The 144,179-nt window shown below is 39.2% G+C and overlaps 2 protein-coding genes across 2 annotated transcripts; both read right to left on the reverse strand.

The window, feature by feature from the left end:
• Window positions 1-42,044: 42,044 nt before the first annotated feature.
• POU4F1 (POU class 4 homeobox 1) lies at window positions 42,045-47,656 on the reverse strand. Its single transcript, XM_038007776.2, has 2 exons — window positions 47,261-47,656; window positions 42,045-46,582 (listed from the first exon to the last, which is right to left on the reverse strand). The coding sequence occupies exons 1-2, from the start codon at window positions 47,381-47,383 to the stop codon at window positions 45,440-45,442; spliced, it is 1,266 nt and encodes a 421-aa protein (XP_037863704.2). The 5' UTR covers window positions 47,384-47,656; the 3' UTR covers window positions 42,045-45,439.
• A 10,739-nt stretch (window positions 47,657-58,395) lies between these two features.
• Window positions 58,396-101,529, reverse strand: OBI1 (ORC ubiquitin ligase 1). Its single transcript, XM_007960645.3, has 6 exons — window positions 101,397-101,529; window positions 88,314-88,449; window positions 85,534-85,625; window positions 82,658-82,906; window positions 78,930-79,018; window positions 58,396-61,230 (listed from the first exon to the last, which is right to left on the reverse strand). The coding sequence occupies exons 1-6, from the start codon at window positions 101,466-101,468 to the stop codon at window positions 59,688-59,690; spliced, it is 2,181 nt and encodes a 726-aa protein (XP_007958836.3). The 5' UTR covers window positions 101,469-101,529; the 3' UTR covers window positions 58,396-59,687.
• Window positions 101,530-144,179: the final 42,650 nt, after the last annotated feature.

Below are 144,179 nucleotides of genomic sequence, written 5' to 3' on the forward strand. Positions count from 1 at the left end.
CAATTGAGCCCTGACTGACGATTCCTGCTGTTGGTAACCCCAGAAGTGAAGAAGGGGGAACAGCAGGGGATAATACGATCCAACAGTCAATCACAGCTATCAGCAAAGGAGCCAGCGCGGGTTTGTGTGAGGAATAGAGATCCATACCGCAGGCCCAAAAGGCTTGCTAATAGTGTGCTCTTTTTACTTTTCAGCATACGGCCCTCCAGCTGTGCTGGGGAGAGTTATGGTCCATTCTCATATACGTTTTCCTTTCTACTAATGTTGTTTAAAAACCATGTTTTAAAGGGGTCATCTTTTATGTGAATATGTACATCTTCTATGCATCAATTCTTAATGATTTGTTCATATTTCAGCCAAGTTCTTTTCGAAATAGGGTAGAAAATTTGGAAAGCTTCCAGGAAATCAGTACAGGGAATAAATAATTGTCACTTTTAAATTCAGATAATATGGTTGAAAATATTAATTATCATAGGGCTAACAGATATAATACAAGTTTGTCTAGTCTCCCCTCACCTGCAGTAAGAACACATTTTCTGTGCCTGTTTTGACATTGGCCCTTATCCAAGTCTTTGACACACTCAATTTACTACAAAATTGGCAATCCCCTGCCTCATAAAGGAATCCAAGTGTAACAATAAATATTGGTCTCCATACACACTGTGATTAACGTAAGTCAGAGTAGATTTAATCAGTATCAAATTATTTGGCTTCCATAATTTTAGTATTTTATATTTTCATCTCGTAAGACATTTTTATAAAATTCTGATTTAACAAGATGTGCTAGAGGCGGCCGGGTTTTTGCATTCTCTTAGGGATGTGGAGATCGGACCCAAGTGAGGAAAAGGGAAGTTCAGGTTAACACAAGCAGTTCAGTTTCAATTATGGTAAATGGTCTTTTTCAGGTCTGATGATTTTTGAAAACTATTTGAAGGTCTGCTGTGATTTACATGCAGTGCCTTGATCTGTTAAAAGAAGTGCCTTCATATTACTTGATTCAAGTATTTGAATGTAATTATGAAATATCTCCTTGTCATAAACAGATATTCCTAAGGAAATATTTAACAACCAACCAAACAATCCCTAAAGAATTGTCAGATATAAAATAAAGGCTATAGAATTAATATCTTCTACAAAAGTTACCGGTTTCGCTTATCTCTAGAGGAGATTCATAAAATTGCAAAAACATTTCTAGTTAATTCCTAAATAGCTTATAGTTAAATAATAGCACAATGTATGCAAAGTAAAAGAGGAAATTAGAAGTCCTGGTTTGGTTTACCATAGATAACTTATTTATAAATCTCTGTAATTTATTATTAATATCCTTATACAATAATCGCTCATGCATATAAACACAGTTAACCTTAAAATTTTTTCTGATTCCTGTTTCTTTACAAAAAAGGTATTTTGGCTGTAGAACTCATTAGTTTTAAGAGCTTTTGAAGACATTTTAAAAGTATGCTACCATTTAGTTTATGGGGAAAAACAGTGATTCTTTGTTCATGACCTTATTTTATTCACCAATAAATTTCATGGAGGAAAAAATTACTCTTATTAAAAAGTATGGTTTTCTTGGTATTAATTTTGGAGTTAAAGCTTGTATCTCAGAAAAAGTAAATAATACATTATTTGTAAAGTTAGGATTTATTTTGTAAATATCAACAACGCTTTCATACTACAAATTATAATATCCATACTCATATGCTCCAATTGCGGTCTTTGAAACAGGTCATCTGACTTTTTCTTGTTTTTAAAGGGTAAAATACAATTTGGGGGTGACAAACTCTTAGAGAATTAGGTGGTGGATCAAGCTGACATGTCGCCTTAAAATGAAGAATAAAACGAACAAAACTGATTTTTTTTTTTTTTTTTTTTGAGAGGGAGTCTCGCGCTGTCGCCCAGGCTGGAGTGCAGTGGCCGGATCGCAGCTCACTGCAAGCTCCGCCTCCCGGGTTTGTGCCATTCTCCTGCCTCAGCCTCCCTATAGCTGGGACTACAGGCGCCCGCCACCTCACCCGGCTATTTTTTTTTTGTATTTTTTAGTAGAGACGGGGTTTCACTGTATTAGCCAGGATGGTCTCGATCTCCTGACCTCGTGATCCGCCCGTCTCGGCCTCCCAAAGTGCTGGGATTACAGGCTTGAGCCACCGCGCCCGGCCTGATTTTTTTTTTTTTTTTTTTTTTTTTGATAAATGGTTGCTAACATATACAGCAACAAGCATTTGCTAGCATTGATTACTGATTAAGTGCCGATGTTAAACTACAATATGTCAGCAATAGAAAACTGGCAAACAGCCTCTTCTAAAGCAACAACTAGAGATATTTAACACAGCCAAAATTAGCAATATAATGCTTTCAGCTGGTTTTTCCTGGTCAGCTATAAATGTTTTACAGGCTGATATTAAAAGTTGAGATCAATGTTGATATCAAAAGTATAGATCTGCCTTATGTTAAAATAAAAAGGAAAAAGAATTGGTCTGAGTAAGAAGATCTGGGTTCTAGTGCCGTGCTAGGAGTGCTACAAACTTGCTGTATAATTTCAGTTGGACTAATACATAACAATAATACGAGTTTTGTTTGAACCAGAGATCACCTCATTTAATCCTCACCTATGAAGTAGGTATCACTATTATTTGCATTTTGCAGATGAGGAACTCAGGGCATATGGAGGTAAATAATTTGCCTGAAGTCATACATTTAGTAAGTGGTAGAGTTGAGGGCACAAAAACTCAGATCTTGCCGACTCTTAACTACCATGAACAGGTGTTGTCTCTACAAATATTGAGGGGGAACCAAGTGGTCACTCTATACTTAAAAAATCTCTTATTCCTCCATTTCATATGCACTCTCAAGCAAAGGATTCCCTGATTTTTTTCTCCTTCCTTCTTTCCTTCCTTCCTTCCTTCCTTCCTTCCTTCCTTCCTTCCTTCCTTCCTTCCTTCCTTCCTTCCTTCCTCCCTTCCTTTCTCTATCCCTCCCTCCCTCCCTCTGTCTCTTTTTTCTTTCTCTCTTTCTCTCTTTCTCTCTTTCTTTCTCTCTTCCTTCCTGAAAGAGACACGGTTTCCCAAATGCTTCCTGTCACCATGGGAAGGGAAAGAGCAGAGATCCTTCTTAAGAAAGTCACTGAAAGAAATTAGGAAGGGGTACCATGGCCAGTTCACTGCCTTCCCCTCAAGAATCTTGGCAAATCAAGAAAGAAGGCCTTGGCAGCAGCTGATGATAATGATCTTGTCATAGCTGGAACATCCTACCCACTTTAAATGACCTTGCTAAGGAGGTGCAGGACTGTGACAAGAAAAAACAGCATATGGCAAATAAATAGTTGGAGGACATGCTTTCTTTGCAGAATTGTCCTTGGGTCAAGATAACTCATAGCTCAGGCAGGCTTTTGGCATTGTGAGACTCAATAAATGATAATACCCTATATAATGCATTTCTGTTCAAAGCAACTTCGCTTCTTCAAGAATTAACAGGGAGAGCTCAGGAGACCTGATAGCTTGATCTCAGGCAAAATTGTAAGGTCAGGAAATATATATGGTGGGAAAAGCATAGGTTTATGTCAAATCTTTTTTGCCATATCCTGTATAGTCTTAGGTAATTTATATAAGTTCTTTGAACTCTGGTTTTCTCGCCCAGAAATAAAGTATCACAAAATCTGCCTCATGGGTACATCATTAAAATGTTGTATATCAACATAGGGTGGTCATGAGAAATAAGCAAAATAATGGGTATACAGTCCTGGTTACAAAGCAGGAGTTCAATCAGTTATCACGTTTTGTATTCTTGTGACAGACAGATGTTTCTCTCACTATATCATCAAAGGAAGATATCACCTTGAAACTTCACTCCAAAGTTGGACATCCCTTACAGAGCAGGAAGCTAGTACCAAAGATCTTGGATTGAGAAATGCCAGGAAAAGGGAAAGATGAGATTAAGATTCCCATCGGGTGCCTTAATGTTCTATTCATTTGTCTGAGCTAGACCTGGAAGCCCAAGCTCAGTCTAAACTTCACTCAAGGAGAGCATGGTACCATGGTCGTGTGCCCTGGCCCATGTCTTAAGGGCACCATGGACCTATCTCCATGTGCCCAATAGGATACATTTGTGTCTGTGTATTTTGGTTTATAGTCCTTTAGTAGCCTAGAAATATATTGAAGCATTATGGATAAAATTTCAACAAAGTAAATGACAGATTTTTATATGTGCATTCAAGAAAGAAAAATGTGTCTCTCATGCAGGCCATAATTGTAGAACTTATGCTAATGGAAATCATTGTAACACTTTATTCATACGGGTCATTTATAAATGATGTATGAATGTCCATAAATGTCTCTCTTATTTGCTATTAATAGTTAGGAATGCTATTATTTTTACATAAGCCAAGTGTGATTCCTTTCAAGTGGAAACAACAATAGGTATAATGTGTTGGAATGAGTCTACAAATAAAATAAGCATATTTTTGCCTGGTTATTAACTACAATAAAGTATTTCCACATGGGTTATTTAAGGTTTTATTTAGATTTCATCTTTAATTTGGGAAAACCTCAGGGTGCTGTTTTCAATGAAATGTATCAATCATAACACTTGGAACCCAATTATTACACTTCAGCTAAATTGCTTACTGTGATCTTACCAGTTAAAGTACACTTCAAAACCACAAGTGAGTTGTCATAAAAAGATTTCCTTTTTCTCAACTCTTTTTTATTATTAATAATAATATTCCTTAATCAAATTTGTTTAAGGGCAAGGCACCATCTCGTGTTGACATTACCCAGCACAGTGAGGAGAATGTAAAACCCAGTTACTGGCCTTTTGGTTTAGCCTTTCCAGAAGAGAGTCAAACAGGAAAGGGTCAAATCCTAGCTTGCCCTCTTCCCAACATAGAGGAAGGATGGGTTGTGAGTAGAAGTGGATGCTCTTGAAAGATCTGTTGGGAGTTGGCATATCTTGTAAAATGCTCCATTGATAGAATGCCATAAAATTGTTTGTTTCTGTTTAAGAAGAATAAAAGTGATTTATCTAAACATGGTTCCGTCAGTATTTTGCACAAAGAGTCATTCACGGTAGCATGAGCAGCATTCATTCTGCTTTTCTAATTTAGTGCACCCAACAAATGAGGAAGTGCAGGCTTGGGAGGGTCGGGGGCTACAGCCAGTCTTTGGAAATTGGCAGATGAGTCTCAAAGGAAGGGCAGAACCACCTAAATCCTAGCTCAGGATTAAACTGTGCCATGCCACACAAGGTGGGAGAATAGAGGGACAGGAAAGGAGAAAGAGCATGACTTCCTCCTTTTTCTACTTGTCCTAGCTTCTTTGACAATTTATTCTGCCCCTCTGTTCAAAAGGCTGGACTTCAGGTGGGTCCAGAGAAAAGGCTTCCCTACCCTGCAGATCATCGCCAAGTTGAAATTTCCTTTAACTTAAGACTTTGATGTCTACTTTTAAATGCACAGTGTTACAAAAAAAAAAAAAAAGACACAGATGTTTTTAGCAGCTTTATTCATAATCACCAAAACATGTATGCAACCACACTTCAGTAGCTGAATGAATAAACTGTGGTACATGAAGACAATGGAATATTATTCAGCAATAAAAAGAAATGAGCTATCAAACTATGAAGACATAGAGGAACTTTAAATGCATATTGCCAAGTGAAATAAGCCAATCTGAAAAGGCTACACACTGTACGATTCCAACTACATCACATTGTGGAAAAGGCAAAACTGTAGAGATAGTAAGATCAGTTATTGCCAAGTATTAGGAGGGAGGAAGGCATAAATAGGTTGAGCCCAGAGGATTTTCAGAGCAGCAAAACTTCCCTGTATGATACCGTAATGATAGGTGCATGTCACTATATATTTGTCCAAACTCATAGAATGTACAACACCAAGAGAGAACCCTAATGGAAACTATGCATTCTGGGTGATGATGATGTCAATGCAGGTTCATCACTTGTAACAACTGGACCACTCTGGTGAAGGATGTTGATAATGGGAGAAGCCATGCATATTGGGGGAGGAGTATATTAAAAATATCTGTACCTTCCTCTCAATTTTGCTGTGCACCTAAAATTGCTTTTAAAAAAATAAAGTCGAAAACAGCTAGAAGAGAAGATTTTGAATGTTCCTTGCACAATGAAATGATAAAAATGTGAGGTGATGGATATGCCAATACCTAGATTGACCATTATACATCGTATGCTTATGTCAAAATATCACATGTATCCCATAAATATAAATAAATAATAAAGTCTCTTTCAAAAAGTGCATAGTGCCTAAGAGGGAAAGCACGTTTAGTTTCTTCTGGGCAACACACAGGATGGCAAGCAGCACTTTGTGAGAGCTCAGGGGGAGAGTGGACATTGCTGTAGGAGGAAAGATCCCAGGCTCAGAGGCCGGCGGGTAGGAGACAATCTCAGTCAAATTCATATTTTTGCCCTGGGCCAGATGTGTCTAAAAGCTTCATGCTTTTGCACAGCTCCTCCCCCAGGAGTAGCAACTGATGGAGGGGACATGTGCTTATTTCCCCAGTCTCACCCCCTGGGTAAAGGTCAGAAGATCTGCTGATGGACCTTTCAATTTCACTTCCTTCCTTTGCCTCCTGTGAATGATGGTTTGCAGGGAGGGAGGAATATTAATAACATATGAAACTTTCAATTCCTGTGAATAAAATAGGGAAGGCTTGTCAATTCTGCCCAGGGCTGTCAGAGACATGGGACAGAGCAGACAAGTGAGATTCTGGTTTGAACTTTGTACCTTATTCTTGGATCAGAAGCTTCATTTCTCTGGCTATACGTTTGGAGTTTAATTACCATAATACAAGGCCAGGGGAAAGGAAACTGTGCTGCCTATCTGTCATTCTCTACCTTGGGGCACTATACACAGTGCCTGGCACATAGTGGGTTCACAGAAATACTGACTGAATGAATAGAGGATGGACGGATGGATAAATGCATAGATGAGTGGATGAACTCAATGTACCTAGGCATTCTTTTTTTTTTTTTTTTTTGAGACGGAGTCTCGCTCTGTCGCCCAGGCTGGAGTGCAGTGGCGCAATCTCGGCTCACTGCAAGCTCCGCCTCCCGGGTTCACGCCATTCTCCTGCCTCAGCCTCCCGAGTAGCTGGGACTACAGGCGCCCGCCACTGCGCCCGGCTAATTTTTTGTATTTTTAGTAGAGACGGGGTTTCACCATGGTCTCGATCTCCTGACCTTGTGATCCGCCCGCCTCGGCCTCCCAAAGTGCTGGGATTACAGGCGTGAGCCACCGCGCCCGGCCAAGAATCTGGCCAGTCCTCCTGTGTCCTAGCTTTGACGTATGTGGTGTAACTAAGAACAGATTAAAGAAATATGGTACCTGTGTTGTGGATCATATGTTTAACATCTTTAGTTTATTTTCCTTGCTCATGATGAAGTCTGTAATAGACTTAACCTCATTTAAATCACTGTGTTTGTAGACGGCACACAATCCTCCCTTATCACAGAAGTTACTCAGATATATAGAATTCTAGTATCTTTAGCTGGAGAGGAAACCTGTGGAAGGGAAGGGCTGATGGGGAATTAGAAATAGAATTGCTGAGAAATCGGATAACTTAATCTGGAGAAAAAAAACCTGAAAAATCAAAAAATAGCATATGGATCCTGTAGAATTAATTATAAGAAAGATATCATCAAATATTTTCTCCATTTTTCTATCAGTCAGAATCAGAGCGTGAAAGTAAACTATAGTGGGAGGAGTGCATGTAATTCCATATCTGTACCCCTTTGCCACCTGGAAAACTACTTTTATGCCAAGTTCCCAAGTTACTAGAATGATTTAAATCAAGCTGGTCTCTTCAATCAATATTTTTTCTAAAGGAAGTGTGGGATATAGTGGAAGGAGCTTAGAAGTTCACCTGGGTCTGACACAGAGAAGACGAACACTAGCTAGCTGGCAGACTTTAGCAGGATCAGAGCCAATGTTCAAAAAAGAAGGAAACAGAGCAGGGACAAAAAAAAGTCCACTGAATTCTACTGTAATCTTTGAGCAGAATGATAATAATGGATGTCATTTTATAGACAGGACCTGGCTAAAGCCTCTAATGCCATTACTTCATTTAGTCTTTACAAGAATTATTATTGGTAGGTACCATTTTTATCTCCATTTTAACAATAGATAAAAGAAGTCTCAATCATGTTGAGCCTCATCTTTTTTCTTTCATCCTCAAGAACATACAAAAATAAATAAATTTTTTTTAAAAAGAAGGCTCTGAAAGGTTAAGCAACTTATTCAAGCTTATACAGTAGGTGGCAAAGTTGCAATCCAAACTCAGACCATCATGATTCCAACCTCTAATCTTGGTTGCTAATATATAAATCCAAATAACTGACAAACTCAATCAACCTTATTTTTTCCTGATCTCCATTTATATTAGCAAGATAAAAGCAAAGAATAAGATAACAGAGATTTAACTTTAAAACAAATTAAAGCATGTCCACACTGCTCTCAGAGCAATACAAAGTCAGCTGTATTATTACCTCCATTTCCCATTCATTCCTCAATTATTCCACAGGAATTTATTACTACTGTATGTTTAGGCTGAACAAAGATCTGAATAGACAAGCCTATTACGTCTGTTATATTATATGCAATATATGTACTGTATATGCATATTGTACATCTTTTATAAATGGGAAAGTTATACAAAATATTTTAAACACAATGGTAAATAGCCAGAAATATATTTTGAGGACTGTAGTTCTACTTTTCTCACAGGTTAAATCAATTAACCACTCCCTTAACATTACAGCTTTTTGAGGTTTTACTGTAGTGTTTTATGTATACTTACATGATTTGCTAACAACAACTAAGGAAATGTCCAACTAGTTACCAGGGAGGCTCAACTACCTCTAACCCTGTAATTATTAGAATTCAATAATACACAAATCAATATCAAGATAGAAAAAAGAAAGGAAGGCCAAGAGTGTTCCTTGAGAAGACAGCTTCTCTTAGAATGATGGACAACCAGGTTTTATTTACTTCGTAGCTAATTTGAAAAATGCTTTTGAGGGTTGGAAGATGTTTGAGGAAATACAACTGGCTACTAGCCAACTACAATACTGCTTCCCAAAAGGGTCCACCCATCAGACTAGAATAACGGAGCTCCTTCTGAGGAGTCCAGGGAGGAATTACTGGAAATGGCAAAGTATATTAGACCTAACATTATCCCACAACATAACATGATGTATTAACACTCTGCCTGAATTCAAGATGTTTATTGATTTCTTAAATCTTAACTAGGTTACATTTGCATTATATAGTACGAAAGAACCATTTCAAGTTATTTCTGTTCACATCTCAGGCTGAGTATTTTGCCTAAAATATTTCTTCCCTGCCTGAATTTATAGAGTGAACTGAGATGATACAAGTAACCAAAGTTAATCATAAAATATGTATGTGCATTAAATACTGCATTTATTCATAGTCAGAGGCCAAAACAATTTTTAAATGGGAGCATGCCTGATAGTAATATCAAATTGAGATAAATTTTTGAATGATAGTTTGATTGCATGGAATCTAATAATTAAGTTGATGTCCAGTGTTATGTAAAAGAAACAAGAAAAACATTCGGCCTAAATTCCTTTTAAAAAGTGAGATTGACAATTTAAATAAGTGTGTACTAAATTCCTACAGCATAACACTTGCTCAGGGGTCATATATCCTGCAAGCCCAACTCTCCAGAAAGACAGGACTAGGAAAGACCTCTGCACCATCAAACAAACAAAGTTTCATCAAGTTAGGCTGACCTGTCTCATATTGAGGCACGGCCACATTGAAGTTATATTTCACATAAGTCACTTCACTACCTTGAGTATATTTTCAGCTGTACCCTAATTTACAGGGCTGCTGTCAGAATTAGTGTTAATAGAAATGCCTTGAAAGTGCTGACACATAATAGGCTCTCCATGGAAAGTAATTAGCATAGTGTTACGGGCTAAATTGTGTTCCCCCAAAATTCCTAACCTCCAGTACCTGAGAATGTAACTGTATTTGGAGACCGGGACTTTAAAAAGGCAATTAAGGTATTATAGGTCATATGGGTGGGATCTAATTAAGTGTGACTCATGCCATTATAAGAAGAGGAAATTCAGGCCGGGCACAATGGCTCATGCCTGTAATCTGAGCACTTTGGGAGGCTGAGGCAGGTGGATCACCTGAGGTCAGGAGTTCAAGACCAGCCTGATCAATATGATGAAATCCCGTCTCTACTAAAAATACAGAAATTAGCTGGGCGTGGTGGTGGGCGCCTGTAATCCCAACTACTTTGGAGGCTGAGACAGAAGAATTGCTTGAGCCCTGGAAGCGGAGGTTGCAGTGAGCCAAGATCGTGCCACTGCACTCCAGCCTGGGCAACAAGAGCAAAACTCCGTCTCAAAAAGAAAAAAAAAAAAGAGGAAATTCAGACATATGAATAGACACCACAGAGACACATACACAGAGGGACCACCCTGAAAAGAAGCAGCAAGAGGGAAACTATCTGCAAACCAAGGAGAGAGGCTTCAATAGAAACCAAATCTGTGACACCTCCATCTTGGACTTCCAGCCTCCAGAGCTGTGAGAAAATAAATTTCTGTTGCTTATGCCACCCAGACTAATGGCGTTTTGTTGTGGCAACCCTAGCAAACTAACACTTATAGTGATTGCCACCTTCTTCAAAGTAGCTTTGTGTGAGGCAAGCAAGTCTAACATTTGAGTGACCTTTGATTGATGCAAATTCCGCGACTTTAAGGTTTTTTATGTCTTCGGAATTCATACCCACATCTAGTACAGGGGGCCTGGCACATAGTACAATCTCATTAAGTATTTGTTGAACATATTAATGAGTGAATACATGAATGAATGAATGGATATTAATCAGAGGATAAGCCTGTAGTGCCAGGTATGCTACCACAGACAGCTGACAGATTCACAGAACAATGCCTAAGTACTTATTATATGCCAGGCACCTTGCAGTAAACACTGTAAAAACCTAATGCAAAAATATAACTCTTTAGGAATTTGAAGGTGTTTTGAATAAGGAAAAATGGTCCATGTGACCCCGTCATTATCTTTCCAACATGCTGTGTAATCACTGGTCTACAGGGGCAGTGCTGTGTATGAGAAGCACTAGGCTTAAAGCCAGAACACTTGCCTGCTTTCTTGTTCTCCCACATACCAGAGGGCATTTAGCCATGCTGAGCCTCAGTTTCCCTTTTGTAAAACAGGAGTATTGATGCCTATCTCACCCCTGGCAAAAAGCTATGGTGAAGATAAACCAGAAGGCATGTGTGTGAAAATGATCTACAGACTGTTATGTGAATTAAAGTCAATTAGTTCATAATGGTAGCCTTGAATCATTAAGTAAATACTAGTTTATATTCTGTACATTAAGTTTTAATATGAAAGGAGGCACATAAAAGATTTTTAATGCATTCCACTTAAATAGGTGATCTGCTTAAAAAGTTCGGGCCACTTAAAAGTTTTTCTGGAAAATTCACTTATGTGGAAGGACTCATTCTGGATGATTCTGGATAAATGTGGTCACTCTTCATTTTTTTTAAGATGGTATTTCTGGATGATAATTATTTGAAAGCTTTTTTGCTTTGGGCAGGTTTGACCCTTAGATTCATGATTTTTATGAGTATTGTAGTAATATCAATGAACATGTTCCAGTGAAAAATAAAATTTATTCTATTGGATAACAGCGATGCAGGAAAAAAGACATCTGTGCAAACAGCAATGTATTTTAAGTTGTCTTAGTTGTTTATTTTTAATATGTTTATATTTCAGTTATCAATTCTAAAAGTTGAAAACGGAAAACATAAAACTTTATTCCATAGACATATCCACAACACATTTAGTCCTGAATTACACACAACCAATAGAAAGAAAAACAAGAATCAAGAAGGGGTAGGGGGAAGAAAGAGCAAAATATAGAGAAATAAACTCAATATGTAGCAAAACCCTAAGGTGTAACAGTAGAATTCAATTTTTTAAAATATTGGCAACCTTTAACTTTGTAATAAATGGTAACAAAAATTTTAATGGATGTTTAGATTTCTAATTAAATATTTACAACACAAATCTTCTCAATATCTCCTTTTCTTTGTTTTCAGTGGAGAGAATACCTAGTTTCACGTTGTAAATGTGTGTAAAGGTCTATTGCATTGTTTTTATAGAAACAATACCTTAATGTTAATGCACCGACAGCATAATCACATGGTCTATTATGAAACCATAACAAGTAACTTTAAAATCTAAGCTGCCTTTTCACAATTGAGGGCATAAGCAGTTCTTAAATATCTTAGTAATAATATGGAGAATTGGATTACTTTTCCCAGGGTATTTTTGGAAGTAAGCCTGAAACAAAATTGTTACCCATTCACTCTAATTGGGCTGGGAGTAATAATTGGTTTGGGTTCTATACTTGTAACCCATGTGTCATCATAGGCTAAGCTTCTTCATTAATAAATGGAAGGATAAATCCTTGACTTCTAAAATTAAAGTGTGAATACAGTCAGATGATTGGATATAATTGGTGGAGATACCTACATAACAGTAGGTGCATTCAGATTAAGAAAATAAAACATGCTTTATAAATGCAATGTACCATTAGTATAATGTTCCTGAGTTGGCCCCAAAGCGTCATTACATAGACTTGTCTTCAGACCAGGAGGATGACATGCCATTTTGTAAATCTAATAAAACTTGCACCCAATAAGAAAAAAAAAAAAAATCTTATGTATTTTCTAGGTGTCAATGGACTTCAGACTATTTTATGCTATGAGAATTTTATTTTCTTTTGGGATAAGCTTTGTTCCTGTCCTTCTCAATCAACATATTAATCAATAATTCCTATGCCATTATAGATACATTATAAATACTATTGCTACATTAACAATAGCTTATATTTATCATAAATGTATTATTTGAGTATCTTATATTATTTCCTGTTTAAATTTTTTCTAACTCATAAAAATCCAAACACAATAACTTGAAAAAGATAATACAATGAACACATATACCTTCCACTTATATTAAATAATTAATATTTTTTCATATTTTCTTTATTTTTCTTTGTGTAGATATATGCATACATTCTTAAATATGCCACAATATTATTATACCTAATAAAATTGAAAAATTATGTAATTTTTATGAAAAAAATTATTCCATAAATACAGAATATAAATCCCACATTCTAGATCTAAGTAGTTGTTGTCTCACTTTAACTTATACCTCTGTCTCCTATATTTTCTAAATTGGAGTTTAGGTTAGAGGTTTGATTAGATATAGATTAAATTTTTGGCCAGAATAGTTCATAAAAGTGACACTAGGTACTTCAAATCTTATCATATAGTAGCAAATAATGTCAGGCTGTTCATCTAGGTGTTATGCTAAGATTGACCATGTAGCAAAGGTGATGACCACCTGGTCCCTCCTTTGTAAACATAAAATTTTCCCATTTCTGTTAGGCCATGAATATCCTGCTCCTCAACACTCTTTCACCCAATGGCTTAGCATGCACTGATCACATGCACCTGAATCAATTATTACATTAGGGACTATAAAGTGAGAATTTTCTGACATTATCATTCTAAACCTGGGAAGCTGAGGTTGCAGTGAGCCAAGATCATTTATGAGTTAATATTCTTCTCTAAAGAAGAATTTTTTGGCCTGGCACAGTTGCTCACGACTGTAATCCCAGCACTTTGGGAGGCTGAGGCCAGTGGATCACGAGGTCAGGAGATCAAGACCATCCTGGCTAACACAGTGAAACCCCATCTCTACTAAAAATACAAAAAAAAGCCGGGCGTTGTGGCTCAAGCCTGTAATCCCAGCACTTTGGGAGGCCGAGACGGGCGGATCACGAGGTCAGGAGATCAAGACCATCCTGGCTAAGCCGGTGAAACCCCGTCTCTACTAAAAAATACAAAAATCTAGCCGGGCAAGGTGGCGGGCGCCTGGAGTCCCAGCTACTCGGGAGTCTTGAGGCAGGAGAATGGCGTGAACCCGGGAGGCGGAGCTTGCAGTGAGCTGAGATCCGGCCACTGCACTCCAGTCTGGGCGACAGAGCGAGACTCCGCCTCAAAAAAAAAAAAAAGAAAAAAAAAAAAGAAAATACAAAAAAAAACAATTAGCCGGGCATGGTGGCGGGTGCCTATAGTCCCAGCTACTTGGGAGGCTGAGGTAGGAGAACGGCATGAACCCGGGAGGCGGAGCTTTCAGTGAGCCAAGATCGCAGCACTGCACTCCAGTCTGGGTGACAGAGCTAGACTCCATCTCAAAAAAAGAAGAATTTTTCTTAGCTTTTTTCCCTTTCCCGTAATTCAATATTCTTTTTATATTTTATTTTTTCGTCTTGATAATTTGTCTAATGTAAATATTATTCCTATTTTATAAATGAAGAAACTGAGCCAAAAGAAGTTCAGCAACTTACTCAGCATAACTAGTAAGTGACAGATATGAACATGGAACTTAGATCTCTGACTCTTACTCCTATACAGTGGCAAGTATATCACAGTTACCTCCATTGATACGATGCATCTGTTCAACCCCTCAATAACCAAAGATTTTTTCCTGAAATACCTCAGCTGTGGAACTGTGAATAAGTCTTTCCTTAGAAAATTCCAAGAAAAGACATGTAAATATCTCCAGTACAGGCTACAGGGTTCGGGTTATTATAAATGGAAAATGGCAGAGATACCAGACAAGGATTGGAATGATATTCCTCACCCCACATTCCTGTAATTAAAAGTCACACTGAAAATCTTGCAAACTTTTAGAGGAGGGAAAAATGAAATATAAACTCATCCAGTTTTTGGACCAAACTCTTGAAAGCAGCAGTTACACAATTTCCAGGTAATTCCCTTATCAGCCTTCTCATTTTTTGACAGGGGAGAGGTGGCCTTTTTCAGTATGAAGTTAATTTTGTTCCATTATAATGAAACCTACAAATGTTGGACATATTTCCACCTGAACAACCAGTACAGTCTCCATCTATGTATTTTCTTTTGCTCCTTTTTTTTTTTTTTTTTACCTTTTCTTATTTCTTTATCTACAAAAGAGTTACTAATAAGAGCATACGAGGTTATGTAAGATAAATAGTAATCAAAGTTTTCAAATAAGCTTTTTCTACTCCTCTTTACTTCAGTTCCTTTTCTTTTCTCTCTTTTCCTCTTTCTCATTCTACTTTGATATTCCTTCCTGAAAAGAAGAAAAAAAGTTTGGCCACTTATTAAAAATACTTATTTTTTATTAACAAGCATTTAATACCAAGTGCCTGTGATTAGACAGATACGGTTAAAAAATATTAGGGACACAAACAGCAGTGAAAATTTTTCTAGAAACTGGCAGAGAAATTATCTGTTATAATGTCATGTCACGAATGCAGAAATAAAAGTATGTGCACAGTGACTTAGGGAGCTCAGAGGAAGAACTATCCTCAGCAACATGACTCAAAGGACTTTCGAAGGTCTGTGCCTCCTGTAAGCACTGATAAGGGATGAGCAGTTGCTTCATTTCACTGTAACAGGGGAAAAAATTATGGCTGTCTGTTTATTTTAATTAAATAAGAATCTAAAGGGGAGATTATTATGAACAAGAGCTAAGCTCAAAGAGTGAGCCTGTAGGAAAAAAACGTTTCCTGGGTGATTTGTTGGAAAATGAGAGCAAAAACCCTGGGACCCTGAAAGTAATATTCCTGAGCAGAATTTGCAAAATCACAGCCCAGCACAGGCCACAGTAGTGCATTCCCAGAATTATTCTTTCAGCCGTCAGCACCACATTTACCTCCCATCCTTCAGGAGCAGGGATGTTTCAGCTTATTTTATTAGATGATCTCAGATCCATATCAAGCCATAATTAAACAACAGAGCCCTGGGATGAGTGAACTCTCCCTAGGAAAGACCCCCCAAGACCCTAAGCCCATCTGTAGAAAGCCATGTTCTAAATTTCAATTGAAGTTGCCTCCTGAGTGAACTTGCTGTGTGACCTTGAGCAAGTCATTTAACATCCCCGTGTCTCAGTTTCCTCATTTGTACAATAGGTACCAGGCTGCTGACCTTCCTCTCAGGCCCATTAGCAATTATAAAGTACCTTGAAAATGTAAATGCTGAATTATAATTTTAATCAACAAATCAACCTTGGTGCTTTCCACTCAATCACTCCCTCTTGGGCAAACGATGAAAATCACTGTCTGACCCAGGCACTCTGAGCCCAACATTCACCCCTTGCACAAAACATGGCTTCTCTAGAGACCCACCAGGGCCCTTTCCTTCCCCTGTCAGCACGCAGCAACTGCTTTTCAACCACTGATCAGGAAACTGGAACCCTAAATGTGAAGAGTATTCAAGTTCATGCTTAAGATATCTCAACCAACCCAAGGAAATTCTGATGAAGAAAATAACAGGCTCCTGCCCAGTGATCTAGCAACCACATTTCCTCTGGATTTGTGAAAGTTTCTCAGTTGGAAAATTATATATATATTAATTAATTTTCTAACAAATACTTGCTGAACACCTAAAAAGTGCACACTGGAAGAGTTTTCTCTTTACAGCTCAGCCAGTAGGAATCCTACAGCAGTGAGACCAACGTTCTGTGGCCCAGTGATCCCTGCTAGATTGAACCACAGTTTCAAAGCTAGGCAGTCATGTTACAGGCCATCCAATGCCTAACAAGGACCAAGTGGTAGGGAAGAGGGGCTGTGTAAACACACAAGCACATAAGTCTTCGGTGGGTGTCTGCCTTTGTCTGACCCTCAGATCTCTCAAAGAAGTTAGTGTCAAACATTATCTTTGTAAAAATGACTTTAAAACAGATAAAGCAGTCAATCAAGCCTTGCATTAGATTTTAACTGGACACTCCACAATTTAGAATAATAAGCATGCCAATTCCTTTAATACTAAATAGACTTTGAGCTGAAACCAGAGATGCTTGCCTTATCACTTGTTGAGTAAGTTGGGTCATAAACCTAAGTTCAAATAAGTGCAAAGAAAATATCACTAAAATTAATTAACCGTTTTAGACAGAGTAAAACATGGACTCTTAAAGTGGTTGTATTTTCTTTCGCACTTAATGTGAGCCATTTAAGAGCTAATACACCTATCTTTGTCATTAGACATTTCAGTAATTATTAGCCATAAATTTGGTATGATTGCACCTGTCAGGAACTTGCAAAATAAATCAATGTGTAGAATAGGCACTGGGCTAGGAGTTAGTAGATAGATTCAGGACCCAAGCAGACCACTTTCTAACTCTGTGACTTTGGGGATCACTTAAATTCTCTTATCTTGCATTCCTTCCTTTACAAAGTAGGAATAATAATAAGTGTCCTTCTTACATCCAGGGTCATTGTGAGGCACTAATGGGATGATGTATGTGAAAACATTCTGTGAACAATAAACCACACTCCAACTTTAAGGAATAATGGTGAGGATTACTTCTATTAAATCTTCATGGGATAGGTTAATTTGGAAGCTCCTCACTGAATGAATTTCAAAAAAGGTATACAGATATTAGTATAGTGCCTGTGGGTAGTAATAAATATGCATTGATTATCATGAGGAGAAAGATATGAAAAAGTATTTTCCTCAGATTCTGTTTTTGATTAAAAAGATGTAACTGGCTTTAGTATGCTTTTCACAGCTATCACATTTATGATCTTTGCAATTAACTTCTAAAATATTCATATTTAAATGGCATGCTATAAAAATAATGGATTCAGAAAATTATCATATGTGGCAAGAGTAAAGTAAAAAACAAAACATTTCTCTCCATCCCAAGAATTTTCAGAAGTTACAGAATCATAGTTAATGAAATTCAGTGTTCTCTCAGACAGTATATACTCATGAATAGAATATTATTTTGAAGATAATTTAACTCCCCAGTATTACCAAAGCCTACAGAATACTGTTACTTGCTATGATTATATACATGACAAAATATAATAAATGGATGTACAAGCAGGTGAAATGCAATATAGATTGCCAAAACAGTTGTGAAACAAGTGTACAAATGTTAGCAATATTTTGGCAAGTATTAGTATAAACAAATTAATGTATAAATATTAAAATAACATTTAAATGAATTATAGGTACATTTTATAGCACTGTAAGTTTAGTCCACATTGCACTTTCTCTGTAAAAAACTTTTTTCACATTTTTCTAAATACCTTTGAATACATTCACCTGCCATTTATTATTTATTTAGAATATAACAATTTTTGCTCTGTGCACAGAGAAGATTTAGGATAATTTTTTAATATTATTCTATATAACCAGACTTCATATACTTAAAACAAGTTTGGAAGCAAATATGCACTCAAACCAGCTGTCCAAAATGGCTAACTTACAAGACAGGGAAGATAAAAAGTCATTGATGAAGTGAAAGGAAAGACAGAATCAATATTCCTCTCTCTCTCTCTCCCCCCTTCTCTCTTCCCTCCTCTTTTTGCCCCACCCCTGGTCTCTGTCTATCTTTAGGAGAGTATGCAAGACAAAACCACTAAGGAGGCCTCTTTTATCCTAATCTCAGAAAGGACATGCCATAACTCTTGCTGTACTCTACTTATAAAAGCAAGGCACTAGGTCCTGCCAATACTCAAAGGGAGAATATTACACAGGGTATGAACACTAGGAGGCAGAAATCATTAGGGATCCTCTTAAAACCTGCCTACCATGAATAGCATTGCATGTCAGACTTAGATTACTCATGAAACGCAAAGCAATGCCAGGTATATTTATTATATTTGTGATTAGAATGGAGCAAAATTAATATGATTAGCATAACTGACTCTACCATAAAATCTTTGAGGAATCTATTTTTTCCCAAAATAACCCAATTTAGTCATTTTCAAAATTGTTTTGCATCAAACCCCTAAACACCAGAGAGCACCTAAGATGTGCCAGGCACTGGGCCCAGTGCTGATAGAACAAAAAAAGCCTCCGCCTTCAAGGGGCTTTTCATTTTGAACTTTGCAAATTCTTCCTACATTTTGTAGTTATTTGGACTTCGTTTAAACAAGGAACAATTGCTCCACCAAATAAATATGGACTTACATGTGACCTTACAAAGAGCTGCAAGACACTCAATTATCAATGCTTCACTAAACTTTAGACCTCCTAGATAGATGAAGACTGATTTTTGTTATACTAGTAAGTAAAAGAATTAGACTGCCTGTCCTAAGCCACAAGGTAAGAATATATATATATGAATATATATATATGAATAAAATAATCCATTTTACCTGAATGTCTATCCAGTTTCCTAATCACTAGGTATTACCACATTTCTCTGAGCTCAACAAGCCAGCCAGTATAGGATTATCACTAATTTCACAAACCTACTTATATAGTTCATTCTATCTCTTTATCCTCTTTATCCCTTGATTTACTATAATTGCAAAAGTCTTCACACTCCGCAACTCTGTTAGCATTAACTCATTCAGCTTTTCTCTGTCCTTGTTATTGCCTTAAAGCATTTAAGTATAACACCACATAATTGTTTTACACCTCCTCTTTTTCATTCCATAGGATCATGTTTTAACATAAATCTTTGAGATCACTTTCAAAAAGCCACATCAGATATATTTTTGTTCTTTGGAATTCTTGTTCTTTAAGGGACTTGTAATCAGTTCAGTTCAGCTTTGATTAAGTTTCTCTTAGTTGACACAGCCTAAAGGACCATGTTTGCATTCTAAAGGACTTTGATCTTCATCTCATGCACCAAACCAAATCATGCCTATTTCAGTAGTTCACATTAGAATTTCCAGTATCTCCCGTTTCTTTCCCTTTCTGAAATCAGATAAAGGGATAGTCTACAGATGACTGATAGTCAGTTAGGCAAAATAGCTGAGTCCTAACTTAGAATTGGCTCTTTATCTAAAGTAATTTCAGGGGAATTCTCACATAATAACATGATATTCTGTAGTCCATTTACATAAAAGTGAATTCAGTTATGTTTCCCATAGTTTAGTAGGACAAGCTGGAGATTATAACAAATAGTTAAAGAATACTAACCTATTCATATCGCTGTTGATTTGACTATTCCATCGTGATATAAGATGCCATACAGAATGCATTTATGGTGTTTGACACCTGCTTAAGTCTTTGACACTTCATCTGCTTAAGGCTTTGGCACTTCAACTCTAATTCATATGAATAAGAAGGCACAATGAGCAATATGACTGTCAGGGATCTGTAACTCTAAGAACGGACCATAAAATATAGTTACTTACACCATCGAGTTACATAAACATCACTGGATCCATGAGTTTATACCATAAAATCTAAATGTATGCAACAGTGAATGGTCACAGGAACATAAATTGCTGTCACTGACAATTAGGCAATCTGGGACTTGTAAGGAAACTAAATGTGTTCATGGCTTCTACTGCAGTTAGTAATATACAATAAAGAGCAAAACGGAGCCTGCAGAGGGATTCTGAAAAAGGTTGTAGACACATGTTCTGAACCTTAAGGTCCAACAGAAGTGTATTTAGGTCAAGGAAAAAGATTGAACAAGGAAAGAAAGAGCAGAAACAGAATTTGTTGTGTGACCTCTAGAAGCAGTTTCAATAGGAAATAGTCTTGACTCATACTTTCTAAAAAAAAAAAAAAAATGAAATTAGCTCTGAACTACCGTTAAACTGACATCAGAAATCTGAATCTAATTGGAGTTACATAAGAAATATTGTAGTATTTGAGGGTTCTATACACAGGCCATAGAAAATTGATTATTTTGAAAAACAGGATTCAAAGCAGTGTTATTTTCTTAAACAATGCTTGTTTCATATCAGCCATTCAGTTGAATTAAACTTTCTTAGAAAAGCCATTTTAATTCTTTTATATAATCTTCCTCTTTCTGACATACATATAAAGATATAGAAATTGATATATTTAATAGAAACACAAGTTACATTGAAGTTATTGGAATTTACATATATATGGATACATATATGTATTCAAAATTATGTCTGATTCTTCAATAAGAATAAGAAATACAAGAGAAGACTCCTGTGTAAACTCAGCCTATATCCTAGATGTAATCTTGCTAGTCCTATATATATAGAAGAAAACCATCTGTAGTATAGCTGTTTTCAGATAGCAGATTTATTTAAACAATTCTGATTACAGAGAATTTACCAAATTTTCATCTCCTTTCCCTTTATTCCAACTTTATCACTCTCTTACTTCCACCACTTGCTCTCCTAACCCCTGGCTCATACACACAGAGACACACACACACCACTTATTCTAGACTAGATCACTGCCCTAGACTTTGTATGCTTGACTTCTAAAAATCCTTCAAGAACTACAGGATGATTGTATATTTAGAGTCTACCTTACCCCCCGCTCTCTCCATCCCTGTCATGAAAAGAATGAAAACATTACATCATTTATCCTGACATGGCAAAGAATCCATGCAATTCCTTAGTAATAGACAAGAAGGGTCAATTCGTGATTGTACTCATTCTTGCCTCCTTTAAAAGGTGGACCCAGCAAAGAGTGGTTTGCTGTTTGTTAGGTACTAACTCCATGAGCTTGGGCCTCCTACGAAAGGAAACCCATGTACTAGTCTCAGACTGAATTAATTTTTCCTGTTTCTGAAAGGTACACCACCAAAGAGAAGCATCAGAATATCAAAAGGCCACTGTTATAGCAAAAGTGCCCTATTATAAGAATAATAAAAATATATGTACACATGTAAACTATATTTCTACTGTCATGTTTTGAGCCATAGAATCTAGGATGGCAAGAAATTATATACTATATCTTTAAAATACAGAAATCATATAAAAATAATAATCAAGAAAGACTGCATATACCTCTTTGTTACGATGAGGATATCAACTTGGTTTTCATTTGAAATTTTTGAAAAAGAGTGGCAACCAAAAATACACCATATTACATCAAACATGTTTTTGGTTTTTGGGGGACTTTTGGGTTTTTTTGTTTGTTCAATTTTTGTTTTTGTTTTTGTTTTCTGAGACGGAATCTTGCTCTGTCGTCCAGACTGGAGCACAGTGGTGCACTCTTGGCTCACTGAAACCTCCACCTCCCAGATTCAAGCAATTATCCTGCCTCAGTCTCCTGAGTAGCTTGAATTACAGGCACACACCACCACTCCCGGTTAATTGTTCTACTTATAGTAGAGATGGAGTTTTACCATGTTGGCCATCCTGGTCTTGAACTCCTGACCTCGTGATCCACCTGCCTCGGCCTCCGACAGTGCTGGGATTACAGGCGTGAGCTGCCATGCCCGGCCCAAACATGTTTAAAGTATGAAATTTTTGCAATTGAAACACAAAGCTAAGGACCACAAAACCCTCAAACATTTAAAGAAAAGTGAGAGGAAAAGAAAAAAAATGACTTCTACCAAACACCAAACTGAATTGTTGTTTTGTTTTTTTTTTCTGTGTTTACTTTAATCGCCTTTTGTGATCCTACTTTACACATTCTGTCAACCTTGTTTACAAATTACTTTCTTTTCTTTGATAGTAAGAAGAAAGCCCAAAGACAAAACCAGAGATAACTGGCTGCTGCATCGCCCACCTAGTGGCAGTAGTGTGAGCTGTGGACAAAATATCTAAGTCTCCAGGACAAAGAGTTGTGAAGCTGCTCATTTTCCTGTTGACTTTTGTTTAAGACTTGGAGATGTTTGTAAGATTGGGACCTACCTACAGAGATATCACACTCCTTTTGGTCTCACTCACTCTTGAACTGACATTGATGGTGAATTTCTTTTGTCACTTAGCATATTAAAAGAGATATTTTACTATAATTTTCACGATCAATCCAAAGGCAAGTGGTTAAAGGCTTTTTTGTACTTAGTTATCTCAGCACTATCAGGAATGGCTAAAGAAAATAAGCACGGCCTCTGCTTTCCATTTTTTAATATATGACAACTAAAATACAAAAAACATAAGTTATGACAAACACATAATGCTTCCTCTAGACAAGCATTGCAGCTTGGCATTGCACTAAGTGTTTTGATATTAATCCATTAAATTCTCCCACCACCCAACAATGTAGAATGTATCAGAGAGTGAAGCATGGAGAATTTATATAATTTGTTCAAGGCCACAAAGCTAATAAATGTGGAGCCAGGATTCAAATGTAGGCATTCTGATTCCCTAGTCTATGCTCTTACCCAGCACGTTATGCTGATGCTCAAAACAGTTGAGTGTTACATTAATTTAAATAAAAAAGATAAATTAGAGCTGGAGAGATTGCAATAGGCTCCATCGAGAAAGTTGAATGGATTTGGAACTTGGCAACTGAGGAGACCATGGCCAGACAAATGGCAAGAAATTCTGGCAAGAAGAACAATAAGCATGGAGTGTCTGCAGCAGAGGAAAGAAGCTAATCTCACTACAGTGGACAGAAACAAGGAGAAATTAAATGACATCATTAGAATAGAGAAGATTATAGAAATCCAGACAATTTATAGTGAAAATTGAATATCTAAGAGGGTGAAGTTAAAATTGGGTTAATAGACACTATCACAAAAATGTAAAAAAAATTCCTACAGAAACAAAACTTCTCATGACATGCAGAGATCCACAAATGACTGTTTTACTTTTGGTGAAATTGAAAAGAGAATAATAGTGACTGCAGGGTCAAGATTAATGCATGTTGATTTTTAGGTAACATGGGAGAATGATATCTAGAGAGCCAGAGTTTCACTACTGGCCACCAACAGTCCATTTTAATGTGTACTCAGTCTTTGTGACCTCTGTCCACTAGAGACATATCAAACTTATATTTAAACAGAAATGTGATTAGAGTCATGAGGACTTCCTGGCGTTAAAGCAGGTTGAGAAAAATTTTCTCAATGACATCTTCTCTATGGAAAGTCTTTCTTAAAGGAAAAGAAATTCTGTCCTATTGGCAAAAAGCAGAAAGAGAAGTGGGGAGGGGAAATGGAAAGACATCTAAACCATCTCTGGGGAAAAGGTGATACTAAATATAAACTGGCCATCAACATAGTGAAGCTGAAGAAGGCAAGGGGTGTCTAAAGATATCATCAGAAAAGTTAAGAAAGAGGGCAAAGTAGGCTAGCTTAGGAACATCAACAGAATATTGGAAGAAGGACAGGGAGCAATTTTATAACCTCTCAATCATTTCCAACTTCTTACAGTGCTCCAGAAAAGAAAAAGTGTCCTTGATAAGAATTATTTATTGAACAATTATCTCTTTCTGCCCTCAGCTCTCTGGAACTGGACAACTGACAGATCTGGTGAATTATAATTATGAAGTTCTCCAGAAGAGCTTCCTCTCAAGGATGCCCAGTTTTCCAGTTAGTCATGAGGCAGAATCACAAGCAAAACAGGGTTCTCTCTTTATTTAATAAGGCCTACCTTCTACACACAGTTTCTGCAATTTCCTCTTCTCCTTATGTGCATCTTTCTGCCCTTTCATATGTACCATTCATGTAAGATTGTTTGCCCCACAGTCACACACAATACAATCATCATGCTAACCCCCTCCTCCCAAACTTCCTGCTCCCTTTTCACTTCTCCCATTGCTCCTCCACACTGGTCCTACGCTGGCCTGTTTGCTCCCTGAGTAAAATCAGATCCCTGCATGTTCTGCTCATCTTCCCTTCCTCCTCCTTCCGCCATGCTCTCTTCACGACCACATCTGCCTCTTGACAAACGCCCTGTGGAAGAGAGATTTTTCCCAGGCTCTCCTCCCCTGTAGGTCTCTTTGTGCCTCCCTATCCTGAGTTTCCTCTGACTCTTGTTTCTCTCTGCTTCTTGTGACTGCTATGCTTACAGATGACAAGCATGGGAGGAAGGATCTGAGGGAAAGTTGTGCTTTTGGTTCACCAAATCCTTAGATTTGATTTGGGTAGTCAGAAAGTGCTAAAAAGTTTGTTTCAATGGAACATCCTACAGTCCCAAATGGGGTAAACTTGTCCTGCTTTTCATCTGCTATCATGGTTAACTGGCAACTTCCAGGTACAAGGTGATTGGCATCTCAGGTGCACACATGAAGGTAATTTCAGAAAGAATGCCTACAGATTAAGACCATTCAGCTAAATTTTATCTGGTACTTTCTGGCAGGGAATATGTACCAGCATCTTAGATGAATTCTGACACAGTATTTTAAAAGTTTTTTGTTCCTGAGTTCCTGATCATTCCAATATTTTCTGCCTTACAAAGTCACAGGAAAAACAGGTTTGGAGTTGAGTATTTTCAGTCACCACTGACTTGGTGACAGATATTAACTCATTTCACTTAAGATTATAGGTTGAACTCAAATTGGGTTACCTGAAGAGAAAGACCAGTCCTTTATCCAGTACGTTAAGGAAAACATTTCCATTACACAACCAGAAAAGGAAAGACAATGCAACAGCTGGAAGAGTACTGCAAATATCAGGGTTACAAAGAGTCACCCAGAAACCTTTAAAATAATTTAAAGTGGTGATAGACCTAGTAACACACTGCACTTCTATTAATGCAGTAATCCTTAACCCTTGAACCTAACTTGTACTTACACTAAGAAGTCAGAATGTTTTTTACTTGATCTAACAAGGCAATTTCCCATAGTTTGATTGGAAATAGTGCTGATGATTTTCTCATTTAAGTTATCTACAAAGCACTAAAAAAAAAAAAAAAAAAAAGTGACTCTGCTGGAATTATCCTTCTAAGAAAATAAGAAAAAAAAAAAAAAAGAAATTACTTACAACTAAGAAATGGGTCAAAATAACACTGCTCTGTGAGATTTAAATCTGTCAAAGATATGTGAGGATACCAGAGCTATGATTTCTTCAATTCTCTGCAAGGTAACCAAAGCAATTCCAAGAAGTCTTATTTTATTAGAACTCAAATTTATTAAGTATGACCTATCTAAGGTCATAGTGGGCAGACAACTACCTTGGAAGTGGGGTTAAGAGAAGATAAAATTCAGAAGTTTGAAAGTAAGTAAAGGATAAGCAAGATTCTTTGAATCATTTACAGCACTCCACATGCACACAGAGATACAAAAGCAGCTAAAAAGGCAAGGACAAAATTAAACAGTAATGATGATTTATAGTAAGATACTCTGAGACATGACAGAAGTCTCAGTACACCAAAAGGAAAATCTTGTTTGCTCAAATTATTTGTTTCTTCTGTCTAATGAATGTAATTCTAATATACAAGCGATAACACTGGCATTTCTTTGAAATGTTGATTCAGTTTAATTATGAAAATCACCAAGGTATTTTCTAGCTGCTGCATCACTCCCTGTACTAAGATTAATCACATCAACATCATTCATTTAATCTTCAAAGAGGAAGCAGTTGTCCACAAAAGCCTTCAAATGGCTTCATTAGTGCAATTTTTCAGTCTCAAACACTTAGCTAGTAGCATATGATTGAGAGTAAGGTCATTATATTCATCTATTTCCTAATCTAATTTTTGTAATGTTTCTACATTTAATGTAGGAATGTGTAAGTGTGGAGTTTCTGCCTTGTCTTTGTTTGTGAAACTGCTCAAAACATGAAGAAAATAATGATTTTGATTATAAAATATTTGGTTGCTATGGCTTTAAGTCGTGAAATTTAATGTGCAGGCCCATGACCAGTTCATTTTTTCTTTTTTCTTTATTTAATGTGAAAAGGATTGAGTGTAGAAATGCTCTGTTTTCTTGTCTCTTGTAGACAAAGAAAAACTTAGAGCATGAGAGACGTCTCTGACTTCAGAAACCGGAATTACAAAAGTCATTGCAAACAAAATATCTTTGGTGTTTTAAAATGCAAGATGAATTTTATATTTAAAAGCAGAAGCCTCACTTAGGCTTCTCTTCTAAGACCCATTCTTAGCATCCTTTTCTTTGTTAAGAGCATTAATATTCCCTTTCCTTATTGGAAGCCAAAAGGTATCAGGGTCCCACAAAATAACACTGTCTTGTTTGGTGCACCGATCAAATCATAGTTTTAATCATTTAAAATTACTCAGTTGCAATCAAAGAGGAAGCAGTTGTCCACAACATTCTCAGACAGACTTAGAGCAGAGCCTGGCACCAACAGGGTGTGGTGATATAGTCATTTGTAATTACTGCACCTACTCTGAAGGGTTATAAAATGTGTCAGAAAGTAAAATTTGCTGAGTCCCATTACCAAGAAGCAAAACTTACTAACTGGTGCTTTAAACTTTGCATCTTATAAAGGAATGATTTATTTGACTTTTGACTGGTCCACTTGCAGAAATCATTATATTGCAATATTCAGTGACTGTGCAAAGGGGAAAGAAAGGATAAATCATACAGAGACATTCTCAAGTTAATATCTGGCAAGTATATAATGCCAAATTTGTAAGGCAAGATCTGCCTACAATGGCATAAATAATGATGTGTATTTGCAGTTTAGTCAAAGAGATAAGGGCTTTTTATCATAAAAATAGTTCATAACCAATTGCAATGAGATGATGCAATTGTAAAAATTTTGTTTCCACAAATTATATAAAGACAATTATGACATTTTAAATATTAACCCCTTTTAATTGTTTTAAAGTAAAACTATAACAGCTTTTTGTAAAACCAAATTCTAATTGACCCAATCGAATTTTAAGATAAACTATAAAGGCGAGAATAACCCCAGCTTGAAAATACCAGTTTGCCATTTGTCCAGCTATATGCAAAGTCACCAGAATAAAATAGAATTATATGAAAGAGGAGCAATAAACTACATTATTTACATGTGTTCAATATTATAATCAGAGGAAAAAGTGTGTTTTTAAATATTTGTACATGTAAAGTTTTATTATCTACTTTACATAATACTGTGTTAGACACACTGGGAAATGCAAAGGTAGAAAAGATAAACTATCTTCTCTTGAGAAGCCTTTACTATGGTAGAAAAGATAGGAGCACATGTCATTACAATAAGAGGCAATGTGAAATAAGTGAAAGAAGAGGATTTTTGTCTTAAAAAATCCTAAGTTTTTGTCTAAGAGTTTACAAGTAGATTCTTCCTAGCCAGAATACCGTGGAAGGTTTCCTGGCATGATGACATCTGAGCTTCAAGGAAAGGGTATTATGTTCAAAGCTCAAGATTGGGGAGAGAAGATTACATTTTATAGTTGAAAATATTTTATTTACTTTTCCCAACATTTATGCATTTGTATCATCTGCAGGGAATGATAAAACTTCTTTTGTTTTCAGAAGTGTCAAGATAATTTTTATTAAAATGAACAAATTCAAGAAGACTCAGCACTCATTCCAGTTGGCATTTTGAAAGTCTAAAATACCCATTTTAATGGTTAATGCCAAACATCTCATCCATATAATCCCTGAGCAAGTGTACTTAATCATATTTTAAAAAAATATATGGCTGCTTTTCATAATAACAAAACAAGTTTATTTCTATTTATGTACATCTGGCTGGAAACAAAAATGATCATAATTTAGAGAAAATGTTTGAAACTCTGAAGCATGCAGTTTTGTGGAGCTTGTATGGTTTCTCTCTCCCACCCTCCCTCTCTCTCTCTTTCTCCATACATATATATAATTCTTTCTTCAATATCTGCCTTGGATTAGAGGTAGAAGTTTGGGGGTAAAGGTGAATCTCATCAAAAGACCCGTAGTAATACAGGAATTTAAATATTATTTGTTGAAAGTAGAAAATAAAAAAAATAATTAATAGAGCTTACTGAATTCATCTAATTCATACACACGTCTAATATGCTTACGGTAATTTCAACTATCATCTTAAAAGAACCTACCTTGCAATACCAGATAATATTGGGAAATCAACAAACTAAAATAGTCTTAGGAATAATGAATGTATATTCTTGCTTGCAAGCACATAAAGGATGAATATAGTCACCTTGACAAAAAATGAAGAGTTCAGGAAACAGAAATGATCTTATACAAACTAATGTCTAACCTGGGTCCTATTCTGAGCCTCTCAAATGTGTCTTGCTAATATAAGAATATGCAGTGGCTCTTTTAACTCTGAGAGTAACTGAGAAGCCTCCTTCACAGAACTCTAAGGAGCTTAGAATCACCTTTCTGACCATCTTTCCTGTCTTCTATATATCCTCATAAAATATTTACTGTTCTTCTGAATGACCACTCTGATTATCCTTAGACTCCTTTCAGATTCCCTGATGATGTCATGGAAATGTTAAACCCATTATGCTAAGTTAGGACCTCCATCTGCAGTGACCTCTTGGCACACACTTCGAGGACAGCATGATATTTTTACATAAAAGTTAGTCTTCATTCAAATCCTCAAGGCCTGATCCTGAAAAAATACTGACAGCTCAATCAACCTTAATAAATACTTAACTAGGTCCATGAAAAATAATAATAATACAGTATCCAAAAAAAACCATTACACATTTACAATTGAGTCATAAAAATGTCTATTAAATGTACAATTATTTTACCACATTTTTATTGGAAAATAACATTTATCCTAATTTACAGGTTTAACCCAAAGGTGGTATATGACATTCCTTTTCATTAAGCTATTAGGGGAGTGATGAGTGACGGTGCCCAGCTCTAATTATCTTTAATGTAGTGTTTCAAATTGATCATGCATAATGCAATTACAAATCATAATTAAATTAATTTATATTGATTTAAGATTTTATAAGTTGTTAATAAGTACAGTACAGTATATCTATTTCCACAAGCTAACATTAATATTTTCGAACTGCCAAAGCACTTCCTTCTTTTTCCTCCAATTTCATTCTCAATTAAAAAGTTCAAAAACTTGTACCTACTTTATGTGGGTAAGGGCTAACTTCAAAACTTTAAAGGCAGTGTTGAGTATTTATAGAAATTTTCTCCAAGAAATGATGTCATATACATTTGTACATTTAGGATCATCTGAATTTAAAAATATATCTATCTCAGAAACACTTAGACCTGCTCCATCTACTAAGCATTCTGTTTGCCATACCTGCCTTCACCGCTTATTAGTATTGTCTGTGCACATAGTACTAGTTTCTCAATACGTGTTCTAATTGAGTGACTGACTTGGGAAAACCAAAGGAAACTAATGTAAATGCAAAAGTACTTTCCTCGACATTACTGATGGTTGCAGAAGAATCTGGAAGCCAAGGGGAAGCCCAAGCTAACGCTGTCCAGGCAAGAAAGCCCGGGGAATTGGACCTGTTTACGTACTTCCCTTCTCTCCTCACCCAACCACATTTAAGAAATAAAATTCCTTCAGAAATCTCTACATAGAAAGCAAAGTGGACAATCAACGAGTGGATAATCCACAAATTCCAAGAACATTTCCTTTCTCTTATTTCTCTCTAGAACTAAAGGAGAGGTGGAAGAAAGGAAGGGCGTGAGAAAGGGAGCAGGATGGATTGACCCTGAAAGCCCCATCACTGTTTTTGCAACAGAAAAAAATATTAGACAAATGTGTCGATTCACTCTGACCAGTTTTTTTCATATACTAAAGAATTATTCCTTCACCTCCTCATACCTGAACTATACATCCAGTCTGATTCGTGGCATGACCCACAGAAACATAACCTGGTCCTTCCACTCTCCACAAGCCTTGGAACTGGGGTTAGGGTTATGTGAATTTGTTGCTCTCAGGCGGCTGAGCCTACAATTGAGTATTCTTCCCGCTCCCCGCCCCCGCCATCCCCAACGGTGCCTTTCTCTGAATGTGTTAAATGCCTTAAGGTCCTACGAGGGGAAAATGAAAATTTGAAGTAATTAAACTTAGGTGGACTGGATTGGAAATGGAAGTGACATGTTTATGAGAAAGGTATAGGAATGGTTATTATAAGGTATAGTTTCCTGGAACCCAACATCCTCCCTGTAAGGACTGGTCACTAACACCATGGGCGTGTCCGCTCTAAGCAAGTAGAGGCAGGAAGTCTGCGTAAAACCCCAGACAGCCTCTTCAGTGCCAGGTGTGCTGCTCACTAGCGACCCCTCGAGGTCTTAGAGGGAAGAGAGCACATGCAGAAGAGTACTGGGGATGATTGCTGGGGCGAGAAGCCCACCAGGCTGACTGCTCCATCAGGGAGCATCGCAAGCTCGGGGCGCGAAAGCCTCTCCGCCGCCAACCAGTCAGTCCTGCCCTGTGTATACGCGTCGCCAGAGCTCGGCGCAGGGATCGAGCTCCGAGTGGCCCAGACGGGGAGGCTCAGAAATGCACTGGGAAAGCACTCCCCTCATCACAAGACCGAAAAAGAAAGAAAGAAAGAAAGAAAGAAACTCGAGGTCTCAGGGATCCCAAGCGTGAAATGAATGGGAGAGAAAAGTCTGAGGAAAAAACATGCGAACACAGAAACTCAACTGGAACCTGCGCGGGACTTCGAGGGGCAGAAAATCTCCAGGGCAGGGCTAGGGTGGAGGCAGTGGGAGTCAGAGACCCTCCCTGTTTATTGATCACCTTTGGCATGAAATCTCTTGTATATGAGTTGGACCATCGCGAAGGTTTCAGACACAAACAAGCTACAGCAACACTTTCTCTACACATCTCCTAGTTATTGAATAGTACAAACACACACACACACACACACACACACACACACACACACACACACACACACGCAGCCCTGAGCAAGAAGGCAAAAGAGAATCCAAAACTTGAGCAGGTCGCCAGGCCCTTTTCCCCTCTGAGCCAAAGTATGCCCAGTCTACACCCCCGCCCCACCACCCCAGCCACGAGGGTGGGACTGCGTCCATAGGACGCACCTCGCAGACAATGCAGCCTCCGTCCAGTTGTTCCAGCTTCCCGAGGCCCCAGCTGACCCAGTTCCAACGCCAACTGGCAAAAGCAGTTTTCTAGTCTGCCTTCTGAAGACGTCTCTTTTTATCCAAGTACTTTTGACATAATATATGGGTAGTGTCTCACTTTCCCCAACTCTACAATGGACTCAAATGGACTGTTTTGCCTTTCACCAAAGATTTGAGAAAGATTATTGAGTTGTGGAGAGGTTTTTGCACTAAAAAGATTCTTGAAGGAGAAGGAGTAGGAGAGAAGCAATCAAATATTTTCAAGCAATATCCAAACAGGCTGCTAGACTGGAGAATAAAATTAATTCAATCAAATATAACACTTTATTTTCCTTAACTAATAATACTCAGAGATGGTGATATGGATTTCATTAGACTTGAGTTACAGTTTGGTTGTAGACCCAACACTGCATGAATTCTGTGTGCGCTATTCCTGAGACTGGGCTGAAGCCTTCCCCTACAGGAATTAGGACATTTTCGGGGAAGGTTGGATAATCCATTAATAGAAAAACAATTAAAAAAAAAAAAAACTCGTTTTAATAAAGTCTTCCAGTTGAAGCTAAATTTTAGTATTTGTCTGAGAAAAGTGGGTTCGGTTGTGTCTGTGTGTGTGTGTGTTTCCTTTTGGCATCGGTATGTGTGATTTGCAATCCAGGTTGTTGAGTTTCCAAGCAGGAACCAGTTAAAAATGCATGGATTCTATTATATGTACAATTTAATCACAAGGTATTTAAAATAGACATTTCCATCTAAAATCCAATCCGAAATCAACACAGTTCCTCCAGGCATTAGATGATCATCTCGATTTTGCATTTGTAAACTGGGAGAAATAAATGTGACTTGTGGATACCAAGAGGTCAAGTACGGCTGCTCAAATATTTTTCTTACAAAATGACGGATTTATTAGACAAATAAGTAGCCCGGCTGATGCAAAACCCCCAGTGATTGAATTTTGACGTTATGTCAACAACAACTCGAACTACATCAGTGGTTCAAGATTTAGTTATGATGGTAGAGATTACTGAACAAATAAGAGCCAGAAATGAATACAGATTTCTGAGGATCTGCCCCTGGCACCCTCTTCTTGACATTCTCTTCCATATGCTCCCCCATTCATACTGTATTATAATTAAAGGACTTAGCTATGCCTTGTGATTGGAAAGGAACTTTAAAATAATTAGGCATATTTTCCTGTTTTTTATAAAAAGAGCAGGCTCAGGGAGAAGAAAACCAATTCAGTTTCATAATAAATTCCTTTTTGGCCTGAAAGTCACCCAACATTAGAAGGCAGGTAGCATTCAGTGGGTGTTTTTCTTTCTCTCTCTCTCTCTTTTTCAGGTTTTATTTTCATTAAGAATTTTGATAACCTACTCTTTCTCTACCCCAGCCCCCACCATGCCCCCATCCCTCTTCCTCACTTTCCTATGAAACACCACTTTCTAAAATATTTGAGGACTTGGGCTTTAGTATCCCACAGAAGATCAGAATCTACTGCTAAATAATTAAATCGCCGGTAGATTTTTAGGAGTATTTAGATTTCACCTCTCCTGGGTCAATGGCTGCCCTCCCGCCCGCTCTTCCCCAGTCCCTCCCTGGAGCTGGCCGCGGTGCTGAAAACCTTGCGTGACTCATGTGAAAAGGGAGGGCACCACTCATGGAGGATTTGGAGGAATTACTTATCTTTGCTCTTCATGAAAGGAGACTTAAATAATTGAGACTACATTTAAACATAAAGCAGTTCATTTTCATCTTTTCATGGAGAAAGGGACTGATCTGCTCCTAGTGTGAAAATATGCCTTTTATTTATTCTATGTGTGACTTCCTTATTGTAGTGGAATCGTGACTCAATTTTCATTTGAGTCTTGTGGAGCCAGCCAAGAATCCATTCCTCACACCTTATTCTCTTATTCTGCGATTTTTCAGTTATAGTTTGGTTCCTTCTAGTTCATAGAACTGCTTATTTTGCAGAGACAAATCTATATTTGATTTTAAGAATTCATCTGATCAAGGGCTTGAAACAATTTCTCTTTGTGGATAGAAATTTGTTCTTTGGGTATCCAGGCACAAACCGCTAGAGGCAATAAACTGGTGCCAGATTTTTATCCTAGATTTTATTTAAATACAATAATAATTCCACTCTGTAAAATAAGTTGTCCATCCAGGTTTCTCTCCCAGTTTGCCATATATCTCTCCCGTGTATGCATGCACGGCTAATTTGTACAAATGTTTTACTTGTGCTGGGTTCTAAATCATCTATCGCATTGGTTATTTTCCTGATAAATAAACCCGGACATCCAAAATTACTAGCCCTATAATAGTAATAGAATTCACTAAGTAGAACGAAATGTTTCGTAATTTTTTTACCACTCCCCAGGATTAAATAATAAATTGTGAAAATGAAGCTCTTGTATTAGGGAGGGGGATGTCGTTCTCTTTTCTTCTTCCTTTTAAAATACTGAGTAGTATTTTCAGTCTAACAGTACATCTGTTTACAGTTTGCCTGAACTTGTTTCTGAATTTATATTTCAATATGCTCTTTAGGATGCAAAATTCCTGTCAAATTAAAGAGTGTTCATGTCTTGCCCGCTTCTAGCAAATCACTTGCAGCACCTAATAAATCCAGCTGGGGTTCCTTCCATGGCCTGATGCTGCTGAAATCATTATTGTCCTGCCTTGTTTCATGTCAGAGGCCTCTTTGCCTCATCTGTCATGAAACCAATTTCACTTTATTTACATCCATTTGCTAGTTTAATTACTGTGCTGATGAATAGCCTGAAGGAATTAAGTTACGAGTCTTTGGAAACCCAAAGAGACAGATATATGGGCTACCTTTTAACTACAGGGAAAGAAATGAAGGCTAGTGGCATGCACCAAAATTTGAAGATAATAAGTGTTTCTCCCTACCTGCTACTGTTGAAATTCAGGATGATTCTTTCTTTATGTATTCATCATCTCCTGGATGAAATATAGTGCTTTAGAATCTGTCATATTTACAGATTGACTGCAGTTCTCTACAATACAATTTTCTATTTTTAAACTGTCTTTTTTTTTTTTTAACTAAAAGAGTCACAGATAATTTACTAGCCAAACCAAATAATCTGTAACAGTGGTGTTTTTAATTAAAAACACCTACCAATATTAACCTGTCCCTGTAACTGAGCACTTATTTCTATATAAAGATAGACAGGTGCCCTTGTGAAAATACAGAATATTTAATACCTCACATCTAATACATAGTACAAAATACTCCACTTTTATACTGCAAATATTGTAACAGATCTCACTATATAATTTTTGTTTCTTATTGAGTACAATTTCACAATTATTTTTTTTATTTAATCTTGCACTTTTTTCACAATTATCTTCTTTAATGTATTTTTGAATCATAAATAAAAACATTCTGTTGCCTGTCTCTTTTACATGTCCAATACAATAGAGCACTATCAGTCTACGTTAATGACACAGGGCTTATGGGGTGGGTGAATAATCTGTGTTCTCAATATATATAAATAGTCAACATTTACATATGTATTTTTAAGCCTAAGATGAATAAACTTTTCAGTAATTCTATTATCTTATAAATTAACTACTGCAGTGTAAACCTACTAATTATGACAATATTAAAAATTCATTTTCAAGGGTATTCTTTCTTAAATGCTATCACTAATTATAGATTTTTAAACTAAAAGTTGATAGTCCAGAAATTAAGTATTCTTGTGGCCCATCATCACTTACTGCCAATTAAAACAATAAGTAAATATGCTTGAATTGACTTTTTATATTTTCTCTATCCTGAGGTAGCATTGCACATGAAAAGAATATAACTTTTAAATCCAAGAATCTATAGGTTTTCCTTTCATTGCTCTGTTTCTGATATAGGTCTGATATTTTAAAATCTGTACTTCCATTTGATTTCCCTAAAATGAATTAGTTTAAGACACATGACAAATATGGTCATTATTTCAAGAAAGAATTCAAATATTTTTCTTACACACTTAGTATACTTACTCATTTATGCCCTCTCCATGCTGAGTATAAAATTACATCTAAGATTTTGCAAACTTTCTAAACTAGTTATTTAACTTAAAACAATTTTAAACATGCAAACGCAAGAGATATTACTGAACAACAAAGAAATGAAAAAGATGGAACTTTTAATGTTTTCACATTTCTTCTTCTAAAAGAATAAAGTACTATTTTCTATCCTGTATATTTTGCAGTTTCATTTATCATAAAGCCAGCTTAAAGGAAGAAACAAAAATGTTAACACATTACATTTACTCTCAGAAGAACTAAAAAAAAGTGAAAACTCTACTGTCCATGCAGATATATATTAATAAATTATATATTCATAACAAATCCCTCAGGCACCTCCCTCCTTGACCTTCTTACATCCCCTAAACATACAATTTCCCTATTCTCCTCCTACTACTTCTAATAAAGCACATTTATAAAACAACGTACATAACAAAAATAACTTTTGTGCCAACAGAGTCTTGCCTATAAAAGTTTTGCAGTAAAGCAAACCCAAATAAGACCCTTCAGGTAAAATATCCATCTTTTTCAGTAGAACCAAATGCTATGCTAATAATTTGGTAGACATTTATGAACAGTCTTTAACTTGACAGCAAAGAAATTTTATTGATGGAACCTTCTTTAGATATTTTTATTCATTTTTTATTTAAAAAATGAAAACATGTGAGTTTTAAATGCTTTTTTTCTTTTCCCCTCCTCCTCTCCCATCTCTCTCATTCTCCCCCCTTCTGAAGACCCTCTCCTTCCTCTCCAGCTCTTTTTGATTAATAGATCCATGTGGCTAACGGCCTGACATATGGTGTGCGAAGCAGCTTGAGATAGTACCTAAGGCATCCCCTACGGCCATTAACATATTAGGGGCTTATGTGCAGTCAGACAGTCAGACCTCATCGAGAGCCAGCATTTTCAGAAAGGCTGCACCCCAGAGCTGTTTGATAGAGAGTTTCAATAATGCACAACTCTTCAATTTTAAGGGAGTTGCTTCTGGTGCTGAAACGCTGGGACAGAACCAGAATAAAGTTTGGAAATAAGACTCAGTTACATTCAACAGCAACGGTGAAAAATGTGCTTACATCTGTTTGCATATGGATATGCACGTGGAGGCACAGCTTCAAGCTCACAAACACACACCAGCTCCTGAGTATTATCAGTAAACAGGCAACGTCAGCTGCCTGGATTTATTTTGTTTAAAGATTTATTTTGCTTAAAGTCTTCTTTATACCCAGAATACTAGCATTACAGTAACAGTTCAGTTACTGATAGAGATTTAAAAAGCAAAAACAAAACACAGCATCATATTTAAGAAAGACACTGCTCTGAATCATGTAGTTTGATTTTTTTCTCTAGTAGAAGAAATTAAGTGCATTTTTATATCTGTCGTAGCCTCAAAACAAGAAAAACAGGAAGAAAGTAATGAAAATTTAACGTTAAAGGCGATCGTGTTTTAAATGCATTTAAAGGTCAAATCTATGGAGAGGTAATCAATCTTATTCTACAAAATCGGAAAGTTTACCAACAAAAAGTCTTGACAACTCTGAAAGGGGGTAAAAAACTCTAGGACAGGTGTGTGTGTGTGCGCGCGCGCGCGCTCATGTGTGTATTTGTATGTATATTATTTGTATATATACGTATATAAATTTGGGACAAGGGAAATGATATTCAAAATCAAAGCATATATCACACTTGAAGGTTATTTAATTCACTTTAACCTCGTAACTGAAGTTTGAAATTCGCTTTGCCCATGTTTTTCTCTTTCCAGCCTCCTGCTGATAAACCACTGTACCCCTTTTGAACTGTACTCTAGCTGTTTGCTTGGCAAATAAATACTGTTCCGCCCTATTAAACCTTTTAGGTAGTTTCATCTTCGGATTCTCAAATACAGAGCTAATAAGGAGGTGCTTTGATGCTGTTTTACTTTCAAACTATAGCCCCGAGGCGTTAAAACGCGCAAAAGGTAACTGGAAAAGTAAATTGCCACGAGCAAGGCGCACCCTCCCTTTCAAAACCGCTCCAACCCTCTGGGTGCACTGCGTGGAAGCCGAAAATCTCCCTGGTCCTGTGCAGAACCACGTCCCGTTGGCAGCCCCTGGGGTTCTGAACCCGTGCCACATTACCAGGGGAGTGAGAAGAAACGAGGCACTTTTAAGTTTAAAAGCCCTGGAATCCCTTGGGCTTTTAAAGACAGAGGCAGGGCCCGGAAAGCTTTACAAAAGTTGATTCTGGGCAAACAAATATCAGGTGAAGATTAGGAACCGGCAACTTGCTTAAGCAGTCAGTATTAAAACTTTTGCATAAGGCGTGGCAGTGGTGCGCGAGAGAATCCGCTTCTCGGCGCTAAGGCTGTTTTCAAGCCTCGGGTTCAGATAACACTCTGGAAAGAAGACCCCGGCGCGTACTCCCGCGTCGAATACAATGGAGTCCCTCTCCCCACAGTCAGCGCGCGCGCGCGCGCACACACACACACACACACACACACACGATCCTTTAGTTTCATATAAGCAAATGAAACAATTGAAACATATCTGTTTTATTTAAAACTGGGATGAAAGCGTCTGCCGTTCAAGGGCGTCAAAGGCGTCACATTAAGATAAATTTTCAGAAGAAACGCAAGCCCTCGGGAAATACCTCTGCCCAGAGTCAAATGGATCCTACCTGCTTTCTTAAATGCCTGCATTTCCAATGCTAACTCATACAACACATTTTACGATTGTGCAAAGTGCAAGACAGTTGAGCCCCAATGTCAGCCTCGGAGCTCCTTGTCACATTCAGCTTCTTTTTCTTTCTCTTTCTTTCATCACAACAACGCTATGGTGAAGTCACTTAAGTGATCAAAATTAACATAAATCATTATTAGTTATTAGGATTTGCTCTAAATTACACTGTGAATATCGTACCAGCCCCATCTGCCGCCCCTGCTCTCGCAGCAATAGATTGCAGATAAAATAAATGTCCTTACCCCATTAGAAGGTTCCTGTCTCTGTAGCCAAAAGCCAAACAAAAGCAATAAATACCGGGCTTTTTCTCTCCACTATTCAGCTGTGACTCTTTTCATCAGCTCTTCCTCTAGAAAAGCTCAATAGCTGCCTGAAAATATTGCATTTTATATCACCAAAGGGCGATTAATATTGCATTAACTGTATTTAACATTTTTTAAGCGCGAGTAATCTACAATGAGTTAGTTTTCCGTTAGTAAGGACAGGGGGTATCAGAACTACTGCAGACCACTTAAGATATCTGTACGATTGTATTATTTGTCTCACACGTAGATAAATAAATATATATATATATACACACACACACACATACACATATATGGTTAGAGTGTACCACGATGTTTGAAGTGAAAGAGGCCGTGCTAATGGTCTGCTTAAAGTATTCTGACACTGTCTGGAGACAACCAGGTCTCTGCCTTCATTAAATGTTTATTGTCAACACTTGGTGGGGGCGGGGAGAGGGAGAACTGGTTTAAGTGAATTTCCACGGCTGGAAATTGGCAACACTTTGTTTTATTCTAATCTATGTCTACAAAAGTTTGTACATATTATACTGCATTGAGGCCAGGCGTCAGAGGTATAAAACAAACTTTGGTTTGTAATTCCTTTTACCTAATCAATGTGAGGAGTCTCTCTTCCTCCACCACACCTTTTGACAACTTTCGTTCCACGCTGTTTTTTGTTTGTTTGTTTGTTTTTGTCCCCCCCCCCCCCCCAATCTGAAAGCAGCTATCTTTCGCTGATGAGGCTTGGGAAGGGGACTAGGACGTGGGCGCTTCTCCTCCCCAGCCGTTGGTTCGCGGGAGCGGGATGCTGGTCTCAACACTAGGGCTATATCGGTTTCTCACCGAACTGAGATTTTCAAATTCAGCTTTGCGATTCAGGATCCCACTGAATTCCCCGGGACGAAAGCCTATAACGGCCAGGCTGCATTTCCCCCCGGGTATAAATCCTTGCCGGATAAATTCAAATCTGTAGCAGGGTTTTGGTAACATGCACCTTAGCAACAAAACAAAAGCCAAGCTCGTATGCCTCCCAATTCTTTTCAAAACGTGTACGGCAGTTGTGAAAGTTTTGTGGTGCTTGAGGAGACTGTTGACTTACGCACCTGGGGAGAGGATTTTTTTAACCGCTTTGAGATACTGGTCCATCCTTTCTCTCTCAGAACGTCCTCAAGAGCACGTAAGAGTTGGAGCGGACCTCCGGGAGCGCCTAATTTTGAGCCGCGGAACTTCTGTCCACGTCTCCGAGACCAGGCGCGCGCCAACACGCATGTGCGGGCTCTGCGCGCTCTCCGCGCGCTTCTTCCTTCCCGGCTCCCTACGGTGCGCACCCGCTGGCCGCTCTGCGCACGCGCGCTGGATGCCCCGGCCTAGGGCAGTTAACCTTCTCGGGTTCTCCCGGGCCCAGCCGAATCCACCCCAGGGCCAGCAGGCCGGTGGCTGTGCTGCAGTCCGAGCTGAGCTGCCACCTCGGGCAGCGGGAAGCCTGTGGGCTGCTGTTTCTCCAGGCAGACGTCTGAGGGGTGCAGGCAGGAAGCGCCGTGGTCCCTTCGCAGCCGCCCGGAGAACCGCGGCTGGTGCCCTTGAAGGCGCTGGGACGCCAGGGTTGGGTGGGTGGGTGAACAAGAACCCTGCGTGAGTGAGGGGAGGGCGGGTCCCCTCCTGGCTTCAAATTCAACCCAATCAGCTCTGCCTGTGGTTTGAAACTGCACACGCCGACCCACCCGCCCCAAAGTCTGAAAGTTATGCCCGGGAGACCTGCAAGCTGCGGAGTGCAGCTGGAGAGGGAGCTGCCCCACGAGGCAGCCTCCAAAATAACTCTCGGAGTCGGAACAGCGCTGGGCCGCTGAAGTTTGCAGCCTCCGATCCGCGACCCGCCCTGCAGATCCACCGGGTTTCGGGGAGGGAATCGGGGGGCTGCCCGTCCTCCCATAAAGCTGACTTGACAACAATTACGAAAGTTTTTAATTAGCTTCTTATCATTCATTTTATTAATTTCCAGAACTCTCTGGCCATAAATTATTCAAAGGGTAAGCCAACCCGAGTGGGGCGGCCGCCCGCCTTCCCCACACGCGCCGGGCTGGCTCTGGCCGCTCTGCTCACCCGGTGCCCTGTGAGCTAGCCCCGTGCCAGAAGCCGCGGTGGCACGATGGTTTGATCAAACATTAAATAACGTAATGTTTGCGACACGGCTTATCTCGCAAGTGGAAAAGGGGACCTCGTGAGAATTAGAATTCGGCTGCTATTTTAAAAAATCAATTAAGCTTGCGGTCTTTTTTGAAACAGCTCGAAAGGACCGCGTGGCTGTCATCGTGGCGCTAAGACTGAGATGGCAATAACACTGATGGCAAAACTGTACCAGTATTAATTGTCATCACCTTTATCATCCCACCAAGGCCGTTCGAATGGGGTGGGAAACGCTAGTTTTAGCCAGGATCAGATGCCCCAGTTCCAACTTCACGGACGAAAAGCTGCGAAAGCCTACCAACGTGAAAGATGAGTAGGGATGCTTCACGCAGGTGCCAGGTGCGATCAGGAGAGGCAGGGGCGGCGGGGCAGGGGCAGAGGGCAGGGCTCGCTCAGTGAGTCCTAAGGGCTTGGGGCGCCCTATTCTGTCACGTGCCCGGCCACGTGTAGGAACCCAACCGAAGTAGTCTCATTATCACAAGAAAACAAAAATCGATACAATCATGGCAGTGGGTGCCTACAGTTTATTTATGAAAGTGTAATCGAAGTTGAGAGCAATTTCAGAACACGCATTAAACAAAAATTATTCAGAAGTTAGTTGATGGGTCTTGAGGACATCATTTTTTTTAGACCTACAGAAGGAACAGGACCTGGAGCTAGAAATGGGGAAAAGAGGAAATTTAAGACAAATGGATGGCATAAATGTGGCAGATGATTTAATGCTTATTTGTCTTTTGCTTTTCCTATTCCACCGCCGCCGCCGCCTGGATTTCCTCAGAAGCTGAAATGCAAACGGAGCCCAATTTTCCCACTCTCTCAAACTTATTTTGAGATTATTCTTTAAAAGAATCCAAGACATACATTTAATCATATTCACCCCAAAATTGGTGGAGGAATCCGCTTAGGGTGAACTTCTCTTCAGAATTAGAAAACTTTGAAAGGCCAAACTATCACTGATTGACACCCACTTCAATGATAGTTTGGCCTCTTCAGGAGGTCACTTTTTGTTTTTTTTATGGATTGACAGTTAAAGGCGTCTTAGAAAATAGTCTTATTACTCCTTCAAGCCATATATAGATTCACTCACCAGAAAGCAAAGCATTTTTTTTGTTTGTTTTGCAGTTTCCTACTACATAAAATAGGAAATTCATTTTCATGATGTTTTATTAACATAATACTCTTATTTTTACTTGGTAAGGGTTTATTTAAAGCAAATCCTTAAATTCTTAATACCTACATTGGTCATTATTATGTAATACACATGTATTTGCCTGCAACATTTCTGCTTGAGGCAGACTTAAACAAACAAACAAACAAAACAACAACAACAACAAAAAAAACACCCTTTGTAAATCTTTTCATTTGTTCAGTCCTGGTTTTCCAACAATGAAATCCAGTCATACTTTTCTATAGAAAAACTTTTTTTTTTTTACAAATGCATTTTATTTAAAACTGATGATATTTCAAGTCAATAACAACAAAAACAACTCAACTTTTTATGGAAGAGTTCTATTTTTAAAAATACCTCTAGTGCTTTTTTTTTTAAACAACTGTTTAAAATCACAGCTTTTAAAATGTACTATTCTTTTTGAACATCAAGTGTTTTGCTTCACAGATTTGCCGGTGATATTAAAAAGATTTGGCTAAAATGACTTCAGATGATATAATCCCAGCTCTTAAGAAACTTTGTACATCTGGCATCTGATCTAGTCCCAAGTTACCAAGAAATAGAGATTCTCTGGTCACTCTGGAGCAGTAGGTGGCACACTAAATGTTTTAAAATGTATTAACCTCCAAAGAAAAGTCATTTAGTTACTAGGTGTTTTTAGGCTAGAATATCATATCTAAACCTCCAAATGCCTCTGTCCCTGACCCTAAATTTAAATGTTTTTTGGGTGCCTGGTTATTTATTGGTTTTCACCACTCTGGATCAAGTGCTGTGGTTTAAGAGTTTCTGCAGTTAAAAAATAATAACTTCTACAAACACAGGCAACTAATATAGAATTCATTTTATTTAGAGCACCACTTTTCATGAGTTATCTGAAAGCGAATTCTGATTCAGCAAAAAAATACATCATTCTCAATCTTTCCCCTCTTTTCATCCCCCTTCAACACCCTCCCCTCCCCCCATTTCTTTGTGTTTTTTTGTTTGGTTGGTTGGTTGGTTGGTTGGGGGTTTTTTTGGCTATATTGTCTCATTTGTTGAAAGGTTCTACCAGGACCTGGCCCAGTATAAACACAAAAATGCACCCAAATCATAAAACTGCTCTTCTTTCAGTTATGTTTTATTTGTAAGTGTACTGGGACACATCCCCCTGTTGTATTTTGGCGCACAGAATTGGTTCTGATAGAAGTAGGGGAGGGGAAAGGTAAAAGAGAAAAGACATAACCAAGGAGAAAGCTCAGCAGACGTACATGGACAGGTAGATCAATCCGTGAGACATTTCAGGATGAACACTGGCAGTTTGTAACCACTGTGTGAGTGTGTGCATTAAATAAAATATTTACAATAATCTTCCTTTTTTTCTTTTCCTTTGAATACAAGAATATGACAAAAATGTGTTTTCAGTGGAAACAGGCAGTAGATTGTGAAATCACACTATCCACGAAACGGTCTACCAGAAAGCTAGCCCAGTTTAGTGCTCAGTTTCAAATGCATAGAATGTTTGCCCTGCAAACAATGATATACAACATAATTAAATAAATAATGCCTAACCAGAGTGAGACCTAATTGTGTTTCTTTCCACACCTTTCAGATCATGCATGATTTCAGTCTTGTTAATCGGCAGGTTTTTTCTTTTCTCATTTGTTCTGTTTTCAATGTTTTAGTTATGATTAAAGGATGGTAACAAACCATCTCCACAAGAGATCCAAAGAGTATCTTGTACACAAAGCAGGCATTTTACCTAACCACCTTCAACAATCTTATTTTTTAAAATCCACCAGCAGCTTGTAAGGTACCTGATTATTACTATGAAATACTATACATGATTTTCTATTTGGGAGACTGGTAGTGCAAATTAAAGTTCTTGCTACCCAACATTTATCCCCAGTAATAAATGACTCTTGAATAATAAGAACAAGTAAAAGGAAACACAGTTGTTCTGTTTTCCCCCAACATGCAGACCTCTTTGAAACAAATGGGGGTGGGGGCACTTTAAATCTGTCCTCTTTTCTGGGATTTAGGTGATTTTCTCACAGCCAAGTCCTACTCCAACAGAAAGCAGGAACTTCTCAACATTTCTATAATTTCATGTTCTCCAAGAGAAGAAGAAAGGGGACCTAGAAGAGCAAGATGAGACAGTATTTCTCCTAATAACTTTCACCCCATCAGTCTATTTGAATCAACAGGAAAAAAAAAAAAAATCAGTAGTTTAAACCTCTCTAAAAAATAAAAAATAAAACTGAAAGGGTAAAAGTTCTATGAGTGGGAAAAAAGCTTATTTTGAAATTGTCTAAAACTGTATCTTTGACATAAGAGAAAAAAAAAAAAAGAAAACTGTTGTTAAAATTGTTTCATTTTCCTAGAATAAGATATTTCGAAGTCCCGGAATTCTGCTTTTTAGTTAGCTCAAAGACTATGCCCCGCTCTCCAAAGACCCCCACCCCACCAGGACCAGGCCACCAGAGTGTAGGCAGGGCCAGGGGAAAACTTGGATTCCACCTAAGCAAGCAGCCAGGCTCCCCCTGACCCTCTCTTTTCAGCTGTGCTCCCACTCACTTCCCGGGATTGGAGAGCAGCCATTGGCTTCTCACTGGAACAGAGGAAATAAAGAGGATATGGATGGGGTGGAGGTGAGATTTAGAGGGAAAAATTAAACACGCAGACAGAACAACTAGCTTTGATACCAGAACTTCAACTTCCGGCTCATTTGGTTTTCGTTTTTTGACTCAGTTTGTGTGTGTAGGGTTGGGGAGGTGGTAATAATGGTGGTGCTCTTTTTTCTCTTCCATGGGGGGAAATGAAGCTGCAGATTATGGCTCCCCGGAGTTAAAATTTCTAAAGTATTTTCCTTTGCTTTTGTTCTGTTTTGTTTTAGTTTGTCTTTATTTGTCTAGTTTTTGGTGGTTGGTAGGTTTGTTTTTGTACATAGTTCCTTGGTCCCCAGGAGATTTAGGTAAGTGTCTCTGGTCAAAAACAGTCCATTTTCCTATCCTTCCCGCGTCTCCCCCCACCCAAACCCCAGAACCATCCTGCTCCTTAAAACCCCTGCTCGGGCCTCCTCTTTCCTTCCCCCCACTCCCCACTCATCCTAATGCTCTCCCGTTTCTCCCCTACCCTATACTCCAATCCCCACAGCCAGCACCCCAGTCCTCAAGGCTGGGGGACAGCAAAGGCAGGAAAATCAGAGAGAGGGTGGAGGAAAGAGAGCGAGGAGGGACTCCCCAAACGCAGGCAGGATAACGGACACTCCAAATCCGAGGGGAGGCAAGCAGAGGAAAGCCCCCCAAAAATGCCTCCTCAGCTCCCCACTCTGTCCCGCCCGACACCTCCCAACCCCCTCAGTAAGTGGCAGAGAATTTCATCCGCTTCTGCTTCTGTCTCTGGTTGCAAAACCACACCCGCACCACATTCTTTTTGAGGTCCAGTTTCTCGGCGATGGCGGCGATCTTCTCGGACGAGGGCCGGGGCTGCACGGCGAAGTAGGCCTCGAGGGAGCGCTTCTCGGGCGCGGCGATGGAAGTCCGCTTGCGCTTCTTCTCTCCGCCGTTGAAGAGCTCGGGCTTGTTCATTTTCTCGCGCTGGGCGCCCTCGGCCTCCTCGAGCCACGCCTGCAGGATGGGCTTGAGCGCGATCATGTTGTTGTGCGAGAGCGTGAGCGACTCGAACCTGCAGATGGTGCTCTGGCTGAGTGAGCCCACGCCCGGGATCTTGAGGTTGGCCAACGCCGAGCCCACGTCGGCCTGCGTCACGCCCAGCTTGATGCGCCGCTGCTTGAAGCGCTCGGCGAACGCCTCGAGCTCGCGCGGGTCCGTGTCCGAGTCGCAGATGGACGCCAGGCCCGCCGCGCCCACCACGGCCGCAGCCGCCGACGCCGCCGCCACCTGCCCGGCCGCCGCCGCCGCCGCCGCCGCTGCCGCGCCGTGGTGCGCCGCCGCCGCCACCAGCCCGGGGTGCGGCAGCCCGGACGGCATGTTCATGGCGGCCGCCGCCGCAGGGTGCGACAGGTGGCCCAGGCTGTGCATATGCGGGTGTGGGTGCGCGGAGCCGCCCAGGAGCCCGCCGCCCGGGCCGCCGCCGCCGCCCCCCGGGCCGCCGCCGCCGCCGCCGCCCCCGGGGCCGCCGCCGCCCGGGCCGCCGCCGCCACCGGGGCCGCCACCGCCCCCCGGGCCGTCGTGGGCGCCGCCACCGCCGCCCGCCGCGCCCGCGCCGCCCGCGCCGGCCATGAGCGCGAGAGACGGCGAGGAGATGTGGTCCAGCAGATCGCCGGGCTCCAGCGCCTGGTGGTGGTGGTGGTGGTGGTGGTGGTGCGCCAGCGGCACGGTGGAAGTGGACGTGCACGGCACGCTGTTCATCGTGTGGTACGTGGCGTCCGGCTTGAAAGGATGGCTCTTGCCCTGGGACACGGCGATGTCCACGGCCGCCAGCGCCTCGGCCCGCGCCAGCAGCGTCTCGTCCAGGCTGGCGAAGAGGTTGCTCTGCAGCTGCAGGCGACACAAACCAAACCAAACCAAACCAAAAAAAAAAACCACAAAACCAAAAGAGCAAAACAAAACAACAGAAGAAACACACACACAAGCCGGAAAGCACAGCATGCGAAGGGCAAACACAAAGCAACCAAAGTAACAACGGGGTTGGGGGCGGCGGAGAGCGGGAAAGATGGAGAAGGGGGCACATTGGCGACCAGGCAGGGGGACAGACGAGAAGGGATAGGAGCCGTGGAGAGGACGACAGAAGTAGGGAGAAAGGAGGACACAAGAACACATTCCGGGAACGGGCGTGGGAGACGAAAAAGAAGGGGGAAAAGAAGAAGAAGAAATGGAAATGTAACTCGTAGCTGGGGACCCGTGTCACACACCCGAGCACGCACAGAGACCGCCTTTCTGAGGCATGAAATTAACAGAGAAAGTGCAGGGAAGTCGAGAGTCCTGGCCCTAGCGCTCCCCACTCCGATCGCAGGCGCCCGACGCGGAGGCAGAGGCACACAGGAACAAGACATTAAGCGCCGCCGGACAAAACGTGCCTCGCAGCGGGATTGCTCTACACCCCCTGCCCGCAGTTCCCCGCACCGGGACCTGCACACACCAGCCCCCGACATGCAGCGTCTCGGAGACCGGGAGGGGCGGGCGCGCGGGCCGGGGCCGCGGGCGTGGGGCGCTTACCGGCGGCGTGGGCAGGCAGGCCCGCCGGATGGCCTCGGAGCTGGAGTGCAGCGACGGGTACTTGTGCTCAGGGAGGGTGGGATGCATGGCAAAGTGAGGCTGCTTGCTGTTCATGGACATCATCTTGGCGGCTTGGCATGTATATCCACAAACACTCCGAAAGTCCGCGGGAAAGTGCGTACGCGGGCTCACCCGGCCTCCCTTCCGAGACTGCAGCCCCGGCGGTCGCGGCGGCGGGTGGCGGCCGCGCCGCGGGCTGCTGCTACTGCTCCTGCTGCTGCCGGGGGCTCCCTCTGATCGCGCAGAGCGCCGCGCGCCGGCCTCACGGTCCTGCTTCTCCGAGAGCTCTAGCCCCGCGCGCCGACGGGATGCACTCCTCTTACACCTGAGCCCCACTTCTCGCGGCCGTCCTGGGGAGCTCTCGCGAGAGCTCGCGGCCCCACCGCGCTGACAGGCATCAGCTGTCTCCGTCTGTCTGGCGCGCGCTCTCCTTCTCGGCGGCGCCGTGCGTCTGCGCGCGCGCGCGCTCGTCCGGCTGCTACCGGCGAGTGGAAGCCGCTCTTATAGTGACCACCAGCAAGGACAGCGCAGGTGATGCACCTGTAGCTACCCGGGCATGCGCACTGCCCGCCTCACCTTTCCCACCGCGGTCTGGAAAGATCAGAAGGTCGAGCTATTGTCTAAGGGTGGACACCTTTTAGAAGAAAAAAGACGAGATGAGCGCACGCCACTCTGTGTGTTTTTTTGTTTGTTTGTTTCTTCCCCCTGATCGCAAGCCCTGAATATATGCGCATTACTTAGGCACTTCTCCTCCCTGGGATGCCTAACAAGCTGTTATATAATGTATACAGCTGGGTATTTGTATGTTAAATTATGCCCGCGCATTCCTCTGTATACAGTATAAATAACAACACAGAAATGCAGAAGGTGCTGTCTTTTGCTGCAAGAACCTGTTTCTTTCAACGTTTATAAATAGGTTCCTGGAGAATAATCGCGGTGACAGACATTTGTTTGAAGCAGTCAGACGCTATTGATTTCCATATAATTTAATTTCCTCCGCATACTTTTTGTTGTTGTTGTTGTGAATATAACTGTGTCAGGCACCGCCAGTGACAGCCACTTAGGAGCCACAAGGAGCGTGTGCTTTCTACTCGGGAAAAGCTGTTGAAATGAAATTGTGCATTTCTCTTACTGTTTGTCTCCTTCAACCGTGTACAAACCCACGTTTCAAACGAGCTCCGGGTGATCTAAGGCTTCTAGTAATCAAAAGGAAAAAATAGTTAACAGGGTGTAGTTGGGATCCTTCCTCCCCTCAGCGTACACACACACACACACACACACACACTTTATGCTGGGAACTCCGGGAAAACTGCTTCAGAGAAAAGGGAATAAGATGTTGAAAAGAACTTTCTTTTCCCTGCCATCGTTTTGGCTTTTCGCCTCTTATCTCTGCTTGTATACACACACACACACACACACACACACACACACACACACAATATATATATATTTTTTCAATAGGAGACAGATCAAGCTAACTTATAGGAAAACTTGATTCAAAAATATTAAATCAAGCCAATTTGAAAGAACGGGTACAAGCTCTGGTCCAGTTTTTAAATTGTTAAAACATTATTGTGAAATTAAGACCTAAAAAGAATAAATCAATTAGCCAACCCGTTATATGGCCCTTATGTGGCAGCAGATCAAAAGCCTCCCAGGGGAGCCACAGTTCAGGTGCGAAAGTCCCCAGAGACCGAGCACTTGCTCGCGGTGATAATAACCTAACAGCCCAGATGTTATCACATCTGCAGCAAGAGAGCTGGAGAGCAGCAAGGGGCTGCTTATGGAAAGCCGAGATCAGATACATAATCTTTTTGGTCTCTCTCACACCAAGGAGGTCTGTATTTCCACCAAAGAGAGATCTCATTTCTATAACCCTAAATTTGCGTTCCCGTGGATTTTATCTTTCCTCTGCACAAACGCATGTGTATTTAGCGTACCCACTCACCTACTCAGATTCCAAGAAGAGCCCACAGGCGTCACCATGGCTTTTTTTCTTTCTTTTCATGTTCCCCCCCCCCACCCCCTCCCTTCCTTCCAGCTCCAGAGGGAAGTGAGAAGGATGTTCACTTGCTGGTGAGAGAAGGAGCTGGCTTCATCCATTATGCAGTCCCCTGGGAGCGCTAAATGCAACTTTATCTCAACGGGGAGTGGACGATGAGCAGGACGTCGCTAGAGGGAAAGAGTGAGTCCTAAGGCAGTCATCACACCGGCAGTCCGGGCTTAACCTAATCCTTCCTGACACCCCTGGTGGCAGTTCCCTGCACTCTCTTTTGAGGGGAAAGAAAAGGTCCCCACACAGGGTGAGGGCCTGGAGCCTGCTCCTCCCCTCTCAAGGAAGCGCTGGTCTTTAGGGACCCTGAAGGGTACAGGGGCGACAGAAAGACAAACAGTACAGGTTTGTGGCCAGGTGGGGCCTCTGAGAGCGCAGTGAGCTCCTGAGTACCCAAAAGGCACCCCGGTTCACCCTGCAACCCTGGGAGGCTTCCAATAAACCCTCCAACCCTGGGAGACTTCCAATAAACCCAGCGGAGAGATGTCAGTTTAGCCTGAAGTTAGGAGTTAGTCTCACCAAGATTTCCTTCCCTGTTTACCTCTCTTTTGACAACAGGAATACCCCACCTTGGGGTGAGGACAGATCTTTGCTCGGGATATTGGGTGTTTTGATGGGACCAGAAATACGAGGGCGATGGGTACAATCCTCCCTCCCACTCCCACCATGGATAGGAAGCCCATCTAGGACACATCCAACTTCACTATGGCACTTAGTGCGGGGTTTGTCACAGGAAAAGTACACCACCAAACAACGCATGCGTGTAAGAAGGAAGAGAGGCCAGTTTCAGGTAGTCTGGGGAAGAGATGGTGGCCTAGGGGCTGTTCAACAATCCAGGGCTGGTTGGAGATTGCAGGAAGATGCTTGGGGGAGGGTGGTCTATATTCTCCTTAAAAAGGAGGGGTGTGTTTTCCCCAGGCAGAACTGTAAATTTTGATTCCAGCCTGTTCTTTTTCAGGAGCCAATTATTTCACTCCTCCCTCATTAACTTGCTACCTTATCTTCCTTCCTCAAATGCTTGCTGAGCAGTAGTCTGGCCCAGTACAAGACACTGGAGATAAAATAAGGTATACAATATGAGTACGTGCCCTACAGGACGTGACAGTGTATGTGCGTGGGGCAGCCACGAATAAAAGGCATCTATGACACAGTTATAACAGGTGTGATGAGAGGGACGTGTATAGAAATATGGGGCGGATGATCCTTGGACAGTTATCACGCCTCATCCTTGTTGGTTCTCAGCCCCAGGCTAAAGAATGGGGCATGCTGGCACATCTGCAGGCAGTTCCCTGGACCATATCAAGCCTCTCCCTACTTTCCTCCTGGTGCATAAAAGGAAAGGGTGGCGGGCTTGGGCTCAGCTCACCCATATGTCACTGTTTTGTTTTCCTGGTTTGGCAACTGCTGTAACTCGTTGGCCCCTGCCTGTGCTAATGATACCCACATGGGGTCTGAGTCTTGGCATAGATTTCTGGGCAATTTTTTTTCCTTCTTATTTAATGACCAACACAGATCCCCTCCTCCTCATCATCTCATAGCTTTGCATTTTATCAAGAGAAGGATAATGAATGCACAGCTATTGATTTCCAAGGAATTTCCGCCCCCAGGGACAGGGAGTCTATCATCTGGATCAGAGACACATTTCTTTCCCTCATTAATTAATTTTCTCCTCCTCCTTTGGCAGGCCTCACTTCCCTTTTCCTTTGGCAGAGCCCTTTTCCCGAGCTAAGGGAGCAGACCTTCGCTGGTTGGCGTGAGGACTGGCGGGAGAGGTTTTGTGCGAGGATCCACACTGTCTGGTGTGAAGCCTCCTCACCTTTGACCTGAACCGCCACCTTCCCATCCTCCACTTCTGGAGAGCGCGCCTGACAGCTGCTGTCCACCTGGGCACTGACTTCCTCCTTCCAACGGGGTGCGGAGAAAGTTAGTATTTGACTCCGCAAATACTACTCGTCCCACCTTCTCGCCTCCGGGGGGTTGAATCTGAGTTGTCTGTCGGGGTTTAGGGACTCAGGATAGGGCCTGAGGGATGTCGACATAAGTGTGTGGAGGTTGTGGGTATACAGGGGAGAGCGAGCGCCGGCCCCTCGCTCCTGCTGGAACCCGGAGTTCTTGCCCCACCTGCAGGCCCGGCCACCTCGGGTCCTGGTGGTCGAAGCCGGAGCTATGTTCCTCGCAGACTCGGGAAGCCACATTGTGCGGAGGCAGTTGTCTAGTTTGAAAGGAGGCACATTTCACCACGCAGCCAGCACCCTGCATGCAGGGGAAGCCCCCAGGGCCCAGGGTCTGCCGGTTTTAGAGTCCGCTTAGGTCGTTTTAAGCACGGGTGAAAGGGCAGACAGCGAGGGAGCACGATATGGGTAAGAGCTTCGGGTCTCGAAACAGGGGCTGCTCTTGGGCTGTCCCGGCGCCCTCGGCTCTGACATTCAAGGGTGGAATGGAGGAAGGAATGGAGAAAGGACGGTGGAACTTTTGCTTCCCCTCTGGACCGCCTTCCCAGAGTCATGCCCCAGCTGCTTTGATCCCAGTGTCATATTTGCTACTCGCGCATCTTGGTCCGGTACCTCCGGGGCGATGGCTACTGGGCTCCTCGCCGGCCTCACTGGGGGCCATCGGATCTCCTCCCGTCCAGCCCCGGGACTCAGCCCAGCGCTGAGATTGGAGTTCCCCGGGCCGTGCTCCAGGTCGCTTAGGCTCGGACATTTCCCGGAGACCGTCGTCCTCCCTTTCTGCTTGGCACTGAGGAGCTCCTGCGGCCTCTCTCCTACCCTAAGGCCCGAGGTGGTTGGCGGTACTGGGGCCCGTCGTCATCTCTGCTTCTAAGGCTCCCAGCTGGGCATTCAGACTGGGCTCCAGCTGAGACCGGCAGAGGAGGTTCTCAAGGAAACCGGTGGGAAACATACTATTTTCTTTCGTCTGGTAGTTTAAATGCAACTTCCCTTGGGGACATTTTCCTGGACGTTAACCAGCCCACCTTGAGATGTCGTTGATGACCTAGTGACCCAGATGATGCGTCCCAGGAAAGTTCACTACTGACTATTGTCACTCTTGACGTTATATCTATAGATACAGACCTATGTATGTATCTCCATCCTAATCTCTCCGTGGACATGAAACGCACCTACCTTGTGAAAGCCCTACGGGTGACACATGACTACTACGTCTCTGTCCCAACAGGGACTGGGCCTCCCCTGCCTAATAGTTGCCAGGAGTTTCGCAACCCAAGTGAACAATGTCTTATGGCTGAACATGGCCACAGACCCCTGTGATTTAGGTTCCAGGAGGAGCAGAGGCGTCCCTGCCCCGCCTGGGCCGTGATCAGAGGCGCTGCAAGAAAGCGCTGATCAGAGAAGGGGCTTCCAGGTCCTGGGTCAGAACAACAACAAACAAACGAAACTCCACAACAGACACGCCTGCCCATGATCCCACGCAAAGACACGGGAAGTTCTGTCGCCTTCCCGCTCCGCGGATAGCCGCCTGCTGGCTGTTGCTACCAGAACGCACGGACGCCCCGGGTGGAGGGAGCTCTGCGGTAGTCAATGAGCAGCAGGGGACCCCCAGCCCCCACAAGCGCGGCTCAGAGGACCTGGAAGCGGGTGCCTGTCGCTCTCCGCAAGCTCCGCTCTGCCTCCAGGAGCAAGATCCCCAAAAGGGTCTGGAAGCCGTGGAGAAAACCGCAGGGACGCGAGTCCAAACCCGAGAGTGCGGAGCTGGGTCCTGTCGCCCGGCTCCAACGCTCGCCGGCGCTGCAGCCAGCCGCCCCTCCTTCCCGCCGCCCGCACAAATCAAAGCCCCTTGCGAGGGACTGGGAAATAGTTGCCTTGTCATGTAACACATTGCCCTGATTTATTATAAAATTTTAACGAAATCATGCATATTTTAACAGCCTTTAATCACTGCATGAAAATTTAATTCATGGACTGTAGCGCGTTTAAATAAATGAAGTGTTAATTCATTAGGATTAATTAATTTGTTAAAGGATTGTGTGCAAGGTTAAGGTGGAAAGAAAACTCTTTGTTGGTTTCGCGTCTTAATCGCCAGGTTTCACGAGTAGTAATAAAATGAAAGGAAACCGCAGAGCCGAACGTTCGGGTGGGGCTTGGGCGGGACCAACCGGGAGCGCTCTCGAGAAAGTGGGAAAATTGGGATGCAAGGGCCAGGGCGCTTCTGTCTTCCCAAGATTGGGGAGTGGGGTTCCGGTGGGGGCTGGAGGGGAAGGGAAGAGCGGGCACTGGCGGCGGGAATCTGAGAAGGCCGAGTTCGCTGGAATCCCAGGGAGAGAAGAGGCCTTAGAGCAGAGGCTAGCGGGCCGGACCCCTTTTCCCCACCCGGAACACAAAGATGACCTGATGGGTTAGGCGAGGTCGCCCCTTCCTTCCCTCAAAAGGTCAAGTCTCATCTTAATGGACAGATGATGGGCCAACTCGCCACCGCCTAAGCCTTCCAGCGCCCAGGGAGCCACTGTCTCGCCATCAGGCCGCCGACTCAGGAGGCTGGGGCAAGCCCAAGAGCCTCTGGGGACTCTGAGAGGCGGCGGAGCAAAACCAAACGTGTAAATCCAGGCTGGAGCAATCCGGGAAACCTTTTTTCAAATAGGAGCCCTGATGTTAAGGAATGGTTTCTTCAGCACCTCTTCTGAGACAGAGGCTAAATAGGCGCCCCCTCCAGCACAAACCGACACGCAGGAGATGTCCTCTTCCGCGCGCAGAACTCTTATTCACCCTTCAAGACCCAGTACGAGTAACACCTCTGTGAAGACGCCAGACTTTCTCACTGCTCCATGCTATCCCCAACAGGGGCATTTTTCTACTCACAAATGATGTAAGAATCAAAATGCATTGGAATTGCATCGCCCCACCTCCCAGTAAGTCTCAGTAAATAGCCAAGACAAATCCCTTGGGAAAAGGATCTTTATATCCCCAAATTACAAACGTCACTTAAGGCCCACACTTCTACACACCAATAAGCTAATATTTATTAGAGAGGGTCTGCTCCTTATTAGGACACAACACTTGGAATCTAGGATAATGGAAAGAAAAAGACACAGCCGGTCTAAGAATCGCCTTGTTTCTGAAGTGGAGCTGTAACTCAAGGCATTCTAGACTGTCTCAGTCATATAAAACTGAATATCGCCCTAACTTGCGCTCCAGGTGGGTTCTGTAAAGAAATCTGCACCTTCACAGATGCTTCCTAGCTGAGTGGGGTTCCGAGAATTAGGCAATAAATGTTCACTGTGCACTCTGAGATCATTGCTTAAAAGGTTTTCTCTCTGCCAAGTATTAAAAGGATCAGGTTACATCGTGATAGGCAAAAGCTGTGTTGTAGGACTCCCACAAATGGGAATGAAAGACCTTCTTATGAGGCTCTGGGAAACCCTTCTAATCTAATAAAGCACATCCCATAAACAGTTAATCTCAGTTTGATTCTCTTTACAAATATCCAAAGGTACAAAAGGGGGAAAAATCTAGTGTATATATTTCACTTTGAATCACTGAAAACCATTCAAGTAGAAACAAGAAGTTCCTGAAACATCATAGATTCAAGACCAAGTTGTCTTTTTCAGTAGTTTTTTCAAACCAATGTAGATGGCCAAGAGATGATTGGGAAACAAAGCAGACTCGAAATTAAGGGACTGTAAATCTTACTGTATCATGTTCTTTTTTTGTGTGTCAGCTGACTCCATAAAACAGGAAAAAGACTTGTCATTTTTGGATGGAATGATTTTAAAAATAAAAGATGAATACTAAGTCATGACCAAAAAACAAACAAAACCACTAGCATCCTGTCACATTCCCACAGCCAATGAATTTTAAGCAGTCAAAAGATGGTTTTCTAAAAACATGAACTGTCTGCTTCCTTGTCATGAGTACATCTTTTTCTATCATAGCCTTAGTGAAATTAACCAAGACAAGGTTAACTTAATCTGAATGTCAGAGTCAATGTGAATCTCTTAAGTAGCACATACACAACTCCCATCATTGAGCTTGTTTAGTAATCAGACTCAGGAACTAAATGCTACTGTAAAAGAAACATGCTAAACCCAAGAGGTCCAGGCTGAAGTGAGCTGTGTTTACACCACTACACTCCAGCCTAAGAGCGGGACCCTGTCTCAAATGTAAAAATAAAAAATGAAGAAACATGCTAATACTTCCAAAATACTTTAAAAATAATGCTTGGAAAATTTCAAATCCCTTTATCCTTTGGTCTATAAATGTGAATTTTTTATTACACAAGGGAGAAGAGAAGCTCTAGAGTCACAGACCCAGCTCCAAGATATGGTTCGTATCTCTTCCAGCTGTGTGATCACTCTTCCTCGATTTGTTTTTCTGTAAACTGGGGACGACAGTACTTGGTTCACAAAGTTTTAAGAAGGGATTAGATGAAATAAGAAGGGATTAGATGAAATAGAGGTAGCTTAGCAAGATACTTAGTTTTAGTACAAGGTTTTTTTTGTTTTTTTGTTTTTGCCTGGAATGTGTGTACATAATGGATACATTAAAAAATCTACGAAACCACAATATTTGCCATGACATCACATTATAGAAAAGTGGTAAAGAGTGCAGATGAGAATGTGTGATTAAAATCACATCCTACACAGATTAGACCCTTTAAATAAATGGCACACATTTAATATACGGAATACCATTTTAGGGAGAATGGAGGGATGTTTCTGAATATAAGCAGCGGGAAAATACCTTAGTCCAACATAGATGCTCTCACCTAGGTTAGTCATTAGTAAATCAAGTTACACACTCCAGATATCCATGTCACAGTGTCAGTGTGTATTTGGACTAAAAAGACATATCCTTGATCACAGACAGAACTAGAATGAGGCTTACCCCTTGCCTTAGTCCGTCCAGGCTGCTATGATGAAATGCTTTGGACTGAGTAATTTTTAAACAATATAATTTTATTTCTCACTGTTCTGGGAGGTCCAAGATCAAGGCACCAGCAGATTCTGGTGAGGTCTCACTATCTGCTTCAAAGGTGGTACCTTCTAGCTGTGTCCTTTCACATGGCGGAAGAAGCAGGGAAACTACTCCAGACTTTTTTTTATTTTTTTTTGCGACCTCTGTCTGTCACCCAGGCTGGAGTGCAGCGGCACGATCTCAGCTCAACGCAACCTCCACCTCCCGGGTTCGAGCAATTCTTCTGCCTCAGCCTCCCGAGTAGCTGGGATTACAGGTGTACGCCACCATGCTTGGCTAATTTTTTGTATTTTTAGTAGACACGGCGTTTCACTGTGTTAGCCAGGATGGTCTCGATCTCCTGACCTCGTGATCTGCCCGCCTCGGCCTCCCCAAATGCTGGGATTACAGGCGTTGAGTCACCGGACCTGGCACCAGGCCTTTTTTTTTTTTTTTTTTTTTTTTTTTTTTTTAAGGGCACTAATCCCATTCAGTGAAAGCAAAGACCTCATGAACTAATCATCTACCAAAAGCCCCACCTCAGTACTATTATCATGGGTGTTACAACATATGAATTTGGAGGAACGTAGATTTAGATCATACCACCCCTAAATTTAACCTGTGACAGTAAAATTTTAATTGCTACATGTGAGTTTCTAATATGTAGTCATATTGTCGAAGACATTTAAAGTGCCAATAGCTCTGAATGTATCCATTAGCTTTAACATATCAGAAAAATGATTGGAAAATATGTAACATAAAAAAAAAAAATTCTGCTTTAAATTAGCTCTTACTTTTCTTTTTTTTTGAGACAGTTTCCCTCTTGTTGCCCAGGCTGGAGTGCAATAGCGTGATCTTGGCTCACCGCAACCTCCACCTCCTGGGTTCAAGCGATTCTCTTGCCTCAGCCTCCTGAGCAACCACGATTACAGGCATGTGCCACCACGCTCGGCTAATTTTGTATTTTTAGTAGAGATGGGGTTTCTCCATGTTGGTCAGGCTGGTCTCGAACTTCCGACCTCAGGTGATCCACCCACCTCCGTCTCTCAAAGTGCTTGGATTATAGGCATGAGCCACCATGCCAGCCTTTGGCTATTACTTCTATAAGTGGAGGGCATGATTCTTCAAATTACAAATGTGAATTGTCACTTTTATGGTTTCATTGAATCATCAGTCTATTATAACAAGGGTCAGCAAGTTCTTCTGTAAAAGACCATATAGTAAATATTTTAGATGTTGTAGGTAATATGTAAACAAATGAGTGTAACTGTGTTCCAGTAACTTTATTTAGAAACAATGAAATGTGACTTTAATATAATTTTCCTGTGTTATGCAATAATCTATGGACTTTTAAAAACCATCGAAAACTGTAAATTCCATTTTTTGCTCACAGGCCTTTCAAGGGAGATTTTTATAAAATATTAAAATGCATAAAATTCAATTTTATGATTGACCAGGTGTGGTGGCTTAGTACTTTTGGAGGCTGAGGCAGGAAGATCACTTGGGCCTGGGAATTCAGGACCAGGCTGGGCGACATAGTGAGACGTTGTCTCTGCAAAAACTAAAAACATCAGCCTGACATGGTGTATCCCTGTAGTCCCAGATCTGTGGGAGAGTGAGTGGGGAGGATGGCTTGAGCCCAGTCCATCCGAGGCTGCAGTGGGCCATAACTGCACCACTGCACTCCAGCCTGGGAAATAGTCACAGGCCAAATTTGGTCCATGGACCATAGCTTGTCAACAAATTATAAAATCAATTAAGACATGGTAGTTTTTTTGTAATCCCATCACTTTGGGAGGCCGAGGAAGGCGAATCACCTGAGATCAGGAGTCCAAGACCAACCTGGCCAACATGACGAAACCCTTTCTCTACTAAAAGTACAAAAATTAGCTGGGTGTAGTGACAGGTGCCTGTAATCCCAGCTACTCAGGATGCAGAGGCAGGAGAACTGCCTGAACCTGAGAGGTGGAGGTTGCACTGAGCAGAGATCGTGCCACTGCACTCCAGCCTAGGCAACAAGAGTGAGACTCTGTCTAAAAAAAAAAAAAAAAGTAGTTTTTCCCAGTCTTTATAAGCTAATTCAATATATGAGACAAAGAATCATCATCAAGGAATACAGTGCTTATGACATTCTTTATTCAATTCACATAGAAAAGCATGCAGTATTAATGTAAAACAGTATAATATTAATGTAAAATGTTCAGTGCACATTAAACAGCATACAAACCCATTTTTAAAGGCCTATATAGGCATACCAAATATGTTTAGAACAATACACTTTTTCAGAGCCTAAATTAAAAATTGTGCTTACCTCTTAACTATCCTCACCCCCTCAACACTCTTCACAGAAAAGTTTTGTCCTACATAAAAGATATTCTATCAGTCAACTGAAACCTCTTTTTCTTAAGTATGGAAAACACAGCAAGCAAAAATGCTACCATGCATAGTTGCCACAAAGAACAGTAACATGCAAACAAGAAACATATTACTCAAAAGAAAACTCCCCTGGAATATAAGTGGATCAAGAACTTGGCGATGAGTTCTTTCAAATCTGCACATCTGGAACAATGAAGCTATGATGTTTTAGATTCCTCTAAACCCAAGTGCTCCATGCCTTCTTTCCATAGTATGCTAAATTTCTGATTTTACACACATACACATACACACATATACACACAAAGATGAGAAAATATAAGCTACATAACATAAAACAAATGTTTTCATATAGAAAATGTATTCTTTCATACTAGCAGAACATTTTCACAAAACTGGACAAAACACAATGTTAAAAAATGCAAACATATGCATAAAACCTAAAAAAAAAAAAAAAAGGTAAATCAATATTGGACTAAGGTTAGACTGCTATTTCTCCATCACGGCCCTGCAGAAAAATTAGGCCATCACTGAACATAAATAAAAAGGGACATGTAAAATAATTTCCACCCTAGGAAAAACTTAAAGAAACTCAAGCGTCTTACTGAGCAGTGTATAGATAACACTAAAAGTTTTATTTAAGAAATCCAAGTTCTGAAGACAAGTGGGGCTTATCAACAGGCCACTGTATCTGACAGTTAAATAACATTTTTTAAAAAACAATGTACACCCAACCGAGATACATATCAAATTCAGTGGAAAAAAAAAAAAAAAAAAAACCCAAAACACAAAAATAACCTCCTCCCTAACTTTTCTGGTCACAAAGACCCCCAAATAAAAATGAAAAGACCAAAATCTTTTCAAAATGAACAAAAAGCATTCTGGGTACAGGTTAATCCACCATCCTGACTTGATACTTGACTAAAGATTATCAATTCCAATTTGTATAGAACTTTTCTGAGGAAAAATGGTAACTTTAACAACTTTTCTATTTCTCTCAGGACAAAACTACAAATGACACCTTTCTAATGAGTCAACTTTTAGTTGCTTTTGACGGGCTGGCATTGGAAAGGCTGCTCTGGATTTTTCTTTTTGTTGATTGATTCACATTTTTATTCCTCTTTTCAGGCACAAAGGAAGTAGACCAAGGAGACTGAAGGTGGTTATGAAGACTGTGCATCTCTGAGGACATCTTAAACAAAGATGACCCAAACCTCTGATCTTCAAATAGTCGATGTGAACTGCTTAACAAAATGCCCTGGGAAAACTCTGTCTGAAACAAGCAGCTTGGGGGTTTGATTTCATCAGTTACTGGACAAGAACTGGAATGGAGTGAAAAATCTTCATTCATTTCTTGGTCAGATGGAGAGAGGAGAAAAAAAGAAGTGGGTTTCCATTCATTTCCATTTTCTAACTGATCATCAGTTAGAGAACCTTTGGAAAGGTTTAGCTTAGTTTTTTCTTCCAACTTATCAGGTTCCTCAAGAAATTCACTGCCTTGAGATGACTTTGATAACCCATCCAAATCCAGTGACTTAAAACCGTTATTACAAGGGCTCTTGCTGTTGTCTGACTCTGACATCATAGAATCCAACTCAGAGATTTTGTCAAGGTAAGCAGCATCCATCGATGCTTCACTGGATGTTCTTGTCCGGTTCATTTCAAAAGAACGGATAGAATTCAACCTCTTGGATACACATGAGCCTGATTTCTCACTCAATTTTGAAGCTATTTCGCCAACAGAATTTGCTATCGTGGTCCCCTCTGAACTTTCAAAATCTAAGTTTTGGGCATAGCTTGTGGAACAACAGTCCCAAAATCCTGTCTTTGGGGAAGAAAAACATTCTGATTTCTTTTCATTTTCACTTCTACTTATATCATCTTCTGAAGAATCTTTATTAGAAACATTTGAAGAATCACAAAAATCATCAAACACCAATTTTCTGAGATGGTTTGAGTGCTTTTTGGAACCTCCTGCTTGGACCACAGAGCTCTCTCTATTTTCTGGAGTACTGAGCTGAAGGCAACTAAGGGACAAAGGAGTACAAGGAGCTGGAAGATCATAAAGTTCTTCATCTTTGTAGGGTACACAGTCACTTGGTTTATTCCCCCATTCTCTTTCCAAATAAGTATCCATACTTGTATCTGTCACATCTAACATTATTTCTACCTGTTTTTGATATAGGTCTTTGTTCTTAGAACAGTTAATTTCTGCTTTGCTGGTACTTTCCTGCCTTGCAGAACTGGTGTCACACAGTCTGCTGCTGGAAGGCTTTGCTAGGTGAGAAGAACTGGTGGTGGATGAGCCAGGCTGCTTTCTGGCACTATCGCCTTGATTCTTTGATGCCACATCCTCCTCACTGCCTTTGCTCCCTTTGCCATCTGCAGGAAGTGCTCTCCGGCAAATGGAATTCATAGCTTCCTTCTCTTCACTTGAATTTTTTAGCTGTGCAACTTGAGATTCTAGTTCCTCTATATACTTATCACTTCGTTCCAGGGCTTTCTTGAGGCGATTGGTTTCACGCTCATACTGTTCTACTTTGGACTGAAGAGCAGCAACTGCAAACCTTCCAAACCTACAAAGAATGGAAAGACAGTTAATCTTATAACTCAAGCTTTTTTCTTTTCAAGGTTTGAGAGTGCAAACTGTCCCAGGCTATTCTCATTTCACCTAACAGTGACATTTCAGACCACTCAATGAGTAGGGCAAATGCCAGATATATATCTGCAAAAAAAAGGTTTCCCCACTTACATAATAATAAACATATGATAATAATAGCAAAACCTAATAAGATATTTTTGTGGTTGAATCAGACTAGTGGTAGCAGAGAGGCAGAAATGTGCTGATGATTTCCTCTCGAAGAGCTGGCTCTATCAATTCAGCTCATATATGCATGAAGAGTTATCCCCTAAAACAATGGCAAAGATTTATGATAACATTTGAACAGTGGTCTGCATCTTGAAATATTTACATTCAATCATTTTCCTATCATACAGCTGTGTTTTACAACACATTTCTTATACAATGTCACCTTGTCAAACATAAAATGCCAATTTGAAATTCAGAAATCTTAGCATTCCCAGGAGAGGTGGTTTTAAATACTTATTTGGGCCCTTTCAATTACAGCCACCCTTGATCTGAAGCTTTTCAGAGCACTGGCCTTTAATTCATGGCAGCACTACTTATTTTTGGCTTTTTACAACTGTGTGGGACATCAATCTCATTTCTTTCAACTTTGAAATACGAAGTCAGTGCTTGTGATTCCAATATACTAGGCAAAAAAAAAAAAAAAAAAAAAAAAAAAAAAAATTATACACTTTCTGAAAGAACATTTTGGAGAGTGACTGAAGAAGAATTCCTTTATTCATAAAAACATCTACTCCTTTTACTCGGGATTATCTTGCTTTTATTTCCATCAAGAATGAGTACTGGGTTAAGCTCAAGAAACAATTTTTGAGTCTACCTAGTATAGGTTAGGTGGTATATTTGGGGCTGGGAACACAAAGATAAAAAATTCTGTCTAGCTCCATGGGACATAAAATATCTACCTTAAATTCAATCTTATCATCAAAAAAAATTCTATCTTTCAGGAAACTTCTTATGAGCCAATAAACAACATAAGCCTTAGGTTCTAATCCCATGAAAAATACCTTATCTCCTCCAGAGTTCTTTTCAAAACCTATTCTTAATCATCTTTTTGATGATTTATATATTGGCCCATTTCTAAGAATTAAGGGATTGTTTGTTTGGAGGAAGCTATGAGAAGGTGACTTTCAAAAATTATTTTCATCTTTGGGTTTATCTTTTTCTTCCTTTTTTCCCCTAATTTAAAAAATAATTACAATTAAGAACATGTATTTAGTATTAAAAAAAAAAAAACTACAAAAAAAGCAGACACCAATAGCAATTGCCCCTCTTAGAATCAACCACAACATGTTTTCAACTCCTACTTAATGCCCATCACCTCCTAAACCACTAGCCCAATTCACTCCCCATCTCAACCCCTACATTATCCCTGCACTCTTATCACTGAAGGAAAAAGCAGAGGCAAAGGTAAATATAGAATCATAAAATCTCAAGATCAGAAAGGGCTTTAAAAGACATGATTGCTGAATATTGATCTACTCAACTGCAATTAACTGAACCCCCAGAGAGAGCACGCTCCCTTCAATTTCTTAAAAAACAGCAAAAACCACAGGTATAACAAAAACAAAAGCAACTATGATAACAAGCCTTCCCATTTTAAAGACAAAATTTACTACTGTATTTGGTTGAATGATGGGAATTTTTCTTCTTTGTTAAAAATTTTGGCTTATAAATGTAGTACTTCACAGAGTTGTAGTTCTGTAAGAGAACTTTTAAAAAGTGAGCAAAGACCTTTCAGTACATTAAGTACAAACGTTTGTGAGTTCCTGATCTTAGCTACTCTGGCATAATCAAATAACCCACGTTTTGAAACGGAAAAACTGTGTAGCATGCTTATTTAATGCAAATAAGCAAAAGTGACAGCCTTACATTTGCTTACCAAGATACATTTTTTCAAGTAAAATTTTTTTATAATAAAGTTATCTCCTCAGATAAAAAAATCAAATGACTTAAAAATCAAATAATGCTACTAAATAGTAAGTCAGTTGCAACCAAAGGATATCTTTGGGAACTCAGAGGCCTACACACAGAAAGACCAGTCAAAAATAAAGAATGCTTCCCAAAATATTACCAGCTTCTTGTTTCAGGGTTTTAGCTTGGAATTTCAAATATAGTATCATCTTAAGATACTGTATTTGCCTCTTTTTTTTTTTTTTTTTTTAGAAATTATGTTTTTAAAAGACGTAACATATGGTTTGGAGTTGAAGTCAATGAGAGTCCTAAACATAATTTTTGTGTTATTTCAGAGAGAAATAATAAAGGCCAGTAGCAGATCACATATGAGAGGGACAAGCAAGCAGAAGTCACTGATGGAGTTAGGCTGTTTTCTAAAAGGCCACTGCCCCTAATTTCCCTAAGTTTCATTTCAATACTCTATAAATCTATAATCCTTTCAGTGATCAGGCCCTTCTCCCATGCTAATAAGGGACCTGTGCTGGTGGGCAGACTGACAGATATGTATATTAAAAGCCATGCAACTGATCAATTAATCATTCATGTAATTTATTTGCTTTCGTTCTCCCACGTTAGAATAGAAGCTCAAGGAGAGCAGGTAGTTTGACTGTCTTATTATATTCACTGCCAGATTCCTAGAATAATTCCTTGTTGTTGTGTATTTCTTGAATAAAAGTCATTCTCTTACTTTTAAGATACACTAGTGCCTTACACTGAGACAGGGTTGACACCACAGGATAAGTTAAAGGTCCTTGGCCTTCTTTTACATGTTAAGTATTATGACAGTCACTGTATTACTAAACTAAACATGTCTAGTTTACTACATTTGACTGTTAACTTTATTTCTCTGACACCCAGGAAAGCAACAGAGACTGACATATATACAGTAGAGCTTTTTTTGCTACAGGCTTGGCATTCTATACTGCTCCATCCCAAAAACCTTCACCTTAGTAAGACTGCAAATAGATGAAACTTTTGACATGTGTCAGGAGATTTTTAGCTTATCCAAGGTAACTATATTAAATGTGGCAAGGGGCAATTTACCTTATTACAGAGAAATAACAATTAGGGATAAGTATCTGATGCTATACTTCCATAGAAGACAAGGAGGATATGAGCTTATTTATCTTTGGGTTTTAATATTTTTGTATTCACACAAATTCTAGATATTTCAAGTACATAACACTAAATGAAGCTATGCCAAGGCAAGCCGGAGGGATTTCTAATATCATTTGCCATACTTCCTCCTTTTCTTCAGCAAATTTCAAAATGGTGTATTTTTATAAACATTCCATTAGAGACCAAAAGGCTTTGATTTTCAAAGTAGCAGTGATGGCCAAAGGCTTCATTATGCCAGAAAAAAACACTGTACAGCAGTTCAGGAGCTACAACTGATATCAGAAGTGTATTCTGCCAGAATCTAACAGAAGCTTAAAGGATTTTTCAGCTTGCAATATTAACTGACACATACATTCTGGATGAGACAAAAGGATGAGAGTTCCCCTTGTCCAAATAGCTAAAGAGATACAAGATCATTTCTGTCCCTAGTAGAAGATAAATGGAAGTCCTATTGGTATGAACTTTGAGGTAGTATAACTAAACTAAAGAGCATCTCTAACAACAAAGAGTTCCTAAGACCATATTTTCTCATAGTCTATCAAACAGAAAAACAGGACGTGTTTGAAGAAAACACATGTGGTAAAAGAACACCACACTTGGGTACCAAGAAACTAATCAGCTCTAGTGCTATGCGCTACTATCCTTGAGCAATTCACTTTGCCTTTCTGGTTCTCAATGACAATTCCAAAAAAATGGGTAAATGCAGCAAGCCCAGTGGGTGGCCAAGACTGCCAAAATTCAGAAATGCCTTCTTGAAGAGGAACAAGGTGAGGGACACTGGGGAAGTCAGTCTACTTGCCTCATCAAACTTTGACTTTATATGTTTTCCTTACTTGGTAGCTGAGGTAATGAAAGAAAGTGAAAGCTATCTTTGGACCTGGACCAGCTTTTGTGGTCTGGCCTGACAGGTTTTCAGTGTTGATATCCTTGCTTTATATGGTTTCAATATGTACAAATTTCAGTTACCATGGTATAATTTACCAGTCACCTAACAACGTGATTCAAATTTCAGTTACCACACAATATTAATGAGTAACTGCATGAAGTAAAACCTTCACTTCTAGCTTTTCAGTTCACAAAACACTACATAAATAATAGACGTGCTTCATGATCAGTGACCCATCAAGTCACTTCTTTCAAGGTCAGTCAGTGATTAGCCACTGTGTATCTACCTGTTTTTCAGTTAACATACAGATAGCAAAGTGTGCAACTGGGCTGCCTCCTTGTCTCCCAGTAAAAAACCCACATGATGTTTTACAAAAACAGTTAATAAAAAGACAGAACAGGTCAACAAAGATGAAGGTATAAGAGAAATAGACAATGATAACACTGGAAGTGAAACTGCAATCAAATGTAAATGTAGTTATGGAAGAAATCACTGACTGTGAGAATATTACAACAATGTCAGTTCATTCAGGAAATTCTAGATATGCCAGCCAGAAGCACTTTGGAGAGGCAAACTTATTGACACGGATGAGAAAAGTTGTGGTGAAAAGGATGAAGATGTCTAGAGAAAGTGACAGGCTGATAAAACACTTCACACTAAAGCAATGTGGAGCTCTTTCACGACATTGAGAGCACAGGACAAAATGCTGGAAGCTGATGCAAACTTAGGAGTGTGAAAATTCATCAAGGGATCAGAAATGATGCTAGTTTCGTATCATAAATTATATGAGAAGGGAAGCACTATTCAAATTATTCTCCAGAAGTTTTTCACAAAAAAACTCACTAATTCTCAATATTTCTCATGTTTCAAATTTTACTGCATAAATATTAATGTATTAAATAAATATTAGTTTTACTGTTTTTGCCCATCCATATACATATAATTGACAATAAGAGTTAATTGTTTTGACGAAAGTTTCTAAAGGTCATCAAACAACTGCGATTTTTCCCATTAATTACTAAGATTGCTTTGGTCCATGGCTCATGTCTGTAATCCCAATGCTTTTGGGTGGTGAGGCAGGAGGATGGCTTGAGCTCAGGAGTTCAAGACCAGCCTGGGTGACATAATGAGATCATGTCTCTACAAAAAAAAATATTAGGCACAGAAGCATGTGCCTGTAGTCCCAACTACTCACAAGCCTAAAACTGGAGGATCGGTTGAGCCTGGGAAATGGAAGGGGCAAGTGGGCATCATAAAGTAACAGTTGATATGAGAGAAAAGCAAATAAATTTATGTGAGTCTCAACTATTTTTCTTTAAAGAACTGCCACTTAATCTGAGACAGAACGATCCATTCATAGAGTGGATTTTATTGTGGACTTGCCTGTCTACATAGCCGTAGTAGCTTCTCATTTCCTGAATTTCAGAAATATTAGGAAAGTATCTTTTTTATTTTAAACACAGAGAGGTAAGGTTTCAGAGAGAAGAGGTTTCCATTTGCCCTTTCCTTTCTTAATTATATCTCCCAATGCACAATCTACCAGTTTCAGATTCTCTGAGTTTCCTAACTCCTCTTTTTGATTACACTTAATAAGTGAGTAGCCTTAATAAGAGCTCTGTAGAAATCTGAGTTTTGACAGAAGTGGGAAGAAAAATGAAAAGGTCCTGGTAGTGGTATCTATCTTGTGTACATGTGTGCAGGGTGGGTGGGGCACATTTTAGGAAAAGTAGACAGGGAGGACCAGAGCTATAGGAATATCAAAACTGTATTAGGTGGTGGGGGAAAAGGTTCAAAGCCTCTGGCATCCCTTTTCTCTCACCTGCTTCCTATGGATCATTTGTGCATTACCCACCCTTATATATGTGTTAAGAGGATAGAGGGGAAACATTCTGTCTTTAAACTACTAGGGAAGCTTTGGGAAGCAACCCACACATTTATATTGTTGCTGAGCTGTATAATTTGCCAATGTTTCCTCAAGAGAGTTTTCTCTTTTTAAAAAGAAGCTCTCAGTGACAAAACTGCTACATTCCTAGAAATTTGGTAATCATAAAAGTACTATCTATGGCCAATCCTAGTCACACGTGTTAGTTCCACAAAAATGTTAAATGAGATATACTGAAAGAGAACTTTAAAAAAAAAAAAAAGGGGAAAGTGAACTTTTGGCTGGAATTTACCAAAAGTGTAACAAATATATCTTTAACTTGTATAACTGACTACTACTGACAATGATCATGACAAAAAGAAGAGCAGCTGCCATAGTCATTAAGTGTTTACTTGGTATCAAGCAGAGTGCTATATGCTTGATATATATTATCTCATTTAATCCTCGCATCAACTTTATGGAGCAAGATCCATTATTCTTATTTTAAAAATGAGAAATGAGAAGCTTAAAAGGGCTTAGTGGCAGGAATAGGATTTGAATCCAAGTCTTTCTAACCCCATACACCATGTTTGAAACCATATTAAATACTGGAGCATAAAGTCCCTTCTTAAATAGTATCAGCACCTATTTATACTTCATATCAAAATATAGACTAGATTTTTCTAGACACAATGTGTATACAGAGTCAGTGAACTAGCATCCTTGTGCTATTTATTGGTACATACATTTGCTAATAAAAACACAGACGAAATACAAAAATTGTAGGAAGACGTATAGTATGTATGCACAAATTCAGTAAACATTTATCAAACCACCACATTTTAGGCACAAATCCAATAATATTTTGAAATTTTAAAAGATCATTTATTAAAGCGGCCTTGCATGAAAGTACAGCATTGACAGATCACCCTGGTAAACGCCAACCCAAATATTTAACCAGAGATATAAAGACTAAGTTTGAAACAGAGCTGAAAGCATAATAATTAAATGTGGATAAACTTGCCTAGCTCATGTACAATCAGCAGGTATCTTCAACTACAAGTAAAAGATGTTTTTAATATGAAATGAGAAAAACTAAGTACAAAATTTCAAGGTCTAAACATCACATGGGTTATTTATTTCAGGGTATAATTAAGAGAAATAAAAAAATACAAGCTACATTATGTTGCATCTTAGTTTTATCACAAAACAGAAAGGTTCCAATATTTGTAAGAATAAAAAATGCCAGAATTTTCACCCTTAAAGACAAAGTTGATAAAGACAGGGGAACAAGACAAAGAATTAGGCCCTTGCAGTAATTCCTTATCCCTCTATCTTCTAAAAGTACCATTTAAAAATCAAAGTACAGTTTGCTTTGCAAGTTTTCAAATGAAGAGCAGGGTTAATAATTAATAGCTCATATTTACACTATTTTACTCACTTATTTTTGAGACAGGATCTCATCCTGACACCCAGGCTGGAGGACTGGAGTACAATGGCATGATCACAGCTCACAGCAGAACAAAATTTTAAAGGAAATTCTTTGTGTGTTTATCTTATTAAACCAACTATGCATTTATAGTTAAAAACTGTGGTGACAATTCTAGCTGTGATACCTTAGAAATTAATAAAAATGACCTGAGTGTTGAGCAGCATATGTGAACTGAAGAGGAACAGACAGGTCCCTTTTGTGGTTAAGCCTCTAACAAGGGCTGACCCACATAGTATTGGGTCAGCAGGTGGATAAGGAGAAATACAGAACTAGACTGTGTTCCATGCTGGCCAGTTTCATCCTACTTGCTTCTATGGCAATTGGGACTTGGTCTCTGGCCTTCTGTTTGGAAACTGCAACTAGTTAGCCTCCATTTCCAAGGCTTCTTTCCTTCTCTCTGGGCAGCACACTGGGCAAAGTTGCTCAAAACAGGATGCCTAACTCTAAGTACTACTTTCTCTGCATTGCCTGTGAGGACAGACTACTCCTTTTACTGTGGAATAAATTCCATTCTATTTGACAAATTTATCTCATTTTGATTCCAAGCAGAAATGCCCTCATTTTCTCCCCCAGCTCCCTTCAACCAACCAAGATCAGCCTTGAAATTTGCATGACATTAACAGGGATCCTAATCTGTCATGGAAAGGAGAGAATATTAAGACATCCTATTTCATATCTTTTTATTTCTAAGAGAAATAAAGGACTTACATCTTTCCCCAAAATAAAATAACCTTAACAACAAAATCTCAATACTGTAAAAGAGTGCAACTACTGTTGAGTGATAAAAAATATATTTAAAAATCTCTGGATTAGTATCTACCTGTCTATACATTTTTCACCTTAACTAAATTATCTCTTATTTTCTCTCAGTACGAAACAAGATCTGAAAGAAAATGAAACAAAACAAAAAACTGATCTAGATACCCTGTAATTATTACTCAGATGACAGTTATTGAGGACTAATGTGTGCTCAGGGGCCATGAAGAAGGAAAACAAAGAAAGTAGAAGTGATCATTACTCTTCTCAAACAGTTCATAATCCCTCTGACAACCTTACTGCTTAGTCATTAGCATGCACTGCCGCCTCCCCAAGTACCTTATCAATACAATAAAGACAAACTGACAGAAAACTGCAGTACCTGTCTATCCCCAATTAGCTGAATATCCAGCGAAGGGTCCCTCAGGCAGTCAAGGGGCCTGAGTGCAACTGGCTGTCACAGTCTGGCCCCAGGGTATCATCAGACTCCCCTGACAGTCTACAAGTTCCCCTTCTGGGAAAACCAAAGGGCATAGCAGAATCAGTCATTGGATCAGGCTAGGGTCAAATACCAGGAATCACCACATTTGTCAGAGAAGAATCGTGAGAAACAAAAAAGGCCAGAATAGGTCAAGAAGGGACAACAGCAGAGCCAGCCAGACCAGCGGTGTTGATGAGGAAGCAAAGGTTAGAGCATTACTACCACATCTTGAGACACAGTTTAGAAAGAGCAGACCTGGGAACTGGAACTGCACAGTTCAGAGTCAGCATGGAGACAGGTAAAGGAAGGAAAATCTGGTTCAAGTAAATAGATGCAGACAAGAAACTCAAGACTTAGTCAGGCAAGCCCTTACTATCACCTCCTCTGTTTCTCTTTCTAACTCCGATTCTCTGGCATAACTTAAAGAGGAAAGCTTCCGGAAATCCTATGCTCTAATTTGGAGAAAGTTCCAGATTCTCTGATTTCCTGTTCTCTTATAAATCCTTTGTACTTTAAGCTTCAAGTATTAGAGTATAAGGACACTTTCCTTCTGTAAGACTCCATAAAAGGAAGATACACACACATATATACGTATTTTGTACAAATACACAAATGTGCATTTAAAAAATATGTCTTGGTACCAAGGAGCTGCCAGATTAACTGGGTACGACAGTCATGGAACTGATCAATATACAACATGATCATTAAAACAATAGGGTAGAAGAGGAGTAATCAAAAGAACAAGAGGAAAATGCTATCTCTGGGAAAATTATGGAGGGTCTCACATATAAAGCAACAACTGGGCTAGATCTCAAAGGATAGACAGGGATTAACCAGGAAGAATAAAAACGAGAGAGGCTACTGTGGAGAACCAGGGAAAATATAATATGATGAATGTGGGCCCAATGAGAAATTCAGTATAGTCAGAGCAGAGCACAAGAAGAGGGGATAGAGAACAGGCAAGGAGATTAAACTGAAGTTATATAATAAAGACCCTTTTATACTAGACTAAGAATACTGGGGCTGGGCACGGTGGCTCACGCCTGCAATCCCAGACTTTGGGAGGCCAAGGCAGGCGGATAATGAGGTCAGAAGATCAAGACCATTCTGGCTAATACAGTGAAACCCCACCTCTATTAAAAATACAAAAAATTAGCTGGACATAGTGGCGGGTGCCTGTAGTCCCAGCTACTCAGGAGGCTGAGGCAGGAGAATAGCATGAACCCAGGTGGCGGAGCTTGCAGTGAGCAGAGATGGTGCCACTGCACTCCAGCCTGGATGACAGCATAGGAAAGAAAGGTAAGCAGTAGAAAGGCTGTTACAACAGGCTAGGCAAGAAATAATATGGATCTAAACTAGTGAAAATGAGAAGATGGATTACAGAGGCATTTTAAAAAGGTAGGCTACAGAGAACATACTAAAAAACACCAGGTGTGATATGAGAAGGGGTGGAGAAGCACAGAAGATTGAGGTTTTAATCTTAGGCAACTAGGTAAGTACTAAAGTCATTAAGAAGGACAGGAACAAAGCAAGAGGATAAACAATCTTTTGCACGGGATGGGGGATTATGGATATGATTTTTTAGATATACAAATTCCCCCATCCCACCTCTAGCCATTTTATTTATTCTTTAAAAAAAAAAAAAAAAAAAAAAAAAAAGGATACATGTGCAGAACGTGCCGGTTTGTTACATAGGCATACATGTGCCATGGTGGTTTGCTTTACCTACTGACCCATCCTCTAAATTCCCACCCCTCAGCCCCCACCCCCAACAGGCCCTGGTGTGTGTTGTTCCCCTCTCTGTGTCCATGTGCTCTCAATGTTCAATTTCCACTTATGAGTGAGAACATGTGATGGTTAGTTTTCTGTTCCTGTGCTACTTTGCTGAGGATGATGGCTTCCAGTTTCACCCATGTCCCTGCAAAGGACATGATCTCATTCCTTTTTATGGCTGCATAGCATTCCATGGTGTGCATGTACCACATTTTCTTTATCCAGTCTATCACTGATGGTCATTTGGGTTGGTTTCATGTCTTTGCTATAGTAAATAGTTCTGCAATAAACATATGCAAGCATGTATCTTTACAGAATGATTTACATTATTTTGTCTTCCCATTCTTTATATGACACATCATGTCAAGGTAATAGATTTCGTTTAATCCTCACAATAATGCACTCTCATCTTATGTAAAAAATTTAAAAAAAAAAAAGACCTCAAGGTTAATTTATCCAATGTTATTTACTTATTTATTAATTCAATTATTCAAAAAATATTTATCAGGTATCTTCAGATACTGGGAGCTTTGGAAATGAAGGGGATAGGCAGCAAGGAGCTTAGAGTTTAAAATGGAGCTTAGAGTTTAGAATGAAGGAGACGGAAAACAAACAGGTCACACAATTAAATGAACAAGATAATTTCAGACAGTGATAATGGCTGTGAAGACAATACTAAAATATTAATTGCTAATTATGGACTCTGTTAAAAGGGTATTTTAAGTTTTATTTCATTTAACTCTTACTATTACTTACAACATAGGTAGTACTATTAACCCCATTGCACAAAAGACAAAAACTGAGATACAGAAAGGAATATCTTCATCTAAATCACAGAGCTAGTAAGTAGACACGATTAGTGTTCAGTCATACGGAGTCTGGCTCCAGGGTTTGTGCTCATAATCACCATGCTCTACTGTCTTACCCAACCACGATTTTATTATTATGGTCTTCTATTAAGGGAGTAGAAAGTGCTGAGTGAAAGGGCTGCTTTAAATTGAATGATCAGAAAAGGCTTTCCTTCATCTGAGGATTGATGGAGATAGTCAGGTAAAGATCTGCAAGGAGAATATTCTAAGTAAAGGAAATAAACACAGCATGTTTTAGAAATAAAGTCTAGTAGAACTGGAGTAGGATGAGCTGGAGGTGTTAAGAATGAGATGAAGAAGAGGTGGCAGATGCAGACTAGCCAGTGAAGAGTCTGGATTTTATTCTAGGAAAACACTGAATAGTTTTAGGCAGGAGATTTAAATAATTTGATAAGTTTTGAGTATGGTAAAAAATGAATTGGGTAGGGAAAGGAGGACAAAATGGAAGAAGGGAAAGTTGAATCCAGGAAGTCTGATTCTAGAGTTAAGTTCTTAACCACCATGCTCCGTGGTAAATTTGAGGTATACAATCTCTGGTAAAGGCACAAAAAAGATAGATGAAAACATGAACCTGTAGTTCAAGAGAGAATGTGAGGTCAAAGATTTTGATTTTGTTTTGTAATCTCTGACATATAGGCAGACAATTATTAAAGCCCTAAGGTAACTGATTTTAAATTTCATTTCTGATGGCTCAAGAAATAAAAATAGAGCAAAAAAGGAAGCAAGCCCAGGTCACAATCAATGAAGTCTATTTCTTCCTCTTCAGAACACTTCTTTTCATATATTAATAACAGGAAATATTACTTATTGCCCAGAGTATCTAGAGCCTTTATCCTCTCCCAAAAGGAGCTGAGGCATGGGTGAAGACTTGTCCATAAGGACAAGCCTTGGGGTTGCTGTGCCGTAAAATGAAATGCACTCAGGGAGACACTTATCAAACCCATAGATCTCACTAAAGACACAATGATAGAAAACATAACATTCCTGCATACATATTTATAGAAAGAAAAACCATTAATTCAATTATAACCAAGTTTGATACAAATGAGCTAATATCCCATACTATTAAGGTGAGTTAGTAGCTGAGGACAAAAATAGCTGCTCTACTAAATCTTCATAATAGTTGGTGACATAGCATGACCCCTGCCTCAAGTGGCTAGGGGAAAAAAAAAAAAAAAAAGTGGCACAACTGAACAGCGATATGGAGAGAGGGCATGGAACTTTCAGATGCTTTACAAGTCAATTCTTCACATCTCTTCAAATTAAAAAATCACTAAGGAACATGTAACTCTACCAATGATAAGTATATCCACATTGCTTGGCACAGTTTAGGAGTAGTAATTAAAGTGAAGGGAATTTAGGAATACGAGAAATCCAGTACTTAATTGTTCCCTTCAGCTTCTTCCCTTTCTTGATGTTTCTTACCATGTGGAGGTGTGACACGCTTCACATTCCCCACTACATATTCAGACTGAGAACAGGCCCTTCTGCTTAAAGTAGAAAGTGGTGGACATAGTGGAGTCATGCTATTAAGCTATAAAAGTAGAGTGATGGTGGTCACAATAGAGAGATGTAAAAATTACATGGACTTTTGCTCTGATAAATGTGAGAAGAAAGTTACTGTGCTTAACTGAGTAGTACCACAATATGTGGCTACTAGTACTGGAGAAAAAGGACTGGGGCTGAAGGAATTGCTTAGTACTCCTAACAGCACATGCTGTTTTCTCTCACTCAAATGCCTTTGAAGGATAAAATCTGCATTCTTCAAAGCTAGGCTTAAATCCTTTTTGATAAAGACCTTCCTTATCCCTGCAACCTAACTGCCATTCTCTGAACCCATACTGCTGTCTCTATTATTTGGCTTAATATCTGTTTAGCATTCGTTTCATATATTTTCATATCATGCCTTCATTAACTATGACTTTTCTGGAAGCAGGGACCATGTTTTGCTGGGTTTTTTCCCTTAATATAAAAAATTTTAAACATTCACAGAAGTAGGGAGAACATAATAAACTCCCATTTATTCATAATGCATATTCAACGGTTATCAAGATTTTTGTCTTATTTCCTTTGTATGTACATCCTTTGTCTTTTGCTAAAGTATTTTATACTCCATGTTTTAGGATGCATTTCTAAAAGAAAATATGGTGCCACAGACTAAATGTTTGTGTCCCCCATAAATTCTTATGTTGAAACCTAATCCCTAATGTGATGTATTTGGAGGCAGGGCCATCAGGAGGTGATGGTATAATATTTAAAGGTAAGGTTTTGGGGCCTATAGGTCAAAAGGTTCAAGCCCTCATAAGTAGGATTAATACCCTTAAAAAGATGTCCCAGAAAGCTCCTTTGTTCTTTCTGCCATGCGAGGATACAGCAAAAGGACACAGCTGTCTAAGAAGCAGGAAGCGGGCCTCACCAGACCAGCTGGCACCTTGATCTTAGACTAAGTCTCCAGAACTGTGAGAAATAAATTTCTGTTGCTTATAAGCCAATCAGTTTACGGTATTTTGTTAGAGCAGCCCAAAAGGACTAATATAAATGGTGTTTTCTTAAGTAACCATGATACCTAAACAAAATTAAGAGTGATTCCTTGGTATCATTTCATTTAATTCTTGCTTCATATTCAAATTTACCCAGCTGCCTCTAAAATGTCTTTCAACAATCAGTTTGTTACTAATCAGTTTCCCAACAAGTCCACAGTGCATTTGGTTAAGTTTCATAGTTCTCTTTTATTGTAAAGCAGCACTCTCCCTCAATGACTTAGAAGAAACCTAGTCATTTTTCCTATTGAGTATCCCACATTCTCGATTTGTCTCTGTGTTTCCTCAGTCATAGGAGTTATGTTTTTTAATTCATTTACTCAAAAGATATGTAGTAGGAGCAGCACGGAAGCCAGAATCCTGTAACATGCAGTGGCTGCAATAGTGACTACACACTATAGCCCTGGCTCAAACAGAACAAAGTCATAAAACAATTACACAAAGTGTTAATAATTAGCAGTTGTGACATATGCTAAAGGAAAGGACAGGTAATAAGAAATCACAGCAAGGGAACACAACCTTCTTTAGGGGTCAGAGAGAGTATTTAGCTTGTTCAAAGCATCTAGCACAATGTTAAGTAAGAAAAAATTCATTATTTCTGGGTTAGCAAGTGGAGTAAGTCTTTTTCATATATTACTCTTGTAAACTTAAAGGTCATATCACCACCCCTTGAGCTCTGAAAATCAAATCTGAATCTCTTAGGAGTCCAAGTTAGGGGAAACCGAAGGGCCAAACAGGTGGTTTCCTCCAGGTGAAATAAATACATTTAGAAGCATAATAAGAATTCAGAAAGTGGCTAAATAGATAAAGCCAAAGGAAAAGACTGCATTTTCTGGACCATGAGTTTGGATACTAGGACAACGAATTTTTGGCAAGGAACAGGATGACTATTATCGAAACCTAGAAGAACATGCTTAGTAGGCTGTCACATTGCTCAAGATGGATTTTAAGTTAAAATCGAGGAAGGAAAAACGTCCAGCCAACACCTTCATTTTAAAAGATTATAGCATTGTTTTTAAAAGATTGTATGTAAAATATATTAGCTGTTATACAATACCATGTTCTTTACACCAAGGTAAATATTATTTGAATCTCCTTTGTTCATACTAGATTTTAGTCAAGTTTTTGGGAAATAGCATGGTATCTGTTGGAGCATCTTAGAAAGAAATTCATTCTGCGATGGACTAAGTCATGTCCTCACCCTCCCCTCCAAATTCATATGTTGAAGCCCTGACCCCTAATACGCCTATATTTGGAGATAAGATCTTTAGGAAGCAATTAAGGCTAAATGAGGTCACTAGGTGTTCTTTTAAGAGGAAAAGTGACCAGATTTCTCTCTCTCCCCCAACCATATAAAGACATAACAAGAAGGCAACCACCTGCAAGCCAGGAAGAAAACCTACATCACAACCCAACTCTGCCAAATTCTGATGTGGAACTTCTGGCCTCCAAAACTATGGAAAAATAAATCTGTTGTTTAAGCCACTCACCTATAGCATTTTGTTATGACAATCTGAGCTAATACACCTTCCTAATATTTTTTCCCTCTCTAGTGTGTAAACTTTAAAGCTCTCTCTTCTGTATGATTTGTAGAATATTTCTGCTCAACTTGTAGGATACATTGGAGACTAAGGCCAAGTGTATAAAAAAGTATACCCTGACACCTAACCAAGTAGAAAAGAGAAAAATAATTAGTCAAGGCATTTCCTAAACCAAGGGAATAAAATGGAATGGGTGATTTTTATTCACTTGCATTTATTTGTGAACTCTTGAAATGTCTTATTCTTTTCCATACAAATAGGAGCTCTCCTCAGGTGAACCAGATGTGGGTATTTTCAGCTGTGGTCAGCTTTTCTCTGAATCCCACTAGGGTTTGGTGATGCAGAGTAAACAAGGCTATAAATCAAATGCAATGCATTTAATACCTCAATGCATTGCAAATTGATCTGGAATACGGTTTTCAGCTCAAATCACTTTTCAACTGAACTGTTCCCCTCCCCTGAAGGGAAGCAATGGAAGTTAAAAGATGGAAAATCCTAAAGTTATATTGGATTCAGATGTGCATCTCCTTTTTTGAGAGTTGACAGAGGCCATGTTTCCTCAGGTGAGATTCTTCAGTTCTTTATCCAGTTTGACCCATGGATATTTTAAAACACACATCCTTGTGGCTGGCATTAAATGCGAAAGCTGGTGGGCAAGTTTTCAAGAAATAAGAGCTACAAACAAAATAGCTTTCGTTCCATTCAGCATGCTGTGGGAAATGGCTAATGGACAAGCATTACTATGACCGGCAAGGCAAGCTGCCAATAAATGATAGGCGTAGAGATTCAAACCACTGCATAACAGTAACGCTTCCTAAGGTTATTTCACTAATTTGTCAAAGTAGGACATTATCTGAAGTGAAAGAAAAACGGGGTTGGAGAGCACAGGGGAAGAAACTATTTAAACGTAAAAGCCATGCTTCTTTCTCATTGGTTAGTTATCTCTGCCTCCAGTAATTATGGTTAGCGTGCACCATTTCCTGATACCACATCTGGTTTTACCAAGGGCAACATTTCCTGCTTTTCAAATGACAAGCAGAGAGCTATTTCTGGTAGGATTAATTTCTATTGTTTGCTTATTCCTGCATTGTCTTTTTCCATTAGAAAGAAATGAAGTCCAGTGGTTGGATGGGAAGAAAGTGTGGAGTTCTCATATGCCATCCCTCAGAGAGGTTGCTGGACATTGGGGGCCATATTGTCTTCTCATCTGTCATTTTTTTTTCCTAGAAAAACAAGAACCTTAAGTGCTGCCTGCAATCTTCTCTCCATTTGCAACCCTTAAATCCCAACTCTTTCTTAAAATACTGAACAAATTGTTAAGCAGTCCAATGCTTGCAAATTCTTATCTTCTGGAATGGAATAAATACTATTCCATAAGGGAAGAATAAATTCACTTAATTGTATAGTTTTAAATCAGTAAAAAATTCAATGAACAATGTCCTAAATTCTATTTCAGATAGGCTTTTTAGTGTAATGGTTAAGAGCACAGACTCTGGTTAAGAGCACAGACTCTGGGGTTGGGCTATCTAAGGTCAAATGCTACTTCTTTTTGCTTTTTTGAGACAGAGTCTTGCTCTGTCATCCAGGCTGGAGTGCAGTGGAGTGATCTCAGCTCAATGCAACCTCTGCCTTCCGGGCTCAAGTGATTCTCCTGCCTCAGCCACCTGAGTAGCTGGGATTACAGGCACCCACCACCACACACAAGTAATTTTTTTGTATTTTTTGTAGAGATGGGGTTCCACCATGTTGCCCAGGCTGGTCTTGAACTCCTGACCTCAGGCAATCCACCCAACTCTGCCTCCCAAAGTGCTGGGATTACAAGCATCAGTCACCATGCCCAGCCACCTTAATGCTATTTCTAACACTTCCACTTGTGCAGATTTAGGTAAATTAATTTAATCTCTTTATGCCTCCATTTCCTCATCTGAAAACAGAGAATACTAATAGTTCTTCATTACAGGTTGTTGTATCTTGCAAAGAGAAAGAACTATATGAACATTAACTATTACTAAGACTATCTAAGAAAACAACTAAAGGGCATTACCTTAATCTCACTACTATGTTAGTACTATTAAACAGTTACATGTAAAACTAAGTCAATGCTCACTTGTGCTAGGTCACATTATTCATCAGACAAGAAAAAAGGATAGGCGTAAAATTCTTTCTTTAAAATTAGCCTTAACTGAGCCTAAAATTTTACCTACAACACGGAGTATAAACTTGACTTTTAGAGGCAAGCCATTCTACCTAAATCTATATGATTAAATGAAGAATCAAGCAAAAAACAAACCCTCACAGCAGCCTAGTCTGAAATATTGACATAAACTGAAACATTGCTCTGTGAGCAAAATACATACTTTTGAGGTGATCTGTTATCAACTTCAGCCTTCAGTCGTAAATTCTCCCTCACCAGGCCACCATTTTCCAATTTCAATTTTTTATTTGCCTAAAAGAACAAATTGAAACTAAGCAAAAGCTAAAACAAAAGTGCCTTGTAAAAATTACAACATGAGCCATCTGTATTTTCTAGAGTGATAATATTATCAAAAAACTGAATAGTAGAACATGGCCTTCAGAAACTTAAAATCACTACTGGGAATGACTTCTGAAACTGTGACTACTACTAAGCATTTAAAATCCATATTCCCCAAGCACTTTGCAAATCTCCTATCCAGGGAAATAAACGAAGCTATGTTAGTTAGCTTACAGTCATTAAGGGACCATAATAATGGCAAACATACGTGGGATTTTTTTTCTTTTTCACATAACTGAATACTCTAGGCAAGGTAACATTATACCACATGCAGTATCAGCAAACTAATGCTGAAGAGTTAATTCATGAGCTATGAAATTCATTTCTGGGATGCTGTTTAAAAATGTTTTTTTCAAAAAAAAAAAAATTGTTTTTTTCAAATCTAATATCATTTAACCACTTGATTTTTTTCTTCAAAAAGGCCTTTCCAATGTTCTGGCTCACAACTTCTAGGGCCCTCAAAATTGGATCTATCCATCCATCCATCCATATATATTTTCTGAAACAGAATATTGCTCAGTTGTCCAGGCGGGAGTGTAGTCATGTGATCTTGGCACACTGCAACCTCCACCTCCAGGGTTCAGGTGATTCTCCTGTCTCAGCCTCCCGAGGAGCTGGGACTACAGGCATGTGCCACCACGCCCAGCTAATTTTTGTATTTTAAGTAGAGACGGGGTTTCGCCCTAGTGGCCAGGCTGGTCTTGAACTCCTGGCCTCAAGTGATCCACCTGCTCTGGCCTCACAAAGTGTTAGGAATACAAGTATGAGCCACTTCCCCGGCCTGGATCAATCTTTTCTAATAAACTCCATGAATTGTTCTTTGATTAAACAAAAACCTTCCAAGTATGATTTTCTTTCTTGAATTGTGTAACACCTAAAAATTACCTAACAGGACACCAATTGCTAGAAAATCTAGAGGCTCAACACTGATTCTGGACACACTGAAAACTAGTGTGCTTAAATTTTAGAGTCTTCTTAGAAGCTACTTCCTTTAAATTCCCTACTCACTGCTTTTATGTATTACAAATAAAAATAACACTCCCTAGACTAGAAACCAACTTCACTAACCTGGGCAAGGGAAATTGTTTGACTAGAACATTTATATTCAAAGTGAATGGGTCACAAGAATAACTGTCACCAAAAAAGGTTTAAACCAAGAAGCCTTAAAAACGTATTTCAAAAATTTGGCCATTACTTTTATGAATTTCCAGAACTTCTGACTGTATTACTTATCTACCCACATACGCTGCATTGCAAGGATCACAGGAGAAATAAGGTAGAGAACATTATTGGGGGCATAAAGTCTAACTCCCTTACTTAGACCCATCCAGGTTCCCTCTGGGCTCTAGGCATCTGCTTATCTTTATGGATGCACATCAACCAGGACTGTGGAGAGTTAATTCTTTAAGTGATTGATAAACACCATTACTGCTTCTCCGAAGATATAAGGAAAGCCATTTACTTCCTCATATATGCAGACAATGAATTAAGCTCTCAAGCATAGCACCCATAAGGGGAGGCACTTAGTGAATGTTTTTTGATGATGATGACAAGCTTAAATTAGAAACTCATTTGATCTCCTTTCCCCTTCCCTGCCCCCTACCACTACTGTATGGCTGTATTTCGAAGTCTCTCAATAGTCCTTTGACTCTCTAATACTTCTCATTATAGGCTTGCTAGTTCCTCAACTATCAGAGATATTTTCAAGTTCAAGAGGGTTAGGTGAGTAAAAGTTATGAAGGGCAGAGTTCTGCCTACCTGTTGCACCTAAAACAATAATGAATATTTCAGCTAACTCTTCTGTATTCTCAACACTGATTGGGTAATGACACTGGCCTCGTGATGGTTCAAAACTCATCCAGTCCAGGTAATATCAGAATAAAAGTCCACGTCATTCATGCTAAGTAGTCCTTTATTCTGAATCTTTTGTATTCCTGTATTTGATTTATAGTATGTTATTATTTTGCACTCCACACTTTAGTTTTTGTCTCTGCAATCCATGTTTTTTTATTTACTTATGTCCCAGTTTATAGCCTATTACCTACTAGCATCACTATGAAAATGGACTTATTCAATATCCCAAATAATTCTGAAGTCTCAGGGTAGCTTTGAGTATTGTTTAACATGTGACCATTATAAGAGCAAAGGAAAATTAACTGTGCTTTATGTATTCTTCTTTAACATCCATCCCTCATGTCATCCTTATAAGCCTCATGTTCTAAGAAGTATTTACTGCCAAAACTTTAAACAAGTTTAATAACTACAAAGGAGACCATATATGCTTACCAATGGCTCAAGAACAACCAGGGAAATTAAAGGGAACAAGGCAAATTGACAAATACTGTAATTTCCCAGTAGGCATTCCTTTTGGCATCCTTTTGGCATCCTCTTGTTTTCTAACAAATCAATGTACTAACGCTGGCCATCAATACCCAAAGAAACTACACACTTCCCCTTCCTACACACTTATAATACACTCAGTACAATTATGTCTGTAGTTTCTATTTTCTCTAAAAGCACTAGGTTCTCTTTTCTCCTCACCCTGGCCTTTTCTGAACCCAAACAACATTAATTTTATATGTGGAAGATAGCTCACTTCTAACATCTAAGTTGCAGATATTTCTCTGCTACTTAACCTGAGGACCTCAGAGCCAATATACAGGGGAACTTCTTTAAAATACCATATGGATCTCATTAATAATTTTGGGAGATAAGACTAAATTTCACACAGGAACAGTATTTTAAGGAAATGCAAATAGTTGAGGATGTGACTGCAGAACTGAGTACTACAAAGCCATCTCCATACAGCACAAGAGAATTCCACTGTGGATAAACTTGAACTCAAGCTAAAGGCTGGTCACTTGGGTCAAGACAGCGTTGTAGGAGTTGACTGTAACATCTAGTGCTGATGGCATGGATCTTATCTCCTTTTCTAGGCTGAAAAATCCTAGAGGTTTGCCTTTTTCACCATGCTGTACCTTGTTCAAAGAATAATTGAAAAAAATGAACCAGTTTCATAAACCACAATATTCTTTTGCAAGAAGTATTCTAAAGCAGCTGCTTATTGCTGTCCTGAAGTTAGTCACTAAGCCTTTATTTATCTATCTACAATCTTAAAAATAAGAGAGTGATAGCAATAGAAAAGATAAGGTCAAAACTTTTCCTTTCATAGGTGCAAAAATGAGTACGTGTTTTAGGTACACAGGCGAAGTCGCTGATACAAGCTTAAAAAAACTATAGCAAACCACAAAGAGGACGAAACAGAAACACATCCTTTAAATTGGCATTACTCTTCTAGAAGAAGATGCAACCTTATAAAGAAGCACTACAGTCTCTAATTATAGTCACAAATGGAACCACCTGGTATTTCTTGGCAGTTAATGATATTTAAATGAGAAAAAGTATTCCTATTGCATATAAATGCTAATCCAGAGATTCTGTCCTTTCCTCACACATCATCTGATGATGAGTCAAGATAATACAGCTATTTATGCTTTTGAAGGTACTTATTTTAAAAACAACCATAATAGATTTTTTAAAACCACAACTTACCTCCTTTAGCTTATCCACATCATCTTTCACTTTTTCATAGATTTCATTAGCTGTTCTGAGTTTTTTCTTCCACTCTGCTACAGTTTCTGGGTTAATTTTAGTTGGATTATCTGTGACTAGATGTTTGTCTTCATTTTGGTTGCCCTGCACCAAGGTTAAAGGATCCAGAATAGTTTTGATCTGTGACTCCAAGCTGAGATTTTTACTCTTAAGCTCTTCTACTTCTTTCTGTAAACAATCTATTTCGTCCTGAAAAAGCATTGCATAGTCATGAGGCAGGCATAGACACTAAACACATACATGCATATGCTAAACTGAAGCCAACATGGTTTGAATTTCGTACTTAAAATTCTGTAGACACATAGATTCTTTACACATCAGAAGAGTTTTGTAGGGAGAAAGTCACATACAGTTTAAATTCTCAAAATGTGGCCTGACTGACAAAAATTGGGATTTATGTTGCCTTCATTTTAATTCAATGTTAGTTGTGATTTTTAAAAATGCCAAACTTTTGATTCTATTTAAGATATCATCCAGAAAATAAGAAAAGTCACATGAATTCCAACAGGCAAGTAGATTCCATTTCAGAAAAAAAACAAAAAACAATAAAAAACATTAAACTGCTTTACTGGGGGAATTTAAAAGTACATTGCAGGGGGCTGGGTTAAAAAAAAAAAAGGTACAGTTTGTCCCCACCTCATCCCCACATCTACAGGGGATTGGTTCGAGGACCCTAAGGGATACCAAAATCCATGGATGCTCAAGTTCCTGACGGAAAATGGCTAGTGCTGTATTTGCATATAACCTATGTACATCCTTCCATACATTTTAAATTGGCTCTATTTATAATAACTAATACAATGTAAATGTCATACAAATAGTTGTTAAACTGCATTCTTTATATTATTTTTTAAAAAATTTTCAATCTTGGTTGTTTGAATCCACAGATGATGAACCCTTGGATATGGTGGGCTGACTGTACAGAGTTATCAAGACGATCGTGCCTATAATTCCAGCACTTTGGGAGGCCGAAGAGGGTGGGCCAGCTGAGGCCAGGAGTTCAGGACCAGCCTGGTCAACATGGTGAAACCTCACCTCTACTAAAAATACAAAAAATTAGCTGAGTGTGGTGGCAGGCGCCTGTAGTCCCAGCTACTTGAGAGGCTGAGGCAGGAGAATTGCTTGAACCCAGGAGGCAGAGGTTGCAGTGAGCTGAGATCATGCCATTTGCACGCCAGCCTGGGTGACAGAGTGAGACTGTCTCAAAAAAGAAAAAGATGATCGTTAGGGTTTTGTTTGATATTTTCACTTCTATATTTGAAGTATGAGTGAAACCATCTATCATTTCCTTCTACTTTTCATTTCAGAATAATATCAGAATAATTTTTAACTTTTCTGGATTCTGGTTCTTCAATTACTATTGTTACTATTGCAAGTATTAGCTTTCCCACTCTGGAACTGTTTATTATCTTAAAACCAGTCACTAAACATTTGGGTTAGAACTTCTTACTATGATGCCATTTATTCATCTATAATAAATATGTAACCTTAAATTGAGGTTTTTAAAAATTCTGTTAGAAAATAAACTCCCAAGTAGCTCAAGTGATCTTCCAAAGGATTAATTTGTTTACTATCTGAGTATGATATTCATTATATAAAAATACATTTTAGCATTAAATGTCACACAGATAGTACTACTATTTTAAATTGCAATACATTTCAACTTAAATAGCATTTTTATAAAACAAGCAAATTCATATATGTGGGGAACACATATATGAATAAACATTTATTTAATAATGTATTTATGCCCCACTGCATTCCAAAAATATTTGAGGCAGTTGAGGTAGCTTCCATGTATACAGTTAAACTGAAAGACATTTTGAGTCAAAAGAAGGGATCAATAATATCTCCTTCTGTAGTCAACACTGGGCTTAATGTGTACTATTCAAAAGTGTGTGTATTCTATTAGCATGAATTTATTTGTAAAAATAGCATCGCCATGTTCAATCATCCTGTTCATTCACCTTTAGACAATAATTAGGAAATAGCACATTTCACACTAAAATCTCTGTGCTGGCAGTTGACATAAGGTATAGTATTTACTTTACTAGCATTGATCAGGCTTATAATCATCAGTAATTTCATAGGCAGAAGCAACTGATGACTGTAGAGGTTAGACTGGCTTTCACAAGGAGATTTCCTTTTTCTCCCAACTTCTTCAGGAAGCAAATAAAAACGACATGTCTGTAGATGTACAAATTTTAACTTAAAAAAAAAAAAAAAGAAAGAAATGCTTCCATCTGTTCCTTTTTTCTGGAATCCCATTCCCCCCTTCCTTGGTACTTAAAGAAAAAAAAACAAAACAAAAAATCTCTTTCCTCTATTTTTCAAAAGGAAAAAAGAAAAAGAATTTATCAAATAATTTTTTTATAAGCTTTTATTTTTTTTTTTTTTTTTATTTTTTTTTATTTTTTTTTTTGAGACGGAGTCTCGCTTCGTCGCCCAGGCTGGAGTGCAGTGGCGCAATCTCGGCTCACTGCAAGCTCCGCCTCCCGGGTTCACGCCATTCTCCTGCCTCAGCCTCCCGAGTAGCTGGGACTACAGGCGCCCACCACTGCGCCCGGCTAATTTTTTTCTATTTTTAGTAGAGACAGGGTTTCACCATGGTCTCGATCTCCTGACCTTGTGATCCGCCCGCCTCGGCCTCCCAAAGTGCTGGGATTACAGGCGTGAGCCACCGCGCCCGGCCTTTTATAAGCTTTTAAAACTAAGTTTCATTGGATATTTACACTAAGAAGTCTGGGGTCTGAGGTAGGTCAGTTTTTACCTTGAATTCACTGCTAATATAATTTTAAACTTTAATTATTGTTTACCTCATACTCTTTGTGTAGTAATTCAAGTCTAGTTTTCCGAAGATGCTTCCTGACTGTGTGGCTTAGCGTAGGTTCACTTTCACTTGTTCCTCCTATAGGAAAAAACAAAAAATCCTAATTTTTCGTTCTGATTCGGGAAGAATGAAAATGATCCTTTTTCATATTGTTTTATATAGCTTCCTAGCTTCATATCTACCCTTCCCCTTACATACACACTTGGGGCTAACATCTAGGCTTTTTCTCTATCCTAATCCTGAGGAAAAAAAAATACATCAAATAACACCTTGAGAAATATCTTCAGTAATACATTCATACTGTGTTTACATATTTATATATCTTATCCCAGCAAACTCAGTAGAGGAAAGGGCTATATATTATCATATTTGGACTACTTCAAATTCTGAAAACTAGACTATATTTAAATAATAAAACCAATTATTATATTTACATTTAACCAACAGACTATATAAAAATGTATTACTGGCCAGGTGCGGAGGCTTGCACCTGTAATCTCAGCACTTTGGGAGGCCAAGATAGGCAGATCATAAGGCCAGGAGATCGACACCATCCTGGCTACAGTGAAACCCCATCTCCACTAAAAATACACACACACACAAAAATTAGCTGGGTGTGGTGGCGGGCGCCTGTAGTCCCAGCTACTCAGGAGGCTGAGGCAGGAGAATGGCATGAACCTGGGAGGCGGAGCTTGTAGTGAGCCCAGATTGCACCACTGCACTCCAGCCTGGGCGACAAAGCAAGACTCCGTTTCCAAAAAAAAAAAAAAAAAAAAAAAATTACTGCTATATACCTATGTATGTAGATTAATGTGTCTTTTCACGGATTCTAACAGCCTAGTTACAATGGACTGTAAGTCATGGCATTAACTATATGTCATGACTTGTTACAAATGCACTCACAATGAATCTTCCTGAGAGCTCTTCACTGATGCTCTGGTTACCTTCTTTGTACTTCTTAGCATTATAATAATAGCAAAGGCATTTTACAGATGTTCTTTTTCAGGATGTTCTATCCAAATGCAAAAACAGATGAACTATTTTCCTTGAGAGCATTTATGAAATATCACTTAGGTATGAATGAATAAAGGTAGGATATGGGATGAGAAGAAAAGCTTGGGGAAAATATTCAGATCATCAAAGTTCATATTCTGCAAGAAAAGACTTGACTCCTTGGTGAAATTCAGCAGGTAAAAAAAAAAACAAAAAACAAAAAACAAAACAACAAAAAAACAGAGGTTAACCCCGTAGCATGCAACACAGCAGAGAACTAGTCCTCCACCAGACTCCACCCAGGTACCAAGAGCCAACTCTGATTGCTCCTTCGTATCTCTTATTTCCTAAGTACTACTAGTTCTTTTGCTCTGCAGCAAATATATTCCTTTCTATTTGCTTTGTAAAAATCTTGGCCGGGCACAGGGGCTCACGCCTGTAATTCCCAGCACTTTGGGAGGCCAAGGCGGGCAGATTACCTGAGGTCGGGAGTTTGAGACCAGCCTGACCAATATGGAGAAATCCCATCTCTACTAAAAATACAAAATTAGCCGGGTGTGGTGGTGCATGCCTATAATCCCAGCTACTCGGGAGGCTGAGGGAGGAGAATCACTTAAACCCAGGAGGCAGTTTGTGGTGAGCCGAGATCGTGCCATTGCACTCCAGCCTGGGCAACAAGAGTGAAACTCAGTCTCAAAAAACTAAATAAATAAATAATCTTAATTTAAGTCCATTTTCCCTAACTTAGGACTATTAACAATGACTTCTTAGGTTTTCTGAAAAATGTTTTCTACTTGGCTAATTATAGATTCACTTTCAATTTTTCCTAAAGCAAAAACAAGTAGAAATCATTTTAATTTTTGCAACCCAAAATAAATAACTTATATGAGTAGAATAAAAACCAAACTCTGAAAAGGCTCTTTAGAAGTTTTCTTTTTCAAAGATCCTCTAGTTCAAGTTTTACTCCCCGCCTGCCTCACCAATATTAGTGTGACATAGAATTTATTTTTTACCCTTAATCCACTTACATATTCTACCACCTAGGTAAAAGCCTCCTACCAGACCTACTCACATCCTGTCTACTCCTATAGTCCAACCTATGTATTACCACACGAGTAATATTCGTAAAGCACATTTTGGATCATACCATCATGCTCAAAACCATCATGCCCGATTCACCCTTCTCAGTCCTACAGCAAGTCCCTGATTTAGCTGTCATTCAAGGTTCTCTGCACTAAAGTCTCAATTTACCTTTTGTCTTATTTCAGCAGTCGAACCCAAAGTAGACTACTGATCATTTCTAAAAACATGCTCTGTGTTTTCCTGTATCTAAACTTTAGTACATGCTATTCTCCCTGCAGGAAATGCCCTCCTTAATTTTCACCAGTTGAAATGTTATCCATCCTTAAATTTAAATGTCCAGCTTAAAGGCCACCTACCTTATGAAACCCTTCTCAATGTTCTTAGCTGAAGTTTCTTGCCTGAACTCTCTGGGCTTTTTTGGGAGGCCCTTAGCACTTGCTGCTTTTCTTTTGGTTCAGTTGCTATGAAAATGTAAGTTCCGTGAGGCTCTCAGGGTTATTCCTCTTAGCACCTCTCAGTGCCTTGTGCTCCAGTTGCTCCACATACACATTACACAAATTACTCATCCACTCAGTATTATGTTGGCCAAATAGCATCATTGAAAATAGTCTATTTCAATCTTCCCAAAATATATATTACTTGGAGATTGTTTCAAACCTATTCCTATGTGTATATAAAACAGGCCCTTACCTATAATTTCTTTGCAAGGATTTTCAGGAGTGATGGGGACTCTGCAAGCTGGACACTGGCTATTATTCTTCAACCACAAATCAATACAAATTGAACAAAATACATGGTTGTTGATACATATGACAGGCTGACGTACCTTTGAAAAAAAAAAAACCACACATCACTTTTAGTACAGGACAACAGTCATAATTAGAAGACCAAATGGTTTCGTTTAGAGCAAACTGCTTCTCTAGATTATAGCAGAGTAGGTGTTTAAGAAGGGATATACCTAGGGCTTTTAAAAACACTGCTTCTGTTGGCCACTTTTCTTTTTACACACATTTAACAGAGATACTAGCTGAGATACCAGATCATGGAGACTGAAGTTTTTGACATAAAATGCTTTATTTTGTACCTAAACCACAGAATTCATGTCAAAAAGAAAATGCTTTTTGTTCCACTAAGGGTGGGACAATTTTGCTCAAACTCTTCTATTTTAACATTATGGAACAGCAGGATTAGATTTTTGAAAATATCATTTAGCACAATCATCCATCTGATGCCTGAATCCTTTTCTCAATTCATTCCACTGTGTTATAGAGTAACAGCAACTATTAAGTATTGATATTTTACTAGAAATTCCCCAAAACCAAACAGTAATGAAAGCTAAAACAATCCAAAAGGCATGAGTTCCACTCTCTATTAGTTTATAATCTAAACAGCAAACAATGCAGACAGAATTACTGAGATACACCAAATACACAAATCTTTGACTCCAGACTCCATTTAAACAAGCACAAATAATAATACCTTACATTTACAGCACCTCCTTTTTTTTTTTTTTTTTTTTTTTTTTTGAGTTGGGAGTCTCGCTCTTTCACCCAGGCTGGAGTACAGTGGCACCATCTAGGCTCACTGCAACCTCTGCCTCCTGGGTCAAGCAATTCTCCTGTCTCAGCCTCCCGAGTAGCTGGGACTACAGGCGCCCGCCACCATGCCAGCTCACTTTTGTATTTTTAGTAGAGATGGCGTTTCACCATATTGGTCAGGTTGATCTCAAACTCTTGACCTCAGGTGATCCGCCTGCCTTGGACTCCCAAAGTGCTGGGATTACAGGCGTAAGCCACCAAACCTGGCCTATAGTCATATTTTACAAAGGGCTTTCACATGCATCTTTCACCGCCCCAACCCTTTTCCATCTCTCCTTTTAAAAATACCACAACTTAGTGAGGTAAATAGCGTAAATATGCTTTACAAATAAGAAAACAAAGGCATGAAGAAATCAGGTAGCTTGCTCAGGGTTAACTGGGTGTTTCGACTGTTTGTAGCTGTTTTATCAGGAGGAAAAAAAGAAAAGAGAAGCTGTTTTGGTTTTCTCCACAGCATTAATATTACCTGATATTATATGTGTGTTTACATATTTATTGTCTATCTCCCTTATCAGAATGAAACTCCATGAGAGCAAGAACTTCTTTACTCTCATTCATAACTAAACCTTTAGTGCCTAGAAGATAGCTTGGTACTTAGCAGGTACTCAACAAAGGTTTGTTGAATGATTAACTGCTATTAAGATAGTATTAACATTCAACTAGTTGAGAAAGTTGTCAGAAGGAAATAATGATTTAATATTTTTTCAAATAGCACAAATTTAACAATACAAACAAAAACAGCACAGAAAAATATAGTCTTTCACTTGATTTACATGTTATCTTCACGGTGGGACTGAAAACATTTCATAGCCATTTTCAATATTTCCCTATTCTAATAGTAATTACAGTGTACAACCCTTCTGCACTAGGAACTGGAAGACTAGAAGGTCAAGGGAAAGCAGAATAAGTAGAGGGAGAATGAAGATGCAGAACCAACACAAACCACTTTTCTTGCAGAAAATGCTTGTGCTGCTCTATGTCTGACTTAAAAGGAGGCTACTGAGTATTCATTAATTTGAAAGGAGCCCCCACTCTCAAAGAAATAATAGATGCATGGCTATTCATGACGGGCAGGTAATCATTTGAGTCTCATTACAAAGAGTTCTCTGGTCTCAGTCCGGCTTTCTGAACATTCTGGTTCTCCCTTGATTATGAACACTAACCCAAGAAAACTAAACAAAGATAATTTGGAATTGATTTAAACAACTTCTTGGAGAAACTTAATTCTAATCATTCATTTCAACTGGTTTGACAAGATTCATTAAAAAAAAAAAAAAATCATGAACCGTAGTGTTTCAAAGTCTTCTTTCAAAGTAGTCCTACTAGCAGCCAGGAGTGAATGCTTATCTATAAAGCATTCCTGGTCAGAGTCTCAAATGGCAGACAAACCTGAACTTTACTTGCAGGTTCTATTTTTTTTCTTAAAAATTCATGTGATTTGCAAGTCCAGACCATAATATATTTATGTATGTTTTAATTTCATCTTTATGTCATGAAATCTTTTAAGAAGACAAAAATCCCAAACCAAGAAGATATTGCCAACACAAAAATCCCAAACCAAGAAGATACTGCCTTATCTATTCTGTAACTTCCCCCAAACACACACACACACACACACACACACACACACACACACACCCCATATCCCTGCGATATTCCTAGAAGTACTATATGCCCCAAATTAGGAAGCTCAGGTAAAAAGGGAAGTTATCTACTGGTATCTACTTTCATAGTAGTAAGTTATTTTTTATGAGCTATGAATTCATCTGAAAATGGATAAAAGCCAATGCTCAAGACATAAAAGTGTGCACATTATATGAGAGGATTCAAGATGCTCTGCCTCCCTTTCCATTTAAAAAAAAAAAAAAAATTTAAAGCAATCAGTAGGCCAGGCATGGTGGCTCACTCCTATAATCCCAGCACTTTGGGAGGCCAAGGTGGGTGGATCACCTTAGGTCGGGAGTTTGAGACCAGACTGGCCAACATGGAGAAACCCCATCTCTACTAGAAAAACAAAATTAGCGGGTTGTGGTGGCGCATGCCTGTAATTCCAGCTACTTGGGAGGTTGAGGCAGGAGAATCACTTGAACCCAGTAGGCAGAGGTTGCAGTGAGTTGAGATCGCGCCATTGCACTCCAGCCTGGGCAACAAGAGCAAAACACCATCTCAAAAAAAAAAAGGCAATCAGTATTTTTCACGTATTTGCTCCCACAACAAAGGTTAAATATTATCTCCCCAATCTACGAAGTGGTTTTGAGCAGCTCGGTAGTTGGTGTTATCATACACTGAAGTGGCAAAGACAAGAAAAGCAGATTTCACACAAGGTAAAAATCAAGAATTCTGTTTTAGCCATGCTAAATTTGTGATGCTAAGCCCATTTTTAGGTGGACAAGTTCAGCACAGCAGGTTTTGAGTCACTGGCATAAAAGATATGGGTATATAAAGCCATTGGACTAGAGGAGATCCCATGAACCGACAAAATAGCTGGAGAAAAGAAGGCATTCCAGCAAGCAAAGGAAGAGGAAGAGCAACCAGCAGAGGAAACTGACAAGGAGGGGTCCTGTGATGTAGGAAAGGAGAATATGATATCACAGAAGTCCAGGCAAGGAAGTTTTTCAAGAGAGAGGCAGCGGCCAGATAAGTAAAATATTGATGAGAGATTGAGTTTGATGTGCACTGAGATGTGACTATGGGATTTAACTGCTTGGAAGTCACTGTGATCAGCTACCGACAAGCACTGTTTCAGTGAATGCTGGGGATGGAAACCTGACTGGAGGTTGAGAGACAATGAAAGATGAAGAAGTGAAGACAGAAAATACAGACAATTCTTTCATGTTTTGCTGTAAAGGAGAGAGCGTAAAAATGAGACCACAGTTAGGAATGCCAATGGGAATGATAAAGAGAGGATATTAGTGATGGAGGAAGAGTGATGGGGGTATTACAGCGATAGGCAGCAAAGGCCCTAAGAAGTCAAGAGGGGAAAGGGATTATAAGCACAAAAGGAGATTTTGGCTTATACAAGGGTGAGGGTTTGTCTTCTTTTACAACAAAAGGGAAAATAAGAGGTGTGTGAATGAATACAAAGGGGTTGGAAGATCTGTGGATGGTATAATGAGGAAATTCATGTTCCAACTATTTCAGCTGTTTATCTTTTGTCATTAAATATGGGGTGAGGTTATTAGGTGAAAACGAGAAGGGAGGTGGGTTACAGATTTGAGAAAACAGGAGAATAAAGCAGTAATTTTGAAAAGTGAGAAAGCAAATTTACTAGGGATATGTAGTAGATTGGTATACATTGTTGAGTTCCTTTTCCAGGTCTGTGGTTTCTAATGCAAGGTAAGATTAATTAATGTAGGTGTGTATTTTTCTTATCAATATTTAGCTGTGGAGATTCAGGCAGGAAGTAGATGAGTAGTTCGGTTTATCCAGAGTTGGGGTTTTTGCCAAGGAGGAAGAGACACGGACTGATGGTAACAAATGACCACAAATAATAAGGGAAACACGTAAGTGGTAATGATGAGAGTGAAAAAGTGATAGGGTCAATAAAAATGTCGCGATAAGGTTAAAGTAATGGTGGAGAGTAAGTATGATGGAAACAGGATCGGAGAGTGTGATGCTTATAGTCAAGATACTAAAGGTAGTGTAACTGCTTTCGCTAACGTTTTGTCCTGGACCATCTTATCTGATATGTTCTATTTTCACTCTCAATCTCATGTGTCACATGGCATTAACGTCTATCCTATGCTGACAACTCTCAAGTCTCCCTCTGTAACTGGACCTCAGTAAGTGGCAGAGCTTAGGCTCTGACAGACAAACCTGGGGCCAACTCCAGTTCTGCCATTTATTGAGCAATCTGACCTTGGGTAAGCCCTTTAGCTACTGTGGGCATCAGTTTCTGCCTCTGAAAACTGTGGCTTAACCTAGCAACCTTTTCATTCAGGTTTAAGATAATACAATGGATGTCAGCACGGACACTTCCACAAAGCAATCCCTCAAAAAAAAAAAAAAAAAGGTAATAATATTACTATATCCAAGTGCCTATGAGCCAACTACATAAAAGGATACTGCAGCTGCCTCAACCATAACATGTCCAAAATCAAACTTGGCCTCCACACACACTTGCTCCTCTTCCTGCACACCCTCCCATCTAAGTTAATGAGATCACTACTTCTCCACTTGAGCTACAACAGAGCTATGTCTGAATCACTCTTTCTACTTATCCTCACCATCCAAACTGTCACCAGATGCTGGTATTATACATTAAGTCTAAGAAGTCACAGATATGAAGATTCACCAATATTTTATGTGTCACTAAGAATGAAAAACTATCAATTACAATTATTAAGATACAACCAGATTCCAGAGATGTTATAATTTGAAAAAAAATGTACATCTCAGAAGAGTCAAAACATGACAAATCTACCTCCAAATGTTCTTTCACCTCTCATCTATCCTTTCCTTTGCATCTTCACCCCAATGAATTTAAAGTTCTCATTCTTTTACCTTTGATCTACTGCAATGACCACCTCCCAAGCTTACAAATGTTCATTTCAGCACACCTTTCACAATGATGCCAGAGCTACCTTCCTAAAATATGAATAAGCAGTTTTCACTCCTCTCCTACAAAACAGTAATGATTTTTTTCCTGCTCACAGTTCAAGGTATAGCCTTCAGAGAACATAATCTAATTCTTAAACAGCCATTTCCTTTGATCTACCATTTCAATATTTGACACAATGCACACTTCAACTTCACAGGTCTACTTATGTTCACCAATAAGAATATGAACATTGAGGGCTCCCTGTTTATGGGCTCCCTATTTATGGAGCTCCCATTTCTCAGCTTGATGTATCCTCCTGGTCTCTCCATCCTCCCTAGACAGTAACAGAGAGAGAGAGAAAAAAAAGATGCATCTTTTTTTTTGCATCTCCTTTTAAGATGGAAATAAAATGCTACCTCCTCTGCAAGCCTTCACTAATCTTTTTCAGAATTAACCAAGTCTTTGATAGGGCACTCTGTTCATTTATTTAATGTTCACCTCTTTCTGCATTGTGCTGTACTTAAAAACTGTTTACATCCTGTCTTCCTTCATAGATTTCAGGCTCACTGACCTGGGTGAGTGTCTTTCTCATCTTTGACAATAACTGTAAGATTAATAAAAGTGAATTTTGATGTACTATAATGAAAGGCTGAGATAATAATCCTAAAAATGTTTCAAGCAGCAAAAGGTCAACAGTCATTGTCAAACTGTGAAAAAGCAAAAGTTTAACCTCCACATTTAATATGCCAAAATGATACGGAACCACCACCACAGGCAGACTGCTTGGCTCTGTCTACTAAGAGCCATTAACAATGTCACCCACAGGAAAATTTTCTGCACTGTTGGATACCTGGTATTATCACCACCTTTATGTTGGAGGATTTCTGAAACAGCTAATTCATTTCTTTGGAAATGAATACTGGAATGAGTATTTATCAGATGAAGATTTCTAGACAACGGAATCAATTAATTTATCTTAGGAGAATAGAAATTTCTAAATAACTACTAAAACAAGTTACTTGTTATATATTTGACTGTAATCTGTGGTAGCAAAACACAAAGAATCTAGCACCCATCCTCTTCTACCCAGATCCTGCTCTGGGCAGAACAAAACACACACATGATTTTCTTTAATAAGATCTTTCCAAGACAAAAAAAAAAAAAAAAGTCATCATTTGTCACATTATTAGACTTTCTATCCAATTTACTCTCCAATGAGGCCTGTTGCAATAAAACAGAACTCATGAAATAAAAATACAAGACCAAAAAATGGCAATGGTAAGTAACATACAATTCCAAACTCATCTGGAGTAAGCACATTAAAGTGCTATCCTAGGGAGTGGTCCCCAACCTTTTTGGCACTAGGGACTGGTTTCATGGAAGACAATTTTTCCACAGACTGGAGGGTTCCACCTCAGAACATTAGGCATTAGAATCTCATAAGGAGCACACAATCTAGATCCCTTGCATGCACAGTTTACATTCGGGTTCGTGCTCCTATGAGAATCTAATGCTGCCTCTGATCTGATAGGAGGCGCAGCTCAGGTGGTAACGCCACCTCACTCCCTGCTCACCTTCTGCTGTGCAGTCCTGGTTCCTGATAGGCCACTGACTGACCAGTACCGGACTGAGACTGGCGACTCCTGCCCTAGGGTATATCCCCCAGGTGTAAAGGATGGGCCCTTCTTACTGGAATGGGCCTGAGGGGGCAGTCCTTGGGGCAGATATATTAACCTTATAATCTGTTACTCTACTCTGATATTTCATTTCTTTTAAGGATGTTCCAGTATTAAGAGACTCCAATCTACCACCAAATCCCCTTTCTTAAAAAAAGCAAGTATACTTGGGCAGAGACATGCCCAAGGCTGTTGTTCATTAATATCCGTATCATCCTAGACTCACCCACCAGGAGTTATACACTGGCTTCAAACAGCGTTTCTCAACTTTGGCATTACTAACATTTTGGACTGAAGAAATTTTTGTTTTAGGGGGTTTCCTGCATATTACAGGATGTTTGTCTAGCAGCATCCCTGGGCTCTACCCACCAGATGCGAGCAGCAGCCCCTTGAAAACAATGAGAGATGCCTCCACACACTGCCCCATGTCCCTGGGGGACAAAATCTACCTCCACCTAGTTGAGAACCACTAGTATGGGATATTCACAGGAATCTTACTAATAAGCTAGTGGGACTGTTAGTATCAAATCCATTTTCAGTTGTGGAAACTGAGACTCTAAGAAATGATGATATGGGTTATAAATGGTAGAGCTAGCATTTGTACTCAATGTGATTCAACTGCAAAATCATGTGTTATTTCAACTAAGAAACAGCTATTTCTTCCTTGGAGCAGGGTTAGTGAACAATAATCTGGGAATAATAAATACAAGACGATGTGCCTGAAGGAAGTGAGATCCTGGACGCTGATGGAGGTGATGGGAGGGAAGAGGGTATTGATGAACTTTACCAACTGGTCTTGCAATTATATCTATTATAAAATCAACCCCTCTGCCCTTCTAGCATCCTCCCCTCACTAGAGACAAGAGCCTACTCTGCTTCTAGAACGAATACTATTCTTTCTAGCACCTTGTCAAAACTTTATGGGTTTCTCTAGTGAAGACCTGGAAAGACAACGAAAAGGATTAGTCTTCAGTGTAAAAATGACTATGATAGGGGCACTACTACTTCAACATTAGGAATTTGGAAACTTTTCAAAGTAGAATTCCTGGATAGCTCTTGGTTACGTTTTAAGACATCCCTGGCTCTGGGCCAAAATTTAGGTCCTATAACTTAAGGAAAAAAAAACCTGTGTGAAATAAGTCATTTAATGCCTATAGTACTGGTTCCTCATTCCTGTCCAGGTAAAAGGAGAGATGATACATCTCTTCTCTCCCACCTTCATCCCTACCAGAAATGCTTTAGGATAAACTGGAACTGTATTTGTCAAGTAAGTATGTCAGCTATTACATACCAACCCTGAAAATTACTAGGATACATCTATGATTTTTGAATTAATTTATTATACACTATGTAAAAATACAATATTGTTAGACTTTTCTGAAAGTGACTAAATCCTTCAAACTTATTTTAAACTGGAAAAAAGAGAAAAATGTAGAACTTGCAGTCCATATGGCTTTTTTCCAAAGCAAATTACTTATGACAATTATGTACAAGGCTGGTTCTTAAATCCACTCTTGGGAACTGAGAGGCAATCAGGACTCAAACATGGGCTCCATGTACTGACGTGGATGACTTGCTGGTCAATCAACAGCTCCAAGTGAACAGTGATTAATGAATTTTGTCATACTGCAGTGAGGACTCTAAGTTGCATAAGGCTTTGTCCCTAGCCCTATCTTTTCAATATTTTAAATAAACAATATGGGTGAGAAGCAGAGAGGCATCCCCTAAAGAAGGGATCCTTTTGATAGCATTCCTTATGGGAAACACTCTATTAGAGGATACTCCAAGACAAAGGAACTCCTGCATTATAAGGAAGCTGATTTCATTTCTGGTTATTTCAGCCAGAAAGCTTGACCTTTACATTAAGTAGAAATCATTATTTTATGGAGCCACACAAGGCCTGAGTCCCTTCCAAATGAAAAATATTTTAATTATTTAAAGATTCTCTATCATATCCATTCATTCCAGCACTATTTCAGTCCACCTACATTCCAACCCCAATTTCATTCTCTCCCAAATGCTTTCAAAATACTCTGGTTGTTTATCTTAAAGTGTAGGGCCCAAAACTGGACTCAGAGTCAAATGAGAAATAACTGAATATGATACATTTATGTTGAAAAAGCATTACTTTGCACTTCTCTTGAGAATCTCTTTCACCCTTTCATAAAACCAACTGCGGGCCACATTTGGCTTTCACTCATGGCAAAATGCATGCATGGCCAATAGAAAGTATTACATGCCCATAATTTGGTTTCACAGTTTGAGTCTCAATTGAAAAGATAAACCCCGGAATTATCTAGAGGTAAACTGGTTTGTAACAGCCTGGTAGCACTATCAAAATGTCACTTAACAGATACCCTGGGATAGATCATTACTACATTTCTGCTGGCTGGCCCACCAGTCTAAGAAATTAAAAAAAAAAAAAAGGAAGAATAGGCAAGAAAATATGTTATACAAAAATCATCCCATAGGATGGTACCTAACTTCTTCAGGCCACATACAACTCTTACTTACAACATTTACACAGTAACTAAAAACATTATTGGGTAGAGAAAATTCACTTTTAAGACTGAAGTAGAGACAGAGGTCTGAATTTTCCAATTTTAAGTGCAAAAGCAAAGCATTAACAGGTGAACACTTAGGCTCTCTCTCCTTCCTCTCCATCCCCACTGGCATCTATCTTTTCAGATTTAATGCCCTGCCCTCACCTCTCCCCCTTCATGGTATCCACTTTGTGACCCTCCATCACAAACTGGAATAATCAAATAATCAAAAGAGAAGATGGTGACTGTGAGATCTGGGAACATATGGTGACAGTGGCACAAGAACAAATATCTTTAAAAAAGAGCTAGGCAGGAAGGACCTTAGGACCATTCTCAGAAGTGGCCAGAGATGCTCTATGTTAGGGAAGCAGAAGTGAACCTGAGGACACGCCATTTTTAGTATCTCACAGTATAATATGTGTAGAAGGGTGAGAAGCACAATCATATTGAATTTGCTTTCACTATACAAAAGGCAAGAGTCATGGAACCAGTTGAAAATTCTGGATATACTGTGGCAATTTCCAGAACAAACAGGTCTCATTTGGTTGGGAATGCAAATCTTCATTTAGAAGTGCTCCAGCTTCATAAAGCAACTGGGAAGAACAATTACTGGAAAAGGCTGGTTTCCTCAGTTTGAGAGCTGGCCTCAATGGCCACAGCAAAAGCTAACAGTTATTAAATATTATGTGCCAGACTTTATGCTGAACTTTGCACATGCTTTGTTTAATCTTCTGAAAACTGAAAGGATAGGGAATTCACGTTATTACCATATTTCTACTGTTACAGATAAGGAAACAGGCTCAAAAGAGTTTAGTAACTTCAGCCGGGCACAGTGGCTGTGCACAGAGGCCGAGGCGGGCAGATCACCTGAGGTCGGGAGTTCAAGACCAGCCTGACCAACATGGAGAAACCCCGTTTCTTCCAAAAATACAAAATTAGCTGAGTGTGGTGGCGCATGCGTGTAATCCAGCTACTCGGGAGGCTGAGGCAGGAGAACTGCTTGAATCCGGGAGGCGAAGGTTGCGGTGAGCAGAGATGGCGCCATTGCACTCCAGCCCGGGCAACAACAGCAAAACTCTATCTCAGAAAAATTCAAAAAGTTAAGTAACTTGTAAAAGGTTGTATGACTGGTAAGATTAGAACCCGGCTAGTCTGAATGTAGAACTCAGGCCCTCACCGAAATTTCTGCTTCCATGGTGGTATCTGGCCGGGGAGGCGGATGGGGAAGCCAGTTTAAAAATCCTTATTTTTTCTTTCTTTCTTTCTTTCTTTTTTTTTTTTTTTTTTGAGACAAAGTCTCTCTCTTGTCTCCCAGGCTGGAGTGTAATGGCGCGATCTCGGCTCACTGCAACCTCAGCCTCCCAGGTTCAAGCGATTCTCCTGCCTCAACTGGGATTACAGGAGCCTGCCACCACACCCGACAAATTTTGTATTTTTAGTAGCAATGGGGTTTCACCATATTGGCCAAGGTAGTCTCAAACTCCTGACCTAAGGCGATCCGCCTGCCTCGGCCTCCCAAAGTGCTCGGATTACAGGTGTGAGCCGCCGCGCCCGGCCTAAAAAGTCTTAATCTTTTTATTTTTATTATCTGATTTTTATTTTATAATAAAGTTAACCAATACAGGAAAAAAAAAAACCACTAAAAGTGCCTGCTGTCATGGATGAGCTTAGGTGAGTGTTTTACGAAGTAATCTGAAGACAAATGATGATAATGATAGAGGTTCAACTGTGAAGACTCAAAGCCTTAGTTCTCCGAAGACACAAATGATGGTATAGAGGTTCAACCACAAAGACTCTAAGCTTTAGTATTCTTATTTTAAAAATGGAAAAACAGCCCTATCTTAAAGCACTGGTGTGAAGAGTAAACAAAATAATATATGCATACAAAAGCACTCTGTAGTCTGCAAATCACTCACTATATTCTATGAGGTATCACTCTCATTAAATACAGAAAGTATAGGTTTGGTAAATCAGACAGAACACTGTCAACACAATTGCAAAAGACAGCCTGTAACCAATGGAAACTAGGTATAATGTGTAAAAAATTACTTCCCAAGCATATTTTTATCAGCCTTTAAAGCTAGTGTTGGAGGAAATTAACTCAGAATTTAACACCCATTTCCAGGGACTTTATGTCAGGAGCCAAATGCAGACTGCGGCAAATAGAAACATCGCTTCTTCCCTCCCCCTAGCCATGCATGCAGGCAGTAGGTAGTAGCAAATGCCAGCTCAACCACCACCCTCGAGGAGGCCATCCTTAATCTCTCCAGTCAAATTGATCAAGCCATCCCCAATACATAATCTCCCAGCACATTTGCTATTTCATTGGCATTTCATTCTGACTGCTATCAAGAATTATCAGTTGCTTCCAATGCTGACTTACTTCTACTTTTTGAAACCAGTAAATTCACACAGAACTTGAATCACCCCAGGCAGATCGTACTGGCCAGCACTCAAATGCTTGCTCTAGAAGTCTGTATTTCTCAAATCTAAGTCTACGGCTGTAGTTTCAGTCTGCGCTGGGGGGTAAACACACACCCAGACACACTACAGACGTAAAAATAATTCAGGGTGGAAAAAAATTGGTGGTTGTATCTTTCCCCTTCTTGATCTATTCGGTAAAGAAATGCTCTTTAAAACACCGAAAGTGAGGCGCAAATGGAAACGAAAGAGCAGAGGAATGTATTAGAATATTCAAAGCTCCGTTTCTAAGTCTGAACCACTTTCCCTACCTTGTTTCACAAACACAGTAGGCACCTCTTGCATCATAAAGAGAGAGTATTCTATCTCCTGACTGACCCATTCTTGGGAGTTAAAGGCCACACCTCTTATTCTAATACCCTCCACGGGCACTTACTATTTACTTTTCAAATTAGGAATTCGGAGCAAAGGTCATCCTCAAGGCCAGGATAAGAAAAGGCAAAAGGTGTTGGAAATGGAAAAGACTCAATACACAGCACCGTAGGCCCCAGAAGATGAACACTAGTTACACGGAAGACTAAAGAGCCCGAGGTGAGGCTCCCAGGAAATGTGTTTTAATAGGCTTCACTACACGCCATGCGGGCCTCCACAGGAAAGTTAAATATCGCTGCGACGTGTTTCTGATGGGGCCTCCTGCGAGGCCGGCGTCTTGCCGGTGTGAGGCCGCGGGCGGTGGCAGGGCCGTCTCGCCGTCCTCCTGGCAGACCACGGGCCGCTGTCACCCCCTTCCCAAAGGCGCCCAGATGAAACCATTAATCACGGTGCACTGCCCCAGTCTCCCAGGACGCGCCCTCCCATCAAGAACGCGGGTGAGCGTTTTCTCCCATCTCGGCGCCTCACGCCCCTTCCCCGCCCCCGCACGAGACCTCCCTCGGCCCGGCAAGCGACTTCATATCCAACCCCGTTTTGTAGCTGTGCCCACAATCACCCATTACCTTCCCCAAGCAAATGTGGCACGTGATGGGCAGAGTGAGCGACAATGTAACATTCTGCACGGTCTGAGCCATGGCAGCGTTCAGAATCCCGCCAACACGGAAGTCCCGCCGACCTACCGCGACTCCTCGCCAAGACTGGGCACGCGCGGACCGGCTACGGCGGCCCGATAGGACCATAACCCGCCTGGGAGAGAAAACGCACTTTGGAAACGCGCGATCTCCAAGGCATTTTCCTTTCATTAATAAATAAATAAATAAAATAAAATAAAACAAAATCACTGGTTAGGGAGCTGGAAGATACCTACGAATGTGTAGGAAGGTAGTTTACTACAAGTCTCGAGGATCTTGGAAAATCTAAAGGAATGCGTAATAGTGGAGAGAAGAGAGGAAGATACGGAAAGGCGATTTTTAAAATCCCCAAATTGTTATCGGGGATTGGATGGGGTGAAGGAGATTTTTTCCCTAATTATTAAACCCCACACAGTCCGTCAACACAGCGCAATCAAAACATGAAGAGAAAAGACGTTATCTACACGTTTCAATTTTTTTTCAAAACAGCTTTCCACCTCTGTCAGTTCTCTTTCCACTCAAATAATATAATGTGCTTCCAGAGGGTACAATAATTCACTTAAGAAAACAGTGATTGTCTCCTTATCTGTGTCTGAGACGATCCGGATACGTTTAATCGCAGCTTTCCCTGAAAATACGCTTTCCCTTGGGCTGTTCTGGGTTTTCCACCAAAAGGAGATTTAACGTTTTAACGTCTTGACTTCAGGTGCATGGTTGGATACGAAATATACCGCTCTGCTGTTAACCCCAAGGGAGAATTATTTGTGAGGTTATAAATTAGCTTTTCCTACCAACAAAAAAAAAAAAAAAGAAAAAATCTAAAAGTTCCTAAATTCATCTTAAATGAAGTATAGCAGATTTGGAATTTATCTGCAACTTACTTTAAGCGAGGAAGAGCTGATGTGATAAATTACGCTAACAAATAAAATCTGTGAGTTGAGAGATTTAAAAACAAGACCACTGGGACAACTTTTACTAATCTTTCTGAAAAACAGGCAGTATGACTTCAAGAAGCAGCCTCATGGTTAAAAGAAACGGTTCTGGACCTGGGCTGCTCCAGCGGAAATCCCTGCCCCCAACAACTTCCTACCTAAATGGTAGCTCCATGGCTTCAGGCAACTTTTGTTTTGTTTTGTTTTTTGAGACAGGGTCTAGCTCTGTCACCCAGACTGGAGTGTAGTGGTTCCAACACAGCGATCTTCCAGGCTCAAGCGATCCTGTCCGCCTGCCACAGCCAGCCTCCTGAGTAGCTGGGATTACAGGCATGCGCCACCACGCCTGGCTAATTTTTGTATTTTTAGTAAAGACAGGGTTTCACCATGTTGATCAGGCTGGTGTCCAACTCCTGACCTGAAGTGATCTGCCGGCCTCGAGGGTCAGGGAGTGGTTTCCCCATGTTGCCCAGGCTGGTCTGGAACTCCTGGGCTCAATGGATCCCCCCTCCTTGGCCTACGGATTACAGCTGTGAGCACTATTCTGCTCTATACTTTTATGAGATCAACTTTGTTAGATTGTACATGTGAGATTATGTGGTAATTGTCTTTCTGTGTCTGGCTTGTTTCACTCAACACAACATCCTCCAGGTTCATCCATGTTGTTGCAAATGACAGGATTTTATTATTTTTTTAAGACTCAATAGTATTCTATTGTAAAGACATTTATTTTAAAAACATTTCCATTACTTAATGGGGCAATTCCATTTCCTTGTAAATCATCTTGTTGATGGCTGTCAATACCTAGTCATAAAGATAATTTTAAAAATCATATCCTGCATTTTAAGTATTAAAATCTGGACAATTTCTAACATCTCTTTCCACATTTCATAGCACTGCCACAGCTTCTCAGTGTTTCAGTGCACAGTCCATACAGCTATTTCTCTGCTGATGACATTGTATTATAGTTGGTCATGTGTTTGTCCCCACAACAGGCTATGTTTCTTGAGGTCGGGGATCGCATCCAATTTATCTAATGTCTGTGCTAGGTTACTGTTCCACAAATAGTAATATTCTCATTTGCGACAGCCTAACTTTATAATAAACCCAGTCTGTTTTATTTTAAACAGTGTCTTTACTTGTTTTTAATCTCAAAATGGAAGATTCTATTGCTTTTTGAGAATTATAAAAATAACACATGCTCATTTTAAGAAAAATAAACCATTAAAAAGTATATAAAACAGTAAGTAAAAGTTCCTCCATATTTCTGCCTCAACTCTGTATCCAATGTGGAAATCACTATTAACATTCTAGAATATATCCTTAAAACATATTAATTTATCTATTACTGTATACATAGGCACAAAGTCACAACATAACATACCTGCTTTATTCACTTAATGTTTTATGAATCAATACACATATACCCTCACACTTGCACACACATATCCAAATAATATTGTTAGCAATATAGATTGATTAGGACTCTTCCTCAGTCCAGATTCATGCCAGGCTGGTTCCCAGGCTTTGCTTTTAATAATGCAAGTGGCTTAAGGTCAGAAATTATCTCTTCTCTGCTCTGTGAAGGACATTTCCCATTTTTTGACAAATCATGTTCTAAATAGATGTCGTTTGGCCCAAATCACTAAACCATCCTACCATTACCCTAATAGGAAAACAAAAATTACGTGGTTCACTGCTGCTTAATTTTGATCACCACATGTTGGTAGCTTTATGAGCAGCCCTGTGATCTGACGAGTTCTATTACATTTGACACCTGGAATGGGCTAAAGTTGTCCTACATCCTTAGAATTATAAATATTTAGAGCTAAAAGAGCTCTTAGGGATTGTTATGCAGGCCTTTCCTTTCACAGATGAGGAAATCGAGGCCTACGTAAGGTAAACCACCAGATAACAGTAGAATTGGGGCTAAATCCTAGATCACACTTACTAGACTTTCTGAGAATATTGGCCCAATGCCTTTGTGTAAGTGCAAGATGAACTATTATTAATAAAGTAGCTCAGTAATAAAAAGTCAGTCATAATTGAATTTCTTTGCTAAGAAAACCATCAAATAGCCATGGAACACCTTTTACCCCATGTTTAAATCAGATTCATTTTGATGATAAATTATTTAAAAGCAAGTTTGAAAAAATATAAAATCTTAAGTGCTATTAAAAATTGATTAGGAATGCATTATTCTTTCATTGACCCAGTTCGGATTGTTTTTTAATTTTTTTTGGTCAAAGCTAATAAATTTGAGTAGATGTTTCAGACAGACGTTTTGTAATCATTTGGTCATCAGTCAATTAATCACAACTTCATAAATATTGATTTCAGCTTACATTTATTTTTCATTCCTGAAAGACTTTTTTTTTGTTTTAAATTTGTACACCCCCCCACCTGGATTGTGGTTAACACTGAGGAAACTCATAAAGATACATTAAAAATTAATCAGGGGTGCTGGCCCAGTAGCATGAATGTCAGGTATGCTATGGTGCTCTCACAGACTAGGAATTCTGAACTAAGGCGTCTCAAGATGTTGGCATGAAAAACTTGTTACTGCAGCAGAAACCTTGCGTTTCTCTTAAACAGTGGGTTTCGGTTTCGGTTTTGATTTTTTAGAATAGATTGACACATGTTGTTTGCTTTCACTGTAAAACTCCTAGAAGTTAGCAGTCATTCATTTAATGTATTTTTATTAAAAGCATTAAGGCCCAACTAACTCAGACAAAGCTCCATCTCATGGAGCTTACATTTTAGTGGGAAAAGTTACGTGGCACTGTTTTGGAACTAACTCTAGCCTCTTGAGTAGCAGTTGAGATTTTAATACTGAACCCGCACATCAACTTTGTATGTAATCACAGTATAGTAATTGCAGAATAAATAAATAAATAAATAAAAATAGTTATTTATTTGTTCAATACGCCAATATTTTAAACTTCTTTCATGTGCCAGACACTGGTGTAAGAGTAGGTATACAACTGTGAATCAAACAAAAAAGATCTTTCCCTTCATTTACTCATTCAACAAATATTTTATTTACTACCAATGATGTGCCAGCCACTGTACTATTAATGAACCACTTTATAAATGGAACAACTGAGCCCAACTCTTCTATTCAATCACGAAATGCCTATTTGTATAGTAATTTCTCTCTGGATGCTCTTATTTCTCTCTTGTTTAGCCTCTGGCCATTGTGACACAGCAAGTTATAATTTTAAATATTTTTAAATGTTGCAAATTGGGTGACTGTTTTAAATTAGGTCATTTAAAAAAGAATATTTTAGTTCTACCTAAGGCTAAGTGGTGCTTCACAAATGTTTGTTGAGTGCTGGAGAATAAATGAAGCAAATATCACTTCTAGGAATATTGTAACAGGAACCACCAAGGAGGAGAGGCTGTGGGGCAAAGTAGCAGAATAGGGAACCCAACTCTGAGATACTGACTGCTTTTGTCTCTTAAGTTGCCCATCATAGCACATTCATTTTCTTCCTACCTTATTTTATGTGTGAACAGAAATTCCAAGGTGACGCTCCGCCATAGGAACCCAAAGTAAGGCCCCTTTTAATAAAACTAATGTTTTCATTCTATTTACTGAAGCTCTACAAATAATTGCATTCTGTCTGAGGGTACCACTCCCACAAAGGCATGCTAAACTTAACCATGGAGTTCTCAAGTTGCTTTTCCTAGAAATAGGGCTCAACACCTCAATGCTCCCAGTCATTGTGAAGCGGACTCGTTGTCCGGGGTAAATACCAAGGTTCTTGATCTCACAGCCAAGGAAATAGAGGTTGCGGAAACACGCACACACACAGTGAGATTGGTGCAGGAGTTCAATAGGCAAAAAGAAAGAACAGCTTTCTGTCACAGAGAAGGGTCTCAAGCAGGTTGCCAAGTCGCGGTAAAAATGTTAGGGTTTTATAAACGGGCTAGTGAGGAGTGGTGGGTGGGGAACTTATCTTCCTAAGACCCAAAGATTTAGTTGGGGCCAGATGTGCTGTCTGCATAGAGCAGAGATTTCTATCAGTTCTCACCCCATTCACCCCATTCCTTGATTATGTAGGCAGACTCTTGTTTTTTTTGAGCTGGAGTCTCGCTGCGTCGCCCAGGCTGGAGTGCAGTGTCGCTGTCCGGGCTCACTGCAAGCTCCGCCTCCCAGGTTCAAGCAGTTCTCCCACCCAGCCTCCCGAGTAGCTGGGATTACATGCGCGCGCCATCATGCCCGGCTTTTGTGTGTGTGTGTTTGTAGAGACAGGGTTTCACCATGTTGGCCAGGATGGTCTCGAACTCCTGACCTCAGGTGATCCGCCTGCCTCAGCCTCCCAAAGCGCTGGGCGTGAACCACCGCGGCCGGCCATAGGCAAATTCTTAGTCTGTGCTGCTTTGTTTTGCTTATCTAGGAGGCAGGGTTTCTGTGTCTGTTCCCGGACATCTTCTTGCAGTTGTAGGTATCGCCCCCACCTCATCTCAGAGTTCGCTTTTAGCTTCCCTATCTTAGTGTGCCTAAAGGGAAAGGAATGTGCTTATTAAGGCCCACTGTTTTTACTGGGGCCCACTGTATGAGTGTGAAATTTGGTAGATTACCCAGGAGACTCCCCGACTCTTTTGTGCCCAACCTGTTTATCTGTTTTTACAGCCCGATCTTTCAGGCTGTTCTTTGTTAGAAGAAAAGTGATTTCTTTGAACTGCATGAAGTTAGAAAGGGAGCTATTTCTTAGCTGCTTTTTGTTAGAAGGAAAGTTTTCCGCCGGGGACTTTCTTTACCCTGTCTACCTAATAATTTCTTTCTATCTCCTATAATGTATTTCCCCCCTCAAGAATGGAATCGCTATCTGCTGTTAGGCGGAATTGGGCCAGACTTCTGGCTACTTCCTGCTGGAGAGGGGCGTGGTATGGAAACAGTAGCTAGGGCTCCTCCTAGGGTTGATTTAAGGGTCCTTGGTAGAAGAGCAGTTTTATTTTTGGCCTCATTTGCAGCAGCATTTAAAGCTTGATGGTTTCTAGGTGAGAAGAGACAAACTTTACAAGGAGGTTTATAAATATAGGGTTTAAATATGAGTATTAAGACTACCATTATTAGTGGAGGCAATATAGGTCATGACATGACAACAGAGTTTGTTTTATACCTTTGAGCCATTTAGATGGGTTGTGCTGTTGTAGGTGGGTGTATCGGGCTTGTCTTTGTTAAGTTTTCTTGGTTTTACTCCCCCCCGCCTCAAAAGAAGGAAACTTTGGGGTTATAGGTTACCCGACAGGATTTATAGGATAATTGCCCAGCACTAGAACAGTGTTCTGGATTTTTTTTTTTTTAATATACTTTAAGTTCTAGGGTACATGTGCACAACGTGCAGGTTTGTTACATATGTTCTGGATTTTTACATTACCCAACCCTTTCTGTTTCCGTGAGCCACAGCTGAAGATTGGTGGTTGACTTACAGGAATAAGCCTGGTTAGTTTAAAATGTAGGCGGGAATTTAAAACGACTAATGAGTCTAAAAGTTAATGACAGATGTATGATAAGTTTTAAAACATAATTTATGGCTGGGCGTAGTGGCTCACGCCTCTAATCCCAGCACTTTGGGAGATCGAGGCCAGCGGATCACGAGGTCAGGAGATCGAGATCATCCTGGCTAACATGGTGAAACCCCGTCTCTACTAAAAATACAAAAAATTAGCCGGGCGTGGTGGCGGGCGCCTGTAGTCCCAGCTACTCCGGAGGCTAAGGCAGGAGAATGCCGTGAACCCAGGAGGCGGATCTTGCAGTGAGCTGAGATCACGCCACTGCACTCCAGCCTGGGCAACACAGCGAGACTCGGTCTCAAAAACAAAACAAACAAAACAAACATAACTTATCTCTCTCCGGTCATTGTTTTTGTTACAAACAACTTATGTTAGGACTGAGCTGTTTGCAAAATAAACTTTAGTTTTATACTTGGCCTGATTATTTGCATAAAGTGCAGCAAGAATAATTACCTCTATACAGGCCTTTTTGATTGGCTTTGATGGAACTCTGTTCCGCAAGGAATCTTAGATAGGATTTTTAAAACCAAGCCCAGACATGGGTTTGTACCTTTAAATACATGTGAGTTGGGTAAACTTCTTTCTTCTTGAGGTTCCAGAAGCATGGAGTTTCTGGCCTGTTAAAAAGTGACATTCTTTACTTACCACAGGTCAACAACCCTTGTGCACTGTGTAGAAAATTATGAGGTCACTTTTTTTAAAGGGGCTTTTATTGGCTTTGCAAGTCAAACTTGCTTCCTTAAAGGGAAACAGACCCTTCCAGTCAAAGCTTTGGTAAAACAACCAGTTTTTCCAATTGTGTTTTGTTGCAAAAGAGAATGGATTCTTGTTGCACTGATGCAAACAACTATATTGTTGTAATTTAAGAATACTTATAACTAGTTTCCAAATGTTAGAGGAACTAGGCAGGGAGAAACAAACATGCTTTAAATCTTGTTTATGAGAGTATAACTTGTTTAGGTGTTGAAAACTTTTAAGAGAGTTTCCTTGACTTTGAAAAACAAAATAAGGATTAGCAATGTTTCAAGCATAAATTAAGAATATTGCCTTAGTTTTCTTAGTTTAGTCCATTTTGTTAACTCTTGTTCTGCTTGATATTCATAAACATTTTAGCTTTTTTATGAGTCCTGTACATTTTTCTGTTATTAGAAACCTACATTTATTATTAGAGTTATTAGAGCATCTGTTAAAGTTTCACAGCTTGATTATAAACCGTATCTTGAAGAAAATTAAGACAATAATTGTCTGTAAATGACAAAAATGTCCAGTTTGGATACAGTCAGAAACAAAGAAATTTGGTTATTTTTGTGGTTGACAATAACACAACATAACAACCTTAATTGTGACTGATAGCACATATTTAGACGTTAGACACCCCATACAGTTTTGGAATACATGTTAATATTATTCCCTAAATATAACCTGAAGAGTATTAGACATTATTTTGGTAATTCCATGTACCTAAACATGTTAAATAATTCTGTTTACTTTTCTTCCGGATGCTCCAGGGTCCCTCTGTAGCACCCAAAAGCTAAGGGGTTAGGAAAGACAACCTTGAGGCTAAAGTTTGGTTTTGGGAAACGTGTCAAATATGTTTGGAATTTAAAACACTTGATATTATGAAATAGAATTTTAGATTACCGTAAGTTGTTTGTTTTGCCAAAATGATGAGTCCAAAATTTGAAACAGCAAAAACCATCCATCAGCCTTTTGTATTACATGAAAATCCTGTTCAACAGAGAAAGTTAAATTTCACCTTTGCATTAGTTTGCTATTAATGTTAACCCTAACTTTTAATGAAACCTTATAGACAATCCTATTTAATCTTAACCAGTTTGACCATGAAGTGAGATTTCCACAAACCTTTTATAATTCTCTTCAAGTTTTGCTAAAGAGCAGATTGACATCTTAAGAAAACCTTGGGCAGCAGCTGACACCTGTAATCCCAGCACTTTGGGAGGCCGAGGTAGGCAGATCATGAGGTCAGTAGTTTAAGACCAGTCTAACCCACATGGAGACATCCTGTCTCTACTAAAAATACAAAAAATTAGTCCAGCATAGTGGTGCGCACCTGTAATCCCTACTAAGGAGGCTGAGGCAGGAGAATCACTTGAACCCAGGAGGTGGAGGTTGTAGTGAGCTGACGTCGTGACATTGCACTCCAGCCTGGGTGACAGAGCAAGATTCCATCTCAAAGAAAGAAAGGAAGAAAAAAAAATTTGTTGTGCTTTTATTTTAGTGTTTAATTTACAGAAAAAAAACAGATAATACTCTTTTGAATTTAGTTAATATGTTCACACAGAGTTTCTTTTGCAAGATTAATTTTTACAATCTTTTCACAATTTGCTTAAGCCCTTCACTTTATTTTATTTAATTTAAGACAATCCTTTATTTCTAGGCAAAATGTACATTTCCATGCCTTTTTATACTCTTTAAATGAAAACACCTTTTACTGGTTTGTATACACCTTGTGTGTAGATTTATTTTCAGTAGTTTCAATTACGTGTCATAATGGTAACTCTTAGCAATTTTCAACTTTAATGTAAAACCTGGTAGGTTGTTTTAATTCTGTGCTAGACGTAGATAAAGTTTGACTTCTTTTAGCATAGTTAGGGGCATGGTTGCTTCCATGTGTTCTCAGGCCTTACCAATTGTGAAGCAGGCAAGTTGACAGTTTATAAAGGCTAAAGAAGCAGTTTGCAACCTCAAAACATTTAGCAAACCTATGGTATCTGACCTGCCTAATTTAGACCACATTTTTACACCTTGAAGACATTTGTATTTTAGAGCACCTGTTAAAGTTTCACAATAATTCCTAAGACTATTTTTATTTTTAAAGATTAAAGTTACATGAACTGAAAGGTACCACAGCTTTTACTTTTCCCTTAAAAATATTTGATTTAAGCACTTATTGTTCTTAGCCCAATTAATTAGAGATTACACACATAACACATATATAACCACACAGACCAACAAAAGAAGATCCACTTCTTATAAGATTTTTTTATTTGCTAATTTCTCAATTGGATTATTGGCCTCCAGGTGAGACCCTTTAAGAAAAGGGCTAGGAATACAATTTCCAGGGCCTAGCAGACAAGCATAGATGGAAGACAAAGACAGATTTTGAGTGGTACTTACTTACTGACCTCTAATTCCAAGGGTTCCGTGAAGAAACCTGATTTTTTCCAAAATGGGATTTGTGGTGCCTTTTCTGTTTTCTCAGGGAGTCCTAGGCCACTGGAAGTCATTCTAGGGTCTTTCATACATGCACCAAGAGTGACAAGAAACAGTGAAAAAAGTAATTCAGTTGATAGCAAAAAACCTCTTCCAGAAAAACAAGATTTATGAAGAGAAAAACATAAAGCCCTTTTAAATATACCCGTTAAAAAGAAAAGCCTTACTGAGGACTCCCATATCCTTGCTATCTGCCTAAGTGATTTCTCCTTAATTCTTATATCATAACCCTGAATGTGAAAGTATCTGAAGATAGTATTTAGATAGTAATTTAAGTTAATGAGGTCATAAGTGTGAGGACCTCATCTTATAGGACTGTGACCTTCTAAGAAGAGGAAGAGAGATCAGAGCTCTCTTACTCCCCACAGTGTCAGGATGTACGAGAAAAGCAGAAGAGGGCTGTCTGCAAACCGAGGAGAGACCCCTCAGCAAAACTCAACCATATTGTCATTCTGAGAAGACTTCTAGGCTCCAGAAATGTGAGAAAATAAGTTTCTATTGATTAAGCCATCCAGTCTATGCTATTTTGTTATGGCAGGCTGAACCAAGACACTTTTCCCCTTATTTATGTCTTATTCTTACTTATTTATACTTTTTTTCTATTTGTGATTTTTATTTATGCTTTTCTGATTTTCTTAAACTTAAAAATTACTTTCATAACCACAAAAGTTTTAACAGTAAAAAAAATCAACCTTAAAAGCATCATCATTATACTATATATTTTACTAAATATGCTACCTATGTTACCTTTATAGAGAGCAAAATTCAAGGAAAATCCACGTGAAAACCAAATTTCAATTCAATTTTATGGAAATATATTGAGGGCCTGCTGGGTCTAGTCAAAGCCCTAACAAGTGCTATACTTAAGGGCCTGACACAAATCTCATACCTGTCTTTCAACAGTTATAACACACACCATTTCTGTACTTCATGAACTTAAATGGTGACTTGCAGAATTGTTTTTGGTCTCCCTAGAGTGTTCCTTGAGATTAATGTGGCTGTAAAAAATTTATAATAGTGGCCACCAAAATCTGCTTCTCCTCCCCTTCCTGGAAGACAGTTATATTTACAGTCCTATTGAAGTTGTCTTGATCATGGTGCTTTCTTTGGCCAATGAAATATGAGTAGAAGTAATATAGATAGGTGTCTTCCACACTCAAACTTTACAACTATGTGCTTACTTCCTCATGCCCCTTTTTCTTTTGCTGTGAGTACTGGAAGTACTTCAGTAGAGGCTTCTCTGTAAGCCTGGCTCCTACCGTGAAGACAGCACAGAAAAGAATCTCAAGCCACATGCAACAGACTTGAAACATAAGTTAGAAGTAAGTCTTTATTGTTATAAGACACTGACATTTTGGAGTGTTTTTTTTTTTTTCAATAGCTGCAAATGCTAGCTCATCCTTCCAATATAACAGCCCTGCCCTCTAAGTGCTCATGTTTTGTGAGACTATATATGTGTCTGTGTCTATGTATACAGTACAGGCTAGCCCTTTCTTGGAAAAATATGTGCTAAACACAGATAAGCCACATAGATTTTCTTTCAGGGGAATCTTGTTGCCCCGCTCATTGGGAGAACTCTCAGCAGACACTCTTTAGCCTTCATCCCCTTCAGGGTTTGCCTCAACTACAGAGAACTATCTCAATCAAGGTCATATTCTTCTTGGGGTGGCTCACACCTGAAGACTAATGGAGGCAGGGATATAAAGGCTTTGCTATTTGGGGACAATGCAGAACAACTGTAATGGGTGGCTTTAGCTCTGGAGCTCCCTGCGGGATCTGATGAAGTGTTGATGGGTCTGCATCCCAGCTTGACTTCTTCCTGTGCCCTACCCTACTTCCCTCTCCTACCCTTTCACTGGTATTGGTCACAAGGGCATTTCCTGACAAACCTCCTGCATATTCAACTCTGTTTCAGAATCAGCTTCCCAGAGAACCCCAACCTGCAACAACATACCTTGATCTTGGTTTCTGGTACATAGGATATGCATGTGTGTGCATGCATGTGCTCATGTGTGCATTAATGGACACGTATGTTTAATTATCTGTGCATCTAATCCTGGCTTCGTGGCTATCCCCATAATTATTCTATAAAGAAACAACTGGGTTTAAGAAACAACAATAGGAAAGAAGAAAAGAAGGGAAGAAGGAGGGAGAGAAGAAGAAAGGAGGGAAGGAGAGAGCAATAAAGAAAGAGAGTGAGAAAGAGAGAGATTGAAAGAGAATTGAGAGACATTTCCAACCCAAAGTTCTTTTCTTTGTCCTTGTCCCAAATTCTACATGGATGCATTTGACACTGGGCTTTTAGCTCCCATTTCTCTGTTGTTCACTGGAATATCCTATCCATCTTTATGCTTTCTCTCTCTGACCCCATATTAGGACAACCTAAACACATTTTACTGTGAGGTTATTGATTACACATTTGATTCTCAGCAGTCTCAGCATTAAGTACCCCGGGAATCAAGGAGGCAGAAGGTTACGTTGGCACCACACCTCACCTACCTGCATGACAGAGGGCAAATCATTGCACATGTGTGGGCCTCAGTACTCTCAGCTGTTTGTCAAGGAGATTGGGCAAAATAGCCTCCAAAGGTTCTTTCAGGTCTTGAAAGAAGCCTAAAACATTGAATCTAATTGCTAAATCTAATTATAGCATAAAAAGAGCTACCAAAATATAGAAGTTCCTCCTATAGTTCTATAGAGGGTATAAGTGGCTGAGAAATTCCAAGGGACCAGTGGGACACCCAAGAGCTTTGGGACATGGATAGAAACATCAGAAGAACACTGTAAATGGTGCCATCATTCTTCACAGTTGGCATCATGTTGGTAAACTCAGCTTGCTTCAGATTTGACTCAGCCTTGAAAGTACAGAGACTGCAATATATCAGTTCAGTCAATACTTACCAGGTTCACTTTAATCAAACTGACCACCACAGATACATAAAGAATAATGCAAATGGATGAATTTACAAAGAAAGAAATGCCTTTCTGGTGACTTGCATCTTTCATTTGGCAGCCATTACTTTAGAGCAAAGGAAAATGGAGAGTCTGGAGCGTATGTTGTTTCTGGGGTGCAGAAAATTCTAAAGAGTTAAGACCGAGGATACTTCTCCTCTCTGATCTTTGCAATCAGTAGCTCTCTCTGCTGGAGTGGGTTGGGCACACACCTACTGCGGATAGGTTTTGTGCCTCAGGGTCTTCCCACTTTCCTCCTTTGGTTACCCATTTGTTGTTGAGATAGGTCATTATTACTGATAACTGCAGCCCCCTCTGCTCCTGTGGGCCTCAGAGACTATCTTCTTCTAGAAGATACGTTAGAGGCGCAAGTTCATCTTTCAGAAGGAGACTTAGTTTTTATGTTGAAGGTCATTGAGGAAAACTCCTTATCAACTACAGGTATATAAGAAGGACCTTTCAGAAGTCAGAAGGCGGGGCCCCTTTTTTGGTTTTTGGTTTTTATTTTTTAATCTCCTCAGTATACTTTTTTTTAATGAAAGAAAATGCCAACACAGTATTACAGTATTGTAGTATATTTTGAAGATTTACATTTAATAAATGAAATTCTTTAACAGAAAAATATAATATAAAAAAGTTAGTTCACATAGTCCAAGATAATTATAGGATTTGTTGTAGAATATTAAGTCCTGGGCACTACAAGAAGTGCTGTCTTGGGAAGTTTTTGGTTTTTTAAATCCATGGGTCACATCTCCATCAGTGGATCATGAAATCAATTGTGGGTGAACAGCAGAGAAAACAAGAGCAGGTTCAGATGTAAAAAACTCCTTCACCCTCTCTCCCCCAAGCCAGGGTGGATGGGTTGAAAATTTTTATGTGGGTTTTGTGTTTTCTCCCCACTCACACTAGCCTGCAGAACCTTAGTGATTTATACTGCCTCCACCTTTTCCATCCCCTCACCTTCACCTGATTGCAACCTATACTTTAAGAAACTTTCCAGAAAAGAGAATGGAATACAAATATATAGTGCATTGCATGTGGTAATTGTAAATATTGCTTTGTGCTATTTGTGATGTATAATACATTTCTGACTGTGGTTTACAATAAAAAATTTCACAGCTGGTATCATAGTATACAAATTTAAGCTGAATGATCAGCATGTCCCTACAATGAAGTGTTTACATTCTTTCTGAGATGATGTTAAATATCAAAACTTGGTTCACCTGATAAATGCAAGACTTGGGCCAAACGAATCTTCTAGTATTACCCCACCCATCCACCCTAAGCAAGAAGGTGTTTTACCAACCCAGTGGTGCCTTGATTAACCACTTTTTTTTTCTGTCCCCATTCCCTCCTTGCCTTACCCCTCCACCAAAATATAAAGTTAAACATTATATATTTTCAAGAAATAGTCTCAACTTTATTGCTCTGACTTTGCAAAAACTGAGTGCGAGCAAAAGAAAAGAGTATGACTTTTGTTGTAATTTCTTCCTCAGACACAAAATTCTAGCAGTGCTTGATATGGTTTGGCTGTGTCCCCACCCAAATCTCATCTTGAATTATAGCTCCCATAATTCCCACATGTTGTGGGAGGACCCAGTAGGAGACAGTCGAATCGTGGGGTCAGTTTCCCCTATACTGTTCTCGCCGTAGTGAGTAAGTCTCACAAGATCTGATGGTTTTATAAGGGGAAACCCCTTTCGCTTGATTCTCACTCTCTCTTAACTGCTGCCATGTGATAAGTGTCTTTTGCCTTCCTCCATGATTGTGAGGCTGAGGCCTCCTCAGTGACATGGAACTGAGTCAGTGAAACCTCTTGTTCTTTTTCTTTTTTCTTTCTTTTTCTTTTTTTTGTTTGAAACAGAGTCTCGCTCTGTCACCGAGGCTGGAGTGCAGTGGTGTGATTTCAACTCACTGCAACCTCCACCTCCCAGGCTCAAGCAATTCTCCTGCCTCAGCCTCCTGAGTAGCTGGGATTACAGACACAGGCCACTATGTCCAGCTAATTTTTGTATTTTTAGTAAAGATGGTGTTTCACTATATTGATCAGGCTGGTCTCAAACTCCTGACTTCAAGTGATCCTCCCAAAGTGCTGGGATTATAGGCTTGAGTCACTGTGCCCAGCGTACCTATTTTTCTTCATAAATGACCAAAATTTGAGTATGTCTTTATAAGCAGCCTGCAAATGGGCTAATACAGTACTGCAAAAGGTAACCAAATATGAATAATGGTTCAGCCCAGCAGACATTCTGCAATGTGTACTATGTGTTCTTAGCAACAACCCTTATAGATAGCCTGCCATTCTTTCTGTTTTATAGTTCAGAGAATTGAAGTTCAGAGAGGTAACAAAACTACATAGCTGCTAAATGCCACTGATGGATTTTCTGATACATGTTCCAGTGGTTGCTCATTCACCAATCATTTGTCAAGGATGCACTACATCCTAGAAACTGCGTATTAGGAAACCTGGAAAATATTAAATTAAGACATAGCGTCTGCCCTCAAAGAGCTTGAGTCACTCTGTGGCTATAGATACATTTCATACTTAATCGAATATAGTAAGATAATGTAGCCATAACACCCATCACTTAGGGAGCATTAACTTTGGGCCAGGCATGAGGCCTGCACTGTGCTGTGGGCATCCTGTGGAGAAGTCTGCTTTAAGGGTAGGGATCAGGCAAGTTTTACCATCTCTAGGAAATAGTGGTTAGAATATTCAGCAGCCACCAAGGACAGCAAAGCCCTCAGGACAGAGCAGACTGCAGAGAAATTGGCTGGGTGAGAGAGTGCCTTTTGTCATGGGGATGCAAGCAAGGGACAGAGAGTTGTGAAGATTTCAGGATTACTAGCTTGGACAACAAAGTGTGGGGTAAGACATAAGCAATAACTGAATTTTGTAAGTTTACTCAAGTTTCGGTATTGTGGAATGATCTCACTTATCTGCGGAATCTAAAAAAGTAAAACTCGAGGTCAGGTACAGTGGCTCCCACCTGTAATGCCAGCACTTTGAGGGGCTGAGGCAGGAGGATCACTTGAGCCCAGGAGTTTGAAGCTGCAATAAGCTATGATGGCATGACTGCACTCCAGTCTGGGCGACAGAGAAAGACCCAATCTCTTAAAACAGACAGACAGACAGACAAACGAAACACTAAGTTTCAGGAACAGCTGGTTGATTTAAAAATTTGATTTTCTGTTTGTTTGTTTGTTTGTTTTAGGAGTTTATTTTGGAAAAATTGAATACATCAAAAATTGTACCTCAATATTCAAATCTTTCAGTGAAGGGGACTCATCTTTTGATTGAAAACCTGTACCTAAAAGTTTAATGAAATAGGAGAAGTCAATTTTAGAGTGTTTAGGCAAATATGGGTAACCGATGTAGAAGATGGATAATAAACAGGTAATTACCAGGAGATACAATCTAGTTGAATGACAAAGGATATCATTAAAAATAAATTTTGAAGTAATTCATGTTTGAATAACTCTTTTTAAAATTTAAATCATTATTTGGATGGATCTGTAAGGAATCAAACATCGTTGTTTTAAAATAAACTTTTAAAAGTGTGAAGGCACAAGTATCTAGGATTCAAAGTATGTGCGGAATGAAAAATTTTAAAATTTTAAACTGCCAAGAGCACTTTTTTAAACTGATAAAAATGTTTTAGAATATGTTGTGCTTTTTTAGGAATAAAATGGAAGCATTTTTCCTTTTTTTTTTTTTTTTTTTTTTTTGCATTCTAGAAAAGAAACGCAAAGCAGGAGAGAAATTTATGCACTCTGTAATTACATTATGTTCATGCCATATATGCATAGCTGTACCCACACTGCTCCCAACACCTGCTTTCATATACCTAGCAAACAAACATCTGTTATCCAGAATTCAATCAACACTACACAATTATAATTGGAATTCTTAATAATTCCACAGTCCTGAATGATCCTGAAATACCTTTTGAGATTACCAAGGGTATATTAAATTATGTCAAAGTCAATATTATTGATAATTATATTTTATTATATTATTTAAATATTGATCCTCTCTCTGTGTCATACATTGTTGTTTTCATTGGACCTATTTAACTATATTTTAATTTTCTATGTGTGAATATTTGTGAAAAAGGAATTTAATGTGCACATTTAATCTTATAACTGGTCACTATAAAATATCCCTTTGATATAAAAGAACTGCTACCTATAGATATCCTACTACTGCCTTGTATGTATGTTTGCTTCTAAATTAAATTTTTGAGGCAGTTGGTAGGCAAATGATGTTTCTTTGATTTAAGAAAAAAATTGACATATGATGTTGGTGAATGGCATCTGTGAGCTCTTTTTGTTTAGTTGTTTCAAGTTCTAATATTTATTACTAATGCTTTATTTGGTATAGGCATCTCTGAGTAATCTACATTTGCCAGATATGCTAATTCTTTCTAGACTTTCAATCCATAGTAACCAAGATTGGGTGTTTAGGTTAGAAAACCCATACTTTTGGACCCCACTCTCCAGCCAGTTCCAATTCATAGAAATGATAAGAGATTGATTTTCAGAATAGTAAAAATAGCCAGTTTACTGGATTGCACTTACTGGATTACAGTCATTCTAAAGACCTGTTAGTTATTCTGTTCATTTAATTCACAATGCAACCCTATGCTATTGTTACTATTTTACTTTTGAGAAAACTGAGTCATTTGTTCAACAAATATGTATTCAATGTATACTGCATACCAACCACTGATCTAGGTTTGGGTAAAGAGCAATGAAAAAAACAGACACAAAGTCCCCACCTTTCTGGACTTCACATTCTAGGGATGGCTCAGAGAGTTTTGAGACTTTGCCTAGGATAGTATAGATATTATGTCATGAGGCATAGAGGACGTGTTCCTAACCAGTACTCTTTGATAGTATTTTTCCAGTCAGGTAACTTTTCAAGGGAGCTAATGGTAGTACCTTTTGAAATTTCCACCAAAATATCACAGAATCTATTTGGTTCCACATGTATTTGAGTATCTATTATAAATGGTTTAATGGCAATAGCATAAGACTAAAAGTTGGGCCTTGTGGCTCTGACACTAATATTTAGGGGCAAGTCCCCAAGCTTCTCTGACCTTAATGGTATCAGATGAGATGACACTGAGCTACTCTAACTTTATGATGGGTTTATGTACCTAATACTTTTAGCTGCAATGTATAAAAACATGTGTATTTCCAAAGCATGTGCCAGATGTTGAGTTGGAAGAATATAAGCCTTGAGTGAGACTTTGGAGTTTTCAAAGCACTTTCAACACATTATTTGACATTATAATGACCCCACAAGTAGGTTGGAAAGATGCTCTTATTCCAGTTTTACATTTGAGAAAACTGAGGGTAAGTGGCTTGCCCTGGGGTGCCGAACTAACAAACATTAGGGCAAAAACTCAAATTCCTCTCCTTTCACAAATTCTGTCCCAGGTGTCTCTGGAGGACAAGACTGAGCTTATCTTGAAAACATTCGTTTATTAAGCTTTTACTATACTCAAGACAGTATGAACAAAGATAAGTTGTACATAGATCCTACCTACTCTTATGGCATTTGTGTCAAACAGTGGGGAGAGAACACATACTCTAATAAATCCTAAAAAGAAGTAAATCGATAAGAATCAAGAGAGATTCAAATATGTGACAATAAGAATTGGTAAGTGGGAAGGATTATTTTAAGTGTGCATAAAAGAGCAGATTTCATTCAAAAAACCTTTTTAGCTGGTCATACATAGATGTATGCAGTAGGAAGAAGGGTATTCTAATTGGAAGGGTTAGCATAAGCTAAGTTATGGAGACAGTAAAGCTTTTAGAAACAGTCCGCGGTTTAGCTTAGTTGAAACATAAACTGGGGAGAGAGCCGAAGTAGAGACACCAATGACACAGGCTGAGGCCACTTTTGAAGGTTCCCAGGACTTTGAACTTTGCTTCATAGGCTCTTGAGAGCCAATAGAAATTTCTGAGCAAGGGAGTGTGTGCATCTAAAAATGAACCTATCAACAGTGTATAAAATGAATTGGATTGTGGAATAAAAAGGTAGATTACTCTGTGCGATGCATGTAATAAAGTTAATTGAATGTACTAAGAAGTAAGAGTGATGATAAGCAAGGAATAAGAGAGATGAATCTTTATAGGTTAAAATATTAAATATTGAAATGACATAGTCTAGGCTTAGAGGAATGGTCAGATTCACTGAGGGGAGGTTTTGGTGGATGAGGATGAGGATGAAGATGGGTGAGATTATACCATTCATTTCCATCAGGGCTATAGTCATTTTAGGAAAAAAATGTCCTTTGAACAGCAAAGTGACTAAACAGGACCGCCCCCTGTGTGTTCAGAAAGAACTAGAATCAACCTATGATGCAGAGATAGGGGCCAGACGTATCTTCTGAGCTGTGTGACCTAATCTGAGGGCAAGTTTAGGCAAAGAGGAATCCCTATCACTACTCTAGAGTTCACTAAAATGGGGCTCAACTCTAAGGAGAGTATCAGACTTTGTGATACTCTCAACAGCGTTTCAACTTAAACAACCATCATTGGATTTACACAAAGTAGATGGAAGAAATCAGACCAGGTGGCTGGACAAAGCACAGAAGCTCAGCCTGAAGTAATGTAGCTCTGCTGTAAACAGCTGAGAAACAGCGGCAACTGATAGTCCCTGCTGGCATGCTACTATTAAGGACAGGCATGCTCAGTACCTAGAAAAGCCATGTTGAGGCTTGCAAGGCTAAGTACTGGGGCATCAGGCTTTGCAGGCCAGGCCAGAGATAGATGTAAGAAAGCGGGCCTGTGTCTGCTAGTTAGTTTATTGCAATTCATTTTTGCAGCAAGGGGAAAATATCAGCAGGTTATCTTCCTTGCTCTCAAAAGGAGATTAGGAAGCTCCATTTTGAATTTCTTAGATTTTTACATGCTATTGGTATGTATACAGCAACCCTCCTATAATTGGCAGCTTTTAGTTTATTAGTGTGTTTGTGTTTTTAAAAACTGCCAAAGTGTTGTTCAAAGTGGTTTATCTTTTTACATTTTCACCAACAATGTATGGGAATTCCAGTTGCTCCACATCCTCACCAGCAAGTGGTACAGTCAGGCTTTTATAAGTTTAGCTATTATAATAGGTGTGTAGTGGCATCTATTATGCTATTAGTTTACATTTCCTGAAAGGATCTTTTCATGTGTTTATTAGCCCTTCATATGTCTTCTTTGATGAAGTCACTCTCAAATCTTTTACCCATTTTTAAAATTGGATGTTTGTCTTCATTTTTAGTTGTAAGAGTTTGTTATATATTCTAGATACATGTCCTTTACCAGATATGTGTTTTGCAATTACTTCTTCCCAGTTTATGGCTTGTCTTTTGATTTTCTTAGCAATCTGTTTTGCAGAGGAAAAGTATTTAATTTTGATGAAGTTGTTCTTTCTCCTTCCCTCTTTTGATTCCTTCAAGTCTAGAAGTGGGACAGATTCTTTTACCCTATCTTGGCTGATGTGTGAGCAGGACCACGTCAGATTGTTCCCTAGTTTAGTTCTAGCATTTCCCCTTTCTATACGTTTTTGATTCCCTGGTTTCTGTAGGAGGGAATTAAAGCATAGAGTGAAGGAGTCTCAGGTAAGAGGAAGGCTTTATGGTGACAATCATCAGGACTTAAGTTCACCCCAGACCAGCACTCAACCCACTCCAAAGGATTCTTTTTGTTGTTGTTGTTGTTGAGACGGAGTGTCAGTCTGTTGCCCACGGTGGAGTGCAGTGGCATGATCTTAGCTCACTGCAGCCTCCACCTCCTGGGTTCAAACAATTCTGCTTCAGCCTCCAGAGTAGCTGGGATTACAGGAATGTGCCACCACACCCAGCTTTTTTTTTTTTCTTTTTTTCTTTTTGTACTTTTAGTGGAAATAGGGTTTCACCACGTTGGCCAGGCTGGTCTCAGACTTCAGACCTCAAGTGATCCACACACCTTAGCCTCCCAAAGTGCTGGGGTTACAGGCATGAGCCTTACTGCCTGGCCTAAATTTTGAGAGAGCTTCTCTTCTACTCAGTGAAAGGAGATTCTTTGACAAGAAATTTTCTCCGTAACTCACATTTTGCAACGATGTAAAATGTGAGTTATGGAGCAAGCCAGGGACGATTTGAGTCTGAGCTGTGTGACTTGTGGAAGTATATTTCTTTAAAGGACTCCTCTAGTGATTTTAAAGTATTGAATACTCTTGATCTATTTGCCTCATAACCTAAAACCTTCAAGTTAAAGCATCAACAAGTTTTCTTTTTTGACTAATCATTATTTAGAGAGAAAGTCAAGATAAGCATTAATTTCCAGAAAGATGTCTGGAATATTCTTTAAAAAATAATCATTTGTGTTTCTCTGAAAACTGTTTCTAAAAATATGTTCCTATGTCAGAATCATCTGAGTAAAAAGAGCTATTAGTCTCCAACCCCCCACTTACAGAATCAGAATTTCTAGGCTGCCGGTCTCCACGTAATTCTTATGTACACTGAAATTTGAAAATCATAGACAGAAATGTCTTTTCTTGTACGTGTGTTTAGTTATATAATGTGGATGCTGGCCTCTGTGCCAGGGCCACAGGGTCATTGGAAGGCAAAGTCTATGTTCTATCTCATGCCTTTTACAATAAAAATTTCATGCTTCTAAAGAAAATGTAAGGAAAAGAGCAAGAGATTCCCACACCTGCCTCTGGGAGAGAAGGAGCTAACTTGCAGGATGCTAACTAGCTGGGCCAGATTATTACCTGCTCTAGGCAGGAATGCACCTAAGTCTGTTGGCTGCAGGCAACAGAGTCCCTAAGGGGCATGGGGCAGAGGCATGTGTAGTTGGGAGGTATTATTTATTACCTGTTCTGCAGGGCTGAGAAAAGTGAGTGTCATTTTTTTGAAGTCAGAGGAGTGAAGGAGAATGGCAGAAGTCATTTCCTAGAGGTTTGGCCTGTGGTTGCAGAGATATAATACATATTAAAGAATGGCTTTGAAATTATTTTCTAACAAGATAAAAACTTTCCTGTAATTATTTATAGTAACCATTATGTTATAACAATGCTAAGAAAGAAATGGTATGTATTAGTCCATTTTCATGCTGCTGATAGACATACCCGAGACTGGGAAGAAAAGGAGCTTTAATTGGACTTACAGTTCCACATGGCTGGTGAGGCCTCAGAATCATGGTGGGATGCAAAAGGCACTTCTTTCATGGCAGCAGCAAGAGAAAGTGAGGAAAAAGCAAAAGTGGAAACCCCTGATAAACCCATCAGATCTCGTGAGACTTACTTGCTATCAAGAGAATAGCACGGGAAAGATCGGCCCCCATGATTCAATTACCTCGCCCTGGGTCTCTCCCACAACACATGGGAATACTGGGAGATATAATTCAAGTTGAGATTTGGGTGGGGACATAGCCAAGCCATATCATGGTATTTATCATGAAATACAGAAAAAGTGCAGACAAATAAGACATGTCTTTCATCCATCATGTAAGACCATGCAAAACTTTCCAGCCATATTGGACATGCACTGTCCTTTCCCACCTCCTTACTATTTTCCATGTATTTCCCCCTAATTCTTATCAACATTCTGTTTTCCTTTCAATGATAGATTTAAATACCAAGCATTGTCTAACTGAACCCTATCCACAAACCCTATCCTCTAGCTTGAAGGTCCTCCACATCTTGCTACTATTTTCAACCCTTCCTTTCTGCTTCCTTCCTGCAGGAGCTCTTTGCTTTGCTCAAGTATGTCTTCTCACTGTCTTTGCAATGCCAGGCACAATCTAACATCTGTTTCACTGTAATTATCATTTTTTTCCATTGTCTAAAATGTTTTTCAATTTTCTACTATTTTAACATGACCTGTATTTTAAGATCAGAACAAAGTCCATGTCCTTGTCAACTCCTTTCCTAGCTATGAAAGTCTATCATTCATTATTCCAGTCTGTTCTGCTACATTACATCTATAACTCTTCTTTAGCATTTTTGTTATTTGTATGATTTATTATCTTTTTAATGAATTTTATCTTTCCAACTAAATTATAAGGTTTTTTGTAGGCTGCATGTCTTCAGCTTCTTCATTTTCTCCTATAAGTCTGTAATAGCAGTCTTATAATTCTAATGTTTCATGGTGAATTTCAATATATGAAGGAAAGATTCTAGAGGCTGGAGTAATACACAGATTTATATTCTAATGTGCAGCTTAATTCAATATCTGGGTCATACTTGAATTTCTGAAATCTCTCACCAGATGGTGAGCATCATCTAGATGGCAAGGTGTGTCATGTATCTTTGTATTCCTAGTTGACAGTAAATTAATATTTGTTGAATTAATGATTAGGAAGAACTTTCTTGTAACATCAGAAATCATGATATACTTCCGCTCCAACCTCACAGCATTGTCTCCTTTTTAATTTGGATGTGCTTTTAAAAACTGTAGTATTAATGGGGCTGCTTAGAACTGGACATAGCACCTTGTATATACCCTGTTATTTCATACCTCTATGTCTTTGCTCATGGAGTTCCCTCTATCTGGAATACTCTTTCCATCTTTCTTTACTTGGCCAGCTTTAACCCCTGCTTCAAGCCCCAGTTCAGAGTAATCTCCTCTAGGAAATCCTACCAGAACCTTTAGGAGGTGTTGTCACTACTCTATATTTCCAGAGCACCCTCTACATACCTGTATTTTAGTACTTATTATATAGTGCTGAAATGTTCTGTTCACATATCTGTCTCCCTTATTAAACTACACACTCCTCCAGGTTAACACTGCAGCATGGTCTGACTGTTATTTCTCAGTACAAACCTTACTTATCCCCCATCTTGCGCAGTCTTGTAAAATATCATAGGCATTCAATTAATGTGGTTCTTAACTAGGAGTGCTTTTGTTTGTCAGGGTTTATTTGCCAGTGCCTGTAAATATTTTTGGCTGTCACAACTGGGAGGGGGTGGGAGTGGCATCTGGTGAGTAGAGGTCAGGGGTGCTGCTAAGTATCTCACCATGCACAGGACAGCCTCCACTCACCTGGAACAAATGATTATATGGTCCAAAATATCAGTAGTGCTGAAGCTAAGAAATGTCGGCTTAAACTGTGAGGTGAAAAAGCGTTATTTGCTAGAAGCAATGCTTTGGAAATGTTAGAGGACATGCTCTCATCTCTACATTATTTGTTTTTCAGGAAGACTTTTAGATATGCATTAACAGTTGGGAATGAACGTGTAATAACAGCAACTTCTGATATGCTAGTGAAATGGCTTGGTGTCTAAGTGTGATCAATGTTGGAAATTAGAAGTTAAAAGCTTTTGTTCATGCAGGGGTCTGTAGGTTTCCTAAAAACCTCTCTACACAACTCTAGGAGTTAGACTCAGCTGAATTTTAAAAGATTGAATCTTTGTATGTGAAACATCAATCCCATAGGGATTTAGAATAGCTTCTCCTGGTCATTTATGAACTGAACCGGAGAACTTTGTGAATTTTATGTACTAAATGTAGCCGTACTCCCACATAAAACTGCAGGGGAACCGTACTTACGCAGGAGAGATTCTGCTATGTAACTGCACGCAAACGCAGCTTTCAAATGACTTCGACTCACCTACTTAGACCAAAGAGGCTGTCAGTTAATTTAACAAACTATCCCTGTTCCCTGATCTTTGAGCCATAAAAATTGTTCATCTGCTCAGTCACAGGCCATTTAATTTTGGATGCATCGTTGCCAGTTGGTTACAGTAATTAGCGTTCCCTATATTGGGGCAGCTTCCCTGAAGCTATGCTAAATAGGGTTGCACTTTTGTGTGGAAACATAAGCTGGGTTGTGCAAATGAGCCTGGCCACCCATCTTAGAGACAGAAGCCCTAACTACTGTCTTCTTGGCTCGGGGTGCTTTCCAGGCCCACCTGCAGATCTTATTTACTGATTATTAATGACGAGAACTGTAGGCAGCTGTGAAAGGCACAGCATGGCAACTCAAAACTGCAACTCAAAACTATCCTCTGTGGGACTGTAATTTTCTTGAATGACACCTGACTTCATTTTAATTTCTTTCTTTGCTCCAAATGCACTTGTGCTGGAGAAATGCAATAGAAATTCAATGAGCTCCATGTTTAATAGGCAGACTTGCAACATTTGTTGGTGCATCTGTTAGTTTCCTGGCAGAAGTGGGGCATTTGGAGAGGAAATACACGTTTGTGTTTGTTCCAGAGTTGGCACACAACCTATAAGGCGATGATTCAGCAGGACCTCTGTAGAGGTACCAAAGAACAAGGTTACCTGGTGGTTCACTAGTTGCCAGTCTATGGAGATCCTGTGAAATACATGGCTTCAAAAATCAAATTTGACTGAATAAATGTTCATCTTCAAACATCATCAGTGTTCATGCTTAGGAGATCATATTTTAATTTCAGTTTAGAGGGACACGGTTTTTTGCATAAATGTCTGAAAATGAATTGGTCTCATTAGGAATGAAAACTGGATTTAGTTTTGTGAAATGCCCACATCTGCATTTTTGTTTGTACATCTGCAGAGTTTTGGTTTCCTGGGAAACCACCATGCAAGAGTTTGTAAGAAGTGTTCACCACACGTTGCTTAATATTCAGGGTGATTTTATTTCTTTTTCTAATATACTAGAAAGTAATATTTCACCAGTGGAATTCATTTTTGCATAGTTAATTTTCAGATTAATAGAACAAACACCTTGAATGTAATTAAAAATAGGTTATATTGTTTTCTTCTATTTGACTGATGCTAATGCAAATATGGGGCTTTAGCTCATATGAGTTGCCTTCTTGTCTTTTACTGCAAGGCTGAATTGTTTGAATGAGTAAAAGCATCTTAAGGTGAAAGTTTGGGGTTAAGGAACTTATACATTTTATGATGGATTAGCCATTTTACTGTCCTATTTAATCATCATATTCTGTAAGCCCGGTGAACTCTGTTAATTAAAAAATGATCTACATAGTCTAGGTACAATTAATCTTTATTTGCATACATTTGGAGGTAAAATAAACAGTACAAATAGAGAAAAGAACCACTTTCAGCACTTGGTGATGGTGCATGCAGTGGGTTATTATGACTGACCAGATGAAGACGAGGAATACGCTGGTTAGTGTTGCTGTTTTACTTTACATTTCTTAACAGGAGTCTACAGGGGATCATTTTCATAAATGTGAACACAAGCACCAAAGCTCAGTAAGACCAATGGATTTGGAGAAGAAAAAATGGACCAAAGTCCAGTAATTTCTTCTTTCATTTGTTACTAAAAATAAAGGGAAAAAAGGAAAGACAGGGAATGCCCAGCAGAATAGTCGCAGTAGGAGGAGCAAGGAGAAAAAGGACTTCAGGACCCCATTTTTGAAATTCCTTTAGACTACATGACAAGAACAACAGTAAGAGAAAAAAGTGGAACAACTTCTTATTGTCCACGATGTATTTCTGTTAGAGAGGGTATCTTTTAATATCATACCAGGATAGAAAAACTAAGGTCTGCTTCTAATTGTCTGCTACTAATATTTATTTTTTTTTTTTAAGGCAACAAAAATAGTCTTGCTTTTGATAGGGGAGGAGGAAAGAATGTAAATACTTGTCTAAGAGTATTGTGGTGAATGGCCTTTGGAAAGCTTTATTGACAAGCTCAACCTCAATTTTAAATGAAGGGAAAGGCAAAGTGTTTGTAAAGGCAGTCTTTTTATTGGAGTCTCCCAGCAGGTTATTCTGTTCAATGTCCAGAATGAATCAAGAAAGTGAGGAATTCAGAGCCTCTAAAATTCTGTGCTTCATTCTATCACCCTCAATGGTTCTGGAGGGTGGGGGGATAAGACTTTCTGGAGAGTAAGCAATTTCTTAGGTGGTTGCAAGGAACTTTTATTTTGGCCAAAAAGACTTTTTGTAGGGGAGTCAGTGGGATAGGAAGAAAAAAAATTCTGAGTTTTTGAACTTCACAAGGTTATTTCTTATATTGAACAATACACATATTTTGCTCAGTCTCATCTGTTATCAATAACAATTCATACCTCCTAACAGTATCTCAGCAAACTGAATCATAAGTGGTGAGAAAATAAAATGATGGTAATAGTCATAAAATTATGTAAGAACTGAAAGGAATCTTTAACATCGTTAAAACACAGAAAATTAATTAATAAGAAGTAAGTTTCTTCCCAGGAAATAAGTAAAACATAATTTTTGCTTTATTGCGGCTTGTTCTCAAAAATTCTCTGAAGGCAATGCTTATCACTGCAATTCTGAGTCAGGGTTGGGGGATCTAAATCTGGCCCAACTTTCCACGAGGACAATATTCAATACTGGAAGTTATCCTTGGAAGGTCAATGAATTCTCCAGCCATTCTGGATTTTCAAATCTATTACCAAGTGGATTTGGAGTGGAAGTGGGGAGCATTTATCAATAATGAATACATTTGCACTCTGATGGTTGGTGATACTTTGGTTGATGCAAATTTAAGGGAGTATATATTAAAAAAATTAATCTGAGACAGGTTTGACTTGCTGGCTGGTATTAAAGTGTACTTGTTTTAATCATGTATAGCAAGACCAACAGGTCAGGAGAGGACTGTCATGAAGAAAGAAGTTATTTTTATTTTTATTTTTTTCTAACAGTTCCCTGGAACCAGGAGACGCAGCACACAGGATCATATGGGGGAGCACCTGGGTCAGTCAGGAGGCAGAAGGAGGGAGGGAAAGCATGGTCGCAAGTTTTACTGCGGTTCCTGTGGGAAGGGCAAGGCAGGGGAGGGTAAATACCTTATTAGTTTAAATAATTTTGGTGGGCTCTGAGCTATAGTCATCCAGTACTTGGTCCTGGAGTGATTAAGGGTGAAGGAAATACTGACTTTGTATGTGAAAGTTAACAAAGGTGGTGTTTAGGGATATGGGCTTGGGATGAATTGGTTTGCCTATGAAAGGTGTTCTAGTAGTCTAGTGGGCAAGTTGTAAAGGAGTGAAGGATGTGCTACCCCAATATATGACTAATTAATATATTATTTTGGGTTGAAAATGGTACAAACGGGAGGCAAGGAAATATTGGGCAGAAGAGGATGGTTCCCTGGTAAAGGTCTTACCCTCAAACCTGGAAACCCATGGCCTTAAATGGGAACAGGCATCTCTGTTTTTGTGCCCAATTGTTGCCTTTTGGCCCACCATGTCCCTCTATCCTATGCCCATATAAACCCCAACCCCAGGCTCCATGAACAGAAGAGCAGACGAACAAAGAGTGGCAGAGCAGGAGAACAGCACGGCAGAGGAGGAGAGAAGGGAAGGAGTGTCTGAACATTGAAAGGAGATTGGCTGAGGATGGTTGGAGACGAGATTGGCTGCTGGACAGTCAAACTCCAGAAGGTCACCTTCCCACTCCATCCCCTTTCCAGCTCCCCATTCATTGTGCTGAGGGCCACTTCCACCACTCAATAAAACCCCAACATTCACCATCCTTAAAGTCCATGTGTAACTTGATTCTTCCTGAACACTAGACACGAACCTGGGTACCAAGAGGGCACTAAGCTGGCTAACACTTAAGCTGTCTGCTGATGGCAGAGCTAAAGGAGCACTGTAACACACCAATTGGGGCTTCTGGAGTCACAGGCACCCACTTCTAGACTCTACTGTAGAGTCCAAAAGCACTTGCCTCAGCTCCTGCATCTGCCCATCTGCATGCTCCCTCTCCCATAACGGGTTTGAGCATACGGCCTGAACAGACAAGTCACACCTCTGTTGCATGGCCTTCGAGGGGAGCCAGGGAACTCTCCCATTTCAAAAACGTGGGAGAAATTATAATTTCAGAAAAAGTGAGCTGACCTGTCTCTTCCTGCATTGAGCAAAGTGATAAAGATTCCTCTGGGAGAGGTACTCTCTCCATACGAGGGTGAACAAATAGCTTTTATCACCAGAGAGTTGGAATTAGAAGCTACGAAGGACCTGAATAACCATACTTAATGAAGTAACCCTTATCCTCCACGTGTTGTATACTTTCCCCACGTATATCTCCTGACGATACCCCTAGAAATTTACTGCCGCAGCCAGATTTTCTTTATTCTGTCATTTCTTCTTAAATTTATCACTTTTTGTCCAAAAAGTACAAAAGCATCTTGCTTTAGCCACTTCTTCAGACTTCACTCTCTTATGAAGATCCCCATGTACATGTACACCTAACAAAATCTACATACTTTTCTCTTGTTAATCTGCCTGGGGTCAATTTGTCTTTAGATCCAGCTGAGGATCCCACCAAGAGCAAAAGGAGGGTTAGGAGTGCTCTCTGACTCCTACATTTGGTATTGCCAGGAATTTGCTAACTCTGAGAAGGACAGTCTCTTCCCTGGTCTCCCAATATTTCAAAGCATAATGAAATACAAAAAAAAAAAAAAAAAAAAAAAGGAACACATGACTAATACTCTGGCTCTACTTCAATCATGAATCCCTATTCTGTGGGGCTGAGTTGCAATCAAAGGTGAGATCTTGAAGTTGTCTAGATATTGAGCTTTCACTCAGAAGGGGAAGTGGAACCTTGATAACAGATGGGAAATTATTTTAAACGCTTGACCAAATAACACTCAAGGGAATATAATAATAATCACAATTATCTATTGATTCATCACTCTGTGTCAGATACTATGTTATGCACTTTGCATGTATTATTTGACAACCTCACAATGTAGATCCTGATATCTCCATTGTAATATGAATAAACGAAAGCTCATAGTGGTTTAGCAACTTGTCTATGGTTACTTTACCAATAAAGACTGTAGGAGCAGGAATTTGAATCCAGCCCTGACCACTGAGGTCAAGATGTATACTCTTAACCGCCACACCCAGACCGATATTTCACAAAGCAGTAAAAAAGAAATAACAACAGCAAAGATAAAGGGACTGACAGCTGACAGCATTTTAGTTTTGCAAAGATAATCCATTTCAAAGAAGGCAATTTTAATATGCTATCCAAACAAAAGAAAGGACATTTTAAAGACAGGAAAAGAAAAGATACAATCTCAGAATACAAAGCAACTTGTTTCCACGGAAATAAACACAGTTTTATGAAAATTCACTACAGTGCCTTTACTGGGGATGGTCTCTGATGGGCATGAGTCTAGGATTGGTGCTGGGCTACACAGAAGTGCTGAGTGGTGATGGTGGGCCCTGACACCTACTGGCACTGGTTGGGATCTGTTATCAGGTACCCCAGGAGGCCATTCATTCCCCAGTGTTGTAAAAACAGACACAAAGTTTGAGTGGCAGATGGGAGCTATAGAACGTTTTCTGGAAACACCATTTTCAGAAATCCAGAAGAAATTCTCAACAAGGGATGAAAGGAATTTAAGGAAAATATGAAGAGAAAGGAAAGGATTTGGTATTCTGTTTGAGTGAAAGGCGATAAGAAAAATGGTTTGTTCATAAGATAAAATTTAGCAAAGCTGATGAGAAAAAAGGTGAGGGATGATTGAATAAGGCCATGTGAACTTTTTGCCAAGATGACTGGTGACCAAATGTTCTACATCCTCATTAAGGACAAAAAGGGGACATTGGCTAAAATAGCAGCAGGGAGGTAATAAATCAGACATAAAGAGAGCGTGATGACTCTAAGATTTCTGAAATAGTGGAATTAAGAGTAAAAAGTCTCGTTCTGACTCCTTAACCTCATTAATTCTTTACTGTTGACCAATATGAACGATGGAATTCATTTTTCTGATCCTCTCATTGCTATTTGGAGCTGAAGTTGAGTTCTAAGACAGGTCTTTTCTATTTGTCACCTTGCATTTTTCACTCTGACTTTTTTTTTCATTTCTTTTTCATAACTATCTGCAAGATTGGAATAAGGAACTTTCTTTTTAAAGTTGCAGGAGACAAATATGGAATATTGGAGAGGGAGAGATCTTACCTACATTACCTTTAGAAATGATAGCAGTAGTCTGTCTATAGACATATAGACTAATACTAGTTATCTGTGACTGCAATATTATGTCAAGAAATATATAATTCAGCAATTCAGGAAATGACTTGGGGGTGGAGGCAAGTCTGAGTTTTATGATAAGAGCCTAGCAAAGTCAAACACAGTGTGTGATAGTCTGGTACTCAGGAAACCTAAGTTCCTGCTTTTGCTTTTTCCCCATGAATAGTTCTGGGAATGTTAGCTTTCTCTCTGCACATTTACGCCTTTGCACTTACCTTGCCTTTTTTTTTTTGAGACTCCGTTGCCCAGGCTATAGTACAGAGGTGTGATCACTGCTCACTGCAACCGCCGCCTCCAGGATTCAGGTGATTCTCCTGCCTCAGCCTCCCGAGTAGCTGGGATTACAGGCATGCACCACCATGCACAGCTAATTTTGTATATTTAATAGAGACGGGATTTCACCATATTAGCCAGGGTGATCTTGAACTCCCAACCTCAGGTGACCCACCTGCCTCGTCTCCCAAAGTGCTGGGATTACAGGCGTCAGTCACCGCGCCAAGCCTGCACTTACCTTGTTATCCACTTTGAGTAGCAAGGTTACTCGGTAGAAGTCTTAAATTGTCTTTTTCCTGAATTTAGGGAGAAAGTGTTATTTTACCATGAAGTATGATGTTAGCCATAGTGTTTTTGTAAATGCTGTTGATTAGGTTAAGGTAATTCTCTTCTGTTCATAGTTTGATGGGCCTTTTTATCATGAAGAGATGTTGAACATTGTTAAATATTTTTCTGTATGAATTAATATAAGCATGTGAGTGTTTAAAAAGACTTAATATAATAATTACATTGATCAATTTTTGAATATTGAGCTGGCCTTGAGCAATAATTTTAAAATATTTCTTTTGCATTTAAATTTTACATACAATATGTGCTTATTGTAGAACATTCAGAAAATATAAAAATTATAAAAAATTAACTAAAAATCACCTGAAATCTCACTACCCAGTGATAATATTGTTAACACATCCACACAGTTTTAAAGGAATATTTATGTAATTATGTTTATATAGAGTTAGGATTAAAACCACATACATGTACAACATACATCTTCCTTTTGTTTAAGTGATGTTTTATCTTGAGGTTTTTTTCTTTTAAAATTGTTAAAATGTTCCAGGTGTGCTTTTGCTTCTGTAGTTTTGTACTGTCTTTAGTGTGAAATGTTCATTGACAATTAGGTTTTGCTTTTTGTTTTGCTTGCTATTTGTTTTTCATCATTATAAAGTTGTACTAAGCATCTTCACACATAATTTTTGCTACATTTTAAACAAATCACTTAGGATTTACTACTAGAAGCAAAGTTATGGGCCCCTAGCATATCGATATAATTAAGGTTATTGATACCAAATAACTTTTAAATAGCAGTTACAAAAGTGTTTTTGTCATTTTTCATTAAAGAACTTTATTTTTTAGAGCAGCCTTAGATTCCCAGCAAAACTGAGCAGAAAGTACTCGTCTGCCCCTGTCCCACACATGTACAACCTCTGCCACTGTTGACTTCCTACACCTCAGTGGTACCTTTGTTACCATCAATCAACCTACCTGGATACGTCATTATCACCCCAAATCCACAGCTTAGGTTAGGGTTCACTTTTGGTGTTGTGCCTTTGACAGGTTTTGGCAAATGTTATTACCTTTTAAAATATTTTTATCAAATCCATATGGCTGTCTCATATTTTAAAATTTGCAGTTTTATTTCCATTTAGGAGATTTTTATATATTCTATTGTATTTTTTATGTTTATTTACTTTGTCCGTGCTATCAAAATGCTTTTGTTTGTTACTGAATTGCAAAGAAAACCTTTTTGTATATTAAGCCTTTTCATATCTTTTCTGTTCTTATTTATATTTTCCTCTAATTTGTTATTTAATTTTGCAGTTTGCAGTATACACATACATATTTTAAATTTTCATTTAGCCAAATATTAATTTACTAAAATTTTAAATAGTTTCAATGGCTTTTCTATTGATTTAAAATGATTTTTCTGATCATCTTGCAATCTTCAAATGAGGACAGTTTTTTTCTCTTCCCGTTCCTTTCCTTTGCAATAGGTACACACATCTTGCTTCTTACTTTTCTTTTTGCATTGGCTAAGGTTTCCAGAACTTTGTTAAAAATAACAATGATAGTGAACATATGTATCTTTTTTCTATCTTTAATTATCAAGTGCCTTACCATTTAGAATGATCTTTGTCATTGGTTCCTAATTTTTCACACAATGAGAGTGTTTCTTTCTGTTTCTAGGTTGCAACATGGTTTTATCAGCAATGGCTCCTTCCTGATTTCAGTGGGAATACCACTAATTCTTGACTCTGATTACTCTCAGCACCTATGCACTAGGGTGGAACCTCAAACCATTTAGTTTAGTTTTCTAAGTAGGCATGTCTTAGGATTCTTTCTGGCAGCAGCCAAAAAGAGGGACCTATTAAGAGTCCCTCTCTGGTATTTTTGTACTCTTCAGCAGTACATCTAGACCACAAAAATCAATCCAGACTTTAGTTGCTCAAAGCTCTGTATTCACGAGAAGCTCCAGAGAAAAAACTAAGTCTCCCAATTATCAGAGGCTTCTACTATTGCCACCATGTGGCAAAACTCCTGAGAACCAAATACTCCTGTTTTTCACTCTTTTCCCCTTGGATTAGGAATCCCTCAGGACGATCGCTCCAGTCTCTTGCTTTTCAGGGCCCAAATACTTCCTACCACCCCAGTCTACCTGGGGACTGCTGATATCAATTGTTAGAAATCCTGTGGCCAACTAAATCTCTGATTCCAATCCACTTTTTTTTTTTTTAATTTTTATAGACGCGGAGCCTCACTCTGTCGCCCAGGCTGGAGTGCAGTGGCACGATCTATCTCGGCTCACAGCAACCTCCGCCTCTTGGGTTCAAGTAATTCTCCTGCCTCAGCTTCCCAAGTAGCTGGGACTACAGGCGTGTGCCACCATGCCCAGCTGATTTTTTATTTTTAGTAGAGACAGGGTTTCACCGTGTTGGCCAGGCTGGTCTCCAACTCCTGACCTTAGGTGATCCACCCGCCTCGGCCTCCCAAAATGCTAGGATTACAGGAGTGAGCCACCGTGCCCGGCCCGAATTGAAGATTCTTAAAGGAAATATAAAAATCGGAGGTAGGGAGCAGGTAAGCCATTTGATTATCTCAAAAAGTATCACTGTACCTAGAGAGATGCCTCCTTGGAATTCTGGAAATTATAGAACCTGCTTTACTGAGTAAAAGAAGTAGACCAGAGGAGAGATCAGGGTATCATCCAGTCTTTTGTCAGATGAAGGGGTTTGCTCTCTTTCTTGAAAGCCATTATGACAAAGTGGGTAACAACAAAAATCTGGGTCCTGAAAATATGAGTTTGAATCCTGATTCCAACACATTTAAAAAGAAGAAACCTCCAATTTCAAATTGGAGTTTGTGAATAGAAGCCAAATTTCTGTATCTCAGCTAGAAACCAGTGAGAAAAGAATAAGGTCTCTATTGAAGTCAAGACCTAAGTTCCTGAGAAATTCAGCTATTTTGCTTTATATTCTCCATGACTTTAAAGTGCTTTTAAGACTGGGTAAGATCTAATGTGATCTGTGTTTGGAACTTTCTAATGAATGTTACTCCAGGTAGGAGAGTGATGCGATATAATTACCATATTATAGAATATATCCCGTGTCTCTCATTGTAATCCTTGTTATTTTTATAAAGTGATGGCAGCCCACAGTCAGTGGAAGGCACCATGCTAGTGGTCTACTGGGAGAGCTTCCATTCTCAGTAATCAGCCTAGAGGCCTTGGCTCAGCACCTGGGTGATGGGCCTACATCTTAAAGAGCATCATTGGAGCTGCTTTGAGAAAGACCTATGACCACAAAGTTCCCTAAGTTAATTTTTTTTTTTAAACTGCTGAGGAGCTGCCCTTATTTGCATTGACTCTCAATGACCTACCTGCAGGCAAACGTCCGCCTGCAGTCAGAGGTGTGGTTTAAAATAGAACTGTGTATTTAATGAATAACAATTTCTATGTATGCGTTTCGGTGGTATTTCATGCAAGCATTTACAATCATGTGGTCCTGGATTAACTAGGCTGCCGATAGAAGACTGGCACAAGTTAGTTGGTAGATGAGATAGTGCTAATGATAACAGGACTGCTACTCAAAGCCTTGTGGACTTTCCTCCTGAAATCCCCCTTGTTCATTTAATTAACGTGATTATAGCCTTTTCATTTTTTCTTTTATCTACTCACTTGTGACTTGGATCATTAGCACATGCCCTTTGCAACAGGGGATGCTGATTTGAGGTGAGAGAGAAACAGCAGGAGAAAATGAACTTGTAAAGAAATCAGACTTCATGGTAGCCTTGCAGTTTGAAAACAGACATAGAAAAATAGAGACAATATCACAAATAAGCAAAGGTATTGTTGATTCGAAATTTTACAAATAATTGCCTGGGTGTAGGCAATTCTTAATGTAGAAAAATGTCCTTAGGGGATTGGGGAATAAAAGGAAGCTACCTGAGATATTTAAGTTTAGGAAAATAACTATTTAGCATGCACAGTGGCTACTTTTTCTGCTGTATTCTAATGTATGTAAATGTAGTTCATATTGTAACAATAATCTCATAGCAGGTCCAAATGAAGGCAATATAGGTGGCACTTTGATGTTGTCTTGATTTGAAATTACACTTACGAGTGTTGACAACGTACAGATAGTGCAGGGAGAGCATATTGATTTTTTTTATACTCATTTTAAAACAGAGAAAAGTGTTGTATTCCAAATGATGTGATTAGGCTAACTATTGACATCATAAAGCTCTCTATAAGGTTTGCTTTTTATGCGTTTTGGACAAACAAATCAATATTGAATTCTATTGTTAGTCTACTATATGCTTGTATGTTTGGGCATTATTTAAATTAAATATTAAGAAAGGAGAGTGAGCTCTTGATCTTACATAACCAATTCAAAGATTGTTTTTTTCTAGAGCCTTTAAAATTTATTTCAACATAAGCCTTAAATATGTGCTGCTCCTTAACTTGATCATTATTTTTTTGTGTGTGTATCTGTGGTTGTAATTATGTTGCAGAAATCAGTTGACTTGGAGGTAGTAGTGATTAAAACTTGAATATTCATAGTCTTGCTAAAATATCCTGACGTGATTGCTCAGTTATCAAGTGTACACTGTATGTAGAATTCTTTAGGTAGTAGAGGAATTACAAACGTTTTAGGAACTTGATCCCTAGCCTGAAGGAAAAAGAAAGGAAGCTATCATGTATGTAGTATCTATTCTCCACCATTAGGTTATTTTTATGTTATCTGAAATAACACTTAAAACAAGCCCCTAAGGCAAGTATTAATATTATTATCCTTGTTTACAAAAGGGAATACTGAACCTCCAAAAAAGTCAGTCTTTCAAGATCACTCAACTTACTAGGGTCCAGACCAGGATTCAAACTCAGTTCTCTCTCATGTCAAAGCCTTACCTTTTCCATTAGAAAGAAATAAAGCATATGTTTCAAGATTTTGTCATCATTACAGCTTTATAGACCAGTGTATAGGTACAGATGAGGTGCTATAGGAGTCAATCTGAGTTGTAGTTAATCCAGGAACACGTTTTGGAGAGGATATTTTAAACACCTTATTCGTGTGTATTACCAGCACCCTCCTCTGCCTGACATTGTTATTTTTCTACGACGACTCTCTTCTGGCTTGTAGAATCTTTATGCCAATTTACTAACAAAGCTGAAGTATGGCCATTTCCCTGAAATCATAGATGTAAAATAGCAGTTTCTATTTCTAGCGGTCTCTGTGGAGCCACATTTTTTGATTCACATTACAGCTCTACAAAATGTGAACTTTGAAAGCAGAACATCACGAATAAAAAATAGATTGTTCACTCAAGGCAAAATGGGATAGCAACAAACTAACATCTCTACTGGTCATATCCTGGTATTATTTATTACAACTCCTTCCTTTCTTCCCAAATTATGCACATCAACAACTTTGATGAGTTTATATACTTTGTTGATTTTATGTGGATTTCTCAGAAATGCTAGTAAACCAACATCTGGATGGCAATTCTTAATAGTTGTGTTTACGGACAAGAGTGAAAAATAAGAACCCTCACAAACAGGTGAAATTAACCTGGGTAAGACTTTCCATGCAGTGGCATCTTCCATGGCAATCAGTTTCAAAATTTTGCCACTGCTATTTCAGACTGGCACTGTCTGTTGTGGATAAGAATTCAGTTCAGTATTATGAGTGGCGATGCTCTCGCTATGGAAGGCTGTGTGACTTTCCTGTATTCTTGTAATATTTGTTTCCTGTTAAATTAAATAATCCCATCTTTGGTTTATATGAAATATTGAGTTTATTAAGGCAAACGTTCGGTCCCTATTTAGGGCATGGTCTCCTGCTGGGCACAAATAAGTGGATTCTAAAGAAACAGATATTTTGCCTCCTATAGAATGATTTGGGGGTCTCTGAGCTCTTAGGCTGATTATCTACAACTGATCCATAAATCAATAGTGATATTATGATCTGAGAATGGCTTTATTGTATTTTATATATTAAAACATAAGCTTGTGATTTTTTTCCTTGAAAAATAATATGCTGATTTATCTTTTTTGAATTCATGACATGGTTCCTAAGAGCATAAAATTATTTTAAAAATTCAATACTAAATGATCTCTTTTGAGTCAAATGACAAATAAGCAACAATGATTAAGCATATACCGTTTAGAACAGATGCTAGTTCAATACGAGTACAGTAAGAAATGCTGTTTAAGCTGCTATTAGTTATAGGTGGTCCATGAAATAATTTCAAAAACTCTTAAATGCAAAGGTATATTTCTTAAAAACGAGGTATATCTGTTTGGTCTGGAGCCAGGCTACTAAACCAAGAGTTGGAAAATCTTGATTCTATTCTTGATTCAGTTACTGTCTAATCATCAAACAAGTCATTAAGACTTTGAGACATGTTCTATGGGAATGTTTACCTCCCAAATATGTGAATTAGCCAAATATTAAGAAACCAGTGCTTATGTCCTAGCATGTTTCATTTCCTGAAACTTTAATTATTAATATATCTGATAGATAGATTTCACAACGACCCTTCAAAATTACTGATAATTAGGCTCATCTGTTTCATTGGCAGCTTTTCTTGTTGTTGTTAGATAATAACTCTGCTTTTAAAACTTAATCTTTTCCATGTGACTGTATCATCTCTACTATAGTTCCAATTCATAACTTACTATTTACAATGATATCAAAGGTTCTACCCATTTTAGCTTCTCATTTTAAGCTTTCACAGAAGGTCCCTATTTGTCCTCATCTAACTTTTCCTGATTTGTCTTGTTTCTCAAAATTTGCATTTTATCTTTTCTTTTCACGTTGGGCCCCTCCCTGTATTGTTGATTTCATGTTAGGGCCCATACATGTTCTTTTCATGTTGGGGTCCTCCCTATACTCTTCATTGATGAAGAAGATATGTTCATATATCAGTTCTTCCTTTTAAGGAGGTAAGGCCCTAGAAAGAACATTTACAACTTAAATAAGATCTTCTTTTATGAAATTTAAAATATTTAAAATCCAAGACAGGAAGTGAGAGACTGGGAACAAGTTTGTTTCAGAGAGAAAGAGGCAAAAATCCAAAGAAAAGAAAAGGTAAACAAAAGAGTGGGGGAGGAGAAAAGGCAAAGAAGCTTTTGAAAATTTTACGCTGTCTTTATATATCAAGACGTGCATCTTTGGCATTCCCCTCCTATCCAGGAGTCCTGTGCAGATTCTCTGCTGTGTTTTTCAACCATTCATAGGGCTAGTAAATGTGCTTAGTCATTGTATATGTTACAGAAGGTGGTAATATAGTTAATGACATGTGTGTCATTAATCACTAGTCACAACAAAAACAAATGAAGCAGCTCATGTGTGTCTGGTCCCTATTTCTGCTCTTTTAACCTCGATAGCCTTCCTTTCTGGGCTTGGGAGGATGACGTGGGTCAGGACAGGTAGGATGCTGTTCCTGAAGAAGTTCTCTGTCTAGATTCTAAGTGTCTATAATAGTGCCTGACCCATTGTAGGGATTCAAGAAGTGTTTACTGAGTGAATGGATGAATAATTCAAGGGCTGTGAAATAAACATGGAGTGATTCAAATCCTCTTAGAGGCTTAAGGAGGCAACTGTCCTAATTCTGCTCAAACTCCTAGCATGACCCTGGAAATACTAAAGTGAAATCATAGAGTGATTTCTCTCCATTTAACCTCACAATCGCATTTCTGAAAATGACTTTATAGTTAATGTGCTATAAACAGTACAGATTTTAAGCATTCAGTTCAATACGTTTTGATAATTGTATAAACCTGTGCAACCACTATCCCGGTAACATATAAATAATTTCCATCATTCCAGAAAGTTCCCACATCCCTTTCTACTTTGTCTTCACCCTCACATACACTCTGGATTCTTCTGTAGATTAGTTTTGCCTGTATTTGGATTACATGTAAATGCAATTTAGTTTACATTTTATATCAATAGATGTGTGGGTCCTTTCACTTTACAATGCTTTTGAGGTCTGTCTATGTTGCTGTGTATCAGGAGTAGTATTCTATTGTACGGATTTATCTCAGTTTGCTTTTCTATCTGTTAATTGGTTGTTTTCAGGCTATGGCTATTATGAATAATATTGCCATAAACATTGAACAATATCCCCAATTCGTAACCCCTAGCAACATTCTTCTGCTCTTCATTTCTCTTATTTTCACTTTTCAAGAATGTCATATAAATTGAATTTATGTCTTTGTAACTTTTTGTAGCTCATATGTAACCTTTTGAGATTGGCTTTTTTTTTTTTTTTTCCGCTCAGCATGATATTCAGGAGATTCATCCAAGTTATGGGTGAATTCAATCATCTGTTTCTTTCTATTGCTGAGTAGTATTCCGTGGCATGACACAGCACAATTTGTTTAACCATTCCTCAGTTGTAGGACATCTGGGCTGATTCTAGTTTTTTGCTGTTGTAAATAACGCTGCTATGAACCATCATGTACAAGTTGTTTTGAGTGAGCATAAGTTTTTATTAATCTGGGACAAAAGCCCAATATTTAAATTTCCAGGTCAATTGCAGTTGCACTGCGAACTTAGTTTTACAAGAAACAACCAGGCTGCTTTCCAGAGTGTCTGCGCCATTCCATATTCTCACTAGCAATGTGTGGACAATCCAGTTTTCCCCACATCCTCATCAGCACTTGGTGTTATTATTTTTTGTTTCACCCATTCTAATAGGTGTGCAATGATATTGAGGTTTTAATTTGCACTTTCTTGATGGACTAAGCTCAAAGTTCAGTGGTGTTGAATTACTTTTTATGTGGTTATTTGACATATATATTCTCTTTAGTGAAATGTTTGTTCATGCCTTTTGGCCACTTTCTGTTTAGATTATTTGTTTTTTTACTGTTGAGTTTTGAGAGTTCCTTATATACCCTTGATATTAGTTCTTTGTGGGGTTTTTTTTTTTGAATATTTCCCCCCAGTTTTCAGCTTGCCTTTTCGTTGTTTTTACAGGTCTTTCACAGAGTAAAAGTTTTAAATTTTGATGAGGCTTAATTTATCCATTTTTCCTTTCAGGAATCATGATTACATGACAGGTTGCCTATCCCTATACACTGAAGGTTTTATCTTATGTCTTTTCTAATTTTTTTGTTCTCGTTGTTGTTTAGAGACAAAGTATTACTATGTTGACCAGGCTGGACTTGAATGCCTGGGTTCAAGCAGTCCTCCTCTCTCAGCTTTGTGGGTAGCTGGGACTGCAGGTGCACACTATCACACTCAACTTAACAGTTTTACAGTTTTACATTTTACAATTAAGTCTGTGACCCTTTTTGAGTTAATTTTGCACAAGATGTGAGGTTTAGATTAAGTTTCTTTTTTTTTCTTTGCCTCTGGATGTCCAACTGCTTTAACACCATTTGTCGAAAAGGCTATCCTCCTCCATTGAATTGCTTCTACATCTTTATTAAAAGTCAGTTAAGCATATTTGGTGTGGGTCTGTTTCTGAGTTCTCTATTCTGTTCTGGTAATTTACATATCTATACCTCCACTAATACCACTCTGTCTTGATTATGTTGGCTACATTATAAGCCATAATATTGAGCTGAGTGATTACTTCCATTTTATTATTATTTTTCAAGAATACATAGCCTATTCTAACACCATGCCTTTTCATATACATTTTATAAGCTTGCATATGTCTACAAAAATATAGACAAAATCCTCTTGCTAAGATTTTGATAGGAATTGCATTAAACATATAGATCAATTGGGAGAATTGGTATCTTTATTTTGACTAGTCTTTCAATTCATAGACACAGTCTGTCTGTCTCTTTATATATTTAAGTCTCCTTCAATTTGCATTAGCAGTTTGTAATTTTCAGCATACAGATTGTGTACATGTTTTGCTAAATGTATACCCAAGTATTTTAATTTCATTGGCATGATTGTGTGAAGGGAAATTTTTAATGTAGTTAACCTTTTCCTATCCCACTATTATATTTTATGTGTGTTGGATGGAGGAGGTATACAACTTGTATTTTAGTTTGTAGGATGTCAGACCGATAGGAAACACATCTAGATGTGATGAAGAGAACTGTGCATCTTCCAGAATTCCAGGACATTGAGACACATTTAATAACTGGAAGAACTTTTTGGATTGTCTGTCTTGAGAAATGGGCATGATCTACATATATGATGAGAGGTGCACGTGGATCTTTGGGTGTCGTGTCCAAAGAGGTGAACTATACCAGAAATTATCTCATAATAGTCTGTGGTTTTTTTTTTTTTTTTTTTAAATGTAGTAATACAATTTTTAGTTTGCAATATCACCTAATTAGTGACTTCATTTTCCGGCTTCTCTTACATTTCGGTGGGCCATGAGATTATCTCTGGTCATTGGGATAAAAGTGAATGTGATATATGGAATTTTGGAACTGTAACCTGAAAGGGAAGAAGTGTACTCATCATATTCCCTCTTCCTTTTTACCTTCTGCCTGAAACACGAATGCAGGGTTGAGCACTGTTTGAGGAGAATGATGACAACACTCCAGAATACTGATACAGTAAGGTGGAAGGACCCTGACAGTGGGGAGCTGCTATATCCACCGAAAACTGCACTCATTTTTAATTTTTGCTTTCATTCTAACTTATAAGACTACCAACCAATACATGCTATCACTATTTTGAGGCAATCATTTCTCTATGTGAATATCTTTATATGGTTGAAATTATACTCTATTTTCATTTCTGTATGCTTATTTTTACAAAACAACATATTGTGACATATATCTTGGTCAAAAAATGTACATCTACAATTACATTGAAAAATAATGACTGGTATTCCATTAGGCACCCACTGTAATTTGGTTTCCTCATATTGGACAGTTTTTGCTATGATAGTACTGCAATGAATATTTTTCTCTATAAATCTTTGACCATTTTTCTGATTATTTCTTTAAGATAGATCACTAGGGTTGGTCGTGGAGGCTCACACCTGTAATCCTTGCACTCTGAGAGGCCGAGCCGGTGGATCACCTGATGTCAGGGGTTCGAGACCAGCCTGAGCAACATGATGAAATCCCGTCTCTACTAAAAATGCAAAAATTAGCTGAGCATGGTGGCCTGAACCTGTGGTACCAGCTACTCAGGAGGCTGAGACAGGAGAAGTGCTTGAACCAGGGAGGTGGAGGTTGCAGTGAGCCGAGATTGTGCTACTGAACTCCATCCTGGGTGACAGAATGAGACTCCATCTCAAACAAAACAAAACAAAACAAAACAAAACAAAACAAAACAAAAAAGATAGATCACTAGAATTAGTCATGACTATTTGAGCAAGAGTATACGGGTTTTAAAACTCACAACTTGCTTCTAGAAAGTTATACGAATTTATAGAGTCACAACACAAATGCTGCAGGAGAATGTATGTTTTCCTGCCTCCTTAAGATAATCAACATTTAAAATGCTTTTGCTATTCAAATATGTGAAAATAATATTTTATTTTTGTTTCAATTTACATTTTTTATGACTCATTAGGTTGAATTGGTTTTCTCACATTTATCAGACACAAGAAATTCCCCTTCTATGAATTTGCTACTCATATTTATT

Source organism: Chlorocebus sabaeus, chromosome 3 (assembly GCF_047675955.1).
Source record: "Chlorocebus sabaeus isolate Y175 chromosome 3, mChlSab1.0.hap1, whole genome shotgun sequence".
Taxonomy (NCBI): domain Eukaryota; kingdom Metazoa; phylum Chordata; class Mammalia; order Primates; family Cercopithecidae; genus Chlorocebus; species Chlorocebus sabaeus.

Coding starts and splice junctions, on each gene's coding strand:
- POU4F1 (XM_038007776.2), bottom strand. CDS start 47,383: ATGATGTCCATGAACAGCAAGCAGCCTCACTTTGCCATGCATCCCACC. Junction 46,583..47,260: donor CCTGCCTGCCCACGCCGCCG/GTAAGCGCCCCA, acceptor TGTCGCCTGCAG/CTGCAGAGCAACCTCTTCGC.
- OBI1 (XM_007960645.3), bottom strand. CDS start 101,468: ATGGCTCAGACCGTGCAGAATGTTACATTGTCGCTCACTCTGCCCATC. Junction 85,626..88,313: donor TCCTTGCAAAGAAATTATAG/GTAAGGGCCTGT, acceptor TTTTTCCTATAG/GAGGAACAAGTGAAAGTGAA. Junction 79,019..82,657: donor ATGTGGATAAGCTAAAGGAG/GTAAGTTGTGGT, acceptor TTGTTCTTTTAG/GCAAATAAAAAATTGAAATT.